Below are 136,685 nucleotides of genomic sequence, written 5' to 3'. Positions count from 1 at the left end.
CCACTCGGATGGGCTGGCTGCGCAGGATTGCTGGTAAAGCCATCAGCACATGAGGAAGGAAAGGGAAAGGTCTGCCCTCAGAGCTCTTCCTGCTTCTCCTGAGACAAGTAGTCTCCTCCTAGGGCTTCCCTGGAGCAACTGAGCTCTGTCTGCTGAGGACGCAGAGAACAGGGTCAGGCTCTGCTGTGTCCACTTTGTTCTGCCCTGGGACCAAACGACCCCCGACACTGCTCCTGCTGTACTCCCTCACCATGCGGGTCTATGTGGTGTCCAGTGCAATGCAGCCCTCCCAGAATTGCTGCAGGCGATTCCTTTCACTGGGAAAGCCTCCAGCTGGGCTGGCATTGCACCTTAGCAAACACTTGTGACAGATCTGAGACTGCAGAGGCCCCTTTTCTCAGGTCGTACTTTGCTTTCTGGTTTCCATCAGTCTGATGCTGGAAGGGTTGTCTTGGAAGGGTCACTGTCCCAATTTGCTCCTGCCCTGGGGCCCAGGGCTCCCTTCAGGTGGGTGCTGTGAGGTCACCCTGGGGGTTTGCTCCAGGTCCCCAGAGGGTTCCTGTTCACTGCAGACAACTGTTGGTACAGGCAGTGCTGCTGCTCCTCTTCTGTCAATGAAGGCATAAGCCGTAGGTGTCATTAGCCTTAAGCTGGTAGTTAGCTTTCACTCTCTGGGGGCTCTAAGGCCTGGGCATGTCAGAGCAGAGGGGCAGCGGGTGCCATCCTGCAGAGCCCTGCTGAGCCCTGCTCCTCGTGCAGCACTGCCAGGGAGGATTCGCCCCAGACGCCTGTGGACGGCAGATGCAGGCCACGGGGGACACCAGTGGCTGCGGTCCCTGTGCAGTGAGCGGCTGCTGGTTTGGCAGAGGGGCCATCTCGGTGCACAATAAAATCTTCTTACATGTCAGTCCAGAGGGGCAGAGCTCCCCGCTGACAACAGCTGCGCAGAGAGCTTGGCATGGATTTGCATAGATGAAATGATTTCTCCTGCCATTCATTCAGTCTTTCTGTCTGCCGGCTTCCCTGCTCCTCTGTGGAATCTGGGGTCCACACAGAGAGCATTCAGCTGGCTGCGAGCTCTTTGCTGCGCGTTGCTTTGCACAGATGTCCCCAAGCAATTCCATGAATTGTTGCTCTATAGTCACTAAGCTGTTTGGGAAAACATTTCAGATAACTGTCCTACGCATTGGAGTGACTGAATTAATGGCATTTGAATGGTCAAAAAGATAGTGTGAATTGGGAACAATGCTGTCCCTGTAACGGGCAGCAGGAGAATTCCAGCTGGTATTTTCATTGTTAATGAGCAAACCCAGGGCGCTGTGCAGCCTCACTACCTTGGAAGGGGCTGAAGAAATGCACAAACCAGCCGTCACTTCCCCTTCTGAACTTTTCAAATGCCAGGAAAGGAATGCTTTTCAAATTGTCTTTTAGAGCTCCACAAGTGACCACTATACCTCAGCTGTGAGAAGGGAAGGGGGAGGACTGTGGTCATGGCTGCCCAGGTGTGTGCTGCCTGAGCACCGTGCAGTGCGATGAGCCTTGGTGTACACTGAGTTCAGGAGTTCCTCTGCCCTTGGGTGCCAAGGCAGCACCTCTGACTGAGGATGCCTGTGAAGGTGGAAGCAAACTCTGTACCACTGTAACCATTTTCCCAGTCTCACATTTCTCCCTGCGTTTCCCTTACTGACTATTGCTGGAGTCAAGGTACGGGGGAGTGGGGAGACCAGGGCCGCTGGAGAAGGAGAAGAGGGAGAATGGCGTGTGCCGGCAGGGCTGTGTGGGGAGCTGAGACGCACCTTCACAACTGCTGTGGCAGAGCCTGTCTCCCCGCAGCCTGAGCAGCCACCTCAGAAATAGTGTGTTGACAACAATCATTGTTTTCAAATACACTGCACACTCCCAAACACCGTTTTCACTATGTGAGATGACCGTCAGTGATGACAAGTCAATGACAAGAGGTGTCCTTTGCAGCAGGAGGAGAGTGAACTCACCTGCAGCCAGCCAATGAATCCCGTACAGTGGCAGGCACTGCTCCGAGGAGGGTGCTTGGCAGTCAGGAGAGCTTTGTTGCATCTGGGCTTGGCAGAGCACAGCGATCCCAGCCATACATCATCGGGAAGAACGTGCGCTTGGGTAACACATTAGAATAATACATTATTAGAGCATTGTTGCTATGGTGATGTATTAGGGCAATATATCATTAGGTACCTTCCATTGATGATGTATTACTCCAAACATGGCTCCTGCCAGCACCAGCACAAGGGCCACAGGGGAAGTCTTGTGGTTTAGCAGAAACTCTACCCCTTCTCTATGGAAAAAAACCCAAGTGTAATTGCTTCATTAAGGGGCTACAGGGCAGGGGCTGGCCTGGGGCACCTCTTCCTCTTTCCCAAGGCCCATTATGGTGAGGCTTGCTCCATGCTGAGCCACTTGCTGTGTTGCCTGGGGACCTGCTACCTGCATTTTAGTGCATCCGGGCAAAAGTACCTTCCTGTGACTGCCAGGCAGAGGGACAAGATATGCCTGGGCCATAGCTGAGCTACAGGAGCTGAGGCATTACTGGGTGCCTCCCCTGGTGCAGCATGGAGTGCCTGCCAAGACCCTCCGGCGAGGAGGCTCGTCCGGGTGCTGTGCTCCCCATGGCCGTCACACTGTGCTCTCACAGAGGGACCAGATCTGCACAGGGCCGGAGCACACTCTGAAGAAGCTCATCCTTTCCTGGTCCCCAGGTGGCCAAAGACACCGGTGGCATGTGCTGGTGCCCAGGCCTGCGGTGGAGGAGACAGGTGAACCCAAAATGGAGCCCAGGGCATGGGTGACTGCTGCTGCTCGCCTTGCTGTGAGCTGCATTGCTTGCTGTCAGCTGGGCTCAGTTACCTTGGGACCACTCTTCCCATGCACACACCGCTGGGTGAACTGCACCGTGCTGGGCCAGGTCTCTCCCTGGGTACAGACACAGGCAGATGCTACCATTTGCTGGCCCAAGAGAAGAGGGACGTGAGCTGCAGTCAGCGTGCCATTTGCAGTCCTCCCCAGGCACAGGTTTGTCACCTGCTGGAGGAAGGAGCTGATGGCAAAGTTGTGAGGGCTGTGACACCGGCAGCAGCTGTCTGTTGCATGCAGCAACACGCACCACCGTGCCTAGCAAGCAGCACTTTACACTGATGAGTGCACGTCCCATTCAAAACGTGGAGCAGGGAAGAATTAACAAACTGCTCAGCACCAGAGGGTAGTGCAGGGAGGTCCCTGACAGAGCAGACTGAGCCTCATGAGTATTGACTCTCCTTCTCCCTCTGCTGCACGCCCAGGTCCCATGGGGCAGGCACCTCCTGGGGCTGTGGGGCAGCTGGTAGGTCAGCACTGGCACGCCACAGGTGACAAGGTATGGCTGGAGAGCTGCATGGGCACTTGTGGCCGTTCACAGCCTCCTCTAACACCAATAACCATCTTCCCCAGCTGCCGGGCAGCTTCCCCTCCCTGCCAGCTTGGAGTGAGGCTGTTTGGATGCTGCACTGAAGCTCTTCCCCTCAGCCTTGGGGCACCCTGCCCCCAGCCTGGCATGAACCCAAAAAGTTGAGCCCAGGAGAGGCTCCAGCCAGCTGGGTCCTCGGGCACCCCCGTGGTCTCTGCAGGGCTGCACTCTTCTCAGCTCAGCGGGCTAAATAAATTGCTTCGGCAACAAAAGCTCCAGAGAGCAGAGTGGGAAACCAGGTTGCTTTCACTGCAAAGTATGCAGTGTGCATCAGATGTAATTTGATTTTAATTAGTGGAGAAGAAAGTAGCAGAGTTAATAAAGTATGCACCACCTTTTGCAGGGATGTCAGTGCTGAATGCCTGAAAAATGCAACCAAATCAGAAAGAAAAGCATAAGGTGAGCAAAGGCTGACTGTGCCTGGGCAATGGCATTGTAAACAGAGTGCCAGGAGAGATTCCCTGGCCCCTGTGATGTCCCACAGTCAGACTCACTGCAAAGAAGCAGTTCATGAAGCGCATGGTGTGACTTTGTGTGGAGATCCCCAACTCTGCAGCCCCAGAGTGTTATCAGCTGCACCTAGGGACTTTTCAACCAGCTGCTGAGAAAGCACTGGCTCCCCTGCCCAGCTTTCATCTCGGACATGACTGTGCAACATGAAGGCTGCTGCTCAGGCTGTGCAGGTGCCCATTGCTTCCTTCCCGTCGTTTTCCCAGGCCTGGAGGGACCTCAGTGGCTGCCCCGCCCACACAGGGGACAGTAGCTCCTGGATCTCCCCCTCTCCAGCACTGCTTGGGGGGTGCAGGTTCACAAGCAACACTGGATGCAGCCGCTGATACATACAGGCTTGTGTTTGGGCAGCAGGTTTTCTGGGCTCCGTTCCCAGCAGTGTGGGCTAGTGGTTAGACCACTTAAGAGCCAGGCTGCCCCCACATCGCCCTGCAGATGCACACTTCCTTCCCTTGAAATCTCTGTGGGAGCAGAGTCTGCCCACTGAGGGCAGAGGGGGCAAGAATAAGAGGGGTTTTTGTGCAGACTTGAAGTATGATAAATAATATTCCCCTGGAACTGCCCTGCTGCTGCTGGTTCCTGTTCATAATGATGATGTGTGAGACACTTTAGGAGAGCAAGACTGTGTCTGCCCTTGATGCCAATGCTTTTAAGGGTTCAGCGCGCTGCCCTGCTCCCAGGCACCATCTGCAATGCTCTAAGCCAGGGCTGCTTTTAGCTTCTCAATCAATTGGATTCAATTAAGTGATAACGTGAGCCTGTGGGTAGAGAAGTGATTGCTTATCCCTTAATCAGCAAATTCTTCCCAGGTAGGGCAATGCGGTTTGCCACCCAGTGTCCATGTGGTTTTAGTGCACATCCTCCGGACTCAGCCCCCTGGAGCCCTGACCTCCAGCTGGTGCCTCCTGCCCTCGCTGCTGAGCTGGTGGTGGGAATGAGGGCCATCCTGCCGCCACGGGCTTGGCTGTCTTTGCCCACCAAGGACACTAGTGCTGGGCCCCGAGGCTGAGGGTCAACCCTTTGCCATTGGGGTTGCTGCCCCGCGCCCCAGGAGAGAGGACCAGCAGCCCAGAGCTGAGGCTGGGGATGCTCAGCACTGCCCGCATAGACAGGAGCAGCCACCTCGGGAAGCAGAGGTATATTTATTTAAAGCACTCTTTTTTGACTCAATGCCATGTTTCCACTGGCAGACGCTGCCAGCATTCACCCTGACACGTCTGGGAGCAAGTGTGTTAGAGAGGCTATGGGCATCTTGGTGAAGCGGAGCTGGCTCTGCCCCTCTCCCCGCTCCTGCTCCATGGCCATAGGGTGCACAGGGCACCTCGGCTATCTGAGGCCAGACCTGGCTGTAAGGGATTTCAGACATCAATAAACATCAGTGTCAAAAAGGACAGGAAAAGGTTATTTATCAGAAAAACAGGCCAAGAAGCAGGATTGCAGCAGGGGTGACATGTGCTCTGGCCACGCTTCCAGGGCCGCATCCTGTGACGGCTCAGAGGGGTCAGAGCCACCACGCCAGCACTGCTCGCATCCCCACACCAGCTGATAACCATGGCTTAGCCCTGCAGCCCCTGTGCTGTGCCTGGGGCCAGGCTGTTGCCACCAGCCATGACAGAAGCCCGATATTTCTCTTGCTTCCTCTGGTGTAATTAGGACTCTGTAGGAGTGACAGTCTCCTCGGAGCAAGTCAAGCTTGGAGGGGGCTGAGGTTTCAGAGCGAGCTCTGCCACCCCCCAGTGCTCTCCTGGCTGCTGGGCTCCCCAGGCTTGGGGGAGCTGTTGTTTCTGTGCAGGGACTGGAGGCTCTTCCCCTGGGCTGCCAGGGAGCTGTGGAAAACTGTGGGTGCATGCATGTGAGCATCCATGCGTGTAACATGGTGGAGATTTAAGAGACCAATGTTGGGTAAAACCAGAATAGGTTATTAATTTTCAAGATAACACCAACAAGAGGAGAACACTGAGTTGCTGTTGAATTGTTGATCCTTTTCTGGTGACTTTCTAGTGAAGATCCTCGTGTGCGACGTGGCCTCATGCTTCTCCTCTGCCAGGGACGTGCAGGCTGTGCCAGTGCTGTGCATGGGGCTGACTACGGCCCCGCTGACTGCAGCTGGGTTATGCCCCGCCGGCAGTGAGAAAGGACCCCTGGGAGGCCTGCTGCTGCAGACCTTGGCTCGGGAGCTGCCAGGGGATGGGCCCACGATGTCTGGTGGTACTCCTGGTGCTGGGGCTGTTCCTGCAGGAATGCCGTCGGCACATCCCTGGTATGGCTGGGAGGTTCTGCATCCTTCAAACCTGTCCCGACGCTGCAGTTCAAGGTACAGCCCCAGCGCTGTACCCTCCCTCCCTCCCATCACCTACCTCTGATTAGAGCCCTCAGAACAAACCTCCTAATGCCTTTCCCAAGCTCTCGCCCCCACACTTTTGCCATATAAATCACTATAATTAAAATGTTTGGAAAATGCTTTGGGAGCCCAGACAAGCATCCCCACATGCTACACGCCCAGCTCGGCAAGCCCGACTTCCTGCTGCACCCACCCCGCTGCCCCGGGCGCTGCATCCCTTCCCTCCCAACACACCCGGCAGGACAGGAGAGAGGACCGTTCCCAGGCTGTGCTTGCCCCGGGCTGCGGGCCTGCTTTCAGCTCGGCTCCCAGCTGAGGCTGTGCGTCGAGAGGAGCTCGAAAGAGGGGGCAGGACCCACTGCAGGCCCCGGGCGCCGCGAGCAAAGCCTGGACAAGGCGGCCGGCGAGGGGAGACAAGGGTGCTGGGGCTGCTGGGGAAATCACCGCTGTTCATGCCTCTCTAAGCTCAGAAAACCAGTGCTTTCCACTGGCTGCTGGCACCTGGGCGCTGAGGAACCCAGGGAGAAAGCCCCGTCGAGAGGGCATGGAGGGCACGGCACGCTCCACCCTGCACCGGCCCTTCTGCTAATTACAGGGGAATGAGCCCCAGCGGCCTGTCCACAGCTCCTTCCTCGCCGATGCGGCGGAGGTGAGCCCCAGCGGTGTGGGCACGGCTGGCGGGAGCCACCGAGTGCTGCAGCCCAGGCGGGGAGGGCAGGGCTGCTCCGGGGACTGGCAGGGCCTGCCAGGTCGGCCTGGACACCGTGGCATGGTCACAGCTTCCCCCCCGCTGCAGCACAGCTCTGCGGGGCAGGAGCAGGTCCTGTCCTGCCCTGAACTGAGGCATGAGGAGCCCAGGAGGCTTTGTCCCCATCTGTTTAACTCGGAGCAGAACAGTCCTTCAGGAGCTGGTGCGAGCAACTACCTGGGGGAGAAAAGCCATTTTTCAAGCCATGGGCAGCAACATCCATGAAACATTAATTTTTAACAGTGAGCCCCTGGAGTGAAGATCAAAGCAATTACGTGAGGAGGAAAAGGCAAAGGGAAAAAGCAGAGCGGCAGGCAAAGAGACGAGAGCTGCCTGGGTGGGAGCGGCGTGGGCATGCGGTGGCTCTCCCAGAGCCCCCAGAGCAGGGCTGAGCACAGACAGGCTCACGCGGTGCTCCGTGCAGAGCAGATCCTGGCAGGGGGTGAGCCTCTCAGGACACTGGTGTCCACACACAGGGAGGTGGTTTTCTGGGCTCAACTGAGTACAGTAATTGCACACGCATCAACATCCCTGTTGATAGAGGAAGCACTGGCCGGGGGCCAGCAGGAATCTGGGCTGGAGCTAGTCATCGGTGTCCAGCTGGGCCTGGCATTTGCCAGGGCAGTGGGGGGCATCTGCCAGCAGGAAGGTTCCCGACCCCAGGGCAGAGCATGGCATCCCGGGAGCCACTCACTCGCTGAGCCCATCGTCAGTAGACTGGGGCCTGGGCCACTGGCCATGCTGGGCTGCGGGGGGCTGTGAGCACAGCTGAGCAGTTAAAGTCTGTTCTCTCGCAATGTCCTTTTCATCTTGCCTTGTGGAACAGGAATAACTGCAGCTCCTGATCTCCCCTCCCTGGACCCGCCATCACTCAGCGGCCTGGTCCCTTCCTAGCCTTCCCCCAGAGACCCCCCCCCAGACCCCTTCTGACAGGCGTTCCCAGGCCCCTTGTCCCCGCTGCTGAGCCCCACAGTTCTCTGCCCGGATTCCTCCAGCGGGTCCCTGCCCGCTTGGCCTCCTCTCTCACGCTGTGCTCAGCTGGCATCAGCTGTGCCCCGTGCCAGGAATCTTTGAGTCACCCAGACTTCCCTGTTCTGTTCCCAAGAGCCCCACAGGTGCCAGCACTGCTGGCCCTGCCATGGCAGCCCAGGTGCCACCCCGCAGCGAGGGTACCTTCCCACCCAGCACTCCAGCCGCTACAGCTGGTGTCATGCTGGGTTCAGTTTTCCCTTGGGTTCAGCTCCAGAAATGGGAGCTGATCCCCTGCCAGTCCCTATACGCTGACTGGCAATGGCTGGCAGGTACGCTGCTGGCAGCACCTTCTAGGCTAGCAGACGCTGTCAGAGTGAGCCGGTCCCCTGCCTGCCCCAGCCCCTGCCCCCCCTGTGCCAGGATCACTGCTCATGGGCACTCCTGCACCCCCTTCACCTTGGCACTCCCCCTCAGCTTTCCCAGTCACCCAACAAGACCAAGACCCACACGCGAGGGTCTGCAAGCTGTCCTTGAACAGTAGGCATCAGGGGGTATTTCACAGGCTGCTGGAGCCCGCAACCCCATGAAGGTCTGTCTTTTGCTGCCACTTTCCCTTCCCCGGCAGGGAGGGTTCAGCAGCCCTGCTCTCCATGCAGGCAGAGCTCAGCCCTGCTCTCAGCGCCTGTTCAGCATGTATTTTTCACCTTTTAATGAAAGCAACTGAACTGTCTGAAGTTGCCTCTCAACTCTTCTCCGGGGCTTGGATTGCCAAGAAATGATTGACGCATTTAATAGAGGCAGTGGGTGCAGAGGAATTTGGCAGAAGCCCAGCCTCATGATACACAAAGGACACTGCCGTTCCTGCTCAGGTTTTCTGAGCTCCTGCTCTCTTGGAACAAGCTGTCCTGTGCAGGAGTATTTCACGCTCTCTGGATAGCTCTGTGAGCTCAGGAGCAGCACTGGGAACAGGGCACAGTCTAAGCTGTGGGGATGGTGGGGGATATCCATGCACGTGGAAACGTTTTGGGCAGGCAGGGGTTTGCAGGGGCCGCAGCGCAGAGCACTGAGAACAGGCTGGGGAAGCCAATCCTCCCCCAGTGCCTTTCTGGTTTTTTCACCCCTGCTTTGAGATGTGAGCAGTCTTGTACCCATACTGAGTGTGAATATGTATGGCGGATACTCGCATGTTTTTGCATATACATGCTCGTGTGTGAACCTGCATGTGAGAGGTTTTTTTCTTACATTTCCTGGAGAGAAACCCCCCTGCCATGCATAGACTAGTTTGAGAACAGCCCACACAGATTGCATTCGACATACACACCACTGCATGTGTGCTCCTAAGTTCACTTTGATGCACAGGTGTGTGCTCCTGTATACATGCAGGTATTCACCCTACACCACCAGGTCCCCGCAGACTGAGTGGCTGGCATGTGCTGTGTCACACTTGCATGCAATGCAAATGCCAGTCTGAGCTAACCCATTACTTAGCAGTAAATAATAGTCATTACACGACTGAGACAGCCTCCCCTTAGCAAAGGAACACTTTCTCAGCCAACTCCAAGGTTTAGGCCAGTACAGTCTGCAGGCTTTAGTTTCTCCAGTCTTCCTGGGAGGTATCAGAGAGTGACCCTTAGCTGTTCCTTGAGCTCAGGAGCAGAGTTAGGAACAAAGCCCCCTGTCAGTGCCTGACCACAGTATCTGACCTCAGCTTAGCTTTATCCCATTGAAAGGCACCATGAAGCCAAGCACTGATACTACTAATATCTCTCTACAGCAGAGGGAGCTCCCTTGGGTATTTTCAGAGGGGCACCCGCTTCAGATATCCCTAGAGAGTGACTACCAGGAGCAGACTAGATAATGGGTTTCTTATGCATGCAATGTGTACATTGCTCATCCCCTGGAGCTTCCCATCTCCTACAGATATGAAGGGCAATTTGTGCAGCTTACACAGGCTTATTAAAATATCATTGCAAAAGGGTGACATAAGTACCTGAACAGAAAAGATTTGTCACATTAACCAGAGACTTATAAGTCTTGTTTCCTTTTCCTCGTGTCTTCTTCCCATAGGAGTAGACCAGTCATTTATTACCATGTGTGGAAAGAAAGCCTTAGCTCTTCGGAGGATGTGCTGGTTTCTTGCAGGAGAGCGAAGCCGCTGTATCTGACTTGTGATCTGACGCAGGCAGGCTGGCGAAGTGAGCGTGCCTGATGCTCAGATGCCTGGCACATTCTTTCAAATAATGCCAAATGAGCAGCATTATCCTGAAAGCAGTGCAGCCTGAACCTTGTTTGTGTGGCCATGGCAAGTGTGGGCTGGAATACAGCTCGGGCTATTATCATGTAATGAACACAACAATTACTGTGTAAGGGGGGAGAAAGGGTTAGGGGCAGATAGAGTCTTAAGAATAAAGGCTTGTTTGGGAGAATTATTCACTGGGTCCCTGCTGTAGGTGGACGGCAGCAGATTAGAAGGAAACATTATCTCTCAGGGCAAGTTCAGAAGGACAAATGAAGGCAAACTGGCACGGGCTGAGAGTCTCAATACATTATTCTCTTTGCTCTACAAATCTGTGAGAACAAAGTGCCCAGTGTAAATGCTCACCAGGGCCTTTTTTTTCCCCTGTAGGACCACAAAAGTTCAGCATGAAATGAAGGGCCACGTGTTGGCTATTAGTCCACTACAAAGAGCATTTGAGTTTAGAATTTAGAGTCCCATAAAAACATTATTGTCTGCATCCTGGGACATTGGTTTGTTAGGGCAACACGGACTGAAAAAATGTGACCCTCTGCGCAGCTGTGTGCCTCACCACTCTTGGCATCGCGGGCCCACCTAAGGGGCTACCTCAGGCCAGCCCCCCCAGCCTGGCTTCAACCTGCAGACACCCCCTGCGCCCTCGCCACTCCTGCCCTCAGCACCAGTCCTGCACCTTCCTCGTCAGGCACACACCTCATGGCCTTCCTATGCTGGGCTCCTCTTCGCCGATGTGTCTCCATCACGGACTGCTCTAGCTCAGCTCCACGGAGAGCCCCCAGGGGCCATGCAGTCCCACTGGCACCGGCAGCCAAGCGGCTGGTGCTCTGCGCTGTGAGGAGCCGAAGGGACCAGAAGGACTCCAACCACCGGAGCAGCTTGCAGGAGAGACTGAGCTTGTCCTTCCTTGGACTCCTCCTGAAACAGGTCTGACACCTGCTTCTGGGAGAGATGCAGTGGGAAGGCTGGCCAGACTCAAAGTGGTCCCACTGGCCAGGGACCCCTGATCTTCCACCACCTTTGCAGTGTTAGAAGGGAGGTTTGCATTGCCCTCAGCAGGCATCTAATGCTTGCAGCTTGTACAGGCTTATAATCAAATCTCCTGCTTTGGGGGTGTGTCCTGTCATCTCCAAAGGTGAAGAAGGATTTTTGCCCCAATGAACAGTTGGCCTGATGTGTTTTGTTGGGGCAGGAGGGTGCACCTTACCCAGGGGCCTTTCACACTACGTGGAGCGAGGCACAGAACATTCACACGACGTGGAGTGAGGCACAGGACGTGTAGCCTCTGTCGACATTTCTGGCTATGCTCTGCTAACATACCTCTGTGGTTTATATGTTCACCAGGTTTGAGGCGAGGATGTTTATGTTCAAGTGAAAATGCCAAGGACTATAGAGGTTTTGCCTTCCTCTGCCCCAGAGGTCATGATTTTGCTCTCAGGAACATCCAGGTATCTTTTTCGTCAGCACTTCTCTGCCATCACCAAAGCCCTGGGCAGGAGTGAACCTCCTGCTTGAGGCTGCTGTGGCTCAGCCTTCCTCAGGACTGAAATGCCAAAACCCGGCTGGAGCTGCTGGACCCAGTTTTGGCTCTCTGAGTGAAATGCAGTGGATGGCAGCATGCAGGCGATCAGAACACAGGATCTGACAGTCCCTCCTGGACTTGCAGTCTGGAATCAACAAAATTATGGACAAACATTTGCAAGTACATCTATGACACTTCTGGGTTGTAAGCTGAATGCTGCCTTCCTGGTTTAGAACAATTTTGACAAAAAGCATCCATATGATTTTGAAACAGTTAAGCCCATGGCCAGGCTTTATAAGATGCTTGGCAATCTATGGGACAGTTTTTAGAAGCATTTTGTTTTGTATTTGGATTATCTTCCAACTAACAAGATGATCAGTTTTGGGCTTAGTCAGTACTGGGGGGCAGGTTTTAAGGACTTTCTCTTTTGCAGCAGGAGACGTGGGACTCAGCGGGGCCACTCCGGGTCTGCGGCTGCCCCAGGATGCTGCTGGATGGTGCCGTGAGCTGCAGGGAGGCAAGAGAGCACGGTTCAGAGCAATTCCCCCCCCCAGATCTGTTTCTCCTTCTAGCCTTCCAAGGCAGCCTGCATGCAGCAGCCACTGCTTCCTCCAACTGCACTATGAGAAGGAGCATGTGCTTTTAAAAGGCTGAAAAAAGGTGGAATATATTATCTGTTCACAAAGTCAGTGTAAATGTTAAAGAGCTTGTGAGGGGAAATGTCTCTGATGATGTCTTTTCAGGAGTGTGGGAGAAAAATCCATCCAAAGGCTCTATTGAGGGGTATGGCCAAAAGGCAAGCAATGCTTTGAACTTGTTCAAAGCCACAGGTCAGCAGTCTTTCTGGGACTGCAATGGGAAGCAGCTGCCCACCTCTCCTCCAAGTCGGCTAAAAGGTCACTTCAGCAAATCCACAATTTAAATAAAAGAAAGTGAATCCCAGAGAGAGACATTTGAAAATGAAAGGCATTGAATGTGAAGACAGATGCAGTACCTCTGGGTGGCAGAGGACCTGGAGAGCTCTGGCTTAGAAAGAGTGTCTGTGTGGTGCAGGGAGAGGACAGGTAGCCAGGGCGCTTCCAAGTGGTGCACCAGCGAACACCTGCCCTGCAGGGATGGAAAGGGAGCCTCCATCCCCCTGTCTGCAAGGCTTGGAGCAGCCAGGGCCCTCCTGCCCTGCCCCACCAGTGCACACGGGCTGGGGAACCTCGTGCCTGCTGTCATGGGCCGGTGTCACAGCAAGGCTGAAAGAGGCATCTCCGGAGAGGCTGAGAACTGGGAGAGAATCGGTTTGGGGGACTCATCTCCTGTTCTCCCGAGCTGTACCAGGGAAGAAGGACAGCAGATCATCAAAACACCAAGGAGACACTTTGATTGATAAAGGCAAGCAAAACAGTCCGTGGTGTTATGTAATGCAGCTCTGTTGAAACAGTGCAGGGAAGTTGCCTTGTGCCAATAAATCAGGCGGCGGCCACGGAGGAGCAGATGTGAATCACACCTTGCTTCATATGCCCTGCAGTGTTTTCACTTATTGTTCCAGTTTTAAAGATTAATGGCACTCAGAGATGAGTATTATCTACGCTTCCATTTCATACTCGTTATCAGAAGGGCTTTTTTCAGCATAATTAGCGTGGATCAAATTTTCCAAGTGGCTCTGAAGACTTGCTGCTGTACCTTGGCTGCCCAGGATGCCTGGGACATGCTGCCGCTGGGCACGCTGGATCCTGACTCCCCACAGCACCCTGACCCTGCGCTGACAGGAGAGCCAGGGCTGGGAGCACCCAACCAGGGTGCAGGGAAGCAGCCCCCAGCCCGTGGTGCTGCCTCACTTACTGCTCCAGCACACATATCCTCATCGAATGGGCAACAAGGCAGGTCAGGGTGGTTGATGGTGAGTAGTCCCCTCTACCCTGCCCAGCGAAGACAAGCAGCCTGTCTGCAGCCCCACAGCCCCTGGGAGCCCGCTGCTCCGCCTGCCCCAGCATGGGCTGGGCTCCAGCGGAAAAGCTGGCAACAACAGCCACAGCAGAGCTGTCTGGGCGCAGCTCCAGGCCCTGCACCAGGACATCCCTGCGGGTCCTGGGGAATAAGAGCTGGTGGTACATCTTGCCTTGGGTCTGAACAGGGTTTGTAGCCTTTAAATATAGAAAGAGAATGGTCACTGCTGCCTCTTCTGTCAAGCAGAGGTGCAGCTGCTGCAGCCCAAAACAAGGGTTTTCTGACCCAAGCTGCTAGGAACCCTCACACTCTGACACAGCACCCCTACAGAATACAAAGCTGCAAGGAGTTGACAGCCCCTCTGATTTAAAACAGGAGGACAAAAGGTTCTGGCTGCAGTGGGTGGACCAGGGCAGGTGCTGGTATTCACCCAGACTCTGGCTGCCCCAATCAGCCAAGGCAGCAGAAGCCTTAAAATTCCTGCCAGGGCTGCTGTGGTGCAGGCAGGCAGCTCCCTACTTCAGGCTGCTTTTTGTTATCTGGGTACTGGTGCCTAGGTGCTCCACAGAAGATTAGGGCCTAGAGTATTTGATGCCTGAAGGGGTAACGGAGGCAGGTTCCTTGTCCCATTAGCCTAGCCTGGCTGTGGGGCAGGAGGGTCAGGAGAAGGGGGAGTTGATGTGGGGAGGGCTGGAGGAGGCGGTGGCTGGGGAAGGGAAACCTACTGGCATCTTCCACCTGACTTATCTGGGGCTGCCAGTGCATGGTTAGGGTTGGTGCGCCCTGTGTGTGCTGTGTCTCACAGGTAGGTGTGTGAGGATGCAGGGGCGTGGGTTGGCAGGCACTGTGCCTGCCTGCACGTGGAGGTGTTGGTAGTGTATTGGGGGGATCAGTGGGGAGCGGCTGGGCTGTGGGGTGCTTGTGTGGGGCTGCCATTGGGCTGGAGAAGCCCAGGGAGCACAGTGCTGAGCTCCCTGTTACATACGATCAAGCCATGATTGTTTCTATCATGAAGATAAACTGGCCATTGTTGCCAAAAATAAATGTTAGTGTTCCAAATCCACACTTCAATAGCACCAGCTCATTAGAGATGCATATCATTTGGCTCCAGTCCCACACCTTCCAGCTCGTTATAAATATGCAGTTGCTGCTGGCTCTACCCCAATCATCTCTGCAATCAGAGCTTTTAATTAGGTTAATTAAATTGTATCAAACCTCGCAGGGACGCAGTTCACTGATGCTGATGAGGCAGCCAAAACAGACCTTAACTCTAGCTCTAATGAAGGCCCTGCTGCCTGCTGCAGCTAATGACAATGCATAATAAATTAGAGCTTCCCTAGAAAGGTGCATCAGGGCTTGTGCTTCAGTAAATGATGATCTATATGCACTAACTTACTATTTCAGTCTTCAGGTCTGCCAAGCCAGGGACATCCTGGGAATATGTTCTCACTAAATAATGGGCTCCTACCTGCTCAAAGCAATGCAGCTCACCTTGGTTCTCTCAAGGCACGAAAAGCTTTGGGTATATAACTGTAGAGATGGCAAAGCAAATATTTGTTGCTTTCACCTTGCACAGCACTTGATCTGATCTTATGCCTGGCTTCTCCAGAAGAGGCAGCAGCAGGTATTTATTGATTTGCAACCCTCTGTAATGGAATTTGGGCAGGAACATTCTGTTTGGAGGGAAATGGGGGGGCTGTGTCCAAGTGTGCAGCAGCGGGAATGGGGACAATACCCTCTGCCCAGGCTGTTCCTAGCTGTTAGCAGCCCCGGTGCTGCTCCCAGCCAGGTGGAGAAAGGTCTGGGTGGCCAAAGAGCCCATGGAAAATGGGGGTTTAGGGCAGCCGTGTTGAGCAGGAATAAGTCATTCCTGATTTACATCCTGCTCTTTCACCTCCCTGTTGTGAAGCTGCTCAGGCTTGAGCGGAGGAACTTCACCACCCTTTTCTCCTTGGTGCCCTCGGGCAAGTCACCTTAGCTGAACCTCGCTGTAAGGACAGCAGGGCCTTAGTGACAGTCAGAGCCAGGGCAGCCAGTCCTGCCAGCTGGAGACACCTGCGATCCCACACCCGGACCACCATCCTGCTTGTGACCCTGGGACAGCAGCATCCAGACAGCGAACGGGAGCTGGTGGGACTCCGGGCTGTCCAACTGCTGGGCTCATGGTGAGTGGACTCATAACACGCAATACAGCACCTACGGGCAGGGGTGGTGGGATAGGTGGGATCAAAGCCTCCCTGCTCAGCTCTGCTGAAAGAAGAAGGGCTCTGGGGTTTCTGAGTGTCCCTCCAGCTGCCACAGTGAGTAGCCGCTGGTGCAGACCCGGCAGTGGCTGCCCATGGGGGGCTATGAAGCTTCCCCTGGCGTGTTGGCTTCTGTTGCCGTGCCCCAGGGACAGGGCAAGAGATCCCTCTGTGCTGGTCTCCAGTCTGGTTCAGGCTCAGAAAATGGGGCCTACAGGAAACCACCCGTGAAGCCTAAGGGCTGGTGATGGTTCTCCTGCTGGTAGTATATTGTTGCAGTTGCCTGGAGATAATCCTGCAAGCATTTTAATGTAGCCTGCTATTAACTTTTATAAACAGTCATTATCAATTGAGTTCTTCAGCTTGAACAAGGAATTACATGAAATTAGTATACGGCACAATATTATTCTGAGTCACCTGAAACCTGAGCTGTGAATCTGTGGGGTATTTTGATATCTGTATCTTGCAAGCTGCAGGGAATCTCCTTGCTAGAGAACCTGTTGGTTCAGCCTTTGATACTATAATTACCAGCAGCAGAAAATAGCTGTGGGCTGTTTCTCTCTGTCCTTCCCCACGAGGGCCCAGCTAGAGGATGGCAGATCCCACCAGTATCTTCCTTCAAATCTTGCACTGCGGTCGAGTGGCTGGATGTTTTGTTCAGTTATAAGGTATTGACTCTTTCCCAGACCCTTGCAGAAACATTTCACTGCTTTAGGATGAGGAAACCAAGCTAGGGCCTTTGGGAGTCAAACCAAGAGCAAGGTCTGACAGATGAACTGAAGGGCAGGGTTTGGCCCTTTGAGATGTGCCCCGGAGGGAGCTGCTGGGTCTGGTGACTGACCCACAGGGACACCGCTCTGCACCAGAGCCATCTACTGCCGTACGGTGGCAACCATGTCCTATGACCCTGGACACAAACGATGTTCGTTCGTAAACACCTCTTAGAGTCTCTTCCAGAACCTCCTGGAAAACATGATTTCCAGCCCAAATTTGTTCCTGGATAGTGCATAGACAGATCTGTCTGTGCCAGCACTTTTCTCTGCCATGAGTATTTTCACGCTGTTTGATGTCTGTAAGCATTTTAAGGCAGTTGTACAGCCTTTATCTTGCCAGGCTGAAGGAGCCAAGACCTAGTCCTGTTTGTAAAACACTCTCAGTTCCCTTCTGCATCTTAGAGGCTCTTTCATCTGTCCCATCGTGAACTAATGTTGGTCTTGGTGACCTGCATATGGTGTTCCAGGTGAAGTCTCATGACAGTCCTATAAGATACTTCCAGTATTGCCTCCCTGATATATTGGCTTTTTTCCTCTGGCGGCCTGAAGTCGTTCTATGATTGCACCCACAAATTTTGCCCTTTTTTTAAATGTGTAATTAGCATTAACAAAGATTTGTGCAAGTGCACACAGATAGCTGCTATATGAATAAGCACACAACTTCCCTATGAAAGTTTAATTGTGAAGCTGAGGGGAGAGTTCAATGCTCTCCATAAAACCTTCCTTGTCCCTGTTTATTGCCTTATATCTTTAATCATTTTGGAGTGTGATGTTAGATGTGGGAAGCTGTTTTCTGATAGCTCCTGTCCAGTTTCTTTCGAGACATGAAATGGGACTGGGGATCTTCCTGAGAAATGGCCAAACAGAACCAAAACAGAATGGGCACCATTTTTGCTCCCCACACTTTCAAAAAGTGCACAAGCTTCTCTGCCAAGGAAAATCAAAACAGATTCTCCCTTCCAGCAGGCAGCCCATTTCCCATTCATCTGTGCTGTAGGGAGCCAGGTCTTGGCACCAGAAGACAGTGTTTAACCTATGATGGCATTTTCAGCATTAGCTGCCTGAATGTGTCTCTGGACAATGAGCCACAGAAATACTGTGAAATGCAATCACGGATGTTGGTCAGATAAAAGAACTTTGTTTGGTTTTGCTCTTTGAGATGGTGCAATTTTTTGCTGGTAGCTGTTGGGATCTCTGCAGGGCAGGAGGTGTGAGCCAGCCCTACCTGCTAAGGTGGAAGTTCAGCGATCAGCACCCACCAAATCCTTCAACGCTGCAGGCAGGAGCAGGTGAAACATGTTTGTGCACGAGAGCTGGCATCTCCTTTCAGTCTGTGGCCACAAGATGATAAACCACTCCACAGCTGACTGGATTTGTACCTAGGCTTTTGTGGTCGGGGTCCAGCAAGAAGTCTGCTTGATGTGACACCACGGATGTAACAGTGCTGTGGTTTCCCTTTGTTAAGACCTCCATGGCTTCCCAGGGAACAGCAACTTGGAAGAGGCACCGCTTTTGCTCCTCATGTCCTGCACAGTGAATGTGAAACTGTCTTGTCCTCGGTGGAAACTTGCAGCCCCTGCATGCCAGCAGGCAGGCGAGAACTGCCACAAGGAGAGCAAGCGGTGTGGCACTCGACCTAGGATTTCCCACGGTGAGAGCACCGACCGCTCGAAGCCTCACAGCTACCTACTGCATCCCATAGTGTCTTGCTCCTTCACTGAGCTGTTCTCGGTCAGGCTGTTCCTTTTCAGCTCCTGCCAGACAGCTGTTCCTTCGGGGTTCTCCAGTGGAATTGCTGGTTTTCTTCCCATCCCAACTCTCTGAACGCAGGCAGAGCTAATCAGGGATAAGGATCAAGTGTTTATCCATTTAAATCTCAGTCTAAAAGAGATTTCACTTCAAAGGCACCCAGCTAATGCGGTGGTGACTTGATGAGCGTTTGGAAAACAATTAAAAGGTCCCCAAAACCACGGGTGAACGCGAGAGTTCTCTCAAACTCCAGCTCGCCTTTCGTTCTCTTGCTTCGTGTACTTCTCTGGCCGGTGCCAGCTCCAGCTTTCCGAGCCAGGGAACGGCGCTTGTAAAGGCTTCGGGTTCTGGTCAGAACAACCACGGAAGACGCGAAGCCGCCTCTCCCGGGGCTGGCTCGGTGCCCCGCAGGCCGGAGGCGGCCGCACGGCAGCGACCGCGGGGCGACCGTCGCCCGCGGCAGCCCGGCCCCCCCACCCCACCCCCCGGCCTGGCCCCCCGGGCCCCCCCCCCGCCGGCCCCGCTCCCGCCGCGGGCCGCTGCTGCCCCCTGCCGGCCGGGCCCGGCCCCCGCAGCACCGCGGGTCCCGCCGCCGTCGCTTCTCGCCGTTTCTGTCGCCGCTTTCACGACAAAAGGCGTCCCGGACAGGCGGAGGCTCCGCGCTCCCCCACGCCGCGTGTTCCGTTTTCCCTCCCGGTCCCTGGTGCCGGAGGGCCGACAGCCCCCCCCCGGGGTGCCCCGGCTGTCCGGAGAGCGCAGTGCCCCCCCTCCGTCCTTCCCAGGAGAGAATTCACCCCGTGCCCGTTGCCACCTTGGGACACCGCAACGGCAGAAACGGCTCCTGAAGCCGTCTTTTTACGTGCATGCGAGCATGTAAAAAAAGTCGCGTTTCTTCTAAGAGAAGGGAGGAAAACTCCCAAAGTGGGAAGAGCCCGAGAAGAGCATCTTCTTTTTTCACCATCTTGCATGGGCATGTGCTCATATTGGCAGACACAGCACAAGTGAGAGAGATAAGAAAAGGAATGTTTACGCCCAGGCTCTCTTAACTTGCCCGAACTGCTCCAGGACACTCAAGGACGTGTCTTCATTGTTCTCGCTGAAAGCCCCTTCCAGCTACCAGCGTTGCAACAAGCGTAAACAGAGACAAACTTTTGTCCCACAGTTGGCTTCTGCGCTGTCTCTCCCTAGACACCAATTTCAGCATCGCCTCTGCTCAAACTTGGTAGGCAACACCGGAATTTCGGCGTGGCACGGGCACTGCCCCATCACACAGACGACGGAGTAAGCACAAACAGCTCCTCAGCTACGGAAATTATTCATAAAGGGTGAGTTTTTCTACCTTTCTATACAGTGGGAGAAACAACTCCCTGCTGCTAGCACCGTCCCAGAGTCGTCTGGCTAATATGGTGCCTGAATTCAGCAATGCGCCCTCAGCAAGGCTTCACCTCTTGCCTAAGGTGAAATACTGTGCGCAGCTGAAGCAGAATGGGAAAATCAAAGCGGGATTTAGGGGCCGTGGTGGGGAGTGATTAGAAAGATAGTAGTTCAATTTTAACCAGCTAGAAAAGACAGCTAGAGAAGCTGACCTGCCATCTCTTACGGTTTTGGACATGTCACGGTCACAACCATGAGCTGCACGTGACAAGCTCCACGCACCACGTGCTGCACAACCCACCTCCCAGCCCCTTCATTTTGACCTTGACTTTTCAAGGATTGTTTATGGTGTGCATTACTAGGACATTCAGGCACCTCTTGTGGCTTCCCGCTGTAAATACCAAGAGAACAAACTCTCTGATTTATTAATCAATTAATTAGATACAATATATTTATGGCTACTGCAGGCCCACAGTAATTTGTGGTAACAAAGTGCAAGGCTGCAGTGAAGAACAAATTGATGCGGTGCATCAGTCCTCCTTCATAAGGTGGATCCTCCTTCTTTCTATGCAGAGATGGTAACAAATATTCAATGGAATGGTTAACGTTTCCGCTGAAATTTGAATTTGTAGATAGCTGGACCATTTGCTGTCTCTTTCTTCACCTTTACTTTATGAGTTTTGTCCTGGAAAAAAGAACAAGAAAAAAATATTTGCTGGCATGTAAGAAGAAAACAACTCACCCTGATAGAACTAAGAAAGCCCCTGTCTGGGACTGACATGGCATCAGAGAAAAACAGTCACTTTCCACTGTTCAGGTGGGGATTATATTTGTCTGCTCTTTCTGCCTTTAGGTTGTCAGGCACAGCCTGCTTTGTTCACAAGCACCGGCGAACAGCGAGTCCCATGGTGACAAGGAATTCTTTGGTCACTGGGATTTTTAAGATCTTCTCATACCCTGCACAAACGGTGCCTTGCCTCTGCTACTCGGAAGCATTAATTCAGTACCTGAGAGGTGGCACCAGCATTTTAGAAAAGGCTCGTAAGCACCATTTCAAAGTCGAGTCTTTGTCCTTGCTGACATGGTAAGGGTTGGATCAGCAGATATTATTTACTAGCCATGGCACAACTGGAATGCTTCATCTCCTCGCTTCTTCCATACTAAAAGAGGATTACTTATTTTTAGGAGTTATCTGGAAGTGTCAGTATAAAATCAGAGTGAAGAAACACATACATACAAAACGAGACCTAATGACCTTAACAAAACAGATTCGGAGCCAGAACTAAACCCCTCACCAAAAGATCTTTACGTGTCTGGATCTTCTGTGTAACAACAAACATGGCCTTTTCTCTTTCAATGCGCTGCTTCAGGAGGTCATACTGATTCTTCCTTTGCTGGGCTAATTTCTGGAGGGGAAAAAAAAAGAGAAACATTTTTCAGACAGAGAGAGGAACAAGACACTGTGGTCTACAACCTATTCTGAGGCACTGGGACCTCACAAACAAGTTTTTAAATCAATCATATTAAAGAATGCTGCTCCAGTTCTGTGGCTAGATTCCAGAGAACTGTTTTAACACCTTGATCCTCACACTAGAGGTTTTCTGGTTAAGACTTAATTTTTTTGTGTTTGTTTTAATCTCCTAAACCCAAACATAAAACTGCAACCTCTCCTAATGTCGTTTAGATGCTGTGTCACCTTGCTCAGTAAGTGGCTGGAATTTCATTCGTCTAAATCCTCTGAATTTCAATGTTGACTGCAAGGTAACATTTATCCCCTAATGAAAACCCACTTTATCCAGATTGGGCGGGGGGGTAGAAAGACCAGAGCCCAGTTCCTGAAGTGCTTTGACATTGTACAAAGACTTCCCAAAATGCAACTTGTTTGGTCACGTTTACCTACTAAGAGCGGATGGCTTTCCCAACAGAAAAATGGTATTACTGCAGGTGTGATTTAAGTAATTAAATTAAGGAGAACAGATCCCAACACGCTTAAAATATGACTCAGACATTTAGAGGAGAAAATTTGTCAGTCTACAACTTGTCCAACTGCTTTACTGACAAGCCAAACTGAGAAACCTGGCAAGGAGAAAGGGACCACAGGGCATTTGTTATCTGACATCTGACATCTGACTCAGAAAACAACAGGTTACAAATTTACCAATCAGCAATTTTAGACAACTTTATTTTTACCTTACACAAACCAACTCAAGCTTATAGGACTGCCCAATAAGTCTAAAGTAATTAAGCTGTGTTTACAGTGTTAAAGTCAAGTGTAGCTACTTCTAGGACAGAAGTGCTGCGATACAAACCAGAATCAAAGTTGACTGTGTAAGGATCATGAAACACTTTGAATAGGAAAGCCAGGAAGTGAGACTATAGCTTAAATGTCCTTGAGACGAAAAGGGGGGACAAATCCTAAATCTCAAGGCACTTCAGGCTCAGAACCTAACAGAAAAATACCATGAGATAATGCAACAACAGATACATCTATGTTGGAATAAGCCTCTTCACATCCCTACTCCGGGGTGCAAGGGGTTTTGGGGAGGTGCAAGGGGAGACTTAACAGTGGATGCTGCAAAAATCACACTTAAAACTGCAGCAATCTGATGAACAAATAGTCCCATAGGTGTATGTTGTGTAACGGAGAAGAAATACATCAATTTTGCCAAGGAAACTGCCTAATCAGATCTATACCATTCCTTTCTGGCCCATACATCACAACTCTCGATTTACAATCCACAGCTGACTGGGATACGACTGAACAAGTTCTCCGTGTCGGTCCAGAAGATTCGGCTGAAGGCTCCAGGCGCTCGATGATTAACTGACATCCACTACAGCCTTGTGTCACCAGTAAAAATTCTAAGAACAACTTTGCTCTCCTCCACAACAGTCCAAGGAATCCCCTTTAATGCTTACTATATCAAAGATGTAAAATGTTAATAAAACTGTAACACAAAGAGTGGCAGTACCTTTAAGTGGGCAGGATCAGTAGCTCCTTTCACTGTCTCCTTCTGCAGCGTTGCAATGGTCGGTCGGTTGTACACTCTATTTACGAGCTCTGGAACAGTATCCAGATGAGTTGCGATATCAAACTCCTCAACTACAAATAAAAAGAAATTTAGGAATAAACTCACATGGACTGCTTGGTCTAACGCTCTGTAAACCTTCTAAACTAGCTTAAGTACAGTCAGTGATGGAAGTCTCAGCAACACAGCTCCTGCAGATCTGGGGTCTCATCTAAAGATTAGATCAAAAGATATTTCTAGAGCACCTGAACAATTATTCCTGAAAAAACCCTTTTTTTATGATAATGACATAAAGCAAGCACCATACTATTTTAAATAACCTACAATAAAACATCACAGAACAAGTCTTCTGATAAAACCTACTTAAATCTTACCTTCTTTTTTGGTATCAAAAAAGAACACGTGCTTGTTGGGATTCTTCCCCTCGGCATCCAGGAGATGGAGCTCCGACTTCAGCCGCTCGATTTTCTGCGGGAAAGAAAAGTTCATCTGTTCTGCCAAACACCCGTAACACGGTAAATAATGTCTCCCTGATGTAAATTCCTGTTTGTTTCTCAAGCATCTCAACTCTTCCTTCCTTTTCAGTCTTTGAAAATATACCCAGTCCATGTTTCTGTCATGTCTTCACAACCTTTTCGAGTAGAGGTTAACAGGAATTTCCAGCATTACCCAGCCAAATATGTACAAATCAATTTTCAAAACAGTAAGTTAACTGCATGGCAAAGTAGTAATGATTACCATGAAATTGCTACTAAAAGTATGAAGAAAAATTGAAAGCTGACACTTCATTTTTTTTATCTTCAGTGATGGTGTGTGGACCAACATCAGAGCAAAGAACATTCTCAGAAGTGGGTCGTATTCCTGTCGATTGCCTGCCTACCGTATTCAAACAACTCATGGCAGTAACAATAATCCTCAATTCTTTATAAATACGAGAAGCAAGAGTACGTGCTTAATGTCTGAAATTTACATAAGAAATTGCCATGTTTTATAACAATGCACAATATCGTTTTTATCATTCAGTGTACCTTTAGGTTCTATACACAGAGCTCCACTGACGTTTCCACCTATCATTTCCAGCATTACACAAACCACATTTCACTAAACATAAACACAACGGCCAACAACAACAAAAAAACACAATAAAAAGAACAATTCTGAGTAAACTGGAAAACACTAAAACAGTGAAGTATTACCTTGGCTTCTGCCACTCTTTTCATTTCCACGTATTTAATATCCTGCGTCCTCATCAATTTCACCTGTTCTGGGGTCACTTCATCCTTTGGCTGCTTTATTATATGAACTCCATCCTAAAACCAGGTGGAACATAGCGCTTACAGACAGATACCATTCCAGCTGTAGTGTACTACAGGTCCTAATAATCAAAGCAAAATAACCTTTTTGTCCTTTGCCCCTCACTTTCTTCAAAGCCTTCCACAGGCACCAAACCAAGTCTCCTAATTTATTTACTAATTCATAAATTAGAAACAAAGCAAGGCAGAAAAAAAATTACATCACTTAGAGCAACAGAGTGTAACCCTGCTTGAAGGCAATTTAGATTCTCACCTGGACCTCTGCACGTATCATTTTAAAGTAGAACTCATCAGGATTCTTGTCCAGAGCTTTCTTTTGAAGTGCTCTGAGGGCATTCTGTTTCTTGTGATAGTCACTAGAGGAAAAAAAAAACACAACAAATACAACAAACAAAACAAGCAGAAGTTGTTCAGCAGTTTCTCCATGATCACACTCCCCGATGAGATGCTGAGTCCTTCAAAGTGATGCTCAGACGTTTGAGACAGCAGTCAAGGCTGCACAGACAGAGCTGTGCACCAACAAACAACTTTAGCTGTACAGTTTATTCCTTGACAAAGCCGGAAATGAGCAGTGTCCAACAGCAAGTGTTAGAAGAGTAATGGAAACTCTTTCACCCATTCTGCAAAGCTCACTGAGCTGCTTAGAGCTCCTAGATCTTCTACAGAGTGATCAGATCTTGTTCCATCGAAGAGCAAAGTAACGCTTGTAAGTTTTGTATTAATGACAGTGATAACGACTTTGTGAGGCCTTCGCTCCCCACGTTCCCCTTCCCCCTGACGGAACCACAGGCATGTTTAACTGTCCGTGCACGTCCCGCTGGTCTGTAGGACAGCGCCTACTCGACGGGCTCAGGTACGCCAGCTCCGGGCGGGCAAGGCCGCAGGCTCGTCACGCCGCCTCTGCCACCCGGGACGCCGCGGCGCAGAGACCGCTCCGGCCGGCGGGTAACCCCTGAGCGCCGCCGGGGCCGCCTGCCCGCCCGCAGCCCGTCCGCAGCCAGCCCCGAGGCCGCCCGACTCACCGGGCGCGGAGCCTGTAGTCCTTCTTCTTCTCCAGCAGGCCCAGCTTCTTCCGGGCGGCGGGCTAGGAGGAAAGGCAGGAACGGCATGGGCGGCCGCCGCCACCGGCGACCCGCGGCGGGCCCGACGAGGCGGGCGGCGGCCCAGCCCGGCACACTGACCTGTGCCCGCTCGCGGTGCGGGCGCTGCCTCGACTTGGCGGCTTTCCTGAAGGCGGCCGACATGGCGGCGGGCGGTGGCCTCCCGCGCCTGACTCGGGCCTCGGGCCTGTCTCCCACCCCGCCGGGGTGCCCCTGCTCTGCTCTGCTCTGCCCCGCCCCGCGGTGCCGCGGCCCAGTCCCGGTCTTGTCCTGCCCCTGCCCGGCCCGGTCCCGCTCGGGGCCGCCGCCGCGCTGCGAAACGCCAGGCGCTGTGCAGGAGGCGGAAGGGGCGGAGCCTCGGCCTCAGGTCGCGGGCGAGGCTCGCCGGGCCGTGGCGCCGTCTCCATGGTGACGGCGGGGCCCGGTGCGCTCCTCCTGCCCGGCCGGGACCCCGCCACCGCCCGCGCCGCGGCGGTCCGAGCGTAGCCCCGTTAGGCCGCGGCAGCGCGGCGCGGGCGGGAGGCCGGACCGACCCGACCTCCCCCGGGGCGGGGGCGGCTCTGCCGGGGCGCAGGGACCTGCGACCCTTCTCGGCCGTGCCCCGAGGGCTGCCCACCGCTGTTCGGCGGCCGAGCCCGCTCGGGAGTCTCAGCCCTGTCCGCCGGGCCCCGGGCGGCTGGAGGACACGGGCCTGCTGCTGTGGGTGGCTTGAGTCCTCGGGAGCATCCCGCCGCCGCTGGGCACTCGGGGCTCTCGCTCGCCTGTGCGGGGCTGGTGCGCGCCCTCCTGGGGCCCGCAGGCCGGGCTCGGAACCGCAGCCGCGGCGGCCGGTACGGCCGAGCACCCCCGAGCTCCATGCGTGTTTCAGCCGCTGCGAGCCCACGGCTGCGCGGGGGAAGCAGCGCCGCGCTGGAGCCGGGGCTTCCAGGAGGGGGAGCCGCAGGGCAGGCGGCGGGGGGACCCGCGGGGCGGCATCGCGTCCGGCGCCGGGAGCCGGCACTGGCGTTCCCGCGGGGCGGAACAGCGGGTGCCCCCACGGCCCGTTCGGGGGCACAAGAGCCCGCAACCGGCCGGCTCTCCCGCCGCCGCCGCCCGCCCCGTCCTGCCTACGGCCCCGCGCCTGCCCGAGCTGAGCAGCGGGGAGGGGCGGCGGGCGGGCTTTGCGGAGCTGGGCTCTGGGACGGCCGCTCAGGAGCGAACGGCGAGGCGAAGGGTTTAGCGCGGGGCCGGCTGCCTCGGGAGGGGGGTCTCGGCGCGCACCGCTGCCCCCGGGGCACACGGACCCCCGGGCTGGCAGGAGCATCCCGCTCGCACCCACCGCCGGCGGCCTGACCCCCTCCTGGCCCCCGCAGAGAGTGCTTGTGTGGGGCGAGCGCCGGGCGGCCCAGCCCGCCGCCCCTCGGCCCGGCTCGGCCCGGCCCAGCCCACCGCCCCTCGGCCCCGCCCCGGGCCGGGCTCCGCGCCGCGCCGTGGACTGGGGAGCAGAGCCGCGCCGAGCCTGCCCATCGCCGGGGCGAGCAGCGAGCGGGGCGCGGCCCCGGGACGCCGGACCAGGTGGGTCGGGACAGGCCGGGCTGGTGGGGCGGCGGCGGCGGCGGGAGCCGGGGCGGGAGCGCGGGGGGCGGCGGGCGGCGGGGGCCGCCGCTGCCGCCCGCTTTGGCCCCGGGAAGGGAAGGGAAGGGAAAGGAAAGGGCCTCCGCGGCGGATGTCCCTGGCGCTCTCCGGGGACGGGGCATCCCCGCGGGACCCCAGCCGCGTTCGCTGTGTCTTGCCCGGGATGTGGCTCGCCCGGGGAGCTCCGCTGCGGTTTGTTCTGGGAAGCACAGCTCGCATCGTTTTCTAGAAGGGAACAAAAAAAGCCTTCGGCCGTGTCTCTTTCCCAGACTGTAAAGTTGCAGTGCTTAAGCTGTATTTTATTAAGAAAACTCTGAAACTTTACCCAGCCAATAGACTCGGAAGTAAACTTAAACCAAATGCTCAAACGTAGCACAAAGAAATGTTCAACACATCCCGAATGGTAGCTGTGTTTCCAGAGAATCCCAGGGGCAGGTGTGGGGAAAGACTAGTCAAAGCTTTGCCTTTTTTTTTTTTTTCTTCGTGTTAAACAAAGACTCAAAAGTCACAGTTTGAATGTTGCTATCAAAAACCATTTACCATCTTTTCAAAACGTTTTTTTACTGAATGCAGTTTTGTTTCCGATTGTTATGTTTTCTTACAGGTAATGTTTTCTGGTTTGGTTTCCAGTTTTGTCGGTATTTTGTACTTGTGGCTACTTCATCACTTTGACTTTTCCATGAGAATTCATGAAAATATTGGATATACTTTATAGTTAGCCTGGGTGAAGCACGGTAGTAGGAATTACTCTCCAGTGACTCAGAGCTCAAATGGATGACGTGTGATGGTGGTTACTTCCATCTACAGCGCAGGCTTTGGTATTGAGGTCTCTATCCTTAGATGTGAATTTAACACATTCACCATTTCGCAGTCTTGAAAATCATAAATAAATCTTTCCAAAGGGGAAAACCTGTTGAGGAGCACAGGGAAGTCCACTCGAGACCAGGCTGAAGCTCTGATGAAGGCAGTGTCAGTGGCCACCAGTCAACAGCTAGGGAAGGGTGCGGGGAGGTTTCTTTTACTTTTCTGACTCCTTGACCAAGCATTAGATATCTGTGGCTCTTCCAGCTGCTATGAATGTGTAATTGTCAAATAATCCTTTACTGTTCGTTTTGGAGAAGCGTTTTCTTGGATATTTCCTTAGGAGCCTCTCATATTCAAATATATGCCTTTGGCATGAGTAATATTTTTCTGGTGTTCACAGAGGTGTTGAAGGTGTCTCATTTCCCTAATTTGGAACACTGTTCCCTAATTTGCTCTGTCAAAATGTGGTTTAACTTCCTGATGGGCAGGCCATCAGCAGGACGGGGAAGTCTGACATTTCACCTGTCTTACTTTTGTGCCATTTTCTTTCCTTTTCCTAGAATGGAGACCATGAGGTTCTCTTGCTTCTCTTGCTTCTCTTGCTGGCTGCTTCCTTAGAGGCACAGAGTTGTGAGTGTTAGTTTAATTCTTACTAGCTAGGTCTGTATACTTTTAAGACTGGTGGCATAGCATAGGAGACAAAAATACAGGCAATATAGTTAGTTGTGGGCACTAATTATAGCAGATGCTCTACAGCAAAAAGTATGTTTTGGAATAAGAACTCCTTAAACCTGTACACAGGGAGTGGTGGGGACACACCAAAGGCAACATCGTGTTCAGAAATATCCAGAATTCCATAGCTGGAAGCCCTGTGAACAGTTCCATGGTCTCAGCTTTTGGAGCCCCACCATCTCTCCATATTGGATGTTTTTGAGGTGCCTCTTGGGGGGGAAAATCTGTGCATCTGCCCTGGCTGCAGAATAGCATCCGAAGAGCTGAGCGGTGGCTACTGTGCTGAAGGCCAAGCTGGTTCCTTGGTCTTTGGGGGGATGGTGGGTTGCTGCCGTTTGCTCTGCAGGATTTGCAGCCATCTGCAGCACGTCTGCTGTCAGCTCTGCTTCCTGTTTACACTGCAGTTCGGTTTAGAGCGGACTCTGAACCAGCCGTGCTGTCCGAGAACACAGCTGGCAGCTGGGTGGCTCCGAGATCCTGATGGCGAGGAAAGGCAGGAGTCTCTTTCCTGCCCCGTGTCATTGTGGCTGCCCTGATGATATGTGCTTTTTTTTTCTGTAGAGTACAAGCCTTGTGTGGCTATAGGCAGTGTTCACTGGTCTATAGATTTCTGAGGGCTATGAACTCAGTGGTATCTTTTTCAGTTTTGGACCTAGCAGCTTTAAGGCAGAGGTGAACCCTTAACTGATAGAGCCAAGAAAAACTTCTCTGTGGGCAGGCTACTGAAGTTCCCAGTGCACCAACTCTGGAAGCAGTTGGTTCTGTTCACAGCCAGGACTCGCTTGCTCTATGAGGTGAGATGCTTTCTGCAGTGTTCCTAATTGCAGCTGAGCTGATGCTGTTACATGGCCTGCTGTTTTTTGAAATGCCAGCAGGAAAATGTAATAAATTGATTACTCCTACTGCTCAAATAATTCCCACCCCCTCTCCCTGGAAAAAGACTTTTACAGTAATCACAGTGCTGATACACAAGATTTTCGTGATGACTCGCTGGGGTCCTCATTCATGTCTGTGGGATTTTCACTGTCCTTAGCTTGCATGAGGTCATGTTTGAAGACCCCTAATTGCAGCGGTAGCCTTGGGAGAGAGACAGGAGCATCAACTTTTTTGCCTCTGCCGCGCCTTTCATATGAGAAAGTTTCCATAGACAAAGAAAGTGTTTACAGAAAACTGACTGGCTGGCTGGTCTGAGTAAAAGCCAAACTTCTTAACTGGACAAACAGCTTCATAATTTCTTGTAATTGCTCACGTAAGGAAACCATTTCTGCTCTGGTGTTTGGTATTCAGTATCCATGGCTGACATCCGCAGTTCTTGGGTCGCCTGTGCCTATCGTGGAGCACCCAGCTTGGTCTGGCAAGAAGGTGGTGTGAATGACATTTGCAGTTTTGCTCAGCATTCAACTCCAGAGTGCAAGCTGCTACACCTCATTCCTTAGGGGACTTTGAGTATTTCTGCTGAAATACGTGCAATTTCGATGGCCAAACTGGAAAAATTTAGAGAGAACCTGACAATGTTTTGCCTGGTGATGTCATGAGAACAAATGTAAATGTGTATTTTTAAAAAAAAAAAAAAAAAAAAAAAAAAACCAGCTGTAAAAATAGACACCACCTGCATCTAGGAAAGGGAGAAGACCAGTTGTTAGTGGGCAGAGAAACTTTACCAGTATTATTTAATCTTCAAATTACTAGCAAGCGTTTAGGATCACTTTCAAAGGATACCATGTTCAAATATGAGGGCTGGGAGTTTGCAGGCAAAGGGGTTCAGCTGCACGCGCGTTGTTGGTTTCAATGGGACTTGGGTTCCACAGCCGGACTGGACAGCTCTGCCTTCTCGTTCTCTGTTCTGCAGTCATTCACAGAGAGGAGGTGGCGTTTCCCACAAAGGCTGATATGCAGTTGCTAGACTTTGTCCATCAAGAAGTGGTGGGTCTTTAGCTATACTTGGAAAGAGAAACACTCCATTCTGGAGAGATGTAGTTGCTAAGAAAAGTCCTTGGTCTTTGTTTCTTCACTTCCTTCCGTTTTGCACTGGTTTTGCCAGGTGTAAAATAGAATTGTCAGCAGTTTACAGGGAGGGGGAGTGTCAGTTTTCCTGTTGAAGAAAATATCAAGGGTCTGATTGTGAAAGGAAAGGGGAAATTGAAGAATGCCACATGGCTTCCACCTTCCTGTATTTCATCCTAGCAGGATTGCCTCTGCCGAGTGACTCACTTTGTGTCTGTTGGTATTTGCTAAATGCAGTACAGTTTTCACAAATGATTCTGCCCTTACTCAACAGGAGCCCACTGAGAGGGTAATGTAACTCTGGGAGGAACCAGAAAGACATGTCCATTAGAGCTAAGTTAATAGTTAATCAAGAGTTATTTAGAAATAGTGTTAACACAGAATCCAAATAGCAGTGGAATAAAATTCCTGAAATTTATGTTCTTGTTCTTAGTGCAGTCTCACTTTGGCTTTATTTGGCCTATGGTCATCTGACTGTTAAGATTAACTCATAGCTTTTTTTATTTGCCTCTGAATATATTACTGTAGATTGTCCTAGGCTTGCAAGCTGCCAAGTTCTTTTATGTAAAGTATTTTGAACTTCTCAAATACAAAAAAAAAAAAATTCTTAAACCAGCACCATGGATAAATACTAACTCTAGACCCTTCTGATTGGTGTCATCGCTGGATGGAAGTTTGTTGATGTTTATGCCCAACCTGCCCAGTGCCAGTTCTGTTCAGGAATATAAATTATCTTCCAGCACCAACCTGGTGGTTGATGCCAAGGACGTAATTTTAACTGCTTCCTAACTTAGGTCTGAACATCTGAGCTGTAAGCCAGAGGAATGTGCTGTATCTAACCTGGAGCTGTTAGCGGTCTCCAGTGTCATAAATCCAGAGAGTGGAGAAGCCAGTGCAGGTGACTGAACAGCTGGAGCTGTTTTCTGTGCACACAGCAGGGGAAGGGGACCTCTGAATAGCTCAAGGAAATGCTCAGTGTGGTTGGAACGGCCGTGGATCTGCTTCCCTAGTGCTTCCTCCAGCACATGTTACACTTGACCCTGCCAGTACTAAACGCCAATAGGAGTCAAGTCATTGTCCCCAGTGGCAGATTAAGCTGCTTGGCCATTGTTGAGAGTCCAAGATTTTCCTCTCTCACCGTGTTTAAATGACTGCTTGGATGTGCAGCCAAAGTAAACATAAGCTAATAAAAAATGTAGATATAACAGATACAGACTAGCTGTTGTGGACTAAGCAGGCATGCTCTAGCACAAAGATGTGTGAGTTTTGCTTGCATCTTTTTGCTTTAGTTTTGAAAGAGACGGTACAGATCAAGTATAACTTCCTTTCTGTTGCAACAGGGGAACTGTATTTATGTGTCTCCTTTGAATAAGAAAGGCTGCTGGGTATCTAGTGCCTATCTTCCAAGGTATGGTGTGCAAACCCCAGGCTAGCACTCCTCGCTTGAGAGCTGGAAGTGCTGTGGCAGTCCCTGCAGCTTCGGAATACTTTCCTGTATTTCCCCACAGTCCATTTCCTTGTTGGCAATAAATGCATTTTCAGTTGACTTTTTACTTTTTCATGTACTCAGTACATAGCCTGTGAAGGCCATTGCTGTAAGATAACATTGAGATCAGAAGTCAGCGGGGGGTTGTAAGGAGGTGAGCTATCTAGGTGGCTATGAAGAGTGCCTAAACTTACAGTAAAAGAAAGAATGAGATCTGGAGAGGATCTTTCTGTGTGTGGAGTGTTCGGGGTTGGATTGTCCCAGTGATGCAGTGCTGTGGAATACTGTGTTATGTTATAAAAGGTGCTGAAGTGAATAGCTGGAGAGGTGCTGCAGTTGTTTGGATGTACAGCTGTTTTAAGTGCTTGTACGTTGCTAGCATACGCAGTCACCGTGTGTCTGAAGGTGGCTGACCTGCTGAGGTCCTTTGGCAGTGGCTGTCTTTGTTTTCCTCTTCCTGAGGCCTGGGTTGGCATGCCTTTGGCTCTGGTGGGATAGTGCCGTCTTGCACTCTGTCCTTCAGCCTCTTCTGTTGTGGAATGGCAAGCGGTGATCAAAAGGTTATAGAGAAACTGAGGGCTGAGAGTGTGATACGACATTAAAGGATTAAAGGCTGCTGGGCAGTAATTATCATAAACGATGCAGACAAGTCCAGATCTAGGAACAGTTTTTCCTCTTTCATCCCATGCCAGTCATGGCTCATGCTGACAGCACACCTGGAAATGAGGTAACTGAATACTCTGCCCACATTGTTCAGATTTGACAGGGCTTGGGCACAGGCGTAGCATGTGTTTTCTCTGCTCCTGGGCAACCTTTGTTCTCTTGCAGCCAGGAAGTCTTACTGATGAAATGAGACAAGGCAGGGTGCTTCTCTTCGTTTCTCGGGAAAGATGCTTCTGAGCCACCTGTGGTATAACTTTCCTGAGAAAGACCCTTTCCAGATGCAGAGATCTTGCTGCTGTTGAAGTACGAGGCAGAAATACTTCCAGTGCTGCCTGAACATGTTATTTAGGTCAGTTGCAAGGAAGATGGCAACATGAATCAGAAGAGGAGTTGGAAGAGGAGGAAAGTCGTTAGACGGCACCTTGACATCCCCTGCCAATGCAGGGTTTTTCTCTGCCAGCACAGAAGCACAGTTAGAGATCACATTTGTTGTCTTCTGTGCTCTCTGTACGCTCCTGTAACTGTGAGTAGCTGGATTAGAAATGAAAGAGAAGGCTGCAAACAAAAGCCTTGCCTTTATCGCTCTGCATCAGTGGACCTATTTCCTGGTGTATTAACTAATCTCTCTGAAGCAGAGAGACAGAGCACGGTCTCCTCCTTATCCCTCTGGAAAACAAGATACATCGGAATAATTGCTCTAACTGCGTCCATTTTGGGTGAATGAGTCTCCACAAGATGCTTTTGTGGAGGCACAGTCATGATATTTTTGTGGCAACTGCTCACTGGTGGAGTGCTGGCCAAAGTGGCTTGGATTATTTCCCTCCAGGTAGTTGGCAGGCAGTGCCTGGTGCGGAGGGCTGCCGGGGGAGCAAAGCAAAGCAAAGCCAGCAGCCTGAGTGCACTGGGCTGGGCCTTGGGCTGAAGGGATGTCAGCGATGGTGGGAAACCTTCTGAAAATGTCCCGTTGGGCAGGGCTTTGCTGAGCACTCTGTTTCCCTTCCCAGAGGAAGAAGCCTGAATTTACCCATTGCTCTATAGAGACCTGTAGGGTAAAACAAATTATTCTTACGCAGTAGAAAACACTGGGACCAACCTTAACTGATGAAGCAATTTGCCAGCTTTTAGCCTTAAGGTCCCTAGTCCCTCAGGGCTTTCCAGCGTAATGACTTGGGTTGGTTTCCCAGAAAGATTCTCTTGGATATGTGCTGTTGGCAATACTTTGGCTCATTACTGGCCATTTTATTTTTCCAAGAGCCAGCTCTTGTTAGCTTCGTTCTCACAGTATTGTTTTCTTTCTTGAAGAAGCTTTTGCTGGCTCTCCTAAACTATCACATGGGAATTGCTTACTAGCTTAGATTTATTTTTTTTTGTTTTGACCCAAAGCTGTGCTTCGCTCCCCTCTGTAACACTGCCAACATAATTTCCAGTCTCTTTTAAGCATATGTTTTGCAATAATATCTAAACTCTTGGCTCCAAATAACTGCCTTACAGAGAGATTAGTATCTTTTAACGCAGGAATCGAGAAGCAAATAGTGAGAACAAAAACAGTATCTTGAGAGCCTGTAAGACTATCCTGACCTTTACCAAAGGCCTCAGCCTAACTTCAGCGTTCAGGTAGCAGATGGCAGAAATCAGGGTGGACTTTAGTTTGCATGTCACTCTGCCCAGTCACTGTGTTTGCTGGAAATGTGCTCTGCACGTTGTTGCCATCTGGGCTTGACTGTACTATTCTTATAATCTCCAGGGAGCCTTCTCCAGCAGAGCTCATCTCTGATGGAAGTCCTCTTTGGCTGACCTTGCACTGAGGCTAGCATTAGCAGCGTGGATTTTTGAGATTTGACAGCAGTGTTCTTCATAGGAAGAGGACTGGCTTGGTAAATGTTTTGTCCTGGCTGGGGAAGAAGGTATGCCACTTGCCGGGTGTGTTCTCTGGGTATCCAGCTGGGTACGTGGTATTAAACTAGAGAGTGAGGAGGTCAATATTAACATTTTCAAAACTTCAAAGAAGGTGCTACAAAGGAACGCAAAGCCTTTAGAAAGCCAACTGGAAAACTGCCTTTGCTTTAGATGGGAGAGCTAGACGTAGAGATGGGAGGGAAGTTGCACGAGGCTGTTCAGGAAATTAGCAGCAGTGGTGGGAACATACCCCCACTATCTTCTGATACTGAAAAGCTCCTCCTTGGTTTGCATCAGTGCTTGTCTGGGAGGCTGTGTCTGATCTGCAGAAATAACGATGGATGGTTAGAGAATTGGCATCTTTGGAAGTGAAATTTCTCTCCTAATTAGCACATTGCTCAATTTGGGTTGCAGGTGAGTTGAGTCCCAGTTGCTCTGTGCATTTTTGAGTTTGTTGCTTGCCAGTGCATATGACTATATATGAGTGCACAGATTTCAGCATCTCCCAAGACTAAGTAGCACCAGGGTTAAATGTATTTGCTTTTCTTGAGTCTTCAGCTACAAACTTTTTTGGCAGAATAGCAGAAGTGTGCAAAGCTAATACTCTGGTGAATGTTAAATGAGACTATCTACACTTAGGTTTCTATCCTCATTGATTCTTCCTTTGTACTGCGGTGGTATCATAGATCTGGAGGTGGCAAATTTCGGTTGAATTTGCACAAAATGGCTTTGGGGCAGTTTCTGTTTGGGAATCTTTGTTGTTGTCCTTGTAAACATAAAACCTGATGGACCAGACTAAAATAATGCAATCAGCATGGATTTTTCTCAAAATGTTTTTTGTTCCCTCTTATGGTTCTTAAAATTTATATTCAAATGTCTTCTGCCACACAGGCAGAGTGAGGGCTCCAAATGATATGAATAACTGCTCTTGGCAGCGCTATTTACCAAAGTAGTCGCTAAGCTGCATCCTGTCTGTTCTGACCTGCCTGAGTTGCAGGTTGTCCATTTGCACCAGCTGCTGTAGTGTCCTGGAGAATTTTCTGCATTGCTTTTTAAAGATTTGTGAGAACAAAAAACAGATCAGAAGACCCTCACACACCATGAAGATCCTTTCCTGATGTTACGTGCTGTGTAGCCACCTTTTCCTCCAAGCTCCTTCCAGCTGCACTCATCTCGCCATGCTGTTCCGAGGTCTTTATTTGCATGAGTGAGTCCGGGGTTGTGGTGTTCCCTTTTGCTCCTCCCCTGGTAGGGGAGGCAGTTGAGATGTGTTGAACTGGAGCTGAGAGCCTTAGAATCGCAAGGGAGCTGACTAGCAAGTGGCTGCTCACAGAGGGAGGCAAGAGTCGGGTGGGGGGTCCCCGATAGGAGGGAGAGTCTTTGTCTGGATCTCAATGAACAGTCTGCTTTTCAGAGGAACTGAGCTGACTTTGCCTGAAATCAAAAGAATGGGTAGGTGCTCAGCATCCCTGGAACTCAAGAGGCCAAGATACAGGCTGCCAAATACAAAACCGAGAAAAGAACAAAACCAAAACCGCTCCCAGCCTCTGTTCCGAGGCTGTAACTGCTCTGGCTCAGAGACGCAGCGTTTCAGGAGTGGAAGGTACATCCCAGCCTGAGTGGCCAGTCCCGTGAGCTGTGCCGTCCTCAGGGGAGCAGGGCGCCTGTGTTCCCGTTCGCACCGCGCATCTCCCAACGTGCGTGCACAGGCCTGTGTTCACTTCTCAGTCACGCTGCTCTGTACTCGTTTCGCTTTGCCATGGATTGCTGAACGCTCGACCTGTGGCACCCCTTTGTCTTCTGCTTCCTCCTGCCTGTCCCAGTCCGTCCTTCATGAGAAGTCTCACTTTCCTCGGCCTTTTGCGATTTCCAGCTGTGCACCGGCTGGCGCTCACTTGAGGCTGTTTTTGATACAAACCCCCAGGGGAATTTGGGGGGGGGGGGGGGGGGGGGTGTCCCAAAGAGGCTGGTCTCCATATCTGTCCTGTGGCAGCTCTGCCCCTTTGTTTCCCAGCAGAGGGGCTCCTGCCTTCCGCAGCCCCTCCGGCTCAGCTGGCCAGCCCTCTTTCAGCCATGCTCTTGAGAAATCTTGGTGGAGAGTTAGACCTGGCAGATGGAGGCTGTTACCTCATTCCACAAAAATGCTTTGTTATTGAGAAAATGGAAACTGTCTGAGGTTTGGGAGCTGAATAGAGTCATTGGTGTCTGTTTTAACCGCAGTTTAGTGGTGACTGCTGAAAGTTCCTCTCGCCAAGCATTCCCTTTTCCTACACCCATAATCTTCAAGTCATCGGAGAGCTGCAGTGATTTAACTCATTAGCTGAGCAAATGCTGAATGCTGCTGCATACTCTGCAGAAACTTTGCTAAAACCTCAGCATCTTCCAGCAAAAGAAAAATGGCTAGCCAATAAATAACCCTTTGCAAACTGTTGGCCAGAAAAGTGATCCCTATGTATACTAAGCCAAATTCAACTCTCTTTTTACAATCTCAGCTGTGCCTCTTGTTTATTTGATTTTTAAAAAGCTGTGTCAACATTATGCAGGAACTTCTTGGAGAGAAAAGGCATGTATGGAGGCTTATGTTTTGTAATCCTTTAACACAGGTATCTGAATCCCAGTTCTGAAGAGAAATTTCTTCTCATCAGTAACCTTTAAAAGTGTATTTCAGCACTGGGGATTTGGGAGCATAGGAGAAAATAAAAATAGGGATTGAGCTATTTGCAAGCTGGTTTTCATATTGCTGTGAATAATGACTTGAGTTAGTCAGCGCAGAACATTAAGCTAAATAAAAGACTTGTTGTAGTTAACGGATACTTGTATGCATTTGTGAAACTGTGGCATCTGGTACCTCCTGCTGAGAATGTTGCATAAGTGGTATCCACCAAGCACCCTAATAGAGCTGAAAGCAGCAGTGTTAGCTTTTTGGAAATAAAATGAGCACTGTATTTATGTATTTTTAAACTAATGAATCTTAGCGAGCCAAATGAATGTCTTCCAGCTGCTACAGATGTTTTGCATGAATAAATATTTTGGTGCATAGAAAACCCTAGAATACGGAAACCACAAGATATTAAATATTTAATTATTGCCCTAGAATGTAAATATGACTTTCAAATGTTCACTTAGAAATTAATCAATTTGTATGGTTCCCATCTTGTTATCTGGGAAGAGGAGTGACTAGTCAACATCTTCTCGAAATTTCTTTAAATATCAGAGTGGTTTCAGTAATAGGAATTGTTTAACTGGAGGAATAATTCTAGCTGTTTCAGTCAGAACCCAGGATGAGTATTTTAGCTGTAATGAACTGTTCCCATTCTAGATCCCTGCTTTCCGTGGGTTCACAGTGTAACCATAAAAATCCTTTCCAGGGTTAGCTCTGCCTCCTGAGGTCTTTGGGAGGTTTTTTAACATAAAATGTAAATTGCAAAAACAATTAGCAGTTGATTTTCAGGCTGTATGTTACCAGTTTAGAGCCCATTCTGGACATGTGTTGTTCCTGTAACTGTAAAGCAGCCTTATTTCTTGAATGATCCAAGCCCGCAGGATTTCCCTCATGTAAGTGTATCAGAGATTAGGTAACTTCTGTTGCGGTTCAGATCTGTGTGGCTACAGATGATGCCATTTTCCGCTAAAACAGCGTGTATACCAACTCAGTACTGCTGGTGAAAAATGTCTGGGTTTTAAGGCTCTTCTAATGAAACAAAAGAAATTGAATAATAATATAAAATGTCTATCTGAAAGGCCTGACTTCAGCATGGTTGAAGACCAAAATTCCTCTTTGAGGTCCACATCTAACAGCAGTATTGCTAGATATTGCTTATGATGTGAAGATGGTGAAGAAAGAACAGCAACAAAAAAAAGTGGATCCTGAACTGTCTCTGAGTGCAAGGACTGCTTTTGTCAGCATCATGATCCCGTGTACTAGCCTAAGCTGCTGACTTTTGCCAGGCTTTTGAGCTCACCTTGGAATTCCACTTCCGTCATTTAGGGAAAACCTGGCTTTTCCTGTTCTGAAGAGGTAACACAGTTTGAACTGGTGTGTAACTCCTGGTGCTGTGCTACTCCAGTGCCTTCTTCCAGCACAGCGTGCTCACTTTTAAAGCCCAAAGTTTAAGCAGGGGGAGCGACTAGCAAAGGCATGAAGTTACTTGGTCGAAAGATCTGAAGTCTGTATTAACTGTACTTTGTAACTACACAGCACTGCATCCGTCTGTCATGGAATGGTTTGGGTTGGAAGGGACCTTAACGGTCATGTCCTTCCCTTCCTTCCTTTTTCCCTGCTTCTCACTGAGAGCTTGGTTTGTGGAATCTGTTTGGATGTAGGTATGTAACATGCATTAGTGGGTGTCACAGTTTCCAGGCTGACAGGGATATGTGCTGCATCTCAGAAGGAGAAGAAAGATGGACAGGGACTTGGATTTTGGTTCCATTTTTAGTTGTACCAGGCTTGCCTCATGCCAAAACCCTCCGAGGTGCAAATCCCAGGAGGGAGATAAAATAACTCCCTGCCTTGCAGGTATTATAAGGGTAAATAATATTTTTGCTGGTGACAGCTGTTAGGGAATTGAGGAAGCAACAATCCTGTGAGAGGTACGGGATGTCAGATCTGTGGAAACTGAGCACTCTTGCATTTGTGGTCTTGCACAGGATCATCATATGTATTTGTGTTATTTGCAGGAGAGAGTCAGGGAGCTAAAATCCCTTCCAAGTAAAGAAACTAATCTTTAGTTTATGTCCTTAAATGTGGATTAGTTATTCTCATCTGCCTTTTCTCAGCACGTGGAAATTTTCAAATAGAAAAGTCAGTGTTTAAATTTTAAGGCATTTCAGTGGCTACCTTTAACTCAGTGAACACTTCAATATCAAGTAAATTTCTGCAATGCCTAGCTTGGAGGGTCCTGGAATATGTAGAGTAATAGTGGTACTTACTAAAGAGTCATTAATAGCAAAAAGTACACAGTGTGTTGCATGTAACTCTGCCAAGAGAAGTTTTATTTCTAGTATTTCTTAAGCCTATGCAAACATCATATAACTCACAGGAAGATTAAGTCTGGCCCATTGCGCTTGTATAGAAGCCTTGGATGTGTTGCTTTTGGAGAGCCTGAAGAAAATCACAAATGCACTTCAGGTTGGTGAAGGTGTTAGACCATACGCACAGACGATATCATGCTTCACGCTCTGTGAAACAATGAGTCAACGGCAGAATGGTGAAATAAGTGCTTTCAGATCCTTCATAGCTTTGAGTTTTAATTTTATAAGAAGACGCCGAGCAGAACTTTGAATGCGAGTGGAAGAGGACAATCTGGAGGTTTTGAGTAACTGGGCCCCAATAGATTGTGCCGTTTCAATAACACTGACCCTTTCCAGTGGAAATCAATGTGTTCTGCTGCTCACCCCATTAGCACCTGACTTGGTCAGTCAGGCTAATGATGTTGTTCATTGGCTTTTCACTTTCTGTTAGGAGTCTTGCTTGTTCTGTTTTTTTTTTCCTGTCATGACATTGAGAAATAGACAGGGTTTGGAAGTGAAATATAGCTACGCAAAACTGGAGTTGGAATTCTAATGTCGCTTACAAAAATTTAGAGTAACTTGAATTGTAAGTGTCCAATTTCCAGTCACAAGTAATGACATTTAAACCTCAGTAGGAAATGCAATCCCTGTGCTGATGTCACCCTCTGGTTTATGATGTGACTGCTTTTGTTTCTGGGCAAGCACTCGAGTGTTTTGCTAGCGAAGCGATGATTTACTGGTGAGAGTCTCTTGCTGGTCGCACCTGCCTCTGCCGTCTGCGAGAGCCCCTTGCGCTGCCGCTCGCAGTGCTGCTGCCATCGAGACCGTTGGGTTCCCGCTGGTCCTTCCCTTTCGGCAATGCAAGGTAACACAGAACTGATCAGAGTTTTTGTTTCCAGGGGTTTGCCAATTTGGGACAAATAGCTTGTAAATAGAGCATTTTTGTTCTGGTCGTTTAGGAGACCAGAGGGAGGGTTATTAAGGCGGTGGTGGTGTCTTGTTGCAGTGAAGCCCGCAGTCCTCAAACTGCCTGAGCACACAAACGGCTTTGGGAAATCTCTCGATCTTGTCAAAGAGCAGGTGCTCTTGCTTCCTTCAGTAAATGAGTGCGAAGCATCTTCTCTGCAGCAAAGAAATGGGGCATTGCTTCATATCTGCTGCTTCAGCGGCTGAGACATCAACTCTTCTTGCCTTTACTGAAAGGCATCAGGAGAGGAGCCTCTGTTAGTTAAAATTCTGACCTTTCGGTTCCTTTTTTGATCTGTGGCAAATCAGTTTCATGTAGGTTTCCTTGTAGATCTCAGATTTGAATGAGAGAATGAGATTCTGTAAATGAGCCACAGACCAGAATTGGGGGCTGTCTAATATTGTTACTTTTCTGTTCATGTGGGTTTTTTTTCTGTAAAGGAGCAATTTTCCTCTCTTGGTGAGTTTCTAGGCACAGTCAGTACATGTGCTTTACCGTGCTGCCTGCCAGCTGCAGTGCTCCATGCTGCCCAGGCTGAAGTGCTGCCAGCGCGGTGAGCAGCAGCACTAGTTCAGAGACAGACACATCCAGCGGGCAGGGGCATAGGTGTTGGAACCTCAGTGTACAGCGGTGTGATATAAAGGCATTCATAAATTTTGTGAGCTTTTGTGCCCCTTAAAATAGCCATTCCCACTTAGTCCTTTGGATGTGGCACCAGTTTTCCCTTTCATGGGTACCACCAAAGACTCTTCACAAAGTCTGGCAGCGCAGCACGCGGAAGTTGGAAGGCGTGTTGCACCTTGCAAATTTCTTTTTTTGTGTTTGCAAGGAGTTATTTCTTAGAGATTTTATGTAAAATATGTGACAGTTGCAACTGGTGGCTTCTATTATTTAAAATGTGCGGTACTTAATTTCTCACTGGTATCTTTAAAAATTACTCTTTTTAATGAGGAGACTGATTTGAAGATAACCAGCTCCGTATAGTGAAAGTAAATGGCACCTGATGACCAGGTTGCCTAGCAGAGAAATCTTCAGCCACAGAAGAAAGAAACTTGTTTCACTTGCACAGTGGTAAGGCAGTGGCTAAAAGAAGAGATTATCTTCCTCTCCCAATGGTCCCGTCTGTCCCCGTTCTGTACTTTCTGGGGGCTCAGCTATGCTGTCCTTGCAGAGCGCTACCTTTTTCAGGAGGGTTGCAGCTGGCACATACAGCATCTCCCAGGCAACAAATGATCTTAGTTTTGTTTCGGACCACAGGCAAGCAGTGCTCGGGACGGAAACCTGAGACAATTTGTCTTTGCCAGGATTCAGTCCTTCCCCAGATTTAGAAGCTGCTCACATGCTGCAGCTACAGAGCTGTAATTGCCTTCGCTTGCAAGGGACACCAGCAGCTATAAAAGGTACTTTGGAGGGAGATGGTCCCCGCTGCTGGTGCGGATCACCAGTGCCGGTGGAGAGGCCCACGATTAGTGATCAGGATGGCGGGAGAGGCTGCTGGGCACACCAGTGCCGTTGCAGTGTCACCTTCCTGCCTTTCCCTTCACTCTGCTGATTTTGCATGGCCCAGAGAGCCCCCAAAGGCACGAACTGCCAGGGTCACAGTGCAGGTTACCTTCCTCAGTCAGTGTATCTGCTTATATGCAAGAAACAGCTACAAATGCTTGTGTTTGGGAGACAAAGAATCAAATTGGAAAAGGGACTATTTTGACCAAATTTGGTAAAAAAAATTTACTTTGCCCTTTAAGTAATAGGCAGGCATTAAATAAAACATGTCTGGTTTATATGTCTTTTTCTGCTACTGTAGGTCAAAGTTGCTTCATTTATTACAAAAATCTGAAGTTGAGCAGAGCCTTAATCAGCAAAAGAGCTGCCAGGCTTTTTGGAGAAGGCAGTTAATAAGGGATTGGGCTCAGACCACACGGGTTTGCTTTTCAGCATGTGAGCATGCAACATGCAGACGGTGGCTGCATCCGTCCCCTGCAGCCTGTCCACAGGCTCACATGCACGTTCGTTCAGAAGCAAGCTTGAAGCAGCCCCTTGATTGCCTTTATGTGCAAAACAGAGGCATAATCTCATAAGTACCTTTTATTCAGGGACTACAAAAAGCTTTGTAAATTATATATCACCTCAGAAATAAGAGTGGCTTCATCTTCAATTTAAAAAACAGCTGCCTCTAAGGGAAAGGAAAATGAAAACGACAGCATAAGGCTAGAATTGTAAGAGAAATTTAGGGAAATAGAGCGGAATTCCATTATTTTGCAGCAATATCTGCACTGAGATGTACAGACCCCAAGAACTAGCAACTAGAGCAATCAGATCATCTTTTCTGTATATAGGCTGTGATGTCTGTTTGAATTGCAAGATTCTTGTGTGCTGAGCAGATCTAAGATGAAGGTAAATTGGCCTCAGTGTGCAGTTAGTCATTTCCTGTCAGGCTTTCATGTTTGAATTCTCCTGTACTGGATATGACCTTTATTTCATGGGGCAAAGAGATTTTGAAACACTATTGCCGGAGTCCTGGGTTTGTGCAGTTGGATAAACAGTCAGGCATTTATATGGCTATGGGCCAACTTTTCCGGGTTACATGGGCATAAATCAATTCAGTCCAAAATTAAACTTTCATTGCTAGATTATAATCCTCACAATATACTTATTCTATGGGACTCCCCTTTTCTTTCTGTAATAGTCAGGGCATTTTAAAGATCTCACTGAGTTTCTGCATTTGGAAGGTTTAGGACATACTAGGTTCTGTGCAACAGAGTTCTGTCTTTTGAGTTTGGGGCATGGATGTGTTTTCCCATTTGATTTTTGTGGTCATATGTTTGTTTCTGGAGAATACTGACTTCGTGCAGGGGCCCTGTACCTCGTGCAATGTTGTGATTGCAATGATGCGTGGTGTTACAAGGCTGTAGCACACAGCAAGAAGACGTGTGCTACAACAGGTGGGTAACATGAAGCACCTTATCTACTGATTTGTAGTTTCATGTACATCTGTATATACTCTCTTCATGACTTTCTTGACAAAACCTCATCCAGTTATGATCCCTTCCCACCGCCTTTTCTTGTCCATCACTTCATAATGACATGGGCAAAGTAGGTTCACAGATAAATTATACCACTTGTAAGCAACAGGCATTTCACTGTCCAGATTAGCTTCTGCCTAGACCCAGTGTGAAACCTGGGGCCTGGAGGCCAGCCACTGCCCATTAATTTGCTTTATATGGTTGATGACTATCTTTAGGGTTTGTTTTGTGTTCTTGCATTACTGCTTGTTGCCAGTAGGATGATGGTTAGTGTACGGTCTGCTCAGTATGTCTGAAAGACCTGTTCAGCCCTGCACATGCAACATGTCCCTAGTTGAAAGAGGAAAACTAAGTGAATTTGTGGATTTGACATTGACAGGGTCTCATGACGTGATTTGTCAAGCATCCACAAGCTGATGGCATTTTTGCCAGGGCTGTTGAGGCTGAGACCTCACAAGCAGATAGGAATTGTATATGTTCCCATGTTGGGGATGTAGTGTGAGCTGATGGTGCGGTCCAACACTGGCAGCCCCTTTGCAATGGCCCAGGAAGCCCTGCTGCTGGGCTGGTGTTATGCCCACAGGCTGTCATGAATGAGAAAAGCCTGAAGATTGTGTGCACTCACTTACTCACTTTCAGAACACACTCCAATGTTTTGGTATCACTGTTACCATAGTTGAATGGGTGCGTATCCTTCTCTCTTCAATGGGATGACTAGTGTGCTTGAGAGGAGAAGCGAGCAGGAGTTCAGGAAGCAATTGCACGCCTGTTCCTTGCTCCTTTTTAAGAATTGATACGAGCAGCCATTTCCCAGGACTGTGACTCCCGCTCCTCTATCACAGCGAAGCTCCTGTGACCAGTCACGCTCCCTGAAACTTGGCTCCAGCGTCTTTCTTCCTATTATGGTCACCGTGGCCATGTCTGCAGCTGCTGCCCTACAGCCAGTTAGGAGCTTCAGTAGCAAGCTTGCTTGGTACCGATGATTGCTGCCAGCAGGCTCCTGCTTGGTCGGTGTTGTACATGGCAGGGGAAGGTACCTGCGATGTGGACCTTCGGACAGGCTCTCTCTTCTCTCAGGCCTCTTCAGAGACTGGCCAGAATCTCTTCTGGCATATTTTAAGCTACAGGTTTCTTTACCATCTGGCAAATGGGACTTAACTTGGCAGGGGTGAACTTTATGGTGTGTTCATGTCTTACTCCTCTGCTTTTGAGCTTCCTCCTTCAGTTAAATGGTCTGTTTGAACCATGGCAGGTCCAAACTGCCCAAATGGTTTCAATTCCTGACTTCCTGTTGAGTGCACAGAATGTGCTTTCTTTGTATACGTTTTGAATAAGGTTAACAGCTGATCTCTTGAGCAAACATTTGGTTTTAATGTCAGCGGAATGACACAGGCTGCTTGTTCTGAATGTGTCCCAACACTCTGCTGCTGCTAGCTGCGCCCGTGGTGCAAGCTGCCCTGTGAAGAGGGAGGATGTTGTTCAGAACCTGAAATAGTTAATTAACCTTACAGGTAGTAATAAATTTTTAACTCTGAAATCATTCCCTCTTTTCTTCCTAGGCAGGTTTTAATTTCATAGTTGCATAGTAGGGACTCTTAAGCTTCTTTCTCTGACCCTAGTAGAAGTAATTCCCTAAAGAAAACAGCCTAGAGCAAGGGCTGAATTGTCTGTTGTTGCCTTTCTCCTTGTCAGCCTGCACTCTGCTGTCCCTCTGTTGGGATTTTGGAAATGGGTGGACACACTGAAGGCAGGCACCCATGGGAAGCCTAGCATTTCTCACTGATGTTGTTTGACTAGATCTTCTGTTTCTCTTCCTCCAAACCATCTATCTTCATGCTCACTGCATGGATGCTTCAGCTCACAGATGGATTCAGGGGACCAGCTCGGATAGGAAGGGTGTGAGGACAAAAGGGACAGAAGTAGCTGAAAACCGAATGCAAAGCAAGGTCTTGGCCACAAGAAATTACGATTTGAATCTCAGATGGGCAAACTCGCCTGGTTTTCCACTATGGCATGGAAAATTGGATTTCTCTGCAAATGTGGCCTCATTAAAAAGAGATTTTTTTTCTTTAAAGGGTAGAAAAGGGACAAAAGTCCCAGTGTGCACAATTACTGGCTTAGAGCTTTGTCCCATTACCTTGTATGGGGATGCTGCCTTGTGAGAGCCTGACTTATTAGCAGCAGGTTTTCCTTTCGCATAGGAAAAGTTTTGTTTCCTTATCTGAGCAGAAAGAATGAAGAATTTAGTACTAGGGGAAAAAGGTCTATGAACTCATTGGTGTTTTGAAACCAGAGCAGAGTTTTGGAGTTCCTTAGGACCCTGACCTTCCCAACAGCCCCATGCCCCCACTCCACAGCCACAACAGCTCATGGCCTGGGGGTGTCAAGATTTCTCGCAGACCCAGCCACGTCTACTGGACAGTCTGTAAGCACATCAAGGCCAAGACTAGATAGCTGACTCTGGGTATGGTCTCTCTAAGGTTTGTTGGCCTTCCTGGGAGACCTGGCCAATCATTTATGGTAATTCAAAAATTTAATTTAAGCTTTAAAAATCATTGCTTCTTTCCAGATCTTCTGAGTATATCTGGTCTGGCAGAATTCAGAAGGTGCTTAGACCAGGCATCAGTGGTCATTTTCCTCCCAGAATCAGAGTTTTGGTGTTACAAGAAAGCGTGGAAGTGTGCCTGGCCTCCTGGAGATGCATGCTGTCACCTCCTCCTCTGTGAATAATGCCGAGATAGAAAATAAATATTTGCGTACATATTGTGCCATGTCACTGATATATAAAGTGGTAAAGATGCTTCCTGTCTCTCGTCCTGTGTGTCAGCCTGTTGGTTGAGGCAGAGGGCACCTCTTAGTGCACTTACCAGAGTCGGGCTCTGTCTCTGTTAGGTCTTCCAGTGCTCTCGTTGCGCTTGTAACCTCACTCTTCAGCAATCCTCTCTGCAGGAAGCTGCTGTTGGGTAGGGCTGGGCTCTCTGTACCCGCCCTTAGCAGCACCCTCCTGCAACCCTCTTGCTGCATGCGAAGGCGCCACTCAGCTTTGATGTGCCCGTGCCTCTGCCTGCACTGTTGGGACCTTGTGCCAGTCCGGCACAGCAGCAGTGGCCGTGCCTGCACCGCGGCCGTTTGCCACTGCTCAGCTTGGCCCGGGTGTGATGTCTTGGTGATGGCTGTGCCACCGTGCAGTGCTTCCCGCAGGGCGCCTCTGAGCAGGCTGTGGGCTGATGCCAGGTGAGATTTGCTCGGTTTAAGGATAAGGTCAGACATTCGTGGGACAGTTGTGCTTTTAGCACTTATCTTGATCTATATGCAGAGCTGTCAGGAGGAGTCCATGTGATGTGCTTTTGCTGTTTGAATGGAGAGCACCTTGGGGATCTCTTCAGAACAATAGGAAACCCTCGATTTGCCATTCTAAGACCACATTAAAATCATGCAACAATCTAGGTCTAGCTTGTGACTTATCAGATGCTTTAACAGTTTCTGCTACTTCTTCCTGTCAAGTTGTGGGCATTTTGAGGAAGCTGCCTACCTTGCTGACCTAGGGTGGTTGTGACAGCACTTATTTCATTGGAAATGCAGGGTGTTTCCTTACAACTGTGCCAGCCATTTTGCTCAATCTGTTGCGGAGCCCAGAGCAGCCCATGACTGCTCTGGGCAGGAGGTTGGTCTGCCCGTGCTTGGGGAAACGACTGCGGTGCAGCTTGCTCAGCAGAGCTCTATATATGCACATGCCTAAGTGCAGCATCCCAGTGGTGCAAGTGGGGGCTTAGACCCAGATGATTCATTAGTCTCCTGCCTCCTCCTCCAAGGCTGACTGTAGGAACCAAATTTTCTCTACCTGTTGGAGAAATGACCTGCAGCATCCTCCTATTGTGCTGGTGATGGGGGAGCTGCCAGGTGAGGTCTGTGGCTGTGCAGATGGTCCCTGTGAGGACTTTGCTGCTCAGCAGAGCACCCCGGAGCAGCCCTTTGTTCTTGAGATTTCGGAGCTGTTGGTGGGCGGCTCAGGCTGGAAAGCAGCTTGGAGGCGAGATCTGAGCGAGGGAGGAAGTGACTCAGTGGTGCTACGAGCAGGCGGGTGAAGGCTTGATGCAACACTGCTCCCGAGGGTGCTCTGTGCAGGCTGGGTCCGGCTGGGTTACCCTGATGAAACACTCGGCACCTTTCTGGCAAGCTGCCTCCAGCCTCTCGCCCGAAAGCAGGATCTGCTGTAACAGCAGATGGGGGATGTTGTTCCCACTGTGCCAGGTCTGCAGGCACGCTCGTGAGTTTGGGAGCAGGGCAAGAGGGTACAAACAGAGGCAGCAGGGTGAGGAGGAACCGTAGAGCTGGCCCCCGCCGCCCCCGGAGAGCCTGGGCTGGCTGCGCTGGCCCCTGGCTGGGGTGCGCAGTGACCCCGAGCAGATCTGCAGAAGCAGTGTCAGGAAACGTGGACTGAAAACGTTCCCAGCCTAACAGAGGGGCTGGAGCTGCTCCTCAGAGCAAGCAGCTGGTTTCCCTTTTAGGGTCGGCAGCAGGCAGAAACAATTTCATACAGATTCCAGGACCCATAATGGTTCTGGAAAACCAACAGGAACAAAAAGCGTTCTTCTCCTCTTCTGACCTTGGAGCGCACTGAGGACCGTCTTCCAAAGCCTTGTCCCTGGACGGTTTCATCCTTACATGGGGAACGCTTGCCTGTCCCAGCGAGGTTGCGCTTTCTCTTCTGCATGTTTGTTTAGGTGTGAACTGCAACTGCACGAGCCATGCTCAGAGCAGCCCAGGGAAATGAGAATAGGCAGGAACCTGACAGACACTCAAAGGCAGGTCTATTCCTGTGTCCTGGAAAGATTGTTTCCCTAGGAATAGCCTTATGGGTTGCTCTGGGATCACTTTGTGGAGCAGCTGGTTGTGACCTGACAACAAACAACAAACTGGTGTGAAGTTACACTGGGTTATAGGTTCACGGTATACATGAGACCTGTTGCTGAAGGAGTTCCTCGTAGCTGCAATTGTCTCAAAAGGCTGGTTAAACTCTTAAGGGATTGCATGCAGCAGAAAGCCTGGCCCTGGACAGTCTGTACTGCCTCCTTTGCATAATAGGTCCCCAGTTTATCGACACTAAAATTAATGTAATAACCCCCTGGGGCTGTCGCTAAGCCATCTGCTGCATTGCTGCGGACAATGACACCAGGGTGGTGTTAGGTGCATGTTACTCTCTAATTAGAAAGTGGGCTCTGCTGTGCGTCCTTGACAAATTGCTGACCTTTCTCATACGTGAAACTATTCTGAGCTCTGTTCCAGACTGATCAGATTTGCATCCTGGAGCACTTTAAATGTTGTTTGTGAGAGGAGCTCTTGTTCCCAAAGCTGTTCGTTCATGGGCACAGGAGAGGAACTGAACTTCCTTTCCTCCATGAGCACAGCTATATCTGTCAAAGGGAAAGGGTAGGCAGCTGGCAGGCATATATCTGTTGTTTATTTTTGCCCTCAGACAGCCAGCGAGACAGCTGAGAGAATACCCCACATCCAGCTCCACCATCCCCACGTACGAGGGACCTGCTTCAGTAGACCTTGTCCCACAGGGACCGCAGCCATCTGGTAATGGGCAAGCAAACACTCCCTTTGCAGCTGGAATCCCATCATTTTAGGGCAACACCTTGGTTAGTATTTGAAGGTGTTACTTACATCAGCCTAGCACACAGCTGATGTTTACAGGGTGGTGCAGACTGCAAAGTATGAGTACATGCTAATTAGCACGCATAGTGACTGCCTATATTGTGCCTTCTAAATCTGAGCCTCTATTAAAGGCTATTTTTTAATGCATTTTAAAACTCCACCTCTTTTCTTCGTGAATGGAGACAATTTCCAGGTTCGTCATTACAATCACGGTGAGAACTGTGGACTTTTGTACTATTTCTTTTACTCTGATTCTTTTGTCCCACCTTCCTCTTCTCCATGAACTTGGTCTCCAGCAGTGCCATGTCCTCAGGGGCGAAGATGCAGAGTTTGCTTTAGTGTTGCATAGGGCTTTGACACCCCTGCCCAGCACTGCATGTGAGACCAGAACGAAGAGAGCAAACAGCTTATCTAATACAAATAACCCTGAGCAAACTTCCTGGGCCTGTTCTTTTTTTTCTGTGGAAAAGGCAGCGTGGAGTCTGATCCCGTCGGCTCTCATAGCTGTCTGGGCCGTGTGACACTCCTGGGACTTGCTCTGCGGGCAGCCCATGCATCTGCCAGCCCGCTCGGGCTCCCCAGCCTGGAGAGCAGGAGCTTGGCTCACACAGTGTGCGACAGACATAGGTGGACTTTGGGGATAAGCTACTCAAAGTGGAGACAAGTGTGGCGCACTGCTTTAGGGTCTTCCTCGGTGTATCATTTTCAGAGGGTTTATATGGTTTTCGCTCCCTTTCCTCCAGTCACTCTGTGTTGCGCACACCGCAGTGGAAGCAGTGCTGCCTGCGGTATTGCCAGTGAGTGCTGGCCACGGGCTTTGGCCAGCACAAGACTAGTTGGGGGTCCTGGTGGGCTCAGGAGTGCTGGGAAGTGCTGTCCCTTGTTTTGAGCTTGGGGACCCAGGGTTCACGGAGGGATGGTGTCAGGGTCAGGCACAGCAGTGCTCGGGAGGCTGAGCTGGTGCCGCCAATAAAACCCAAGGCTTCTCCATTTAAGTTGTTTTTCCTTCCTTGCATTTTCTGATGTCCTCTGACCCTGCGTTACAGGACCACAGAGATGAAGCGCAGCTCATTGAGGAAACATGGCAGCTCCGTGCTCCAGCGGCGGCACCACTGCGGCTCCCAGGGTGGGAGTGCTCATTAGAGGCCCTTTTATTACAGACACACCTTGGAAAGTTCCCTTCAACAGGGCTGGGAGGAGGAGGGTTATTAATTTGATTTTCATTCCATGCCAGAGAGAAAGGTCCCGAATGGCTTCAGGGAGTGAAGGCAAGTGGGGCAACAGAGGAGGAGGTGGGGGGTGAGAAGCGGACAGGAGCTGTGCAGGGGGCGCTGGAGCTGCTGCCTAGCAGAGTGAGTACCTCATGGGGTGCCCCAGAAGGAGCGGGCACTGGGGGCCCAGCCCAGCCTGGGGGCAGAGCTGGGGCAGTGGGTCCAGTTCGGCACCCTGGCACCCATCCGGCTTCCCTGTGCAAACTGCCCCAAGCACGTGCCCTGTCTCCAGTAACAGACTGGAAATTGCCCAGCCCGGCCCAGGCCGCCTGGTTCCACGGGCAGCGAGTCCGGGGCTGCTGGTTGGGGCTCTGGAGCACGGGCTCGGCGCAGCTGTGGCCCAAGCCTGCACCACTCGCCGGGGCACGCCGTGGAGGTGCTCCCGCAGCCACGGGCACCAGCCTGCCGCGCCGGAGGGCACCGAGCGGTCAGCAGAGCAGGCAGCGGCTGGGGCAGCAGCTGGGTAACGAGAGTGTCTGAAAAGGGACTTTGTTCCCCCTCTGTTGGTCACGTAGCCATGTGGGAACACTAGATTTATTCACCGGCAGTCCTATCGGCACATACCAGGCTTGACAACAGCTGTGTGGCTTGACCAAGAATAGCCCTGGGGAGCTCGCTGCCCTGAGTCAGAGCTGTCTGGATCAGCTCCTGCCCCGGAGCTGCCTCCCTGCGCAAGGGAGATGGCCACTGCGGCTGGGGAGTCCGGGAGGAGGGAAGCGTGGGGGTTGGCGGTGAGCTCCTTGCCCCATTAAATACTAAACTGTAGACCGAGCCGTAATAGCTCTTTTTGAAGTGGGTGGGTTCATGAAGAAATCTGCAGCATGCGGCGCTCTGCAGCTGACTGCTGAGGTGTAATTCCATGGGCTTGTCTACACTTGATAGCAACCTGTATTAAAGAAGGGTGTGATTCTGCAAGTGGAGAGCTCCATATTTAGGAATAATGAGGTTAAACCAAACGGAAGGAAGATACTCTTGTTCTGGAGTTAGTGCTCCAAAGAAAGAGAAATAGTTCCACAAACCTCTTGTCTGAGAGGGAGACAAGGAGCAATAAGGGGTGTCTGATCTCCTGCATGCAAAACCCCAGCACCTCTGTTGCTTGTGAAACACCCACCCTCCCCAACACTTTATCCCTGAAGAGTGTTTGTAGTTGGAGCAACATGTGCAAAACGCATTTCTGGGATGCGGCTTTGTAGCTGGGCACAGCATGGGGTGCCTGATTTCTGCTTCCCTGCGGAGCAGCTGCTTTAAAGTTCTGGAGAAGTTCCAGAATTTGAAGCGCTGACAGCCCCATCAGGCAGAGCAGCAGCTTGCAGGCCGTCAGGAGGATTCTTGCTGTTGGTCCAGGGCCATGCTGGTGGCTGAGCGTGGGTCTCTGAAGGGCTGCTAGGTAGACAGATGTCTCTTGAGGTGGCTGGCTGTGATGTGACCGTGGATGTGCACCCACACAGCTTGTGCATGGTCCTGGTTTTGGTGCCAAATCAAAACTTTTCATGCAAAAAAAAAAAATATCTCTTTTGGTTATCATTTACACTTTGCTTCCCGGCAAGGAGGCAGACAGAAGCTCAACCGCATGCTTACGTGTCTAGGTTTCTCTGAGTGGTGCCTACATTCTCCAACTGTTGAACTTGAGTATAAACCTGAACCAAGATTCATCCCAGGTCCTGAATGCGTGCAGGCTTTTTGGGAAGTGTGCACAGCCGCAGGGCAGGTGCAGCAGCTCAGGTCTGTGTCCTGTCCTGACAGCGGCTGTTTGTTGGCTCAGCACAGGGGTTCGTGGTCCTTGCTCTCTGGAGATGGCAGGGCTGTGCAGGGACATCTCAGGCTGTGTAAGCTGATACTGACCCAGCATCTCCGCTGATCTCCCAGCAGGTGAAGGAGGCCCTCAGACTGGCACCATGACAGAGTGCTTTGACTGCGACAACTGCAAGGAGTCCTTGTATGGGCGCAAGTACATCCAGATGGACAACGGCCCGTACTGCATCCCCTGCTACGACGCCCACTTTGCCAACACCTGTGATGAGTGCAAGGAGCTAATCGGCCACGACTGCAGAGTGAGTATGGGACCCTGCGGCCAGGCAGGGCGTTCTCCGGGGCGATCAGTCCCCCCCTCATCTTGGCTATCCTCCCCAGGAGCTGTACTACGAGGACCGCCATTACCACGAGCACTGCTTTCGTTGCTTCCGCTGTGACCGTTCTCTGGCCGACGAGCCGTTCACCTGCCAAGGCGAGGAGCTGCTGTGCAATGACTGCTACTGCAGCGAGTTCTCCTCCAAATGCATTGCCTGCGAGAAGACAGTCATGCCAGGTGGGAGCGGGCACCCTCGAGCACTGCGGCTTGTCCCTGGTCCCAGCAGTGTCAGCCAGGGCTGCAGGGTCCAGCACTAGGGCAGCAAGGAAGAGAGCTGAATTTCTGCTCTCCTGCCCCACTGTGACTGCATAGAGTGGGCTGGGCGCTTTGCTTGTCTGGCAAGACAGTGGGATCCTGAGCTGTGATCACCACAGCAGCCCTGTCTGTCTGTTCCCCTTTTTCATGGGCAGGTGAGCTGGGGAGGAGATTAACAAAGGGTTTCCTGGGCGTTTTCTGGTGTGTGCTGACAAGAAGGGAAGGAATGACTGAAGACGTGTGAGCGTCTCTGGAGACGGCCTGAGGGAAAGGAGTGTCTTTACTTGGCCATTCTGGCACCCTCTTCAGATGTAGGTTACAACAGGCACCTCTGCCGTGGCCTGTGTGCTGGTGCTGGCTGCGTGTTCCTGCAGCCCTCCTGATGTGGCTCTGGGCTGGGCCTGGGGCCTTCCCTCTCCTGCAATGCTGTGCTGCCATAGGGAGGGCAGGCACGGAGCCGGGTGTGCAGGACCCCAGCGTATCCTGCGCAGCCTCCCCCGTCCCCTGTGTGTGCATGTGCTGCTCCCTCCTGTCGCTGTGAACGGCTCTCTCTTGCAGGATCCCGTAAGCTGGAGTACAACGGACAAACCTGGCACGAGCATTGCTTCATATGCAGCAGCTGCCAGCAGCCCATCGGGTCACGATCCTTCATCCCAGACAATAAGGATTATTACTGTGTCCCCTGTTATGAGAGCAAGTTCGCTCCTCGCTGCACTCGTTGCAAAAAGGTATGTCTGGCCTGAGAGCCCAAAGCCCCCGAGTTCTCTGATCCAGGGACATGTTCCCCAGTGCTGTCTGAGCCCCACCAGAGAAGATTCAGGCGCCAGCACCCCGGCTAGGTGCTCCTCATGCACTGCAGCCCATTCACCCATGCCTGTGTGTCACCAGTGTGCGCTCTCTTCCTGCAGACCCTGACCAAGGGAGGAGTGACTTACCGGGATGAGCCATGGCACAAGGAGTGTTTCGTCTGCACAGGCTGCAAGACCCCCCTCGCTGGCCAGCAGTTCACCTCCCAGGATGACAACCCGTACTGCATCAAGTGCTTTGGGAACCTCTATGCCAAGAAGTGCAGCGCCTGCACAAAGCCCATCACAGGTGAGCAGAATGGCCCTGGTTACGAGGTGCTTCTGCAGAGCAGGGCATGACCTACCTGCCTAGTTTCTAGACGCACAGTGACTTCTCTGGGTGAAGCTGCCCTCTCAAGTGTATGTGTGACCCAGGCCCACATATGATGCTCAGACACATCTCCACCATGCAGGCTTGCTCAGGTGTCTCCAGGCACTTCAGGCCTCCCAGGGACAAATGCTGGGGTGTGCAAGCTGCCCTCAGGCACCTCCCCCCACAGAAACAACTGCAGCTGCTTTCCGAGGAACCCCATGAGAGAGGATCTCTTTGGTGCAGTGATCCTAGGGCCACTTGTGTCCCTTCATCTGCATCTTTCAAAGCAGTGAAGTGTGCCCCTTGGGAGGAATTCCCTCTGCCCAGGGGTAAAGGCTCCCAAAATGACCCCTCACAGTGTGATCTCATGTCTCTAGCTTGCCTTGTTTGAGGCTGGTTGCCACGTCCTGTGGAAAGATTGCTCACAGACAGGGAAAGCTATAGCTAGAGCAGCAACTGCTGCAGGGGAGTCTGGACCTGTCGTACCTGCCTAACACAAGGGAAGCAGCAGGTCCTCTTCTGCAGGAATCCCTGAGAGGATCTGACCTCCTTCCTGTCCTCCCCCACTTGACCTTTCCCTTTGCAACTCGTGTCTCTTGCTGCTGGGAAGGCAAAGCCATGAATCAGCTGATGACTCAGAGGATGACTCTGGCTGAGGACAGGGCAGCTCCTGGGCACCCTGCTTCCGTCTGGTGTCTGGTCCTTATCAGTTTGTTGCAGTCCGGGGGAGAAGGGGGTCACAGGCCGCAAGTCCAACCACTGCCAGCAGAGGAAGGAAGCTGGCCATGGAGCCTCTGCAGGAGCCCAGGCCTGGGCTGGTGGCAGGAGGGCTCTTCCCAGGGTTTCACTAGCACTGTCCTGGGAAGGAGCTGCTCCAGGCAGTGCTGCCAGGAGCTCCCAACAGCCCCCTCGTTTGCTCTGATGGTGCAGCTCCGCTCCCTGCTCCTCTCTGGTGAGAAAAAGGTGATTCTGATACAAGGATCTCAACCATGTAAAATCTGGTGTGAAATCATTTTGGTTCTCTTTCTCGCCCCAGGAGTGGAGGTTCGTATTTTGGGTGTATTCGATACTGGGGGGTGTTTGGGTGCCGCGGTGCAGCACTGCATGTGAAGACCTGACTCGGAGATGAGCAGGCCGAGACTCGGTCTGTGTGGGAAGCTCGTCCCAGTTTTCCCAGGGGTTCTAACTCTGCCCTCTCTTCCTCCCGTAGGCTTTGGCGGTGGTAAATATGTCTCCTTTGAGGACCGTCACTGGCACCACAATTGCTTTAACTGCGCCCGCTGCAACACCTCGCTGGTCGGGAAAGGCTTCATCCCTGACAACGACGAGATCCTGTGCCGCGACTGCAGCAGCGACCTATGAGCCTCAGAGGATGCCATGGGGCAGGGGCTTTCTCTATTCTTCAGGGTCTTTGTGCCAGATACCCCAACAACATTTCAGGGGCAGGGCACAAGGCACAGGAGATGGGGGCTGACCCTGAACTGCAGTGTGTTCAGGGAGCTCCTGTGCCCCTCCCTGAAGGCTAGAGTGCGCTATGCTATGGCTCTGTGCAGAGTCAAAGCTAAATAAAGTTGAAAAAGGAGCTTCAAGACCCCCCAGTATTTACTCTTTCCTTTTGCTTCCTGTCTGACCAGGCACGAGCTGAGCCCAGGGCCCCAGCTGAGCAAAGGGCAGCAGCAGCAGCTTCAGCATTGAGCGGCTGGATCTGCACGCTGGCGGCATGTGTTTGCTCCCCCTGGCACAGCGCTGACTTCTCTCTTTTCCCCATGTGCTTCCCTTGCTCTGTGTGATAGAAGGCAGCAGCTCCTGGTCCACACGGCTTGGCCGTGCTGGCCTGTGTAGTGGATGGCTTTACAGCACAGCCTTCCTGTATGTGCGGCTGGCCTGTGGTGACCCGGGCATGAAGGATGTGCTCTGCCCCGTTTGGGGACACCAGGCTGGAGTGTGGCCAGGAGAAGAGCATGTGTGCTGCCAGGTGGGATCCACCTCCGTATTTCTGTAGCCACCTCACTGTTTGCGGGCCAGACCTTTGCCTTGCACATCTCCCTGGAGGTACTCTCACGCAGCACTCAGACGTGGATGAGGAGCTCAAATTGCTCGCGGGTGTGGGGCGTTCTGCCCCGTTCCGATCCATCGGTGCCGTGATCTCCCACGGCTGCCTCTGTGGGTCTGAGCTGGAGCTGGGGGGTACTGCCCCGCTGGTGGTCCCCCCCTGAGATGCATCTGGCTGAGCCCCGGAGAAGGGCATGCTGAAGGCTGAGAGCACCAAGGTCTTTATTCCTGCTCCATCCCTCCCATAGGGAGCCATAGGATGGGGAGTGCCCCACTGAGCCCAGCCGCCAGCAGCGCAGGTAACACCAAAGACCTTCCATTAATTCAGGGAGGGGAGCATTGCCCACAGGCTGTGGCTGTGCTTGGTGCTGCTGGCAGCGCTGCAGGGGAGGGTCTGCAGGAGCGCAGGGCTCCAGCACAGTCAGCTGAGGGGGCAGTCAGGCTGTCCACAACCTGCTCCTGCCAGGGCTGAGTGTCCCCACCCCACCCCACTGGGCAGGCGGCGGTGGCTCCTCCAGCCTCACTCCTCCCTCGCTGTGTCCCAAATGAGAGGCAAAGCAAAGGTGGCACCGGGGCTGCCCTGAGGAGGAGCTTTGCATCTCTCAAGTCCCTGCATTGGCCCTAGCTGTGCAAAACAGGACATCTTGAGCCACCCCAGACTCACACGAGGGCTTGAGCTGTCCTTGCCCGGTGGCTGAGCTGGCTCTGGGACCTCAAAGGCCCCTCTGCAGTGAGATGCTCATGCCTGCTTTGTCTCTACATCCCTTTTGCTTCTATCTTGCTGGGGCACTTATGCTGACCCTGCTTTCCTGCTTAGACACCCACGTGCCTTTCTGAAAGCATCTTGTTTTGTTTTTTTTCCTTTTGTACTCTTTTGTCATGAATATCTGTCATTTTGTAACCAACTGCAGGATCAAGGGGCTAGCCCCCCCCTCCTCCCCCCAGCTTCACTTAGGAACAGAAAACGTTAAGCATGTTGAAGTGTGATTAACTCTGTATGCAGATCCTTGTTGAACCCTTGTTTGAAAGCTTTGATGCAGGCAAATCAGAGTTTGTGTGTTTGCTATTCTGAGAAGCTTGGAGCGGTCTCTAGAAGGAAGTGTCCTAAACCTCATCCTCCTGTGTATTTCCTATGGCTTTATACAATAAACCGTTTTAGTGGCACTTGCTCTCATGTGTTTCTCAAACAGCAGGCACGGGACAGAGTGCTGTCTGAATCAGTGCTGCAGCTCTGCACTCAGCCTTGTCCTCGCCCCTAACCCCGTACTGGGGACACTGGTCCCCACAGTGCTCATGCCTCCCCAAACCACACGCTCAGCATCAGTTGTACCAGTCCTGTGGGTTATAGCAGAGGGACCGCAGCCCCCTTTTCCTGCTGTGGGGCTGCAGTGGGTTCCTGGTGCCAGGGCTGCCTGTCTGTCCAGGCCTGCTGTTCTGCAGGACAGGTCTGAGCGGGACTCGGCCGGTGCTGCATGGGTGCGATGCCTCCGAGCTGGCTGTTGGGTCAGGCTCAGCAGCAGCCAGGATGCTGCACTGCCGCAGGCGCTAGTCTGGATCGCTGCGATACCGAATCATATCCCGCTGGGCAGAGAAGCTTCCTTCCCCTGGCAATAGGTACTGCCCATTCCACAGGCACAGGCTCTCGGGACGAGGTTTGGTGGGCAAGCTGCTGCAGTCTCCAGTGGGGGTAGCAGTGGTCTCCTCCTGGCAGCCTTCCCCAGAGCGTTGCATGCTCATTACTCACTTTTATCAGCCAGGGAGCTATTTATTCCCCTAACATCTGAAACTATTTTCCACGGATTCCTTTACATTTACTAACAGCTGCCACGACTTCCTCTGGGCTCGCCTGCCCTGGCCCCCAGCACCCCGCTCTGTTCCCCCGGCACGGTGCCTCGGCTCCTGTGGGTGCTGCTCTGGCGGCACGACAGGCACAGCCCACAGGGCCGTGGGGCACCAGGGCACTGGCTCTGTGCATGCACATCCCTGGCTCCTTTGAAGGCCCCTGCTCTGGCGGCTAACGGGGTTTTTCGAGTAAGATTTTCGTTGCTGTTGCTGCCCTGTGACCCGTGCCGGGCTCTGGTTTTGCTGCTGCTCGGCCTCAAAGGGTGAGCGAGCAGCTCCAGCCCGGGAGGTTTCCAGCTGAGCCCGTCCTCCCGCAGAAGCACCACAAACCCTTGTTTCTGCAGCACTGTTTCCAGGGATTAACCACAAAAGGTTTCTGTACAAAGGGCCCCCGGGCTCCTCTTTCAGTCAGCCTCAAGAGCCTCACGTTTTTAGCCAAAAAAGGAAATGACCCAGCTGCACGTAGCACTGGAACATCTGGATTTTATCCCTGTCATGAATGGGTCATGGCTATGCACGGCCCAGTGCCTGATTTACGGGAGGGGGAGGGTGATGTCATGCACAAACATCCCCCGAGACTCCCGGAGTGCGGGTCTGAAACAGTCATGAAAATATTATTAAGCACAGGCGAATGGGGGGGGGAGGCAGGGCCGGGGCTGCTGCACCGGGTGAAGTGGGAGCAGGGAAACTTGCTGGGAGTACAGGGCAGCACTGGGCGGGTAGAAAGAGGCCCTGGTATTAACCAAATGTGCCCGACCTGCGCTCGCCTGCACCACCAGCACGGGATCAGGGACTGCGTTTGCAGCTCCGAGGGCAAGAGTCTTGTCCAAGCCACTGCCTGCACCGGCCCCAGTGAGGTGTCCCAAAGAGGGCTGCTTCCTCTGGGCCAGGGAAAGTGCCGGGGCAAGAGCGGGGCCCTGCCATCGGCTGGCTGGTGCAGCCACAGGGCAGGGATGGGGATGCGGGCAGGGATGGGGAGGCAGGCAGGGACGTGATGCTCCCCGGTGCCTGGAAGCAGCCTTGTGTCATGGCCCAGGGCACCAGAAGCAGCTTAGCTCAGCGGTGATGATGGCTGCTCGCTGCTGGCTGTGCAGCGATGCCCGTGCTGGGCACGTGCCGGCCGTATGCCTCCTCCCCTGGAGACGGGCACGGCTGCTCCTGGCTCGGGCTCGCCGCAGGCAGCGGTTTCACTTCCCAGGGGTTTGTTCTCTTTCCAGCTAGAGCTTCCCCCGGAGGAGTCGCTGGCGTGTTAGGGACAGTCCGCGTGGCAGCGATGTGTGCCAGTGTCCTAGAGCCGACGGGAGCTGCACGGCTGGGGAGCAAGCGTTGCCTGCTCCTGCCTGCGGCTGGACAGGAGGGAAGGGTGAATTTCAGCTCCCAGCTGCCTGCTGGCTTTTGCCCCTTCTCCAGCTGTAGCTGCACACAGGTTCAGACAGCGCATCCGATCACGGTGCCGGGAATGCCGTGCCTGAGCTCCCCAAACCGAGCACAGACCGGCCTTGCCTGCTCCTACGTCCCTCTGGGTCAGGAGGCTGCACGGTGCCGGGTGAAGCTGGAGGCTCAGGCTTGGCCCTGCAATGGTCTCCAGGGCAATCGCTGCAGGTCTCGGGGCTGGTGGGAGAGCCCTCGTTGAAGGGTGAATAGCTCTCCTTTGTCTCTAGTGCTAGAGGTAGGGATGTGGTTTAGCCAGGCTGAACCCTGCAGGCATCCTGTGAATACTCCCCCAGGCCTTTTCTGTTGTCCCTTTGTCCCCACTGCCAGGGCAGCACCTAGCGAAGGTCCCCGGGGGATCGAGTGGTAGCTCAGCACAAGCAGGTTTGCTCCCATCGTCCCACCTTTCCTTCCAGAAAAACTGCGCAGTGTCCCTCCCTGCTCTGTCCTGCAGCCCCGGGAACAAGGGCTGCTGCTGCGGCGCATGGCACCGAGGGGCTGCAGGGGCTGTCTCCGCACCTCCCGGAGCAACTTCTCCCACAGCCTTCTCCCACCAGAGCAAACCTTCTCCCAGGTGCATTGCCATTCGTAGGGTGAGGCAGAGGGAGGCCACGCAGGGGCTCTCGTCTCGTCCCACCTCGACCGTCCTAATGCCAGCAGCCCAAAATAAAGAGGCCATGTGGCTGAGTGGGACATTGCTAGATTTCAACTCCTTCCCTTTCCAGGGATGAAGTTTCATGCAACGGGAAATGGAAGAACACTAAGTTCAGAAACTTATCTCTGTTTTTATTTTTAGACAGGCATTCATGAGGAAGAAATGACGTACTTTGGGGCAGCCTGTAGTGCAAGAGAGTAATTAAAAGACAATATTCTTACCTTCAGTATCATTCTCTCCTCAGTGAATCGGCTGTTCCCAGGGCAGGATCATGTTTGTCTGCCATAATTAAGCCCATTTTTTTTGTTGTTGCTTTTGGCTTAAAGCAATTTATCATGCATGGTAGAAAAATATGAATAATTTATTTGTGAGTTAAAATTTAATTATAGCTTTGCATCGGGCAAAGTGGGGGCAAAGCACTGGCATGATCTCTCCTTGGCATTTAGGGCAGATCTCAAGAAGGCAATTAAAATCCAAATGAAAGTGGAAGGTTGCAGCCTCGGTTTCTGTGGGAGGACTTCCACCAGGATCGTGTCATTCAAGTGCAGTCACTTTGTTGAAAGCCTGTCAGGCCACAAGAGTCTGCACTTCCCAGGTACCGAGAGCAACAGCTCTGACCCATGAGAGACAGTCGGGGCTGCATACCAGATCCCACGTGCTTATTTCTTTCAGGCACGTTCCTGTTCGGACTCTGATTCATGACACTGTAATGCTGCTGGAGCCTGTCAATGCTGCCAGCCACTGGCATCCCACCCGCGTGGGGCGGGGAGGGTTTTCTGCCTTGGCTTCAGGGGCGCGGGGGCCCGTACCCGGGTGGGCACAGGGTGCCGGCCGTGGGGCCAGCTCTGCCTGGGCGGCTGCGATGAGCACAGGTGACAGGGACACCCGGCGGTGCCAAGCCCGAGCATTCCCTCCCTGCCCAGCATTCAGCCCTGACCTCAAGCCCAGCTGCAGGAGGTGATTTGACAAGCCACGTGCTATGGATAACAACTGCACCTGGGCTAAGCGACCATCTCTGCGAGACCCGGCCTGTCCTGCTTCCTGGGGCTCAAGCCTTTTCTCAGGACGACAAGGTGGAGGCAGGCTTGCAGGTAGCTCAGTTGTTGCACGCCTCTGCCTTGGCTCTCAGCACCCAGGGCTGCCTGCCTGTGCTGCCCGCCCCATCCCAGGGCAAGCCCTGAGAAGCAGCGCTCCCCAAAAGGCAGGTCTGCTGGGGCCTTGACGCTGCATGAAGGCTGCCTTCTGCTTCCAGACGGTCCTCGAACGTGCAGGGTGAATGTTTACTTAAGCAAGCTCACAATAATTTTGTAAGGGCAATTAAAGCCATGACATTTTCTAAGCACTTCTTCCTGTTTTCTCTGTCCCTGTAGAGTGTGTTCTGCAGCAACGCCGCGGCGGGGAGGAGGATTGGGCGTATGCAGAGGGCAGCGTGTGGGCACACGGCTGCGGGACGCTGCACGGCATGGAGTCGCTGTGTGGCTGCGGGAGGGGGTGTTGTGTGCTCGCACGGGGGGTACCAGCAAGTTTTGGAGTGGTTGTCCATGGTTGGGAGGACTTCAGGCACGTGCGCTACCAGGCTGAACACTGTGCGGCGTTTCCAGGAGGTGCCAAGGCTGCATTTGTGCACTCATAATACTAGGGAAAGCAGCCGTGCTAGCAGTGGTTGGAACATGACTTTTGGGTATCTGTTCAGCTTTCCCCTCCATTCTCCTCTCTCCCACCTTCTGACACCAGCCCAGCCCCTGCCCACTCCTCAAGACTGCCCCGAGGCTGCTGCCGGCTGAGATGGGAATGGTTTCACAAGCGTCTCCTGCTTTTAACTTTGCCTTCTGCACTTTGCTGTTGTGCCTCCAAGGCTGGGGTCTGTCCTGATCCCAAATCCAATGCCAGCACGTCGGGGCACTCTGTGCCACCAAATATGGTCAGTGCTGGTGAGAGCCAGGGGCAGGCTTGGAGGGGCTTGGAAGGCAGCCACCAGGAGGGCTCCTGCCCGCAGAACCCCCAGCGGGGCTGGGATAGGCTGCTGCGGTGCCAGGGCCCAGCCGCTGCCACGGTGGGTTGGGCAAGATCCTGGCAGGCAGGCAGGGCTGTGCCGCACCGCAGCTCTCCTGGGCACGACGCTTCCCCTCCTCTCCCGGCAGTGACTGCAGCACACCCACCCCGGCTCTCTGTGCAGCCTGGACAGCACAGAGCCCAGCTGCTCCACCGAAACCAGCTTTTTCTCAGTGACTGCTAACTGCCTGAGTATAATTTAAGCTAATGGCCTCATACAACACGACGCTCTTCACTAGACGAGGAAGTGTAAGCAGTCGCCACGGTGGCAACCCTTTCCTCTGCCGAAAGCCATTTGCAGAGGGCCTTGGGCATGCAGCCAAGCCCCTGCGCCGGGACCCAGCCCCCCTCCTGGCCACAGGGGTCTGCCTGCCCCTTGCTGGCGTTCCCTCTCCAGCCCCTTTCTCTCTCGACGTCAGACTCACACCCCCTCCTGCAGAGAGGGCAGCTCCAGGGCCTGGCCCTGGGCTGGAGTGCAGGGGGCACCCAGGAGGCAAGAGGGGCCCTGAGCACTGCTGCCACATCTGCCACCCATCCCAGGCTGACACATGCAGGCTCTCGGCGAGACAAGACACCCTCTGCCCCAGCCACCGTCCCGGGGAGCTGTACTCTGCAGCAGAGGCGGCTGGTGGTGCAGCGGAGGCACGGCCCACACGCACACACTCACCTGCATGGGGCTCCGGGGCCCTGGCCAGCGTGTCCCCATGGCCTCAGCAGCAAGGGGCACACGGTGTGCCCCTAGGCCTGTGCCAGAGCAGGACGTCAAGCCTGTTAATAACAGCACTGGTGGAAATGGTGGAAAAACGGGTGCTGGGGAGCTTTGCAAGAACCTCTGTGGGCTTCAGTGCCCAGATTCTGTCCAGGTCATGCTGTCGGCACCTCTGGTTTTGTTGTTGCTTTTCTGGCACTTGCCCGATGATCCGTCTCTCCCTGGCAACAGAACGACTAAATAGCTGCTCGCAGCTGAGGCACTGGGGAGCTGAGACCACAGAAATGCCAGGGACCTGCTCCAAGGGGACTCCAGCTCCTCAGGCCTCTTCCGATGTGGGCCTCAGCCCGAGCCCTGCCTCCGCCTTGCCTCTGACCCCGCTGCGGCGGCTGCGGTGTGCCGGGTGGACACCACCGCCCATCTCAGGCCTGTGATTTCCTCCAGCAGCTGCCCTTGGCACTGAAGCACCTCTCCCACTGGGCTCAGACCCTGCTGCTGTTCCCACCCTTGAGCGGGCAGACAGGACAGAAAACAGCAAGCTGTTCCTCTGGGTGTGGGTCAGGTCAGCAGCCCTCCTGGGCCGTGCCACCTCCTCGACAACTGCAGCGCAGGTCACTGCGTAAAGGAGGAAAGGCGATGGCAGAAACCCCTTCCCTCCGGCTCCCCCCTGCAGAGGAAGCGCCGGGGCCGCTATCAGATCTCCGCGGGCTTCTCTGCAGCCCGGCGGCATCCGCGCAGAGGTGGCACATGCCACCACCGTGGCCGGGTGATGGCATGGCCGTGCCAGGGCCACCAGCGCCCGCCCGTCACCCCGCGCCGTGGCTCTGCCCGGGCAGCTCCCGCTGGCACCAGGCCGGTTTTCCACACGCAGGCGGACACCCCCGACGCCTCCTGCTCCGCAGGGTTTTGCCCAGCAGCCGCCGCGCCCGCAGGGAACCCGTGCCGGGCCTGCAGCGCCGGGGCCGCGGGCCGAGCCGGCAGCAGAGCCCCGCCGCGGCGGCGAGCCAGGCCTGGGCCGTGCAGTGACGCCCGGGGCTCGTCGTGAGGGTGCCCGGAGGAGCCGAGAGGCACCAGCCCGGTCCCGCGGAACGGGGACCCGTCGGCCTGAGGTGGCTCCGGGCTGAAGGTGCACGGCCGGGCCGGAGCCGCCTTCTGCCGGCGACCGCGGCCTTGCCGCTGCGGCCCAAGCCTGGCACCGGGCCCGGGCCCTCTTCCCCAGCATCGGGGCTGCCCCCCGCCCCACCCCGCGGCCGAGCGCCGCCGCCGGGCCGGAACTTCCGCGCCGGGCCGGAACCTCGGCGCCGGGCGCGGGCGGGGCCGGAGCCTTCCCGCGGGACACAGGCCGGGCCGGACCCTTCCGGTGGAGCGCGGGCGGGACCGGAAGGGGAGAGCGGCGGCTTCCGGGCGGGCGCGGGAAGATGGAGACTATCCTGGAGCAGCAGCGGCGGTACCATGAGGAGCGGGAGCGGCTTATGGACGTGATGGTGAAGGAGATGCTCACCAAGAAGTCCACGGTGCGCCCGGGGCCGCGGGGAGGGGGGGCGGCCGCGGCTCGGGCCCGCGCTAACCCCGCGCTAACCCCGCGCTAACCCCGCGCTAACCCCGCGCTAACCCCGCGCTAACCCCGCGCTAACCCCGCGCCTCTCCCCGCAGCTCCGCGACCAGATCAACTCGGACCACCGGACGCGGGCCATGCAGGACGTGAGTGCGCCGGGACTGGGGCGGGCGGCGGCCCTGGCGGGCCTGGGGTGGGCTCCGTCGGCGGCCCCGGGGCGGGGCGGGGCAGGGCAGGCCTCTGCCCGGTGCCGCCAGAACGGCCGCGGGGAGCGGGCCTTGTCCCTGGTAACGTCCTCTGGCGTTTGGGGCCTCCTCTTGTTTTTTCAGAGGTACATGGAAGTGAGCGGCAACCTGAGAGACTTGTATGACGACAAGGACGGGTAAGTGCTTGTACATACCCCTCGTCCGGTGCGTGTCCACCTGGGCCTCTGCCGAAGGCGTTTTGCAGGTGAAGAGCTTGGGGGCTCTTACGTCAGTTGTAAATATGTGAGAAGTGACGCTGGTACATGAGACCAGGAATGGAGTTTTGGGGATTAAACCTGCTAGAGCAGGACCCAGGTTGCATGTTGGACGTGTACATGCTGGATATGGGCATTTTGTTATTTTCTTGGTTTGAGTCACGGGGGGGAGGCCCTGAGTTGCCTTGAGGGTTTGTAGGTGGACACTACTGCATGTTCAGTGGGAGACGTGACCCGGAGCCTCAAGCCGTAAGCCTGACGGATGGTGAGGTCTGATGTGACTCTGAGGGTTTGCAGTCAGTCTTGCATTTTGGTCACACAAAGCTCCTGCAACATGAGACCTGGAAAAGGGTTGTAGCAGCGTCAATGTGTTTTCCATTCCACTTGTCATCTGTCCTTTTTCATGAACTCATAGCTTACGGAAAGAAGAGCTCAGTGCCATTTCAGGGCCAAACGAATTTGCAGAATTCTACAACAGACTGAAACAAATTAAGGAATTTCACCGGAAGCACCCCAACGAGGTAGGTAGTTATCCGCTTTGTTAGAGTGACTGATTTGTGATCTGTTGGACCTCGTCTCTACAATAAGCAGACTTTAATTGCCATAATGGCCAAGTATTAAGTACTCTAAAAGGTCACTTGAGAACAGAAGACGCTCAAAGTTGGGTAGTGCTTCCGAGGCAGCATGCAGGCTCCTGTGAGAGCAGTGAGAGGGGGAGAGGATGCGAACCGCGATCCACTTGCTGTGCGTGAGGAATGTTCTGCTGCTGAGCTGGCGTTTGGTTTTGCCTTTCTTGTGCTGGCTAAAGTCACACTTTTATTCTTTGTGCAAAAAGAATGGTGAAGAAATGCTGTGGATACTTTTTCCGTTACCAGTTTCGTTGTTTGCAACCTATTGTGATTTTGTATTAATGGTTCTGGGACGTTAGCTGAAGCAATCCTTTCTTCTGTAACTTCTGTCTGTTCTTGAAGATCTGTGTTCCGATGTCAGTGGAGTTTGAGGAACTGTTGAAGGCCAGAGACAACCCGAGTGAAGAAGCTCAAAGTAAGTTTGTAGTTTTTCTCTGAGGCCAGTTTAAGTGAAAATCTGGTGCTTGCTTGAGAGGTGTTTCTTAATGAGTTGTTTGATCTGTTTTGCATGTTTCAGAGTTCCACCTCCCTTTTACTAAATGACTTCTGAAAATTACTCTGTTGTCATTTAAATTCTCCGACTGCAGCCCCCTGGCACATTCCAGTGTGGTGATGCTTCTGTTGAGGAATGTGCCAGTGTGCTGCACAGAGCAGCAGTCAGGTGTCTGATCAGCGAGTACCCCACTCGCATTGTAAACATCTTCCTTAAGCTTAAATTAGTCCACAGTGAATCCTTTTTGCGTTCTAAAGCATGTGTATGGTAAGTAGGGAAGATTAAGCTCATAATAGAGCTCTTTGACATCTTTCCTGCAGATCTGGTGGAGTTCACAGATGAGGAAGGGTATGGCCGGTACTTAGATCTGCACGATTGTTACCTCAAGTACATTAATCTAAAATCGTCAGAGGTAAGTGGCTGCTCGTGTCTGCGCAACTTCAGAGCTTGAGGCTGAAGGGTTTTTCTTTCGTTGGTTCATGGCTATTTGTTTTGGCTTTTTTACATAAATAAGGTTATTTCCGAATAGCTGTTTCAGAGTCACATTGGACATAAGCTTGACAGCACCTGAATTCCAGATGCTCCTTCGTGGCTCTCCTCTTCCGTTCTCTTCAGTTGCCACCTCTCTATCGTTTGTGTAACGATGGCCTTGTAAAAAGCCTCCGTGTTCTGCTGCCAAGTGCTGAGAGGTGTCTGAGGCAGCGTGTTACCGCACAGAGAACCCCGGGCCTCTGCAGCCCAGAATGATGGCATGAGGCAGTGCTTTTCTTTGGTCTGGTAACTGGAAACTGGATGTTGGTTTGGCTGCATGTGTATCAAGTCTAACTCAAAACTTTTTCATTCTTAGAAACTGGACTATATCACTTATTTATCCACATTTGACCAACTCTTCGATATTCCCAAGGAGAGAAAAAATGCTGAGTATAAGAGGTGAGCCTTTGCGCCTACCTGCTGCTTTTGTGATGGCCGATGAGAAGGAATTTGCTTCTTTGCTTCCTAAAGATATAGTTAATAGTCAGACTTAAGTAAATTGGGTCACTGAGCTGTAGTAACTCAGTCATATGTCTGAGTCCTGAGAAAACTCACAGCAAAAATGTGGAAAGCCACGTTCTACTCTGCAGAGGGACCTTGCTTTGTGCTTGTAACCTCTGCATCTAGAAAGTGTGTGTTGAAAACTGTCATCGTCTTGATGACCTCCCTTTGGAGTGCTAGAGGGTAATCACTCTCCAGAGATGTGTTAGAGAAATGTTAGAGATGATACTGAATTACCTGTCCTTGTGATTGCTCTGCCAGGTACCTTGAAATGCTTCTTGAGTACCTGCAGGATTACACAGATCGAGTGAAACCGCTACTGGACCAGAATGAACTTTTTGGGAAAATTCAGACCGAGTTTGAGAAGAAGTGGGAAAACGGGACGTTCCCTGGCTGGCCGGTGAGCAGTCGTTAGCCCATGTGAATGCTTTTGTACTTGGGAAGGTTTTCTGTGAATCCTTTGTGTAAAGGTGTCACTGAGGTTGCGTCTGATAGCAAGGTGTGCGGCTGTGTATCACAAAGATGGAAGTCAGTATTAACTGGAATTCAAAAAGCTGCGTAACTGGCTTGAAACCAGCCTTTTTTATGGTTTGCTTGTTTTGTATCTTTTCCATTGTTCCATGGCTCACTTTCATAGAGAAATCTCTCACTAGATGAGTGGCTTTTCTTGACATTAGGGTATTACATTGCATGAAGTGTTGTAGGATGTCACAAAGACCTTGCATGTGTTTTTTCTTCGCAGAAAGAGACCAGCAGTGCCCTCACCCATGCTGGAGCCCATCTAGACCTCTCAGCATTTTCATCTTGGGAGGTACGTTTTCAGCGCTCTGCACCTAGTGCTGAATTTTAGCAGGTGGAAGCTTAGTCATTTTGTTTCTTTTCATGATTTTAATTGCTGTGCTTTTGCCTCTGGCTCTGTGCTCTCTGAATAAGACTGATTATGCTGATGACTTAATTTCTCCTATTAGGGGAATGTAACTTGAAAAATCTGTTTGGATTTGTCACATTCCTCATTTTTCAGTGAGGAGTGGTGCACCCTTGACAGTCTTTTCTTGAATGCTCTTTGTTGTTTGTGTTTATTTTTTTTTTTTAATTTTTAATGAGTTAAAATGGACATACATCCATATCGTATTTGTTTAATAGCTCCTCTCTTGCTGTGGTTTACTTTAATTGAACAGGAATTGGCCTCCCTGGGACTGGACAGGTTAAAATCAGCTTTACTGGCCCTGGGACTAAAATGTGGCGGGTAAGGTGCAGCCTTTTTAGGGTTCCTTTTCAGTTTTTGAGGTCTTCCTGTCTTGCGTTCCTTTATGGGATACTTGTTTTATCATCTCTAGTGTACAAGAATTACCTTAATGACATTTGAAAGACAAAACCTTGAGAAGCAATTGGGGGATACCGCGATCTAATGTTTTGAAAAGCGTCCTGGACTTAAGTCTCTGGTATAAAAGAATTTGGCTTAAGGAATGAAGACAAAGATAATGGGAAATCTCATGGTGTCGTAAAAGCTAAATTTAGAGTTTTGTTGCATGAATTCGGGTAGTTCTTGGGAAATGTGAAAGTGTGGTTTGGACTCACCTCCTCCCTATTCCTCCGTAGGACTCTGGAAGAGCGTGCTCAGAGACTTTTTAGCACTAAAGGCAAATCCCTAGAAGCACTTGATCCTTCCTTGTTTGCTAAGAATCCAAAGACAAAAGGCAGCAAAAGGTGAGTTCCTGAAGGTCATTCCGAGGTTGGTGGTGTTCTTTTCACTTGGATGAAATGTGTCCTACAGACATCACTCTTGTGTAGTTGTAGCGGAGGGATTCTTGGAGTATTAGAAGCTTTTCCTGTTGGACCAAATAGTCCTGAACCAAATGGAAAATACCAGAGCTGATTTTGTGCATTTGTGTGCAGTTGAGTTGACACGAGCTGCTTGATATCTGTTTCTGTTTTCTTGCTCTATACAAGTCGAGAGTGTCTTCGGGAGTTCGGTGTACAGGTGATGGTTGCAGTTCTGCAGTGCACTTCATAAAGCTTCTGTATCTATTTCCAGAGACACCGAAAGAAATAAAGATCTTGCATTCCTGGAAGCTCAGATTTATGAGTATGTAGAAGTTCTTGGGGTAAGGATTTTATTTGGACTTTGAACTTTTTATTTCATAGCTGTCAGATAGTGACCGGAAGGTCGTCCACCTCTTTACCCACTGCTTTCATAGACAGCATGCCCTGAAGGGTTACTTTCATGTCCAGAGGTGTGATGTTTTAAAGCGCATGTCAGCAGATAGCTTTTTCTGTCAGTAAGTAGAATATGGTGGGTTACGTTTATATTTCCATTTATATTATTAATTAGCTAACAGCTAATTACTTGGCTGGCTCTTGTGGACAGGCCTATCTTGTGTGTATCCCAGACCCACACACAGGGACTGCGTGTTGGGGAAGCCTGAGCCTGTCTTCTGTTTTTTTCTTCTCTTCTTCTAGGCACCACGCCAGGGTAGATAATTTCTGTTTCATGCTTAAGTCACAGGGTATTGCAAACCTTTGCTCATTCTGCCTTGAGTCCTTGCTTCAGTTGGGGGCGATCACTTTTAGCAGGGAGGCTGTTGCTGTCGGCTTTTCACTGTGGAAATGCTAATGGTAGTACGAGTTCTTCCTTCTTTGCAAGTCAGAGATGTACTAAAAGCTGAAGTTGTTGGGCTAAGTAAAATGAGGGTTCTCAGTTTTGTACTCGTCTTCCATTCCTCTCCCTTTGTACGTTGAGGAAGTGTTTCACACTGCAAGAGTTTGCCCTGATTTTGTTGCTGTCATGTTGTGTGAACAATTCCTTCTCTCTCCTCACACTCTAGGAACAGAGACACCTCACTCATGAGAACGTGCAGCGTAAGCAAGCACGGACAGGGGAAGAGAGGGAAGAAGAGGAGGAAGAGCAGATCAGCGAAAGCGAGAGTGAAGATGAAGAAAATGAAATCATTTATAATCCTAAAAATCTGCCCCTGGGTTGGGACGGCAAGGTAACTGAGACTCTCAGGTCTGGAGAAGTGGAAGGTGTTGCTGATCACACTACTCTTCTGTTTGAACCTGCCTTGCCATTTGGCCTAATCTTTGTTCCTCTTCACTTGCCAGCCGATCCCGTACTGGCTGTACAAATTACATGGTTTAAACATCAACTACAACTGTGAGATTTGTGGTAACTACACCTACCGAGGGCCCAAAGCTTTTCAGCGTCACTTTGCAGTAAGTAACGTTTTGCTACAAAACATCAGTACTATGTTCAGATAAATCACTGGAGCGCCTGAGTGGCGCTTCTTCTGCTTCTGAAATGTGGATCTGGGCTGATGCCGCAGGGTCTTGTGATAGGAACTGTAAGTTATGTGGGGAGTTGTCAGATCTGCCAATTTCTGTACGGTCCCTTCCAGTTTGAACGCTGATTCCAGCATCCAGGTCTGGTTGGTGCAGCGTGCCTGTTGACTGCTGGTGTATTGTTATTGTATAAAATACAGAAAAAAAATACTTTAATAGAAGTTTTTAGGCCTGGTAGATTTGTATTTCGATGGCATTTGTTTCACCCTGTCCAGATTTTAATAAGTCTTTTTAGTCTTCAGCATGGCGGGTGAAGTGGCAGTCCCTCTCACACACTGACCTCTTGCCTCTTCTCCCCAGGAGTGGCGACATGCTCATGGAATGAGATGCCTGGGCATCCCCAACACTGCCCATTTTGCCAATGTCACACAGATCGAGGACGCAGTCTCGTGTAAGTAGCAATAGCAGAACAGGGAACGTGAGTCACAAGAACGCTCGTATTAGCTCTCGCTAAAAGTTTGTCTTACCGTGTGACCAGAGACTAGTTTTGGGAAGGAGGGTAAGAAACGTGGTGCGTGTGGAATGATCCTTCCTTGGACCAGCCCTCCCACCTCCTAAAAGTGTTTCTTTGTTGGATACCTGCCGGAGTAGATGCTTGCTGGGATTGCCAGCGAAGTGTTTGTTTGTTGCCGGCTGTTCTGACACTGATGCTTCGCATACGAAATCTCAGCCAAGTGCAGGGGGCCACCGTTTCTCTAGGCAGAGTGTGGCTGCCCCATCCCATGTCACTCTTACTTAACTGATGTTCGTCAACAGCTTTGTGGGGAAGCCAGAAAAACCTTCAGAAATGGTAGAGCCTACAGGCAGATTTTTTGAAAGTCTGCAGTACGTGGGACTTAGAGTGATGATGATTTAATGTGGCTAATTGTGCTGATGTTTTGAGGGGGCTACCTCAGGCAGAGGTGGTTTCTTAAGTCTGCCCCACTTAGGTTAATAGGTACAGGTTATGGCTCATGGAGGTAAATCAATTCTTGCCTAGAGGAAACCAAACAGATAAAACCTTGATTTCCCAAACAAGTTATTGCTACCTTTGGAGCTGTACCTCTGAGGTAGTGTTTTTGGACCTTCATCTCTTGTGTCCCAGCCTGAGCGGTCACTTTAAAACCTGGTTTGCTTTAGTGCTGTGCCTTTTGGTAAACCGTGCAGGGGAGTGTTAGGTCAGTGATGGCTATTAAATGCATTCCTGGACTGCTGAAGTGACAATGTTTTAAAATAGACAAAAAACCCCTCGTGTGTATATTTTGCTAGATTAAAAACTAGTGTCTCAAGGGAAATGGCATCAGATCCTGTGTGACTTTGTATTTACAGTGTGGGCAAAGCTGAAACAACAGAAGGCTTCAGAGAGGTGGCAGCCCGATACAGAGGTGAGCTGTTACAGGGGTGTTTGGATGTCTCTAATCCTGTGTGCGTGGGAACCCCCCATTTACCTTGCGTGAGCTGTCTGGCTCAGCTGTCAGAAGAATTTGTGAGAGCCCCCCCGTGTGCTGGAGAGAGAAGCAGGAGCCCGCGCTGCTGTTGCACAGCTCCTGTTCGTGGTGATGTGCGGGAGGCGCTTCCCGTGCACTGTCGGAAGGTGGTTCTGGTAGGACAGACTCAGCCCTTTGTGTGAGAATCTTCTAAGGCGCTGCTGTGCCTTACCGCTGTCGTCCTCCTGTTGTGAGAGGAGGAGGAGCTGTGGAGCAGTGTGTTCGCTTTACACTAGCGCCTCTTCTTAAACTGCTGTCCCAAACCATTTGTCAGCAGTCCGCAGGGCAGCTGTGCAGACTGTATTTCGCCTGTAGCACAGCTGTAGTGGTGCTGACTCTGAACAAGCTCTTGTCACGGAGCCCGCTGGTGGATCCACGGCGTACCTTCATGTGGAGGCTCTTGGCAGGATGGTTGTGTGGAGCTGAAATTCAAATGCTGTAGTACAACCTGAGTCAGGTTGTTTCCAGGAGTCTCTAAACTGTTTGTTCCATTCTAGGAGGAATACGAGGATTCCAGTGGGAACGTGGTGAATAAAAAGACCTATGAAGACTTGAAACGTCAAGGGCTGCTGTAGCTTTTCCCGAGTGAAGGATTTCACATCTGAAAAGCAAGCGGAGAAGTGTCAGCAGCTCTGACTCTTCTTCAGTTTCTGGTTTTTCTATGTGCATGAATAATTTCAAGGATACTTTATAGAATCGCTTTCTAGTAAGCCCCTTGTGAAAAGCAGACCTGTGATGTTATTTTATATTAAAAAAACCCCTTGGAAAATAAAACCGATTTTAATTTAGGAAGTGCTGAGAAACTTGTCTCCTGTTGTCTGCTGGAAGGAGTGGATTTGATTACTGTATTTTTAAAATGCTTTTTGCGCAGTTTGAGTTGTCAGAAATAATTGCTGCTCTCTCATTCCCTTTCCGATGGAAATGGCTATGACAGGGACTGACTTTGTGTAAAGCGCACATGAACGTTGCGTGCCGACAACGAGTAATGGTCCTACTCTGTGTCTTGCTGTAAGCGGATCGTTTCCTTTGGGCTCCTTTGCCAAACAAGTTAGTAATTGAGCTTGATGGAGGTTGGGCTGTGTGGGCAGTTTCTGGTCATTTCTCCAGCACGGTTGTTGACTTGAAAGACACGGTGGATTCTAGCGCAGATCCTTTCTTTGGAGACTCTTGAGCTGTGGCGCAGGAGGATCGTGACAGGGACACACCATGCATTTGGATGTGACTGGTGTGGCTGCAGGAGCATTCTTGGTGCTGCTCGGAGCCATGCTCAGAGATGTTTGTACGTACCCCACGATACTCACACTGCCACGTCGATTGCAAGTCCAATGAGGAGAAAAGAGGCGTGTGGGGGCCGCGTACATCGTGGCAGTCCTTTGTGCCCCCTCCGGAGGGGTTTCCTTTTGGCAGGGAGTTGTGTGACATCTCTAGCCTCAAAACAGCCCTTTCTCCGTTTGTTGCTGCGCAGGGCCCTTTGAATCTCCAGATGCCGCGGAGCAGCAGGTAACAAACACTTCCCCCGGGTGATGGTGTGCGCAGCAGTGGTTGGCAGGGCTGGGGCTGGTTGCTGGGCACGAGCCGGTGGAGCCGGACCGCAGCTGCTGTGGGTGCTCTGCACCGGCACTCGCTCCGCACCGGCTACAGGCTCTCGCTGGTGCGTGGGGGCTTCGGGGAGCAGACGGACAGGGTGAGTCAATGCTGTGGGCTCTTTCCTTCCCCTGCTCTGGGGGAAAGTAGTTCTTGGGATGAGGCTCTGTCTGGTGGGTGTTCGTTCACAGCCTGCCCTGGAGCTGGGTTGGGCTATGCCGGAGTGGCACCCTGCTCAGCAAGGTTGTCCAAACCTGGTGACTGCCCTGGTTTGGGAGGTGAGAGGTGCCAGCCTGCATCGTCTTCTCTGTCGCTCTGAATAGCCTCGGTGGTCGCTACATAAGCTTCAGCCACTCCAGGTCCGTGGGGGATGCTGACTGGGCCTAGATCATAAGATGGGAGGACAGTGTTGTAGTTCTCCTTGGAGCCTGTTTGGAGTCCTGTCTCCACTGTTTGCCTTGTTAAGCAGGTAAAGCTTTTGAATGGAAAGCAGAGATATTCCTACCCCAGAGAGCTGGTGTCGTGGGAAGCGCCAAAGCAGGTAGAACCTCCCAAACCACAAGGGTGAGCGGCAGGGCAAGAGACTGGGCAGTGAGCTGTGCGGACACCTCTGTAGTCAGGACATGACAGCAGTGTGGAGCCACGTGCAAGGTTGTAAGCAGGAGCTTCACAGCAGAAAAACCCTGTCCAGTGAACCTGCTCCACCACGAAGCCTAGCCACTGTTGGCAGGAGCCTGTTCTCCCCGCCGTGAGGCAGTGGTGGCCTCTGTGCCCACCCTCGGGAGCAAGTGGCTGCAGCAGCTTTGCCAGGCAGCTCTCGTGTCATGGCAGACCTGCCTCCGGCCTCGTCTGGCCGTCCTGTGTTGCTTTCCCAGAGGTGCTGCCTGGTTTCCTCATTCAGTCCAGGCAGCGAGCTGCTCGCAGCCCGAGGGATGCGGTGCCCAGGCCAGGCAGATGGGGAAACCCTGCAGGAAAAGGATGTGTGTGCCACTGTCCTGGGCTGGAGGGCTGCAGTGTGGGCTGGCAGGGAGAGGAAGACACAGAGATGGATGGAGGGGAAGGATGTGACTATTCTTTGCAAGTTAACCAGAAATACTTGAGTATTGGCAGTGCAGCGGCTCTTTATGATCCAGAGCATTTCCACCTCTCGCTAGGGAAAGCTATTTTAGCTGTAAATGTTCCTGTTTATGTTCCACATGAGTTGTGTGCCAGAGCTAATAGTGTTTTGCTCTTTGCCAGGTCCTGAGGGCCTGTTGCACAGGCATATCTGGAAACAGGCATTTTTCACACCAAACTTTCTTTGTCCATCCACAGCAAAAACTGCTACAGAGGGTCCTTCTTGCTGCCCTGAGCTCTGAGGCTGGTGGGCTTGAGTCCTTCCGTGACGGGTGCTGCTGCCAGTGGGTCACATCTTCATTTGCAGCAGTATCAGCTGCCTGGTGCCCAGTGTCATCTGCGACTACCCTGCCTTGGTGCTCCTGGCAGCTGCCTGCAGCTCTGCCTATTGCCAAGCACTGGTGCAGGGTTACCACACCAACGGCAGCACGTGGCTCCCCGGGAGGCTCCTGCTCCCCATCTCCTCGCCGTGCCCCTGGGCCCTGCCAGCAGCAGGCACCTGCAGCAGCCTCGGTGGTTTTGGAGATCCTCTTGGGAGGGAGCGACAGGGCATCCTGGGGCTAAGCATCCCTCCAGCGAGCACCCGGCTGCATGCAGCACCGTGCTGCGGCCCCAGCAGGTGCCTTCCCCCGCCGAAGGCTCTTGCAGCCGGTGCCTCAGGGGTGCTCTGTGCCCCCTGTGCAGACCAGGCACAAACACCCCAGGGAGAGCGTCTGCACGGCTCTGCAGGGCGGCTGTGCCCGGCGCTGGGCACGCTGCTGCTGGCGCAAGAGCTGCAGCCGGAGACTGTGCTGGGCTGAGCTGCAGGGGAGAGGCAACCGCCCCTCAGGAGGGGGCACCAGTGCCGCTGGGGTGTGTGGCTATGCTGGCTGGCACTGCGCTGGTAGCTCGGTGGGGGTTTGGTCTGGGGTAGGCAGCTCCCAGGCCCTTCTGCACTTGCTCAACCACCTCTTGTTGCAGCTGTGGCTGAAAGGGCCTGACTTGCTCCCTAATGTCCAGGCAAGCACAGTAACGAGGGTGCTGAATTATCTGGTTGTTTATATGTGAGATGGTTTCTGGGTTGAGAGCCTGTTGAGATGACCTGGACTGCAGTTTTCAGAGATGCTGTTGGTGGGTGTTGTTGATGCCAGGCTCTTACTCCTGCCTGAAAATCATGTCCTGCCACTGCAGGGACCAAAAACAGAGTGCTGAACAACCTGGATTTCTCTAGTGTCCTGTGGTGTCCAGAATAAAGGCTGTAGAATTTCCTAGAAGAAACATTTCTTAAAAAAACCCAAAAAACCAGAAAACAAACAAACAAAAAAAAAAACCCAGACAAAACAAAAACCCTCATCAGGAAAAGTCTCTTTTATGTAACTTGTCCTGATGCTGTTTCTGCCACCCCATCCTGCACTGTGCACTGGGCAGATGCAGGGAGCACGTGCTGCAGTGACCGCAGCAGCAGCTGCTGGCCTGTCCCCTCCTGCTGCCCAGCCCTGACCTGCCTCTTCCTGCCAGGTCCCGGGTGAAGTTGCTGGTGGATGAAGATGCCAGGTTGCCGATGGCTCGTCCCCCCTGTTCAAGGTAACGGGGGCTCTGCTGCAGCAGGGAGAGCAGTGTCTGCCCCAGCGTGCCCAGGACGTCCATCCCTGCCCCGGCTGTCAGAGGGGCGAGCTGGGGCAAGGGATGGCCGCTGGTCACCCGGGGCTCTGGGCAGTTGTGTGGGGGTCTTTCTGCAGCAGGGCTGGACCCCTGTGGCCAGCATGGGTCCCTGACCTCAAGTTTGTCTGTGGGGCTCCCCACGACCTCCCCGAGGGGAACCGGCCACCACCCTGCTCTAAGGAGGCTGGTGAGAGCTGAATTTGGTGTTTTGAGGGTGAGCTGCCCGTGCTGCTGGGGAGGCTGTTCAGGCTGTGGGTGAAGCAGGTGGCTGATGTGCTGGTCTCAGTTGTCCCCGCTCCATTCCAGGCCTGCTGCTCTGCATCTTGGCTCTGCACCTCTGCGTCCAGGACCCTCTTGCCACAGCAGGTGAGCTCTGCACCCCAAGGGAAACCTGGGGGTCTGGAGTGGAGTAGTACAACAGGGACTTTGTCCTTGTCCCCTCCAGGCTGTATTCTGCAGGGTGGAGCTACGCTGAGGAACCTTTTTTTTCAAGGTTTTGACCCTAGAAAAGCCTGTTTTTCACATGCAGTGTGGCTGGAAGGGGAAGGGAGAAGCTGTTGTAACATCTGTCCATAGTGCTGCTGCAGTGGTCTGTTGTTTCTGACCTGCTTGTTGGGCTGCCCAGTCCCTGGCTGCAAACAGACCTTGTTGGGGACGTGCTGTCACTGTCTGCCATCCACATCCCAACCCCAATGTGACTGATGCTTCCCGCAGACCCCTTTGGACCATGCAGAGGCTCAGGAAGGGATGCAGGGCTTTGCGAGCGAGAGGTTGGTGTTTCCCTCATCAAGGGAGAACTTTGTGTCTTCCAGAGCACGGCGCGGCCGCCAACGCCTCGGTGGCCGCCAACGCCTCGGTGGCCGCCAACGCCTCGGTGGCCGCCAACGCCTCGGTGGCCGCCAACGCCTCGGTGGCCGCCAACGCCTCGGTGGCCGCCAACGCCTCTGTGAACACTACAGAAGAAACACCGGTAAGGAAAGCAATGGACAGAGGGCCGCTGGCCAGGCTTACAGGCCATGGACAGGGTCTCTAGCCCGGCTGGTCTCTCGTGAGAGCCAGGCAGCCCCTCCAGATGGCGAGGATGTGGTTGGGGACGGCACCGTGGTGCCGTGTGAGGCTTTGCTGCATGGTGACACCCTGATGCGTTCTCCCTCCAGCTCACTTGCCAGAGCTTTTGGTGCTCTGGGGAGCGGTGTTACCAGGATGAAGCCCACGCCAATGAAACGGTGACCTGCCATAACGAGACCTACTGTGAGGTGCGGAGCTCACTGAGATAGAGGCGCAGGGGGGCCATGACAGGGAAAGTCTGTTTTCCCTTTCTTTGTATTGGGACTCCATAGTGCTCTATTAAGTCTGTGTCAATCTCCTGTTTCCCTTCTCTCTCTCTTTGTTCAAGTCTGTCAGTTATTTTTGCTCCTTCGTAATGGCATCTCTTCATACTCTAGCATTTTTTCCTTTGGCTCTGCTATTGCAGCTTTATCGTTTCTCCAGCACGAACTACTCAGCCAGGTGCAGCAGTGTGTGCAGCACGGAGATGTGCAGGACCAACAGCAGTGTGAGTACGCAGCAGTGTGCCCTGGACTGCTGCGACTCCCCCCTCTGCCTGCAGCTCAACGCCAGCTCCTACGGTAACTGCCCACAGGGTCCAAGGTTAATCCTGCTGCACAGGAGGGAGATGGGTAGGCAAAACCCATTGCAGAGGGCTGGCTGTGGCTGCGGCCGCATCACTGCATCTCCTCTGCCCTGGGGCTCTTTCTCTTCTTCAGAGCTGGGCAAGGGGACAGGGTGGCTCAGCAGTTCTGGCCACAGCAAGAGCCACGCTGGTGGATCTGCCCTGCCTGTGGCTGTGGAGGGCTCCGCGTGGGCTGTGTGCTGGGCACAGCCTCACGGGGCTCCTCATGTGTCTGCAGGTGACCTGCCACCCGCCACTGCGCCGCCTACGACCACCACCACCACCTCCCGAGCTCCCCCCCGAAACGTAGGTATTGACTGGGCAGATACTGCTGTGGCCATGTGCTCTCCTGGGAGCTGCAGCCGCTGGGATGGTTGAGCTCCCATGTGAGCGGGGGAGAGGGAAAGGTCCCTCCTGCGCCTGCTCTACAGGGTCAAAAGCTGCCTCTGGAAGGGGAACAAATCCTTAACGAGCTTCGAAAGGCAGGAGTCCATAACGAGCCCTGTCAAACAGGCTTGTTCCCAAGCCCAGCACTTAGATCAGTTCGAGCAGTTTGAACCGACTGTGTGGTGAGTCTTCCTCACAGCTGCAGGGATGGCGCGGGGACTGATGGGGCACTGCAGCCTTTCTCCTGAGCCCACGTGGAGGGGAAGGTGCTTATCTTTGCAGAGCCCTGTTAAGAGGAAGGAAAAGGAGGCTTGAAACTTGTTTGCTACGCTGGTGCTTCAGTTTCCTACAGTTTCAGACAGGGTGCTGTGTTAGACTTTTATCTCTGTATCTAAGATGCCCGAGATAGCACTGGCCAAATACCGCAGAACAGAGGGGGGTTGGAAAGGAGCCCTCAGGAAAGACGTTCAGTTCTTGTTCTGGGAGTCCTGCTGTCTGGACTGACTAATATACAGTGTCTTGTCTGGCCCATTCTTGTAGGGGAAAGTGTGTGCAGCGTTCTCCTGTCATGGGGATGGATGTTTCAAAGGCAAGAAGACTGTTGCTAGATGCATTGTCGGGCATGACTTCTGCGAGGTATGGCCTTGGGGCTAAAGGGCAGGACAGCCCAGGAGCTGGGATGTCCCCAGGAGCCTGCAACGTTCCTGTAATGTGACTACTAAAGGCTTGGCAGGACCCCCAGGCTAACGTCTCTCTCTTCCTTCTAGATGAAGAAGACAGGCTTGAATTACGCGGCGGGATGTAGCAAAGCCTGCAAGGTTGCCAAGCCTGTCTGTGCTGGCGGGATGAAGGCTGCCTGTTACCAGGAGTGCTGCCCAGCCACCCTGAAAGCTAGCTGTCTGAAACTGGATGGCAAAGTTCACGTCAATAGCGCTGGGCAGATGACTCTGGCCCCACTCTTGAAGCTCGTGGCATGTGGGGTGGTCCTTCTCCTGAACCACAGGGTCTCCGCTTCCCCCTGGGGGTAAGCAGCAGTCCTGCTGCTCCGCAGCCTGCCCTCTTTCAGCAGAGCTCCGCAGTGCTCATTAGGATCCCCGACTCTCATCTCGTTAGGCTCTCTGACTTCAGCCAAGGCTGCTAGAAAAACGCCCTCCGTTACATCCCCTCTCCCAGGAACAAGGTGGCCCAGTTGCTTCTTGCCCTGTGCAGGTGCCTCCCACAGGGTGACCCCAGGCCTCCAAAGAAAACACGGTGGCAGTGGCTGCAGGTTCCTGACTGGCTCCTGTCTCTGTGTTGTCCTGCAGCAAAATGCTCCTGTGCCCTCTGCTCCGAGGAGAAGTGGGCCTCTGCTCGGGTGTTCTGCCCGGGGACTACTCCTCCTATTTTTGAGCTGCTCAGTGAAGGGCAGGTCCTGACCACAGGTGGATGTGGGGCTCCCTTTCGGTGAGCCAGCGCTCTGCTTGGTGCCTCTGGCCGGTCACAGCGGTGATGCTGGTTCCCCACATAAGCTCCTGCAGAGCAGGGGGCATCTGAGCAGCTGCCCTGTAGGATGCCCTCCTGTGTGGGATGCTCTCCCCTTTCCACCAGTCCAGCACCCTTTCTACCTGCTTCCAGTTCAAGTCTCTTCTGGGTTACAACTGGAAAGGATGAATTTGGGGTTCCAGGGGCCCTTGTTACTGCCTCGCTCGTGCGTGCTGAGCAGCCTTTCATACCTAAGCCACGATCGTGTGCAAGGGACACTACAGCATGGGCCGAAAGCCAGCTCTCCCCTTGTGCCCCTTTCCTGGGTGGCTGTTTAGGCAGGAAAGCCCTTTCATTAGCATGCTAAAGCAGCAGTAGTTTTTACCCTTGTCTTTCCAACAGCAGCTCCTGCAGCTGCGTTATAGGCTGGGACTCTCCTGGTGCTTGAAGCTGTTCCTGAAGCCCACTCAAGGAAAATTTCTTTCCCCTGGGGCTGCTCATGCCGCCGCTAGCAGAGGGCCACCACCACTGCTCATCGGGCTGGCCCTCAGTGTCTGCTCCTGGGCAGCTACACTTGCTTTGAGTTTGCTACGCTTGGCTCAGTAGCTGCCCTGCACAGGACCCTGCTGCTGATCCCTGGTCCCACCTCCCATCCCTAAGCTCTACTCTAAACCTTGCAGTTTCCTGGGATGGGCGAGTCCTGGCTCCTGTTTGGTATCTTACCTTTCAGTGAATTTTAAATATTTGTAATTGAGACTCCCCCAGCGTATCTGTAGGAAAAGAACTTAATCTTGGCACTAAGGAGGCTTCAAAGAGGTATTCTTCCCCACCCTGCCAAAAACCTGGAGGCCTGTGAGACCTGCAAGCTAATTGCTGTTTCTGAGAGCTGCTGCAGTGTGTGCCTCTGTGCTGCTGGGACTGCAGATGCTGGAATGAGCAACCTCGGGAGTAGAAACAAGAGGCTGTTAAGCCTACTTAAAAACCAGAAAATTCTGCCTTGACTGAAGGCACAGGGTCTGCCCTAGTTAAAAATCTGCTTGCAGCGCCGCCTTTCTGGGCACCCTCTGACTTGTTAGTTTAAAACTGCTCTCGTATTGAAATATCTCTTGTCTGGGTAGGTAAGATTAGTAACTCTGTTTCATCTGAAATTCTTAGGCAGGAAAATGGGATTAATCTAAAAGTGTTTAATGATTTAGATGTCCTGTGTCACATCTGTGATTCTCTACCGCTAAAGGTAGAGCAGAGATGTGAGCCTGTAACGTGAACCACCCTCGGTGCTCGCCCCAGCCTGTTATTGCGTCACATGGAGCTCGTGTGGCACTTGTCGGGCAGAATCCACCGGTGTCGATGTGCTGCCAATCCTGCGAACACACGCTCTGCTGTCCTCCGCTGCTGCCATCTCTTTAAAGAAAAGATTGTGAAAATATGAAAATCTGTGTGCTGGTCCCTGGTTGGTGATGGGGTGTTCTGAGCGTGGCTGAACGCGACGGTGGGAAGGGGAGGGAGCGCTCGGCTGTGCTGGCTTGAGGCGCTGCCTTGGCCCTGGGCACCCTCGTGCTGCCGCCCGCATGAAGGCTGTGCTCCGCCGGCCCGTACGGTGCCACAGGCCGGGAGGTGTCGAGCAGCAGGTGTGGGGCCAGGTGAGACAAGCCTTGCTGGGACGGCAGCCGGCCCCTTCCACGTTGCAGAGCAGCCTCAGCCAGCCTGCTTGTGCTCTGCATGGAAGCCACAGCACAGGGCTTGGGGCGTGTTTTTAATTTGTTTCTGGCCATAATGTCAGCATATCCATAGCAAGTGAAAACAGGATGAAAACCAGGGGTTTTCTGTCTTGAAAATACCATCCAGCACCACGCTTCTTGTAAGAACGGAGATTTCGTGTTCTCAGCAGACATGCCAGACCGTTCTTTCGTTTCCTCTTTGCAGTCTCTCGCTGCCAGAGCACCGAGGGAGCGCAGAGGCAGGAGGCAGACTGGTGCTTTAACGGAGACTGCTCCGTTTTTTCCTGATCTCTAGACCTCGGCGCTCACACCTCCATCTGCGGCAGGAGCTGACCGAGGCCAGACCCTCCTCTCTCTACTACGCACTCTGCAGTAATTAATTCGCATAACAAACCGGCAGCTCAAAAGCTGGCCGCGTCTTCTTGAAATTCAGCACAAAACCAACTCGAGGTGCTACTCAAACGAGAGCGTCTCCTGCTTTCACCGGGAAGTTACCCGTCCCACCTTTCTGCTGACCCCAGGGCTCCCTCCTCCTCTCGGGAGAGCCCTGCTGGAGCTGCCACCCCCCCGGTTCCTACCCTCCCCGGCCGCCCGCACCCGCCCGGTTGTGGACCCGCGGCCCGGCCCCCCCGCACAGCGCGGCGGCGGCTCCCCCGGCCCGGCCCCGCCGCGTCAGCCTGCGTCCGGCGCGGGCCCGGCGAGCGGCAGGGCGGGGCGCCGCCCGCGGCCGGCCCCGGAGCGACGGGCTGGCGGAGCGCCCGGTGAAGCGGCCGAACGGGGCCGGGCCGGGCCGGGGGGCGCTGCGGGCGGCGCGGAACGGTAGCGGAGGGGGGGGGCGGCGCAGGCCGGGCACGACGCGTCGCGACAGCCGCGCCGAGCGGCCGGGCCGGGGGAGCCGCCGCCGCGCTGCCGGTGCGGAGGATGGACCAGTCGGTCGCCATCCAGGAGAGCCTGGCCGGGGAGGCGACGTGCCGGATCGTATCCTTTGCTGCGGGCGGATGTGCGCTCCGTGCCGGCGTGGCCGGACCGCCGCTGCCGCTGCCCCTCCCGCCCGGTCCCGCGGCCCCGTCTCTGCCCGCTCTTCCTTGACCCCCCGGTGCAGGCGGTGCAGGGCGTCCTGGCTGCTGGAGAGGGCGTGGAGAGCCGGCTGCTGGGCCTGGTGGAGAGCCGCGGGGAGCACGCGTGGGTGCTGGCGGCCGTGGCAGCGCGGGGAACCGGGGGCGAGCGGGCGGGGTGCCCCGGCGGGAAGAACGCCCGCAGGGAAGCCAGGAGCTCCGCGGGTCTGTCACGGAAAACTCCGTCCTGCCCCGAGGACAGGCGGGGTCTGGACGGGCGGAGGTTCGGGTTGCTGGGCCTCGGCGTTCCCCGCCTGTAGGCGGTGGGTGGTGGGGGAGAAAAGCCCAGGCCCTGGAGGCTTTGGGCTGGTGGGTTTTGCCAGCGACACAAACGCGTTCAGGTGGGTGGGTGGGCAGGTGGTCGGTGGGGTTTGCATGTGGCTGCACTAGTAGGTGCCGCTGGATGGGATGGGGTCTGTGGGTACCTGCAGCCATGCCAGGGTTGAGGAGGCTTTGCCTCCACGTCTGCTCCCTGCTTGCAGGATCTATGTGTACACCCACCGGCGGATGGCCATCACTGCTGAGGATGTCTCGCTGGAGAAGGTCATCCCCATAACAGAGGGGTTTGCAGTGGAAGAAGGTACTAACACGTGTTGGTGGCTTCACGGCTGCCTCCAAAGAAGGGGGTGAAGGAGTTTGGAGTCTGTATTTTATTGTTCTGTTTGCTGAAATTTGGGGATCTGTTCAGCCTGCACGTTTTTTCTTCAATTTGTGATCCCTGGTGATGCCTGTGTGTCACATTGCGTAGCTGGAAGGGCCCTGCTAGGTTAATGGCTCTGCAGTCCTGAGTGCCCCGTGCACTGCCAAGCACCGGCCATGGCCTCGTGCCCAGCGGGTTCGTTCTGCTGGTCCTTGTGTGTGCAGGAGTGTTCGGGGTTTGAGGAGCTGACCAAGCTCTAACCTCGAAGTACCAGCACAGTCTGCAAACCTGTCGCTCCACTTTGTAACTGAACTTTGTTTTGCTTTTACAGTTGTGCTTGATGGTGACCTCCATGTTGTCGGTGAGTTCTGTTCCTGCCTGCATTGCAGGCGCCCTGGGCCTGGTGCTGGCTGCGCTCAGGGGCCAGGGTGGGGGCTCTCGTCATCTGCACTGTTCACCTGGGGGTCTCGTGCTGTTTGCCATGGTTCAGTTCACGCTAACGAGCGTTGTCACCCCAGTTCAACCAAAGGAACGATTTTTCCAAAGGCTTTTAAACTGCTCCTGGAAGATTAATCGTTGTCACTGAATAAGCAGATTAAAAATTACTATAAATGCTGATTTTGGTAATCATGTAATGTAGTATGTCGAAAAGGACCATGATAAGAAGGCTTGGGGAGACTCGTTGCTAAAGCCTGCGTGCATGCGAGCACCAGCTGCTGTGGAGCAGAGGAAATGCACCCTGCCCGCTGCCCCCCAGTTCCCCCGCCCGGTTTCTGAAGGCTTGTCAGCGCTACCCACAAGAGGCCTTTTTCTCCCAATGTCTCTAGGCTCCGATGTGACTATCCAGATATGCTCAGCAGACGATCGACTCACGGTGCGGTTGCCTTTTGGTTCCCACACACGCACGTTCCTTCAGGAGGTCACCCGGCACAGCTCAGGTATGAGCTCTGGCGTGTGCTGGACGTGGCCCATGGGTTTGCCGGTGGAGGTGTCGGCGTTCTCACCTGGTGTGTTGCATCCGCGCGTGTCTTCTCCGTGTGGCAGAGCGGCGCCAGCCTCTGCTGCTGTAACCTGCGCAGAGCTGCGATGGTTCGTGGGTGGGATGGCTCTCCATCGCCGGGAAGCTCAGCAGAGCTCTCAGCGTCTCGGCTGGGCAGATGCGAGTGCGGCGAGAAGCGGCTTGCGCGGTGTAAAGGCCGCATTGAAGATCGTTTCGAGCCAGTGCCGCGAAAGTCGAGGCCGTTCCGATGGCAGCACCTCGTTCGTGCCCACTCGCCCGATCCTCCAGTCCTAAGAGGAGGGCACAGGCTGGCACCATTTTTGGGGCTCCCTGCCTGGGTTCCCGCTCCCGTCCGAGCCCGCGGTCGCGGCCCTCCCGGCCCTGGCCTCGCTCCGGTCGGGAGGGCCTCGCCGCTGCTCCCGCACGGGATCGACCCCCGCGGGGGCCGCGCTCGGAGCTGCCGCGGCTGCCAGGGCCAGGCCGGGGGCGCCCGTGCGCCGCTGGCTGCGGCTGCCGGGGGCGGGCCGGGCGCTGGGGCCGGGCCGGGCGGGGCGGGGCGGCGGTGCCGAGCTGCGGCGATGTCCGCGGCCGGGCGGCCGCGCCGAGGTGAGCGCGGGGATCTGCCGGCTCCCGCCGCGGGCCGGGCCGGGGAGCGGAGCGGGGCGGGCCGGGGCCGCCGCGGGCGGGGGAGCCGCGCTGCCCGGCTCGCCGCGGGCCGCAGCCCGGTGTCTGGCCCGGGGGCCGCCCGGCGCTGGCCCCGGGCGCTCGGGCGAGGCCCGGCCGCCCTGCACGACACCGGGGGCTGCGGGGGGGCGGGCGGGGCAGGGGGCTGAGCGGCCGCCCGGGGCTTTGGGGAGCACCGCAAAACTGCGCAGGTTCCGCGGGGCTCTGCCCGCATCGGGTCGGCGGCCTGGCTGGTGGGTCCGCTCCCCCGTGCGCGCTCCCGCCGGCTCCCAGCGCGCTCCCGCGGTGCCGGCCTCCCCCCCAGCGGCGGGCTCTCGCTCCCGCGCCGGACCCCCGCGGGTCCCGGGGCTGCTGCCTGTGCCCCCTCCGCCAAGAGCAGGCGTGAGAAGATTCAGGGCGCTAAAGCGGTTCCTGGAAGTCGGTGCGGGATTCGGCACCTGAGTTACGGCATTTCTCGGTTGCCCACCTTCGTTTAGGCGGGGCTCCTCTTAATTCGTGGAGGCGCAGTTCGGTATCGCTGCCGTCCTTTCTTTTTATTTCTGTATTTATCGGTAGCCTGTGAAAGCAAAAAGCGAAGGGATGAACTTTGTAACGCGGGGAGCGGCGCAGCGCGGGTCGATCGGGGCACATCCCCTCGGACGTGGTGGTTTAACTTGCGGCTCAGAGCTGACTGGGAGAGACGTGGGCGTGACTGGTGCTCAGGAGGGAAAACACGCTGCAGGAAACACAACCCTGCTCCTTTGTGGTGTGTTTTTGTTGTAGCTGGAGCACAGTAGCGCTCTTCGGAGGGTCAGCGTGCCTTTGAGCTTTGACCAAGTTGCCTTTTCAAGGCTTTGTTGTGTTTTTCTTGAGTCGGAGGAGCCTAGGGATATCTCCCCCCCCCCCCCCCCCCCCGCCTTAGGAGGAGAAAATGCTCTCTGACATCACTTGGGGTCTTTTGGAACATAAATTGATGTAGGTTGAAGTTTTGTCTGCTGTTTTCCAGGATTAGCTATAGCTTACTCTGTCCTTAAACGAACACGCATACTGAGTTTGCAGCTTCCATAGGCAAGTCAAAGCACGTTTAAATACTGTGTAAATGCCACCATTTGCTAGTATTGGTTCATTATATCTTCTGTGAATTAAGGCTGGCTAATGAGTGACAGCGTCTGTAAAGGGATTTAAATGTGCTTTACCTTGTATGGTTTATATTCACAATTTCGGTTAAAACCCCCACCTAAAATCCGATCTGTGCGCCTGCGTGTGCAGTCACAGTCACAACTGCAGCGTTGCTGCCTTTGGAACCCTGAGAAGAACAAACTTAACTTCCCTCCAGCCCGGAGCAGCGCAGTCCCGCTGGACTGTGGTTTACACAGTTGTTGAGGGAAGAGCAGACTGGCTGGGACTCGTATAACAAATGGCAAGGCTAATTTAGTTCTCCTGTTGAACGCTAAGCGTGGACCTACTTTATCCAGAAGATGTAATACACGGCACATGTTTAACAAGAACGTCTTTATTGCTGCTTAAACCTCTTTTAACTGCAAATCCTGTCTGATTCAGGCCATGCACATTCTGCTGTTCTACAACCTCTGCACATAGCTCTTTCTTTCTGTGCCCAGTTCAGTTATTGAACAAGGTCGTTATCTTGCTAAAATATTCAAATTGGTAATGTATAGATCCCCCTGGCTAGAGCAATCTGGAGCTAGATTTAAATTTATCTAAAGGAAACAGCCCTTTTCCAGGGCTAATCTCCTTCTTGGGAGAACCCTACCTAAAACTGATTTCCGCTAATGAGGTTAGAATGCGAAACTGTGATATACGACTGTGATCTTTGGATCTCATAGCAGCCGTGTTGGCAGCACTGGGCAGGCACACAGCTCCCGCCATTCTGGCACTAACGCCTTCTGCGTGCTGGCAAGTGGCATCGTCCTGTGTGGTGGTAAAGGATAAAGCCTGAGCTTCTGCTCCCTTCCTGTTACAAGTTGTCCGTTAAAACCAAAGTCCAAATTGGCTCTTGTCGTTGTCAAGATAGATTGCATGGTCTTTATCGGGAGAACTTGCAGAGGCTCCGGCAGCGCTGGTTAGGTACTTCGTGCCTATGGAGAAAATGTACAGCTCTGTCCCTGCTCGCCAAGGCCATGCATCACAGCGCATCTCTGAGCTGCCGTTCGCTTCTGCGTGACTTTGGCTGTGTGATCTGTAATGAGGTTTGAGTCATGTGCTCCTCTGCAACCCAGGCTCTGATAAATCCTCTTACAGTCTTATTCTCAGAGGGCTCTTGGGCAGAAGAGGTTTTCCAAGATGAGAATATGGCCACTTCTCATCAGCTTGTTTATATTCTGAGTGCTTAGGTAAAGTACTTCTAGTGCTCTTTCTGGTTTACGCTCTCGTCCTGGAGAATGTACTGTGACAGCAGTAGCAGTTTAATTTTTCTGGATTGTGCTCTCTGAAGGAGAAGCTCAGCTGAATGACTCGAACCTTATAATCTTAGGAAGGATTTCTGTATCATAGAATCACAGAACGTATTGGGTTGGGAGGGACCTCTAAAGGTCGTCTAGTCCAAGCCCCCTACAATAAGCAGGGACATCTCTAACTAGGTCAGGTTGCTCAGAGCCCCATCAAGCCTGACCTTCAACTGGATCATCGCTGGATTTGTGTGCAAAGTAGCAGAATTTTGAGATTGCTGTTTGTGCGTCTTCATGAAACAGGGAGGCTCCCAGGCAGAATCTTCTTTTTAAACTGTCAGTTTGCTACTTGTAGGAGCAGAATGTTGTTACTGAAACAAAATGATGAAAGACTGGTCAAATTTTGCTAATGTAGTCTGATGTGTTTAGTGTCACTCCTGTGTTTACTTCTATTTGCATGGTAGCAGCCCTGTTATTTTTTTAGGAACGTGCAGTTTGCATTGAAGCAGTTGTTTCTGCTGAGGTACAGTGGGTACATACATTGACTCTGTACTGCACTGCCTTGAGGAGGGTGACGCTTGTGCTTTGCTCTGTATCTGCGGATAGGTAGAAAGCCTTTAAATGTACTGTGGTTTTGGCTTGTTTTTTTCACCTTTTTCTTCCTTTCTTTGTACTTCCTGTCTTGCTTCAGAGAGGAAAAACCTGTTATTAACATACATTTTTTGGATTCCAAGGATAAAGCCCTGGATTTTGTGCTGCTAAGTCCTGGTTTAGCTTAGCTGTAAGGGAGAGCCAAGAGCAACCTGCTCCCGCAGAGGGCATGCAGCAGTTCTGCTGCTAACTGTAGCTGCACAGCATGCTAGTGTCAGTTGTTCCTGTGGAGGGGAAGCTGCACAACAGTTCTGTCAAAATAAGCTAAATTGATCAGATAACTGAAAAAGAAACGGCAGGGCACTTTGTTTCTCCACACAGATCTAAATTATATTCTGCTCATAGATTTTTGCCAGTGTTTGCGTGTGTTGATAAATTAAAAAACATTTTGTGTTTATTGTGAAACTTTTTTTTTTTTCCCCCCAGAAGTGGTTGGCTCTGAAGGCGTCAAACAGAATGGGAAAAAACTTGCAGTTAGTCAGAACTGGAGCCACGACAGCACCGATAAAACTGCTCCCAGGTATGGTATCTCTCTCTCTTCTTGTGTAGGTTTGGCGAAGTGGTTGAGAGTTGTGCACGTCAGCTCGTTGTGGAAGGTCTAGTGAGAGTAAAAGCGGTGCCAACTTTTCTTTGCTGGTTTAGTTATGTCTCCCCTCCACAGAGGATCTCTGTATGGTCACAGTAAATATATAGAGCACCAAAGTTCTGGGGTAGTTCTGGGTGATTGTGTATGGATGGAATTAACTGCGGTGGGCAAACTGTTGATGCTTTGATGTCTAGAGGAAGAAAAAGAAAGTGTAGAGAGCTTTCTGTCTGGGCTTCCTGGTTTTCAGCTGCAAACAGAGTGGGGAAGTTGGTCTTTTTGGTGCCAGCGTATGAGGTCTGTGCACACACCAGTGCTCGAGAACTCTTGTGGCTGCATTATCTAGTTCCATCTGCCGGCGACTGTGTCGGCTGCAGCCCCCAGAGGTGGTGGGATCTCGAGCAGAAATTGGCAACTTTTGAGATTCTAGTTAGGAAAGAAAAAAGTTCAGCGTAAGCCTGCTGTCAAAACTTCAGTGGGAATTTCAGCACAGTCTCTCAGAGGCAGTCCTGCCAGTCCCCTATTTGGGCATATTTTTGCTGTTTGATGGGACAGGACCCGCTAGCATTGTTTATTTTGAATTCAGAGAGCTTTGGCTTAGGGCCACCGTGTCTCATAGATACACTCTTAAAATGTTAGAGTTTAATTTTGCAGTTCCCAGGACTTTGTGGACCCTGCTGCGTATCCTTCAAAGTCTGTCTGTGCCCTGTCCTTGGCACTGGTGTGCAGGTTGTTGACCTTAAATTTGTACCATCCACTTGCTGGTGGGAACTCCCAAGCTGTGGAATTACTACTGTTGCAAAAGGAGTTTGCAGAGCCATGAGATACTAAATAAAACCGCCTCTACCTCCACCCTCCCTGCTGCCTTCTCTCCAGGCAGAGCTGGGAGTTTTCCACCAGAAGGCTTTTTGAACAAACAGTTTTTCATTCTTCTGCTGAGATCAGAAGGGCTGAGCAGAGGCAGGGGGAAATGAGATTTGCATCTCCTTGCTCCAGTAAGCAGGAAAGATGTACAGGGTTTATGTCAACATCCAGGTGTGAGTGAGGCCTGCTCTGAATCAACAGGCTGCACCAGGTTCGTGAAGCCGTTTGTTATCTCAGTTAAACTGGTTTTATCTAGAGAGCTGAACCGTTCTAAGAAATGCTTATTTTGGTCTTGTTTGCTTATCCCAAACGTTGGTTATCTGTCTGTAGTGGAACAGCTAAGTGCGAATCAAATCCTCAGCGGCAGAAATAAGCTGTTCAGGGTGTGCGTATATCCTGGGTCTCATGGTGCAGTTTTACTTTCGTTTGCAGGCAAAACAAACTCAAACCTGAAGTGACAACTGAAATGGTACAGTCCTCCAGCGTAATGGTTTCAAACAAGGCTTCAATCTTATCAGAACCAAAGTTTGGACTAAGAGATACTATTGTTAAATCTCAGCTTGTACAAATGGAAGATTCCTACACACACATCCAGAGCTTCAGGTAATAATCATTCCTGAGAAGAACTTATTTTTGTGGGGAGTAAGTTAGTTAGCATAAGCTGTCAAACTAACTCATGTTCGTTATTTCATCTAGCATCCCTGCAAACGGGAGATTTTGTGGGAAAGTATGATCCGTACTTCCCAGAACAACTTGCTTTCCTCATTTAGGCATTAGCGGAGCAGAATTTCATTCATGTCTCTGTCAAGGCTTGCCTCATGGTTCTTCTTGAGAAAATGGCCTTTTTGAAATGACTTTTTCCTGTCAGACTGTGTCTGGAAATGCATCAGTTCAGTGCATCTCTGGCTGTCACTGCTTCTGTTCATTACTTACCCATGTAGTTGTTCCAATAAGCTCATAAGAACTTAGGTGAAATATATAATTAGGACCAAAACTTAACTGTGGTTGAAAATGTTTTATGCAAGTCTTTCTGTGAATTTGTCACTTCAAACTGCTACTGCACAACTCTAGTAATTTTTTTTTTTTTTTAAATACTATATGTAAAAATGTGTATCCATCTGTAAAACATGTCTGTAAAGATGCTACTTTAATAATTTTAACTTTGTCACAGTTTCTTAATTCCCCCCTGGAAACATAATTCTACAAATAACTATTTGGGAGTAGTAAGTGCATGGGTTAATACTAGTGGTATTTCCATCAGCCCTACAATTTGCAGCTGTGGGATTTAGTTAATTTCTTTGCAGATTTTTTGTTGGGACATACAATGTGAACGGTCAGTCACCCAGAGAAAGCCTCCAGCCCTGGCTGAGATGTGATGCTGAGCCTCCAGACATTTACTGCGTGGGGTGAGTGTCTCCTTCTGGCCTGTCCCTCCAAACCTTGGCGGTGCGTTGCTTGCTGGTGAATCTGCAGCGTGGAGGTGTTCTGCCGAGACACCGCAGCTGAGGAATGTTTGCATCGCTGTACTCCATTGCACAGCTTTAGAGTGTGTGTTTGCGTAGCCTGGAAGGGCTGGTATCCTGGTAGAGTTTGGACTGTCTAGCACTGCAGTGTTACAAAGTCTTTAATGCCATTTAATTTAATACTAATAGTAATTTAGCTTCATGTTTAACATACCTCTAAAATCAGCATAACTGAATTTGAGTTTTCAGTTACAAATTTAGTGAGTATAAATTGATTTAGTTCTTTCCCAGAGGAAAGGGCTGGAGAGTTATAAACGAGTGCATGCATCCATGGGTTCCTTCCTCTAACGCAGTTTCCAGGAGCTTGATCTGACTAAAGAAGCCTTCTTTTTCAATGACACACCGAAAGAAGAAGAATGGTTTAAAGCTGTAACTGATAGTCTTCACCCAGATGCCAAATATGCAAAGGTAAATGTGGCTTTTGGGGAGGTTTGAGTGTGGAATCATTTTCCACTTGGGTCTCTCTTCCCTTTGCTTTTTCTTGTTCTCACTTGCTGTGTCTTCCAGAGGCTCGTTGTCTGCAGGCTTTTGCTCAGTCAGAAGCGCTCTGAAGGGGAAGCAGGTAGTGCTGCTGTGCAAGGTGCCGAGGCAGGGGGCAGAACAAGAGACCAGAGCTAGGCATCCATGTGTGAAGGAAGCTCCTGCTGTCTTGGGGGAGAAGAATAGGAAGTATCTTAGCTTCTTCCATGTCTGTTTCCACAATGCATGGTGGAGTGAGTTGTGAAGGTTTCTTGGTAGGAATACTGCTTATATTTTGGCTCCTGCTCCTTAGGTCTGCTTTGGCTCTTGTCACTGTTGTTGAAGGGAAGCTCCTTCCATGGTCTGTGCCTGTGCTGTAGGCTTTGCTTTGGGCCTCAGCTTCTTTTACCAGGCTGTTGGTCCCTGGCTTCTTCCTGTGCTTTGCTGCTGGAGTGCCTGTGTATTTGGAGCCCAGCTAGTCTGTTGGATGAGCCTGGAACTCTCTTTGTCTTCATCTGTGTTTTGGTGACCCCGTGCTCTGGACCGGGGGGCGATGTGCCTTCTCTCATCACACCTCTCCCTTTCCAGTATTTAATGGGACAGGATCTGTTTTTCAGGTGAAACTTGTGCGGCTCGTGGGAATCATGCTTCTGTTGTATGTGAAAGCAGACCTTGCTTTGAACATCTCCGAGGTGGAAATTGAGACTGTGGGAACTGGAATCATGGGGAGGATGGTAAGAACGGCAACTGTGCATGAGAAGGGGTGAGGTTTAGAAGAGCCCTGGAGAGCCCCTCTCCTTAGATGTAGTGGTTATTCCTCCAGCTAAGGGATGCAGCTGCCTTTAGACGCAAATAGTCCTCTCCCTGTGCCAGCTCAGGGCATTGGTGGAGGGAATTGCCATGTGCTCTCACAGGCTCAAAGACCTTGGAGGAGAATCTTCTCCAAAGGCTTTTTTTTTTTTTTTTCTAATTGCATGTGTTGGGCTGTGTGGGGCCTTGCTCTCATGTGATTTTGATGCTGGCTGTGATTTTGCCCAAAGCAAATGACACAAGGAAACATGAGCAGAAGAAACATGTCTACCCAGATTAGTTTTCCTGAGGAGGACTTCCTTGCCTCTTGCCATTCTGCACCACTGGAATGTAGTTTCTGTGAACATTGCAGCTGTAACTTGTCAGAGGTGGTTTTGACCAGCTAAGCCATGTGCTTCCTCCTCCATTTAAAATTTTTTTATGGTTTGTGTTGAAAAACCAATTTGTAGCTAAATAGGTTTCGGGACTTGCTGAAGTAACTGACCAGCTCTCTTACTGCTTTGAATTTCCTTTTGTGTTACCTAATGCCTGAATTGCAAACTGAGCTCCATGTGCTTGCTTGCTGTGTTCTGTTGCTGTGTGCAACCCTCACATGAGTTACTGACTTGAATTCGTGAAGCAGTTACCACTAATTGGCGTTTTCAGCCTTGTCCTTCCTCTGGAATTAAATGGTCTGCCCCAATGTCTTATGGCTTGTCCATTGCTAGTGACTCATTTGTGGATTCATCTGTTGTGTAGAAGCTTCTGACCAGCGTCTTTGTGTTTATCTTTCAGGGTAACAAAGGTGGTGTTGCCATAAGGTTTAAATTCCATAACACTAGCGTGTGCATTGTGAATTCTCACCTTGCAGCTCACACGGAAGAATATGAGCGGAGGAACCAGGACTTCAAAGACATTTGCTCTCGGATGCAGTTCTGCCAATCGGATCCAAATTTGCCCCCTCTCACTATTGGCAAACACGAGTATGCTTCTCATCTCACTCTGTGAATCGCTGCACGTGGCAAGGAGGAACCTTATGAACGTACTGGGGTGTGAGGTTCTCTTGGCAGGGACGTGAGGAGGGGTGCCCAGTGAGCTAATTGTCAGGCTGGAAGGGCCAGAAATGCTTTACTGTAACCTGTTTTTGAGAGTGGTCACCTATACAGTTCTGACAAGTCATTGCCTTCTTATGTTCTTCTACGCCTTATTTTCAAGTGTGAAGTGGGAATGGGGCAATAATATGCATCGATCTCCCCAGTGGGTTGTGGGGTCGTGTCAGTGTGGAATATAAAAAGCACCAACTGCTGCACCAGCTCGTGCACAGGTCACCAACTGCTATGAAGAGGTTGGTGCGCACAGCGCCCACCTGATCACGTTGAGATGAGAAGAGCTCATGCTCGCATTAGAGGGTTTAAGGCACCACGGCAAAGCTCTGCTTCCACGGATGGCCAGCTTGTGTTTTGGGCATCTTTGGGCCTCTGTGCGGACTTCTGGTGTGTGTTCTCTTTCAGTGTGATCTTATGGTTGGGTGACCTCAACTATCGGCTGGAGGAACTGGATGTGGCAAAAGTGAAGCAGCTTGTCGATGAGAAAGCGTTTCTAGAGCTTTGCCAATATGACCAGGTACTGATGTCTCGCCTACCTGCAGGTGGTGCTGAGGCTGCTAGTTAGAAACTGCGCACGTGCTCCTTGGCCTTCTTAGCGCTGAACGTCTCCCTTTTAGCTCATATGGTAATTGTGCTTGAGTTGATTTGAAATTCAATTTTTCATCTTTCTTTTTTATTTTCTTTTGTAGCTAAAGAGGCAAATGAATGCAAATGCAGTCTTTGAAGGCTTTACAGAGGGAGAGATTTCTTTCCAGCCAACATACAAATATGATGCTGGCTGTGACGACTGGGACACAAGGTAGGACGATTGCCTCATGTCTGATGCTACCAATGGCTAATGTTATCGTGGAAGGAAGTAAAAACAAAGCTAAAAAGAATTGCAGATCGAATAGCTATAAATGGGAAGACTTCTGAGATTATTGTTGTTCCTCTCCCTTGGCTCCAAAATCCATCTCCAGTTTACATCTTTATGTTGCTTTTCTTCCACTGCTATTTGCCAGATATGCCCCTTTTTCCTGGAAATAATCCGTTGGGTTTCCTGTTAGAGGTGTACAAAATTAAGGAATCATTTTAGTTAGTTTCGTTCTTTTGGTTTGGTTTGTTTGTTGTTGGTGGGGTTTTTTTCCCCAAGCAAAATTTTTACTATCTTTCATTTCCTGGTATCTGCTCAGGTCAGACCAGCTAGGGTTTGAAATGGTGCATTTGTGCTGTCTGAGTGCATTCTCCAAAAGATTGTCGGCACCATCGTTCCTGTAATGTGCTGCACAGAGTGGCTGACCTGATCTTAGCAAACTGGTAACATTGGCTTAAAGTGCAGGAATGAAATCTGTGCAGCACTCGGTGAAAAAAATGAAATAAAATATGAACTTTAAATGTAGAGCCTGAGTTACTATTTTTTGTGGTTCTTGTGGTCAAAAGTATCTCTGAGTATTGCTTTGTATGTTAGTTGTGTCAAAAGAACAAAACAAGTAATTGCATCTTTGAAGAAGTAGAAAGTAAAGCATGATACAGAGGTACCTAATAAGTGGACAATCAGACTTTTTATAACTATTCAAAGAAATGGTGGCAAATACAGCTTTGACAGAGAACTAGCTCCAGGCCGTGTCAGGAAAAGAGAGTCTCTGGGGGAGCAGTATTCTGCCTTGCATTGTTACTCCACCTGAACTGTGCCTGGAAACTAATTTTTCCATCTGTTTTAGTGAGAAATGTCGTGTTCCAGCATGGTGTGATCGGATACTCTGGAAGGGGCAGAACATCGTGCAGCTGAGCTATCGCAGCCATATGGCTTTGAAGATCAGTGATCATAAGCCAGTTAGCTCTGTGTTTGATATTGGAGTAAGTACGTCAGTGCTGGAGGAGATAACTGCTGACCTTGTCCTCTGTGTGGGGAGAGGGGGAAGGAGGAGGGAGGCTCTCCTGCTGATTTCTCTCTCCTCCTACTTTTATGGCATCCACAGAGAACAAGGGCATAAAAGGTGGGGTCGATAAGGTACCGAGATAGGATTGTTGTTCGTGGTAAGCTAAGGTTGTGTTAAGGGATACATCAGTTAAGCAGAGTAATGCATTAATATCTGTAGGTGTTTTTTCAGAACTGTTCTTTTCCCTTTTTTCTTCTTTTCCTAATGATTTTCACAGAAACGTGCAGTGCAGGAATGCTACATCGTTGACAACACAGTAGTGTGTTGTCAAACTTTTTTTTTTTTGCTGGTCTGGTGCTGACTGGGTGACTCTCTTGGTAGTTGTGGCAAGGTCCTTTATGGTTGGATCCTGAGGAGATCTTGGAGCATTAATGCTCCAAGTGGCTCTGTTCATTACACCTGTTGTATACACTAGTGTGCTGCTGAAATCAACCCATGTCGTGTGTTTCCAGCTGTTACAGCTCTCCTGCAGAGGCACAGTAAATGCCAGTTGGTGCTGTGTGTATCCTTTTCAGGTGAAGGTGGTGAATGAGGAGCTCTATCGAAAAGCCTTTGAGGAAATAGTCCGCTCCTTGGATAAGCTGGAGAATGCCAACATTCCCTCGGTGACCCTCTCGCAGAGAGAGGTAGGGTATGTTCATGTGCTCTGACTTACTGGAAAAACTGAGCAACCCTAAACCCTGGAAGTGTATTGCAGCAGTAGAAGCACATCAGATGGCTTCTAGACCCTGGGGTCTGGTTCCAAAGAAGTGGAATATTTTGACTTCCAGCTATTCTCTGTTTACAAGCCCTAGAAATACTTGTTTCTGTTTAGGTGCAGGTAAATTCCATTCACAGTACCAGGCCGAAACGTAGGGCGTGTTACTCCCTGAGGCGGGGAGAGAGAGTAAAAGGGTAGTTTGTGGTCCTTGCTTAGAGTTGTTTGAAACATAAAATGTAAAATCTGAAGGATTTGGTGAAGGTCACAAAACCGGCATTTGCTTTGTGTGTTGGGGTCTGAAAAAGATAAGCTAATGAGACATTTGAGGCTACAGCTATCTTGTTCTCAAGTTTCATTGAGGTTCCTTGAGGGGAATATTTGTTTTCAGGGGCCCACTGATGTGAACAACTTTAGCATACAGAGTAAGCAAATGTAATCCTGTGCAATCCTGGAAGAGATGGGATGTGGGAGCAAGAGGGTTAATCTGGGTATCTTGCTGCTTAATGATTAAACCACAGGGCGGGAATTGCTGCTGGTGCTTGGCAAGGCAGAATTGGCTGATGATGTTGACTGACATTTGTTCCTAGTTCCATTTTGAGGATGTTAAATACATGCAGCTGCAGGTAGAGAAGTTTACAATTCGCAACGGGCAAGTGCCTTGCCAGTTTGAATTTATCAGCAAACCAGATGAGGAAACCTACTGCAAGGAGTGGCTGATTGCTAATCCCAGTAAGGGCTTTCTGCTATCAGGTGAGCTCCTCGTTGTTCATCTCATGTTAATGAGCTAATATTGTCTGGCTTAGTTCTCTCTGCTATTTTGAGAATGCTACACCTATTTGCAGGTTTACTGGTTTAATAACTTTTTTAACTGAGTACGGGTTTTTTTATCATCTTCTGGCAGATGCTGAGATCACAATTGAGTTGGAGGTGTTTGTTAATAAATCAACAGCTACGCACTTAAACTCTGGAGAAGAAAAACTTGAAGATATCTTGGTCTTGCATCTTAACAGGGGGAAGGATTATTTTCTGTCCGTAACAGGCAACTACTTGCCAAGTTGCTTTGGGTCTCCCATTCATACACTGTGTTACATGAGGGAACCAATCCAGGACATGTCATCAGAATCCATTCGGAAACTTGTGAGTTAAAGGCAAGATTCCTTTCCAAACCCACAAGAACTATTAAAACTAGATGTTGAGCCCTGTTTATTGCTAAAGAGCCATCTTCCGCTTCCCTGGGCCATAGTCTGAGAATGCTGATACAGCTTGTGCTCTCCAGTGCACCATCTTCACACCTTGCATTAGTTCTTCACGTGGATGAACCAACCCATTTCATATAGAGAGCACTGAAAGTAAGATCCCGTTTGCTCTGCCTGCACATTTGAAAAAGGTGTGCAACTTCTGAATGTAGACCTTTTCCCTGGAGCCTTTGGCTTTCTCTGCATTGAGTGGAGACGTGTGTGTTTACGTGAGGCGTGATGTAACGAGAGCTGAGCGTACGTGAAGCGTGTTTATGAGGGCAGCTTGTTTCTTCTGTCTGGACTGTTGATATAAATGTGCCTGTGGTACTAGTCTCGTATGGAGACTGGTGAGCGAAGCCTCACAGTTTCTTAACAAGTCCTAATTCTCAGGTATAAGCTTTGTGAAGCATTTTTGTGGAGCTGAGTAAGAACTTAGCTACCTACTTTTTTCCCCTCTCTCAGACCCTGATGCCACTAGAAATGAGTGACGATGCTGTTCAAGCTGAAAAGCCTATGGACATTCCAAAAGAGCTGTGGATGATGGTGGATCACTTGTACCGCAATGCTTCCCAGCAGGTTGGCAGTGTTTGTACTGGAAACACAAAACAATTTGTGTTAGGTTTAGTTCTGAAGAAGATACTGGCAATAGCAATCATTGCTGATGTGGATGTTTGGCCAATGGTAAAGAGAGATAAAGGACATCTGTGGTGAGTGATCCTGGTGCCCCAGGCTGCACTGTTTGGGATGGTGACCTTGTCTGCCTGTGACTTGCATCAGCAGCTGTCCTGTTGCATTGCTCTCTGCTGCAGTGCTGCAGCCTTACTGGAGCTGCTTGTGGTGAGATTTGTGCTGGTAACTACCAATCTGGAGGGGTTTTTCCAGCCAGGTTATGATGACATTGCTCTATTTACACAAGTAACTTTTTTTTCTCCTTGACACTGACTAACGGTCCTCTTTGCAGGAGGACCTGTTTCAGCAACCAGGCCTCAGGTCTGAATTTGAGCAAATCCGAGATTGTTTGGACAAAGGAATGCATGATACCCTACGTATCCTTTTAGACTGGTGTCTGCTAAGGCTCACTATGCCTTAGTGATCAAAGCTGAAAGAGATTTTATTGGTCTTCTGTGCTCCACCATGGTTTTTAAATTGCTGTCTCTCATCTTGGGGTAACAGAGATCTGCAGTCACTCACTACCCCTTGTAATCGGTACGAATGCCTCTGCTGAGTCCTTGTTGATGAATCGTTGTCGATGAATTACCTGTGTCTGACTGTCAGTGGAAACAGCTTGCTATGTGGAGTCAAGTGATTCCACTCAAAGCTGTGGGCAATAGAGTAGTTCTTGGAGACCTAAGAAAGGTTAATGTTTCAGCAGAAATACAACCAAAACAGATCATGCTGTGCTTGTCTCTTCCTTAACCTCTCTGGATCAGTTGGCAGCAACCACTCGGTCGCAGAAGCCCTGCTGCTCTTCCTGGAAAGCCTGCCGGAGCCTGTCATCTGCTACAGGTTCTACAGCAGCTGTTTGGAGAGTGCAAGCAACTACCAGCTGAGCAGCCAGGTACTGCCGCTTCGCTGTGAGACTTTCTGTAGTTCCGGATGGAGGGGAGGCAAACTGTTTTATGCCAGACCAGGAACAGGTTTTTGCCCTCAGAAGCTTAAGCATCTGATAATAGAAAGGATCCAGAACTGGTGCTTCTTGGCAATTAAGATCTGTTAGTATGTGCAGTCAGGGGGATGTTGGTAGTAGCTAAGGCTGCTAAGCCATTGCCATGTCTTCAATATAAATGTCGCTGCTTTTTTTTTCACCTCCTCAGATTCTCTCTAACCTGCCAGGGTGCCATAAAAATGTATTTGAATATCTAATGGCATTTCTACGAGAACTACTGAAAAATTCAGGGAAAAACCATTTGGATGTGAATATTCTTGGTAAGACAAGCAAAATAACCATTCTGTTTGGAGGGGCTTTGCAGTTTGTATGACAAAACGCGTTTCTCCCAAGTAAGGCAGTCATGGCCTCTACGGATTTGAAGCATTTAATTGATCAGTGCATAGAAAAACAGTCCTTGCAGGAGCCTGAGGAAAGTTGCAAAGCGCCTCGGAGACGCATGGGTCATCAGCTTATCTTGCCCCATCCTGAAGCCCGGCCCTTGCACTTAGGCTGATTGGGGTTGGTGGAATTACCCTTGATATCTGGATGCTGACGAGCTCTTACTGTGTGTCTGTGCTCTTTTCTTTAATGCAGCTAGTATATTTGGTGGCTTGTTACTTCGACCTCCTCCCAGACATCCTACGCCTGACATAACTGAAAAGAGGAAAGCTCAGCAATTTATCCATCAGTTCCTCTTGAGAGAAGACACTTTACCATGAATTTTAGATGCAGCTAATGTGATTTTTAGACATCAGATTACTGTAATTTTTTTTTTTTTTTGTACAGTATACTGGCTTTTTTTTACTATCACAGTATTTTATAGAATCTATTGCTTTTGAAGGCACAGATCAGGCAGTTTGAATCAGGTGTCACTGTTTAAGCTGTAAAGTATATCAGATTCCTAAATAAGCTATATGTAGACAAGCACAAATATAAAAGCAGTTATTTACATTGTATTTTATTTAACTTGTATTAAAACTCAGAATTTTTAAGTCCTTGTTATTTAAATAAAAAGATCCTGGTCATTTTTCCAGCCTATCTGATATCGGCCGGTTTAGCCTCTGGGTTTGCTGACAGGGGTTGAAGTCACGTTGTAAAACCTCGGCTGGCGGGGGGGGTGCCCGGCTCGGGGGGCGCAGGGCCGTAGCCGCTGCCCGGCTCGAACCGTCGCGCCAGGCCGCCGCCGAGTGCGCATGCGCGGCCTCGCGCCCGCCTCACCGCCCCTTACCGTGAGGCCCCGCGGTGGGCGCGGCGCTCCCGTCGGGCCGTGCGCGGCCGGAAGCGGAAGTGAGTGTGCTGGTAATCATGGTGCCGCTGGGGCGGGGAAGGAGGTGCCGCCGTTGCCGGGAGCTCGGTGAGCGCGGCGGGGCTGGCTGGAGGGCTAAGGGGCCGCATCTCGGTGCCTGGGCTGGGGGGCGGGGCGGTCCCCGCGCAGGCCCCGGCAGCGGCTCTCCGCAGGGCCCGCCCCGGTGGGGGGAGCGCCGCGCTCGGGGAGGGGACGCCTTCCCTGGCCCGCGGGGCGGGGACCGCGACGCAGGGCCCGGCGCCTCCGCCACCGCCCGTCCCGGGGCTGGGTGAGCGGCCAGGGCCCCTGGCCAGCTGCCCGGCCCCGGCCGCGGCCCCTGCCCGGCCGAGCGGCGCTGTGCCTGCGAGTGGAGCGGGGCCCGGCCCGGCCCGGTAGGGGCAGAGCCGCCTGACACCCCCCCCCCCCCCCCCCCCCCCCCCCCGCCCGCCCGTCCTTGTGTTACAGATGAGTCGTTATGGTCTAACTTCACAATATCGCACTGAGAAGCGGTGAGCCATGGGGGAGAACAGCCCTGAAGGCAACGTTATCTACTATGAAGTAGAAGACGACGATTTAACCCAAGATGACAATATGATGAGGTTTACTGATAAAAACGGGCTGGTTTCTTCATCATCTGGGACGGTCTATGACAGGACAACTGTTCTAATAGAACAGGACCACAGCGTATTGGAAGATGATGAGGATGAAGGACAGTGTGGTGATCACTTGCCTTTTTTACCAGAGGGTCATGAAGAAGGATTTCATTTAATAGCAGATCATGAAGGAATGTCCCAGGGTTATGTGCAACACATTATTTCTCCAGATCAAATTCATCTAACAATAAATCCTGGTTCAACTCCTATGCCAAGAAATATCGAAGGAGCAACACTTACTTTGCAGTCCGAATGCCCAGAAACCAAGCTCAAAGAAGTAAGTGGCTAGATGTGGTTCTAAATTTTGTGTTTATTGTGAGTGCATTTCACCTGGTGACCTTAAATGCTTTGAAAATGTGTTTTTCTAAAGCTGTTTGCCAGGAGGCAGACAGACATTTCCCCAGTTCTTAAAGGTCATTGTATAGTGAATTACACTCATTAAATCCGCTGTTCTTTTAGTGATAGCGATGCTTTGTGCTGGTAGGCACAACTGTATCCCACAGTCACTTAGTGGGTCAGCAGCAAAGCTGCCAGTGTCATCAATTTTCGCTCTAATATCCTGCTGCTTGCTTGTGGAGTAGCCAGGAAGTGCTTTTTGACGTGCGGTAACACAACAGACAGCAGGAGAATGCAGTACTGAGAATGTGTTTGTATGTGATCTTAGCGGTCTTTTATTTTTCTGTTGGTTGGGCAATTATTTCCCGTGTTCAGAGATAACTAAAAAGAAGATGAACTCTGTTATTCTGTGGTTAATGACATTCTTGAGAAAAGCACATCCAAGTTCCACGTTAAATTCCCCACTGTTGGCAGTAGGTAAAGCGTGAAACTGAAGGTGACAAACTTAAAATTACTTGGAGTTTTGTCGTGTCACTCACAGGGAAACTGTGAGAAGAAAATAAGGGAAGCTTTAGACTACCATCTGCTGTATTTTGAAAGCTTAAGTCAGCTTACATATTTAAAATGGCAATGACTTTTAATTCTGTTTTCCTAATGAATCCTATCTGCATACTAAGTGGTGAGGGCTTGTACAGACCGACGTGGGATTCTTGCTTTTTAGGCTCAAAAGCTGTGTGTAGTTGACTGAAATACCGACAGGGTGACAACTTTGTGCTCCTTTTTTGGCCCTCCTGCGTTACATAAGGGAGCGTCTGTGCTAGTATTGGTGATAGTAGCACCAACTACTTCTGTAACTGATACTCAGTGTAAGAGAGAATTGCAGAAATGAGCCCTTGCTGAGAAAGGAAGCTGGGTTTGCACGCTCTGAATAATTTAGATCAGCAGGGAATGCTCGCTCACAGTGAGGAAATGGGGCTGTAGGAGGTCAGCTCTGTGACTATGAAATTTCTGGATTGAGGTTTGTTCAATAAGCCCCTTTAAGTCTAAGGAACTCCTTTTGCTCAGTTATTTGTATTAGCAGCTGCTGTATCCTACCTCTTAGCTGCTAAAATATTTAACTTTTGTATGTCAGTCATATCAGTACTTTCTTTTCTTTGTGTAGGATGACAGGCGTACAGCCTGCAGTGTCAGAGAGCGGTGTGTACTAGCTGAACAGATGTTGGTGTCTGCACATGCAATTAACTGATTTTATTTCTTCACCCCTCCTTTTTAAAAAAGGCCTCTTAAAAAGACCTGGAATTTCCTAATGAAACCCTTTATCTGAGTTTACTTTCCATCTCTTGAGTTAAATTTTTTTGGGGGGGGGAGTTCAACTATAATTTGAGTGTGGTGGAAATAAGCCCTAAGCGTCCGTGACACGCTTCCATCTTGTCAAAGCTCTAACCCCCCTGAATGTTTGACTAGTCTGGAAAAGTCAGCAGTCCAGTTCTTTGGTACTTCCAGTACATCTGTAGCACTTCTAACACTTGAGATACCTGAAAATTTAAGACTTCAAACCAGTTTGGTCTTAGGTATTTATGAAGCAAAAGGGGGGGGTTACACTTCATTGATTACTTGAACTTCCTTTTGTTATTATTTGTCTCCCACTGTAATTCTTTTTGTAAGAATAAATGTGATTTAGTCTTGTATTTTGAATTAAATAATTTTTTTTGTTCAATGATGGCATAAAAAAAAAATCATCAATTTAAGGGGAATCTCATAAACTCAAGATGAGATTAAGGCAAACTGAGCATTTTAAGTAGACTTTGGCACAGTGTCAGGTGCCGCTTTTGCCAGTCTTGTTGGTTATTGGCCAGTTAGTTCCTACCTCTAAGGTAAATGCTTAATTAAGACTCCTCTGGCTTCCCTCTGGTGCATCTCCCTGGGAGGGAGCACACTGTCCTCTGCAGAAAGCATGTGTGATGCAGCCACAGCCTTTGTCTTCAAAGCAACTTGTTTCTGTACGTGCTGTATCCTGGCCATCTGTGGGTTTTCCTGTTGCTGCCATGTTTCTTTGTTGTTATTGGTTGCTTCTGGCAATAGTCTTGAGTACCTGCTGCTGTAACTGCGAGCCTTTCATGGTCAATACCCACGTAATTTTGTGTGTGTAATCAGTGCTTATTTGATGTGCTAATGTTCCTAATGTGAAAGGAGAATTAAATGCTTTGCTGCTTTGCAGGAAGTTTTATTTTGCTTAGAACATGATGGTAGTGTTACTTCTGTCTGCAGTGTCCTCAGAATAATTCGTGAATTAAAGATTCAGGCTTTGAGAAAAGGGGGAGCCCTGCAAGGCCTTTGTCATAGTTGAGGCTGTTAAACTGAAAGTGTTACTGCCTCCTTCCTTTAAATATGTGCGTTGGCAGCGAGGAACCAAATCCTTAATCTATAATTAATATTCTGCTTTCTTTCACTTTCTAGACCTAAATGTAAACATCTAGAAAGCTTAACAGGCTTGTCCCTCGATTTTTAGGTAGTTCATGCCTGTGTCAAATTGCTTGTGCGTAATGGGAGATTCTGTGGGGAATGTCCTGTAATGCAGTATGTAAAATGTGCATTTCCAGCTGCCTTAAAACTCTGACAGGGAATGTTTACTTCAGTACGGATACGTGAATTATGCTGAATCTGATGATCCCTCGTGAAGATCGTGTACCCCTTCTAGTCTAATAAAATGTGCTTTATGTCACACAGGTCTGTGTGATACCGGTCTATGCTCTTGTGTTTGGGCTGACTCAACACAACCAAACTTCTTAATTGCCTTGTAATTGTGTTGTAATGCTTGGATATTTATTGATAACTTTTACTGGATTTGAACTATAAATTAAGGGCAAGTTGCTTTACAGTGAAATTACTGTTTCCTTCTCTGTACGGTGCTTCTAATAATGCAAAGTGACTAGATAAAAATGTGAAGAACCTCTAAAATCTCTTCCTCTTAAGTTACTGCCAGTCATATCATCAAGATAGCATGTTTAAATTGAACAAATTTTAATGATGTCTTTCATCTTTCCTCTTTTTACTGTCTTGTTCAAAATCAAGGGAGAATCAGATGCAGACATTAGCGGCTGGTTTTGGTGTAGTGTACCGCTTCCACTGCTTGGCACACCAAGAACAATGTGGTTTTGGTTTTACCCCTTCTTAACACACCTACCTAAATTCCCGTTATTCTGAGAGGAGCATGACTTCAAATAAAGTGATTTTTATACTTGCCTGACAATAGGTTGAGGCATCCCATGCTTCTCTGTTCTCAGCTTCCAAGCCATGGCAGTAAAGAACTGTGACTATCAAATGCTCTTTTCTGATGGGTGTGTATAAAGGAAAAAAGAACGGTTGTTGAGTCATGAGATGGTACAAACCCGTAGGCGTTACACACCGGTGATGTACAGGCTCATTTGGCTCTCCTGGGGCCAACCCCAGTTCAGTATCTGGTTTTTTGAAGGCGGACTGCAGCCTTTTCTAAGCAATAATACCAGGTGCTGTGGGATGGGTGCTTTGTGCCTTGGGAAGGAGGAAAGCTGCTGGCTTATGTCCTGCTATGTCATCTTCCTGACTAGCTGTTGGAATAGTAAATCTGCAAGTTCCTGCTCCTCTGTTGTGAGTTTGCGTTGCCTTTCGAAATGCTTCCAAATCAACATCTTTTGGAATGCTCTTCTGCCTCTTGCCTGTCAACAATCAACTCTTCTCTTGGGCTCTGTAGTTGCTTTTAGATGTTGAGGTTTCTTAATTGCATTAGTCAAATGAAAGCTGTTTGTCTGATAACTAATGCTGAAGATAAATTTATTTGAGCATATCAGATGGCTTATTCCTTCTACTTCACAAGAGAGAATGAGATTTAATTAAGCGTTAGGACTTGCGTGCTGGAAGCTTCTACACGGTCTCTTTCTGCCTGGTGCAGAAGCTGGGAAGGCTACCAAATCTAGATCAACGTGCAATTGTTTCCTGGTGATCTAGATAGCTGGCTGAGAAACCTGTGACGCTTGCCTTTTGGTGTAAAGCACCTTGTTTGGTTCATCACATTGTGTTTGATTTGCGCATTGACTGGGTCGGTAAGCACGGAGGAGAACAAAGCACAGTGAAGGCTGCTTCTGAGGTAAAATGAAGTAACAAATGGACTGTTGGTTAGACCATAGGACACGGGGAAAATGGTAGCTGTCATCTAAGCAGTTAGTGGGAATTTGGCCCACAGGGCAGTGCTTTTGAGGGTCAGGTTGTGAAAGTACATTTTCCCTTGTCCGTGTATCAGTAGCTCTGCTAGAGGCACCTGAGTGAAATGCAGGTGCTGCATATAGGAATAGCGGTAGGTTTGATAGCCTCAGCATCCTTTCCAACTTTTTAATCAGATTTTTTAGCTGGAATTTGAATTGAATTATGTTTTTCCTTTTTCCCCCTCTTCTGTTAGATTGCTGTTCTTTTATAAGGTCAGCCTGTGCTGGCCTTCCAATGTGTGCCACTCCTTCCTCACATTAGTGCAGCAGAAATATTAAGTAATCTGATAATTAAATGGCAATAATTTTTCTTTTTTTTTTTTTTTCTGCCTTTGGGGTCAAAATCTATTCTGTTGTCTTTGTTGTTTAACTGCAGTTTTACCCTATCTGGATTCCAGAAATGCTTAAAAATTATTAAGTATGCAGCATTTTGTCTCTTAGGTTAAGAGATACCAGTGCACCTTTGAGGGCTGTCCACGCACCTATAGCACTGCCGGAAACCTGCGCACTCACCAAAAGACCCATCGTGGGGAATACACTTTTGTCTGCAATCAAGAAGGCTGCGGCAAGGCCTTTCTTACCTCCTACAGCCTCAAAATCCACGTTCGAGTGCACACTAAGGAAAAGCCGTTTGAATGCGATGTGCAGGGCTGTGAAAAGGCATTCAATACACTGTACAGGTAGGAAGGCTCTGCCTGTTTCTCTTGTAGATGTGGCTGTGGCTGTTTTGCAGGCTGCATCTACTTTTTGTTTGTGTCTGAATACAATTGTTACGCTTCTTCCAGGTACAGATATGACTATAACCCCCCCAAATGTGGAAATGCTATACCAAGAGTAGGATGACAGAACCTATGATGACATACTTAGCTTGTTTATGTTACAGTAGTATTGAAGACGGTGCACAAACACAAGGAATTTTCTGATTTGCTTGAGGACTTCAGAAGTGATATCAGTTACTTTCATAAGCTAGTTACCCAATTCAGAATATGTTAAGCCTTTGATCCTGCCCTGCACATTTGAATGAATGGCTTGCTTGCCTCAGGTAGGGGCTGTCTCATTCTACAAGCCATAAGAGGGGTTTTTTGGCATGCTTCTTAGGTTGAAAGCACATCAGAGGCTTCACACAGGGAAAACATTTAACTGTGAATCAGAAGGCTGCAGTAAATACTTCACAACGCACAGTGACCTGAGGAAGCACATTCGGACACACACAGGAGAAAAGCCATTTCGGTAAGTTGCTGGATGGTAGCTCTTGCTTCTGTGGGACTGAGGTAATGGGCCGCCTGTGCCAAAAGGTGGCTGTTCCTGTCCTGAAGGAAAAGCTGTTCTCATGAGGAAAAAGCAAAGGCAGCCAGCAGTCGAGCATGTTTGTTGCAGAGCTCCCTCAGTTGCCTGTGGAAGTGGGTGAAATGACTGTCTTCAAGGATGAGACTAGTTGAGCTATTTTTTTAAACATAAATGTATGCCACGATGAGCATGTTTTTAAAACATGTTGCTGCTTTTCTGCTGTGATGCAATGTTTATTCCATGAAGGAGTACCCCTCCCCACTGCTGGCTTCATGCTTGGATTTTAAAGCCCTGTTCAGAGCCCTGCTACTGTCTGTGTAGCTGCGTGGCAGCTGTTGGGAGATACCTGATTACTAACACAGACTAGCGTTAGGCCTCCTTTTCGGTGTCCTGGGACTATTGCAAAGCATGATCTAAGGTAGCTAATGCATCAAGGAAGCCTGATGGTAACTCTTCTGTGATGCCTCATTCAGGTGTGAGCATGACGGCTGTGGAAAGGCTTTTGCTGCAAGCCACCACCTTAAAACACATGTTAGGACTCATACTGGTAAGTCCCAAGGGTTTGTTTTTTCTTTAATTGAGCTTGTTCAGATTATACTAACTCTCAGAATGCTAATATGTATTTATACTTGCATATAATCTGTGGGTGACACCAAGCTGAGTGGAGCAGTTGATACGCTTGAGGGAAGGGATGCCATCCGGGGGGACCTGGACAGGCTGGAGGAGTGCACCCATGTGAACCTCATGAAGTTTAACAGGGCCAAACACAAACTCCTGCACCTGGGTTGGGGCAATCCCCAATATTCCATTTATGCACTTCTGTTTGTGCTTGACAGGTCTTGGTTTTCATGAACACATGCCACAAATGTATCAGTACTGATCCATAAAAAGTAAATGTTTGGTTCTTGTGTCAGTTCACGTGGTAAAATGGGAGCTTTTATCTGCAGGACTACAAAGAATGCTGAGTGTGTCAAGTGGCTTTAAACAATCTTGTTTACATAAAATATTACTACCTCCTAGGGGCTTTAAAAGTATATGTCTTATCTAATGTTTGTAAGTTTATGTGTGTTTTGTGCTGCCTGTAGGGGAGAAACCCTTCTTCTGTCCCAGTAATGGCTGTGAAAAGACTTTTAGTACACAGTATAGTCTCAAGAGTCACATGAAAGGTCATGAGAAAGGACATTCCTATAATGCACTTCCCAACAACAATATGTCTGAGGTTAGTAGCACTTCTTCCTAATAATGCTCCTATGTTAGGTGGAGATAAAACCATACTTTGGGGAATAAATTACTTGGTCTGTGGCTTGTTCTAAAAGGGTAACATTTAAGGCTGGGGTTTTCAAAGGGAATCATAACTACTTGGTGCCCAGTCTACCGTGAGGAAACCCATGGTGCCTCTTTTGAACCAAGAATTCAAGTTCTGGCATTCAAGCTGACAGTGTAGGGTTTATTCTCATAGGCTGTGTTTACAGTGTGCTGATGATAAACAGCAGGGTCAGTACTGCTGAGGCTTCTAGTGTGGCATTTAATTGCCCAGTTCTGTTTAGAAAAGCTCATCTAAATTTGTCTATTAATTTTAATCACATTAAAAGCAACACTTGGGCTACGGCTGCTTTGACGAGTGTGCCTCGTACTGATGCAAGTTCATAGGCAATTATATATATTATCGTGCTTTCCTTGTAGATTCTTAGGTTTTAATCAATGCTCTGTAATAAGTGTGTGAAGTAAAATAAATACTAAATGCTAAGGTTGAATTATTTACTGTAGGCTGATTTGTGGCTGGCTAATTTAAAATTCTAGGTTATTTAATTTTTTTTGAAGTAATGTGGAAGGTGTTAAGGATCCTTGATAGCTACTAACTATCCTTCATTTAGTAATATTGCCTCTTTGATTTTTAGAATGAGACTTGGATCGCATATAGGTTAAAAAAATTTTATGCATAGGCTGAATTGTATGGACTCTAAAAAAGTAACTTAAAACATTTCTGACACTATTTTTTTTTAATATATAACCCCATTTCTTTTTTATTCTTTACAGGATACAAGCCACTCACTTTGTTTGAGTGACTTAAGCCTCATATCAACAGATTCAGATTTGCGGGAGAACTCTAATCCAGTGAGTTACTGTCCTGGAATTGCCGCACCTGTAATTTGAGTTTTGCTTTTTTTTCTGGCAATGTGCTTGTCCTGTGCACCAGAGCACAGCAGACCAGATATGTATGGCTTCTGTTTCACTTGTTGAGGCCTCCAGCATGCTCTACTTTAGGCTTTCATTTTGCTAGTGGAGGATACGTACTCTTTCACAGAATAAGTGACGTTGGATAGAATTGGTTTAGATGTACCGCATGCTGCTTTTTTTGTGTGTCTCATGGCGGTTTGCAGCGGGCACTCTCCTGACAAAACTGTGTGTTTCTTACTCTATTGAGCTTGTAAATACAACATGCTATTGCTGTCCTTTTTGAAATGTTGGAACGAAAAAGAAGTATTTCTGTCTAAAAGCAGAATAACTGAGTGAAAGAGAGGTATTTTCCTCCAAAACACGCAGTGCTTAATTCAACCTGTTTTTAAAGGCTCTGCATCTGATTTTACTGTAATAATGTTCTTGCTTATTGGTAACTGTTGACTGAGCTTAAATTTTACATAGAGGAAAATTATATACTGATGAGACCATGTCATTCTTTTGTGTTTCGATGTGGAAGCAGTATACAGATTTTTAATATATTCTGTTCCTAGAGTAGTGTGGGTGACAGTAGTGCATAGTCCAGGGTATGATCTAAGCGGAGCTGTTTTGTTTCTGCTCCAGAAAAGGTTTCACAAGTGGCCAAGAACAAATAGTGTCTGTTTCTGTTTCTAACAGAGTATTACAAGAAAAAAGGGTTAAACAAAGTGTGGATGCAGAAGAATATATTTTGCTTTTGAAGGACTTATTTATTTTTTGTAAGGATGTTCTCATTATGTTGGTAAATTTTATTGTGGGTAATAAAAACTAAGTGTCATTTTACACTAGGTGAGTGAAATATGTTGCCTTCCCTGAAGGTGGCTGGTTAATTGGAGAGGTATTTCTGACATCCATACACTGTTTGACTGGTATTTGTGCAAAGTTTGCGGAGACCTGAGATATAACCTGGACTGATGTCTTTCTCTTTGTTTTCTGTTTGCCAGACCCATGGACAAGACCTTAGCACAATCTCACCAGCAAGCATCTTTGAGTCGATGTTTCAGAGCCCAGATCACACTGCAAATCAGGACGACTCTCAGCAGACAGGTACAAATTGTATCTGCACTGTTTTAAGAGAGAGCTTTGTGGCAGTTTTCCCCCTCTATGTGCACGTGCTTAATTCAGCATCTCAGCCTGAAGCTTACTGCCCCACATAACTCTTAAGTAGGAAACAACTTTAACTTCAGGGTTGAAATTCTTTTGTGTTGAAATGCATTGTGTTCACAGAGAGCGACGGGGAGCTGACCGAGTATTTACAGCGTGTTGTTGTACAGTGCTGATGTTGATGCTTTTGGACTTTGCACATAAGCGTTGTTTTCAAGTTTCCTCTCTTGATGTAGCTGCACAAACTGGCTGATAAAAAGGCTTCTCAGAGAGAGCTAATGAGGCTGATTAGTTTGTATGTAGTCTTTGGTGTTACCAGCTTTCTGAATTTGGACCTACTTTTGGATTTCACTGTCTCGTGTCATTTGTTCTTGAGCGCTAGTCTGAAGATGTGAAAGTGATAATGCTTTACATGGCAACAATCCATCAGCTAGCTGATAAGTTCATTGAAAAAGTACTTTATTCAGATCTTAGGAAAACGGATGTATTTATATTTTTCCTTCGTTTCTTTTGACAGCTGCCTTGATTGAAGGGTTTAATGGCGATGCAGACTCGGTCACTGCTGTTCCGCCTTCTGCAGGAGACTCGGCATCGTTGTCTCTTCCACTTGTACTGCAGCTTGGCATCTCTGAGCCTTCGCATTCAGCACTACAAGCCTCAGCAGCACCTGCTGCTCCCTCCTCCATAGGAACCAGCTCACAGCAAGCTGCATTTGGAAATCCTGCAACTGTTTTACAATCCCCAGAAGTGCCTGTTCCTCACAGCACACAGTTTGCAGCCAGTCACCCCGACTTCCTGCAGCATACTCAGACACCACCACAGCCCATTGTGCAAGGACTTTCAGTGGTTGCTGGGGCATCTGCTCCAACAGCATCAAGTGCCACTGAGCCTCTGCCAGCTGTAGTTCAGACTGTGCCTGTCGGTGCGAACTCTGTTCTGACCAGTAATCCAACTATAACAATTACTCCTTCTCAGAGCACTGCTATTCTGCAGTCCAGCATTGTCATGGGAGAGCAGAACTTACAATGGATCTTAAATGGTGCCACTGGTTCTCCACAAAGCCAAGAACAAATGGTTAGTATGTCCAGCATGGCTTTGAAAGAGCTTGAACCATCTCTCTTCCTCCTGGAGTCCTTGCTTTTGAAAAGGAAGGGGCTCGAACCCGTAACTGTAAGATACAAACCAGGGTGCGGTATGGCATAATGCTTATCATGTTGAGTTGTATAAACATCTCACTAATGCAGACCCTAAAATAGACAGAGAAATAAATAGAAAATAGGTAGAGAAATCCAGGGTGCAGAAAAATCTTGCTTTCTTCTTTTGCCCAGTGATGAACTTCTCACAGCACGTATTGGCTTGCTTTATCCAGGACAGTACACCACGTGGGTTTTAATCTATTACTTTTGACAAGTAGAAGCACAAAAGACTAAACACTAAAGTTTGTGTTTAGGCATTTTGTGATCTCCATCTTTTCCTAATTTAGCCTGATAAAGATAATGAAAAGTTTTCTGGGAAAATGGGATGTTTCTGGTTCTCCAGTAAATCTGGATAGCTGAGACTTCAAGTGTTTTAGCTTTAAGAATACTGTTGCCACCTTTTAGGCTTTCTCAGTTGCAAATGGTCAGGAGTGAATGGCTGCAGGTACAAGCAGTATGAGCAAGCGTAGCAGTTTTTAAGAATTCATTCATTGCGTGGTCAAAAACCACAAGCGGCGTTAACAAGCATGTAGTGCAGAGGGTGATTACTCCCACCTTTAGGACTATTGAATAATACTCTGAGTTTTGGGATAGCCAGAACACTGCCCAGAATGAAGCTAAACAGTATAATCCTTCATTAGTTCTCCTGTGAGTTCTCTTTGGAATATGTGTATAGCTGTTTCTTTTGATTGCAGCTGTCTAGAGTTTGATCTGATTGGAATCAACTCACACTTTTTTCCTTTTCTTTTTTTTTTTTTCTTTTTTTTTTTCTTTTTTTTTTCTTTAAAGCCACAAGTTCCGAAAGTAGTAGAGAAGGTTTTTTTTACCACTGCGTTACCAGTAGCTGGCAACACAGGTAAGCTTGACACTGAACTTGTTTTTCTCTTTCTCTGTTTGTTTGTAGTACTGTTACCTTGACCAGCACTTGTGGTGATTTTATTGCTTGTAGAAATATTGAAGAAAATCCTTTCATTTTTTTGCCTTCCTGAGGTTAAGTGCAGTCTGCTGTAGACTCCTAGGTTTGTGCTGACATCTGTCTTGTAATAGTTCCTCCAACAACTTGTGAAATAACCAGGTTCACAAATCAGATCCAGGATTCGTAATGGTATATTAATGGAACTTAAATATAAGAATAAAGACAGAAACGCAAGGCGGTAACTTGGGTTTTGTTCTTCTAAATGAAGACATGAAGTAAGTAAACTTAAGCAGTTCTCCAGCAATTGTTTTTGGTAAGCACTATCTGCAAGCTTCATCAAAATGATACACAACTGTAGAAGTTCTGCTTCCTACACGGTGGTGTTACATTGCAAAGATGAACCAGAGTCAAGAGAGATCAGGTAAGTTTAAAACTTAAATTTTAAAAAAGAAGGGAAGCTAGGCAAGTAGAGCAGCATAGGAAGAGTGAGGAGGAAGCACGAGAAGCCAGATGGGAGAGGAAATCAGTCTAGAGAAAATGAACAGGAAAATACCTGTGTTGGTGTCAAGGAGTAGAGTTACTGGTGTAATGTTGTATCATCATCTTCACAGGTTGGTGCATGGGGACTGGGGCATTTCAATGCCACCCTTTATTGGATTTTGTGCTGTAAAAGTTACCGTAGTTGTCAGAGAAGAGACATACTGTGCTGTGTAAAAAGAAAAAAAAAAAAATTAGATCAGAATTCTGGTGCCTGGGTTCAACCTGAACAGGTTGCTCATCAACAGAGAGTACTGCCACTTTTTTCTTATTGATCATCTGCTAGAGGTATTCATTGTGCTTGAAAGTCACACGTAATCCCTGCTGCAAGGTGCATACAATCTAATTTAACAAAGATGATTTGTCTCTCCCTGCTGTGAAATCATGTAGTTCTGTTGTGTTTTGTCTTTGTTTCACCTTCAGGAAACCCTGTTCAGCAGATTGGTCTCAGTGTTCCTGTCATTATTATAAAGCAGGAGGAGGCCTGCCAGTGTCAGTGTGCCTGCCGAGACTCTGCCAAGGACAAAGCCACCGTTAAGAAGGAATGTTCCTCACCTGATTCAAAAGCTTTGGAGCAGCCAGCTCCCCAGCTGCAGCCTCAGACCTTTCCTTCCTCTTCCCCTTCTCCTTCATGTGGGCAGAGCAGTCAGATAGTTAACCCTTCAGACTCACAGACTGAAACGTTAAGTGCCATGGATGTATCGGACTTCCTGTCCCTCCAAAGCCCTGAAACCCCATCTAATATAATTCCAATCGAAGCACTACTGCAGGGTGAGGAAGAAATTGGTTTGAATAGCAGCTTCTCTAAGTGAAGATGTTCCAGATTTCCTTTGCACCTGGAGGGTAAAACCCTTCTCCTTAGAAGCAGAAACTGAAGGATCGATGCTTTTTCCTTCCTCTTTGGAAGTTTTGTGGCTTATTTCTGCTTCACAGATGTCATCTTAGTCACGTCCCAGGTACATCCATCTTTGAGAGTCTATCTAAAAAAAGAAAAGGTAAAAAAAAAAAAAAAAAAAGAAGCTAAGTTATATATGAACTGTTTTGGCTGCACTGTCTGTCACTTTTGCTTGTCATATGTGAACACAGAAGTTAAGGTTACTCGTGTGCAAAAAGATTTTAAAAAGGGGGGTTAGTTTGTCTCCAGTTGCACATCACTTATGTGTGGGATTAAGGTACTGGCAGCAAGTGGGTCAATGTTACAGCTCCTTGGGTCTATAATTTTCTTCTGTCTCCTATGTCTGATACTAACCGTGCACTATAAGGGGAGCCCAGGAAAGGAATTTGCTGTAGTAGAAAATGGCATTATTGTAGACGATGGTTTATCTGCAGTTTTACTGGAATGCGATTGTCACATCACTGAGTTGGGAGCTGATGCCTGGGTTTGCTTTTTCCTAACGCTGTTACTAAAGCCTACAGAAACTTTTGGGGAATTTATTTCAGTAGAGCACAAGTACCGTGTGCTCCTGATAGATCTGTTCATTTGATTTCATTAGGACTTAAAAGTGTGGTGGCAGACACTGTTTCACAGCATGGAAACACAATCCGAGCCCCTGCTAACTCAGGCTCGAGTCTGTTTTCTTTGCCTCTCTTTGAAGGATGCGGTGAGTCCCATGTGTAGTCAGATTGGTGCCTGCTGCTCTTTTGATTTATTTGGCTCTGTTCAGAAACGTCATCCTCTTAAACCCCTGCGACTGTTTAATCAGGAGCATGGTGCCTTTGCTGGTTACTCTTGTCTTTTGTCAAGACTTTGTCAAGTGGTTACTCCAGGAAAATTTTCAGAATGATTCAACATAAATTCAGTTTGAATTCAGTGAGTCTATCCTTCAGCTGTCCATAAATGCTTCCGTTTTCTCTGTTAAGTGATATAATTTCTGCCTGAATCTGCCTCCAACCTACTGCAATGCCAGCTTTTTGTGCACGGGGCTATTTCTTGACTAAAAGATGTTACACAGCATAGTAGTTTTTCATATCAAACTGAAAGTCTATATTCTAACCTACTCAGGGTAAATAAAACACAAACCCCCCTTCCACCAAAAAGCCTGTAATGTTGCAATAAATGCAGTCTCATTCTAAATGGTTTATTTATGCTGCATTATTTTAGAAGATGTAATTTTATAGTGTTTTATCCATCTTTCTGGCTTTGGCTGTCAGTCTTTTTGTGTTAAAGGAAAGAATATTAAATAGTCTTTATTCAGTTTACAGTGTTGTCATTAGTGAGATACAAAGATAATGACTGTAAACCAATTAATGTGGAGTGTCTCTGCACACTAAATTTAGGAATGCCACCTCCTAGTGGATAGAGGTCTTTCACTCTTTGTTTGTATTTGATCAAAGCTGCTCTCTGTACCTGCTGGGGGGAGAATCGTGTGAGGGCAGCCAGGCCTCCCGGGATGCAGGGTGATGGGCAGGTTTAACCCTCTTGTGACACGCTCTGCGTAGCCTTACCCACACCGCTGTCACGGTCTTGGCTGAGACCGTGGCTGAAGCGATCTCCCGCGCTGTTCCCGTGCGAACGCGCTGCCAGGGCACAGATGGCAACGGGCCGAAGGGAAGAACTGGCTTTTCACCTCTCTGACAACTTCCTTCCAGTGGTTAAACGCAGGAGGGTAAAACTGTCCTGTTAGAGCGGACGTGAGGGAGGAGAGGCTGTGCAAAGAACGCGCTTTGTGCCTGGGAAGCGTCGTGTCACCCTGCTAGTGCAGAGCGCTCCGTTTTGGTGTTGGATTGCAGTGACGAGCTTGGGGGCACCAGCTGAACTGGAAACAGGCTGACTGCGTTTCCTCTCGGTGTGTGTTGGCGCGTGTTGCAGTGCTGTCGCAGCGGGGACGTGGGTCCTGCAGCAATAAGGTTTGCATCCACGAAACGCGGCTTAACAAAGTGTTTTATGTTTTCTTCTTGCAGTGGTGATCCCTAGAGGGCAGCGAGATGGTGGCCCCCTTTGTTTTTCTCCTACAGCTTGATTTTGTGATGCAGTTCGGTTGCAGGGCAGCAAGGACTGCTTTGAACACAAAAGAAGTGGTCTCGAGCCTGCGTGGCTGGGACTGTCCTCGCGGGGACGAGCCTCCTGCCAGCTCTCTTGCGCAGAGTTCCGCTTCAGAGGAGTGCGAGGGGTGCCTGGAGCTGCGGGGGGCTCTCCTGGGGTACGGGGCCTCATGCCTTCCCTGCGGTGTGATGCGACGGTGGTGTTTGAGGGTGAGTGGATGTGTGCGTGTGCGAGACTCTGCCAATGCAGGAGTGTGTAGATTCCCCTGGAGTTGTGGGGTTTTCTCTGATGGGGACGAGGGTACCCGATGTGGCCTGAAATGTGACAGCTGGGGGATTTAGCAACCTCTTCTGAGCCTTTCTGTCCTTCAGGGAGGCGTTTTTCTGTGCTACTTTTGTTACTCCTGACTTAGTCCACCTAAAACATGCTTCTGGTTGGACCAGACAGCATTTTCAGAAACTCCTTTGTGACAGAAATGAGTAGGAGAATCTACCAAAGGCTTTGAAATCGGAAGCTAATGTGGAAGCGTGGTGATTGGCAGCAGTGAGGTGCTGCACGCATCCTTTCTGAGTGGGTGTCGGAGGTTCTCTTCTCTGCCGTTTCCTCTTCACAGCTCCTGTTTTCTATTGGTGTGTTCTAGGAAAAGCAACGTGTTCCGAGTTTATGCTTTTAGGTGCATTGGGTTTGCTGTTACCCTCTTGTGTGCGCATCAGGCAGGCTGCAATTTAAGTGAAACTAATTAGAGCTTGTAATGAAGCAAGAGCAGTGTGATTCTGTGAGCGCACAGGCCGCTGCACCACGGACTGTGCATCCCACCCAATTGTGTTGTACAGGCGTGTGCTTTTGTTGTTCAATTGGTCTGCTTTCCAGTGTTCCTTGCTGCATGTTTCCGATATGTTTCACAGTGGACATCTGCATCACCCCCAGTGCTGTGTGATCAGACGTGGTGCCAGGGCGGTCGTTAACACGCTTGGACGGGAGGAGATCTGTGAGCAGCTGGCAAGAGAGGGCAGTCTGAGATTCCTCGATGCTAGAGAGTTTTCTGTCCTTCTCCCCTCGTTCACCTGGCATTTAGTATATTCACAAGAACATTTGTAATAAAGGGGAGAGTTTCCACTGTTGCAGATCTGGGAAGACGTGGGATTCCCAGGAAGGGGCGTGTTCTGTCGACAGGCTGGAGCCTCTGAGAACAGTACGCCCTCCCTCTGCAAAATCTGCATTTCATGAACCCCTTTAATTATCAGTCAGGGAGCAAAACTGCACTGTTCTGGGTTGTTCTGTGCTAAAGGTTTTGCTGTTTTGTGGCTTGTGGGGATTTACATACGGTTTCTAGACGGGTGCAGAAGCTTAAACATGTAGAGCGGGTCGAATTGGTAGTGCCATTGGTAGCTCTAGTTGCCAAGCAGTGACCCAAGCAAGCAGACTTGGTGTGCAGTTGAAGGCTGTAGAAGTTGCTTTTCATGCTTGTAGGTGGTGGAGGGATGGAAAATCAGCACTGTTGAAATGCTGGTATTGAATTACGTAGAACAAAGTACGAATTGGGCACTTCTGTAATGCTGACTGTGTCCAGAAAGACTAGTTCGCAGAACCTCATACTGGTATCTAAAATGCACTTTAGGTTATTTTATCTTTAACCCAATTGCTGCAATTTCTTTTGTATATACTTTCACAAAGTTTATTTTTGCTCTGAGTAAAAGTTAACAGGGGTGTGCAAAGATGAGCACTTAACTTGGTGCAATACTTGTAGCTAAAGATCATTGTCCCATGTGGTCGGTCTGTCTGTGTCTGTCTAACTGATATGTGTAGTAATAGCTCAGTGACATACTGCCCTTCCCTGTCTGTACCCAAGAGAAATTATGCATCATTAGCAAACGTCCAATCTATGCAAATACTCCACTGAGAGCACTGTGCTCTAGCAGGCCTTTTCTCTCACGCTTTCTGGTGGGCTGCTTGTCACTTCCGTGGGGCACGGCTGGTCCCTCGGCGTGTCCCCTTTCTCCCGTGTCCTCCGCTCTGTTCCGCCACGCGCCTATGAACAGAAGTGACAAGCTGTTCCGAAACAGGCATGTTGCACCTTTAAAATTTGTCTTTGCGAGATCGTTTGTGATGTCATGTTATCTGCCTTACTTCGTGGAGGATGGCCCCTCTGCAGCCATCCCAGATACCGTTTGTGCAACCGCAGCAACGTTGTGGAACTGTTTACAGTACTCTTCCTGCACCCATCGTAAATAAGGCTCGGAGAAGGAGACTGGCCTGTTGCTCATGGAACTGCTGGGGGAGGTTAGTTAAATGTAACCGACCTTGGAGTTGAGTGGAGATGAAAAGCTGTTCCTGGTTTGGGGGGATCACAGCTGGCAGCTCAGACGAGAGGCAGCCAGGTCCCTGATGTGGGGCAGATGGGGTCTTGGTGTCACGTTCTTTGCTCTGCCACCAGCTGGCTGTGAGACCTTGGGCAAGTCACTTAGCCTCTCCGTGCCTCGGTTTCCTCCCTGTGAAATGAGGACAATGAAATGAGTCTTTGTAAAATGCTTTGAGATCTGTGGGTGAAAAGTCCTTGGCATTAGTGGTCTGAGCTAGCTGGGCAGAACTGTTAGAGTCAATTTGGACTGTAAGGCAAAAAAAAAAAAAAAAAGCATGTCTTTAATAAACCCTACAAATTTCTGATCACATAGTTTTTAATTGTACACTATTTTTTCCGTAACACATTTTGGAAACAACGTCAAGTTTTTATAAATGTTACCTGTAGTTGATACTCACGGACAGGGCTGAACTTTTAACTTTTTTGCGTCTTGTCTTGATATATATCATATGTTCTAGAAGTTGGATTCTGTGTCTGCACTGAGAAATGCAAATTGAACTGGATATTTATGTAGTAGTGTACGTAGTCTGAGTGTGTGTGTTCTTGGAACTAGTTTAAAAATCCCACACCATGCTTTTGGTGGTGTGCAAGCTGGCCAAAATTTGGTTCATTATGCAGTGTACAATTTCTCAAATAAATGCAGTTTCTACTTTTTCTTAAAAGAAATTTTTTTCATATGATCTTTTTCAGCAAAATCAAGGGTATGTTTTTGCAGTACCGTAGTTACAGTAGCTGGTATTTCTCGCTGTGTAGCTTTGTGTCCTTCACTCGCTTGCCGAACCGGAGCTATCTGCCTGACCCTTGTTTTGGAGAGTTGTAGTCGCAGTGCTGTCTCGCGCCGATCGGCATCGGCGCGGCGGGCAGGGATGTGCGAGCCTCGAGCCTGGTCAGTTACCGATGTCGTCTTCAGCACCAGCAGCCACAGGGCTGTCAGAGCGGGAGGGCCGGAGAGCCGCAGGCTGCCCACCTGCCGCGTTGTGGTGGTCGACGTGGGGGGGAGCCGGGCAGCGGTCTTGGAGATGACAAAACAAAAGAACCCCAGTTTTTCAAGAATGTGTGTATGGTATTAAAGGAATTTATTTGACTATGAAACACGGGAACAAATGTGCTTACATTGAGCAATGTGAAGATGTTAGTTACAGGTACAGTACTTCCAAAGGAAGAGCATCTCCAAAACCCCAAAAAGAGTAAATATGAATTTGTATTTTTTGAAGAATGTAAAATGTGAAATAATGGTGTTTGCTTAATTGCTCATTTTGTATGAAGTTAATATTGTACTTTGAAATACCTGCAAAGAAGTGGAAATTAACTTTTTTGGAATTGAAAGCAATATTAATACTAATGGAATCCTAATTAAATGCTTATTTAAACATTGTGTTATAACAGTCTTTAAATATTTGGGAGATGAGAGTGAGCATCCTTCCCCCGCCCCACCAGGACAGGAAGGCATTTCCAAATCCCGACAGAGGACAGCCGTTGCCTTAGCAGACTCCTCCCTCCCCCACCAGTGCTGACCTTCATAGACTTCATCTCCTCCAGTTCACTGGGTATGGGTAGGGGTTGGAGCTGATGTTGTGAATCTACAACTTCTTCCTCGTTTGTGAAAATGGGAAAGGCTGCTCACTCCGTTTCATGTGAGCGCCAGCTGTGTCTGTGCAGGGTCATGTCTGAGGGGCAGGGAGAAAGGCAAAATGTCCTGGGGTAGAGATGGAAGTTTCGGCAGCCCTGCTTTGGAAGTTTTAGGTACCAAGTACTTTCCCATAGAGAATGGGAGCTTTGGGGAAGGCTAGTGGCAGTAAGGAAAACAGACTGAATCGCCACTCTGAATAAATCAAGTTTTCAGTGTGGCAAAACAACCCACCCCAACGGCCGAAGGGCATCTCCCACTCCCCGACCTTTGGCCTGTGCCAGCTGTAGCTCGTGCGAGCGCCTATGCCTGCAGACCTGCTGCACAGCTCTCAGCGGCTCCAGCCCCTCTACCTCGGGTCGGTCATTAACTAGCCCGGGTCCCGCTCTCAGCCAGGGGAAAAGCCCTTGAGGCAAGCAGGGGCACTCTGCTCGAAGGCTGTACCGCTGGCAGTAAGAAGCAGGCGGGACGAGATACAACCTAAGCTCGTTTTGCTTTATTTTTAAAGTGCAAATTCAGTCAGATAAGGCATCGGTGCAAGAAGAGAGCGCCAAGCCCAAGGCCGCAGCCCTGGCACCGGCTGCGCTCGCCGGCTTACCGGCCTTGGGCACCGGCTGGCAGGACGCGGTTGGAGCCTGCAGCTGAGCCCAAGTCTTCGGTCCCCTCCGGCGCTGCCGGCCCGGGCCGCGGCCCTGCGGAGGCGAACTCCCGCAGGTCCCCAGGGCTACTCAGGGCTCCGCGTCCCCCTCGCCGCCGGGCACGGAGCTGCTCCCGGCCGGGCGGGGCCGCCCGGGCCGCGGGGCCGAGCCCGCCTCCCCAGCGCCCAGGGTGGCCCGGAGGGCGGCCATCTCCGCCGTCAGCTCCTCGCAGGCGGCGATGCGGGCCTGCAGGTGCCGCTGCCGGGCCTCCAGCAGCGCCCGCAGCCTCCGCAGGTCGACCTGCACCTGCGGCGGAGAGAGCGGTCACGGGCGGCGCCGTGGGCCGCGCCCCCCCCCGCCCCGGCACCCACCGTGGGCCGCCCGCCGGGCGCCCCCGCCGCCTCCATCCGCGCCTGCGCAGCGACCGCCCGCGTCGCCGTGGGAACGGCGCGGCCGCCACGCCCACGGATGTGCGTCACCGCGCCGCGGGCCGGAAGCGGCTCTTGCATGCGGAGCGCGCGGCGGGCGGCGCTGGCTCGGCTCGGGGACGGGACGCCGGGCCCGGGGCTGGGCCTGGGCCCGGGCCGCGCCTGCAGCGCCCGCCTGCTGCTGCCGTCCGGCGGCGCCGCCCAGCCGGACCCGCAAGGTGCGGGCGGGGCACCGGGCCCGGGGGAGGCGCGGGCGGCGGCGGCGTGGAAGGAGGCTGAGCTGGGCTGGGCTGGGCCGGGCCGGGCCGGGCCGGGTCGGGTCGGGGGAGGCGCGGCGGGAGGCCCGGGCTGGGCTGGGCTGGGCTGGGCCGGGCCGGGCCGGGCCGGGCCGCGGGGCGGAGGCCGCGGGGCGGTGGCGGGGATGCGGGGCCGCCCCGCTGACCCGCCGGTGTCGGCCAGGCTGGAGGGCGACGGTGGCGGCCGCCGTGGGCGCGCTGCAGGCAGGTGGGCTGGTGGCGGTGCCGACGGACACGGTGTACGGCGTGGCGTGCCTGGCCCAGGACTCCGGCGCCGTGCGGAGCATCTACAGCCTGAAGGGGCGGCCCGGGGGGAAGCCGCTGGCCATCTGCCTCGGGGACGTGGACCGCCTCTACAGGTGGGCGCGGCATGAGGAGCCCCCGGGGCCCGCCGCGGCCGGCCGGGCCGGGCCGAACCGTGCTGCCGGCCCGCGGGTCTGCTCGGCCCCGTAGCCTGTGTGCCGTACGGACGGCCGTGTGCGGGCCGGGCCGCCGGGGCCCCCCAGCGGGGCCGGGGGCTGCCGGTGCCGCGTGTGGCGGGGAGCGGCTGCCATGGGCTCGCCGTGGAGAAGGGCCGCGGCGCTGGAGCCGCCTCTGACGCGCTTCCTCTCGCCGTGCAGGTACTGCCAGGTGAACGTGCCGGACGAGCTGTTGCGGGACCTGCTGCCAGGCCCTGTGACCCTGGTCTTAAAGCGCTCAGAGGAGCTAAATAAAGACTTGAATCCTTTCACATCGGTAGGTCTTTGCCACAGGATGCACCGCTGCATTTTTGAGGGAGAGTACGCTACTTTTGTTGTTCTGCTGCCGTGGCTTTTATTTGTAGGTGTGTGTTAGTGTGCTTAGCAGTGATCGGCGCTTTCCCAAAGCTGGTCCCTGTGCTGTGTGCTCCCTGCGACCTCTTTGAACACGGCATGACCCTGCACTGGGGCTAACCTGCGAAGGCATGTCTCGTCCTGCTGGTTCAGCAGATGTTGGTGTATTGATTCTCTGTGGGATCAGCTTCAGTCACAAGGGCTTTAGGTAATGCAGGATTGTAAACAGTTACTGCGCATAACACCGTGCTCTCTTCTTCCTTGTAGCTGGTTGGTGTTCGAGTTCCAAACCACCCTTTTGTTAGGGAGGTGGCACGAGCTTGCTCTGGACCACTGGCTTTAACAAGCGCTAACATCAGCTGTCAGGCCAGCACGCTGACTGTTTCGGTAAGGCTGGTTTTGCCACTAAGTGACATTGTTGTGGTAGTCTGCCAGGGCCCCAGGCTCTCACAACTGGAAGCCAGCTTTAGTGATAAAACAAGGGCTTCTCTTTTGCTAACAACTTTTTTTTTAAATGATAATCGCTAGTTAAAACAGCCTGTGGATACATGATGTGGGGCAGTTGTCTTGCTGTGATCCTTACCTTAAAAAGCGGGAAGGGGGGAGGGGGAGGGGCGCAGAGCTGAAAAGTAGTATTTAAAGACTTACATGCGGCTTTTGGAGTGGGTGCCTAATCTGAAAGATGGAAATTGCTGTAGGAGGGGTGGTTGTGGAACGAGGCTGCTGCGGTCTGCACGGCTCCTCGCAGCCTGGCAGCAAACAGGAACTTGAGGAGACGTTGTTTTGCAAAGCTTGTGGCCCTGGTGATGGTGTAGTTGGGCGTAGTACAGAGAGATCCCCTGTCTTTGCCTCGAATGTCTTGGTAGACTCTTGGCTTTTTTTGTGCCCTCCTCAATAAACAGTGGTGCAGCCAAGGAGTCTTCAGCTGGAGAATCCTTATGGCTTTCCTGTGTGTCCGAGGTAAACGTTCTCAGAAGTCAAACTGGGATGTGCCGATGACGGAAACAGAGGAAGGGGAGAGACCACCTCCCTTGGCACCAGAGCGTCCGGTGGTGTCTGTCAAAGCGCGATCGTGAACCAGCTTCAGGACTGTTGGCTACAGCTCTCTCTTTCAGGAATTCCAGGACCTGTGGCCTCAGTTGTCCTTAATCATCGATGGAGGCCCGATAGGGGACATCCAGAGCCCTGAGTGTCGTTTGGGGTCCACCGTGGTTGACCTGTCTGTGTCGGGGAAGTTCACCATCATCCGTCCTGGCTGGTGAGCGTGCTTTGAACAGACCCGTAGCTTTTTCTTTACTTTAAATGGAATGAAGCTTTCAGGTTGGGGGGGGTCGTGCTTTGCTGCTTTTCCCACAGCAGTTGAACCTTCCCATTAACGTCCTTTAGCTTAATTACCAGCACGCTCAGAAATCCTGGAAGCGTGCTGCCAAGCCCGGGAGACTCCTTTCTAGAAGCCTCTATGTAAAACGCTCTCATTTCTGGCATTGGTGTTCTCCTTGATTCAAAATGCAGAGCTGCGTCCAGCCGATGGCTCTTTCCCAGAAAAGGCAGTTTAATCTTTAAAAACCTTTTTCCTGACGTTCTGTTTCACCCCACAGTGCCCTGACGTCTACGGTGGAAATCCTGAGGCAGAAGTACGGCTTGGTACCGGGATCATCTTGAGACTTCGGACTCCGAGGAGGCTCTTCAGAGCTGATGAAGCTGGGCACCGTGTGCCTGTGTGTTCAGGGAATGGGCGTTCGTGGCCTTGTTTAATAAGGTCAGTGGGTTATGTTAAGGTTAATAAACAAAAGATAAAATAAAAAGATAAAAGAATGGAGCAACAGTTGATGGGTATCTGTTAATTAGTACCACATCTGCTATAGTCTGAGAAACCAACCCAAATACGTATGCTGACCTCTGTGCTGCTGAACCATTCCCGCGTGCCTCTCCGTTTTACCAACACGATTAGGCCTTTGAAATACAGTAATTTGAACGTTGGACTGTTCTGAGGACGGGATGACAAAGACAGTGTCTGATCCGCTCTCCCCTTCACGCTACTTCCACGTCTGCCTCTATTGTGTCTCACTGGAAGACAAGCAAAGATGGAAAAGAGGTTTTTCGAGCTTTCTCGCTGTTATGGCTGTGGCGGTCTCTGGCTGTTTCTCTCTGTTCTATGTGTAATCAAAGCCTACTACCGAGATGAAACTGTAAGTGCTTTTGGGAAGTAACAGCGTTCAGGTGGTCCCTAGACAAGAGCTGCTCAGAAGGACCTGGCTTCCTCGTGGGGCAGAGAATGAAAACACGCTTGGGGTGGTGGCTGCGGGGGAAGCCAGCTGAGACCTGGGAGTCCTGGCCCTGGCAGCGTGGGCTGCTGTACCAGGCATAGCAGCAGGCGTGCGGGTCGCGGGGGCGTCCCCCACCGTCATGGGGGGCGGCGGCAGGTCTCTCCGTGCGGGTGGTGCTGGGGGCTGATCGCCCGTGGGACCGACAATGCTCCTCGCAGGACTGGCCCATAGCTCGGACTGGCGGCGGCGGGGAGAGGGCAGAGGCACCCGGTGATGGGGGAGGGCAGGGGCTGCCGTCCAGCCTCGCTCGCAGCCCTTGGAGCGAGCGGTTGATGAAGGACTGAAGTTATTTGAGGAAGGGAAAACATGCTCCAGCGAACACTGAAATGTGACTATCCAAGCTGTTAAAGGAAATAACATTTTAATTGGGTGAATCTGTTACGCACACATGTTACAGGCAATAAAGCTCCTGCTAAATGGGAGCCCGGTAATGAGGTGGACCTGTCGAGGGAACAAATTGTCTGCAAATCAGAAACAGGCTTCCGAGGTGCCCCAGCAGCTTTGGGCTGCCATTATTTCGCTTGGCTGAAGCTCATGCCGCCCCAGAGTGCTGGAGACTTCTGGCAGCATTTCCTCACAACAGCCACCCGTGCAGAGCCGTGGTCTGCGGGGGGAGTGTGGGTAAGTGTCAGCGAGCTGTAGAGACAGCGAGGAGTTTGCCTTTCAGAGCTTTAGGTGGTTTTGGGCTGGGTTGGATGTGTGCAGGAACTAGCTGTGGGCTGGGTTGGCAGTAGTGATTCTGGCAGGACACCAGTGGAAAGGGGTGTTGGGACAGCGTCCCAGTTCTGGCTGTTGTGCCGGGACTTGAGCGAGGAAAGTGCCTGGCCAGCCCTGGTGTGATCCTGTGTGCTGCTATACTGCCTTGTATCTGTCTGGTTTGGCCTCTCAGATCCCTGTAACTAGTGCCACTGGAGTTTGCCGAAAGAGATTTGGCAAACTTCTCCCTGTTCCTTGTGTACCAGCCCTGCCCTGGTGGTGACACCTGCTCATCTCTTCTGGGGACACCAATGTTTCATACTTCACCATACGTGGCTGCTACAGGCAGCACAGAGCCAGCATTGGAAGAGCAGCAAGGAACATCCCCCTGCTCAGCTGAGCAGTTTTTGGTAAAACAAGGAACCTCATCTTTGTCCTCTGTCTCATCTGGGCGTAGGGCACCGGTAGTGCTGGGCCTGAACTCTGCACACGTGGGACTTGCTCTAGGAATACTTCATCTCTGTGTGTAAATACTGTACAAATGCTGTACCCAAAGGAGCGGAGAGAAGTATCCAACTCTTCCTTCCCCTGTTTCTGGATTGGTCAGAACACAAAGGCAGCCTTGCCTTCCTAAGGAAGCAGCTGGACCTCCCAAATGCAGGCAGGGATCAGAAACTGTGGAGCAAATGTACTTCAGCGGCTTGGAGAGTATAGGTCAAGGAAAAGCCTCTCCTGCTTCCCTTATTTATTTTTTACATCTCTTTAAGACCGGTGTGATAATTTTGGAGGCCTGATTCATGCTTAGGGCTGATGTTCCTGTGCGTTTATTCGTCAGCTCACATCTGCTTGTACCTCTTCGGGGACTCGGTGAGCTTCGTTCCCCCCTTTGCCTCCCACTCGCTGGTGATGAGGACACTTTTTAATCTGATTCCGCAGCTGCTGGTTGTGGGTGCAGTGAGTGTCGTGCTGAGCCAGCTCAGGAAGCGAGCGGTGCTGTGTTCATAGTCTTTTTCAGAGTAATTTATTTCATTTGCTTATGCCGAGGACGCTGCTGTTTGTGACCTCCTGGCTGGCAGACCTTGTGCCTGAGCACACTAGAGCCACCAAGAACCAGCTGCAGGGAAGGAGGCAGTGGGGCCACATACCGCTGCTTTTTGATGGACAGTTTTAAATTGCTCTATTCAGCCCATCATCCCACCAGTAGCTGCTGTCATTTTCTTTCAAATAGCTGTCTTCAGGCTACTCAGAGAGGTCAGGCTGTGGAGGGTGGATGCTCCAGGGAGGTGGGAAGAGCTTTCTCTTTCTGTGTCTGGTGCCAAGGACACTGGACAGAAATCTGCAGACCGGTGAATTTGCTGTCGCTGTTCTCCCTCTGTGAGTTCGATGCCTCTAGAAACTGGCTGTGACATTTTTTAATTTATGAGCTGGCAGGTGAAGGAGCTGAAGGCAGGGCAGAACCATCTAAATGAAAACTATCTGGAAGCAACGAGCAGGGCGTGCGTAGTGTACGAGTCGAGATCTTCAGGTCCAACAGCTGCGTCTAACCGGGTAACACGGTGGTGTGGCTCAGCCTGGGCCTCCACACCACCTGTGCGATGCGTGTGTTCCAGCCGCACCGCAAGGGCCGGTTTTCGGTGGAGTCCCACCCCTGAGCCCACCCGACTCAACTGCCCTCTGGTGCAGAAGGCCCAGAAACACGAGCTCCCAAACATTACTGCACCAGGACACTTCTCACTGCTGGAGATGATGCTTCTGAACGACTCTACGGGTTGTTCCATGGGCAGCCCTGGGAGCTGAGCTGGACCTCCAGCCTGCTGCTTCCAGGGTGGCCGAGCTGCTGGAGCCGTGTCTCCCACCACTAGATAGTGCTAGGCCACCGCAGGGACCACAGACCTGTGCATGCAGTTGCTTTTAGCATTAATAAGCGAGTGCTGCACCGGGGCCGTGCGACATGGGCTCGGTGTGGTGCAGATGGCGGCTTGGTGTCGAGCTGCCCGCTGTAGGCGAGTGGCTGTTGGGGCGAGCAGGACGTGGAGCTGTTCTCCTGCTTGTGCCTGGTCATCGCAAAGCCCATGCTGGGATGGTTTTCCCCAGTGTCTGAGTGCCATGGAGTGGTTATGTATCTTTATGGCTCATGAGCAGCTGTCTCAGTTGCTGCTAATGGACTGTAATATGCACAGTGCTGACCCCAAAGTGGTGTCTTCACAGAAATTGCCAGTCCGTGGAGCTGCTGCTGTAAAGCCCAGAGCATGAGGGGTCTCTGGGTGCTTCCCCTTCTCTGAGCCTTTGTTCTTACCTCATCTTTCCAAGTCAGGTATCCTGCAGGATAGAGAGGCCAAGGGAAACGAGAGGGGTCGCTTTCCTCTTGTCTACTTGTGCAGGACCCTCTCCCCTCCGCGCCCGTCCCTGCAGTGCTGACAGGCACTGCTCTGAGCGGAGGGTGTCACTTGGAGGGGACAGAGCAGAGCACGAGGGGGTCCCTCCTTGGGCCCTGGCAGGCTGTGGTGCGGGCCATCCGCTCTCCACAGCCCTCTGTTCACACCGATGCCGAGCAGAGCCAGGACCAGCTGACCCGGTGCCTGGCTTCCCCTCACTGTGGTGTGGGTGTAAGGGCTGTTTGGGGCTCACTGCCACCTCTCACCACAGTGAGCAATGTCCCCACGGATTCTGCTCCCTCTGTATTTGCACAGTGAACTTCCCCTGGCTCGTTCCTCAGCTCATCAGCTATTCATTGATCTTTGCTGGCTCCTCCAGCTCCCATTCATCACTCTCACGCCCGTCATTCACTTCCCAAATGTTTCCTATTTTTCCGGTGATGTATTTCCCTGTTCAGACAAGCTAATCTTGTGCCATCCATCACCGGGGTGCAGCTGTGCTCCTGACCTCTGCGCTGGCACTGGCACTGCACTGACATGTGGCTCTGCCCTCCGTGGAAGGAGCCAAACGAGCCTCGGGGACACCGGGTGAGTGGTGCTGCTGCGGGGGGCCTCCTGGGAACCGCTTCCCCGGCTGCTGGGTCTCTGCTGCAGCAGGTCGTCCCTCCCCTTGGGGACTCTGAAGCACGCAGGTGGAGGTGATGCCCTCACGGCCAGAAGGGCTGTTTTCCTATAGCTGGGTGGGGGGTGATGGTCTTCCAGAAGGTGAGGCAAAGCCTGGAGGCAGAGCAGCCGTGCTCAAAACAGGCTGGTTTGTGGTCTGCTCTGGGGTGCCTGAAGCCTTGTCTCTCTGCCACAGCCTGGCGTGGCCTTTGTGAGCAGCCTTGGTGGGCAGAAAACTGGTGAAATATGTTGGCAGCTCAGCTGGTGCCTCTGCTTCTGGCTTATTCCACGCTGCTGGCATGCAGTGTTTCTGCAAGTGACAGCTTTATTTGTGCCACCAGCATCAAGAGGATGAGCCACGCGTCAGGCATGGGTGAAACGGCTGGTGCCCTTGCTCCCTTGCAGGGAATGCAGGCACTAGACATTACTTCTTTCCTCTGGCTTCTGGGTGTCTGCAGGCCACTGTAGCTCTCAGGGTGATGTACTCAGCCCTGGCTAAAGTGACGAGCCTTTGTCAGCATTTGGGCACTGTCAGCACCTCTGGAATGCACCAGCACGGAGCGAACCCAGGCTTTGTCGCTTATTCAGGTGTTCTTGGTGCTTTCCAAAACGGGGACACTGCTGCTATGCTGAGTGACTTTGTGCAAAGACTCAGTGCCAGGAGCTGTGCGTGCAGCGGGCAGGGGGAGATGGCATCAGGACCGACAGCAGTGGTGAGCGTCTGGGACGCTGCAGGCTGTCTGCTGAGACGCATTGTGAAAATAGGCTCGTCACCAGGCAGGAGATGCTGATCAGACAAATAGCTTCTGCTGGAGTGGAGAGAGGCACCTTTTTGGATCTCGTGGGTGGAACTGTAGGCACTTTCACAGGCCAATTCACAGGAGCAGTACAGATCAGGGTGACTCTTGTGTTTGCAACCCTTGTTGAAATCACATTGACATGAACAGTCGGAGCAGGAAATACATGGTTTGCATTTTAATTAGCGCTTGCCCTCCAAATAAAAATGCATCTTTAGGACCTCATTAGCAGAGCCAGTTTGAACTCATATAGCGGTGATTCAAATGGGCAATAACAGACCGGGCAGGGTCAGTCTGTGCTGATACCAGAGGTGAAGCTGGTGAGTGTCTGACCCTTTCCACTCCTGTTGAAGCCATTGGGGAAGAAGCTGTCAGGGGCTTGTGTTTGGAAGCCTTGGCCAAGTAATCGTGTCTGTCTGATGTCGGGCAGTTGCTGGGTAACACTTGCTTCTTGCTGTGATCTTATCTACTGATGTTTATTGAGTGCTTCCCCGTGTCCACAATGTCATTGCTGCTGCAGTCGGTGGCTAAAAGCCTGTGGCTTTCCATACCCTTTTTCATCTTGTGCAGCTGTTACATGGCAGTGGTGGTTGTGCTGAGAACTCTTCACAGCTGGTATAGGTGGAGCACCCTTTATTGTGGACTTTTATTTATCATTTGGAGTGCTGTAGAAAGCAGGACATAAATTAGAGCAGCTCAGGAATAAATCTTGTTACAGGAAGGTGCCTCAGAGGATGTATTTAATTGCTTTAATATTTTTTTACACATTTTTGGCCATCTCAGACTATGATCGACACTAGATTTATTCCTTGTCCTTCCTCGAGCTCTGCAGGTCTGAGTGAACATGCGTGGCTTCACAGTGCCGCAGCACAGGCGTGGTCTGCCAGTGCAGATATGCCTCAAGCCATGTCTTTAATAGGGAAGCCTGTGCCAAAACTGGCCCGTGCCTGTATGGAGGTGAGGTGCCATCCCTGGGAGACTCTCACGATTACCACCTCTGCGTCATGAGGGCTCTTTGCCTCTTACACCACTGATGTTGAAGGCAAAGCAGCTAAGTCCTGCTTTGGTGGGTGCAGCAGCAAAGTCCCTGCGAGGCCGGAGCATCGTCCTTGCCACAGAGTGGCTCAGAAAGACACCGGAGCAGGATTCTTGCTGCAAAAAGCAGCCTCCCCCAGAGACCCTGCTATCGAGGCATCTGCTAGCCCCAGCCCGGGAGAAGTTTTCCCCCATCGCCGCAAACGGAGATCTGCAATGCTGCTTCTAAATGCCCTCGCTCTACTTCACAATACAGAGCAAAGAAAACCAGGCTTGGGCTAATTAAGCTGGAAACATAACATTGCAATTTGTAGCTGATTAAATCTTTCAAACAATATTTATGTTAATCTCCTTCTGATTTATTTTCTTATAATGCCTTGACTAGGAGGTAGTCCAGTGCATGGGGAAATGCTTCCAGATGGAGCACAGTCCGCCTTGCCAGATGCCTGAAGCGTTGAGTGGGGGTTTTCAGTCACTGTGGTTACAGCCAGGAGGGATGATTTTGTCCATCTAGGCCATTTTTGCACGTAGAGGGGGATGCTGAGATGCAGTTCTTGGTTTTGCTGCAGGAATGAGTGTGCCTGTAACAGGAGAGGGCTGTGACACAGCGCGTGGGAATCCGTGAGGCAGCCACTTCTCGGCTGAGGCCGTTCTGCCTCTCTTGCGCACACCTTGCATCTCTGAGCCAGGGCTTTGCTGTCTCAAGAGGAGGCTGCTGTAAAATGCTCCTTGGAGTTTATCTCAGGAGATTATCAGGGCCTATTGCAAAAACCCAGTTTCCTTTTACACGCTCTGCATGCACATCCACTTATACTGTCCTCCAGCCCTTCTTCCAGCTCCAGAGTTGGCAGGATGCCTGGCAGATTTCCACAGGATGCTGATTTAAGGAATTAGTCTGTAGAAACATAGACAACAGAGACAGAAGGGACCTTGAGGCCATCTGGAGAGTCCGCTTCCCCAGACAGCATCTCCTCTCCCAAGTCATGCCAGACACATTTGTCAGATTTGCTCTCAGCTCCCTTTTCTGGAGAAAATTTCACCTGGCTGCTGCTCATCTTCTTCCTATTTTCCAGTTCCTTAAAAAAAAAAAATTGAGACTGGAATTTTTCAGGGGCTTAAAGGTAACGTGGTCTATTGTCACGGGTTGAGGCTGGGCCGCCACAAATGAATGACAGACACTCTCTATTAACCGCTCTCCCCTCCCAAAAGGGAAAAGGAGAGAGAACAAGGGAGAGAGACTTTACGGTTTGGAAAAGAAAACTAAAACAGCTTTAATGGAACAATAACAAGAAAAGAAAAGATAATAATAAGAATAAGGAAATAATGAAATATATACAGTATGTACAAATATATACAAAACCAATACCGAACCCAACTCCCCCCACCCTGATGACAATACATCACCACCACGCTGCAGGGCTGGCACTGGGGCAGTCCCAGGCTGGACTCTGCAGCAGTCAGGGACGGGATGCAGGAGCTGGACTCAGGCACTGGATTCAGGGATGCACGGGTCAGGATCAATGACAGAAGAACAGACAGAGTCCTCCTCAGATGTCGGCCATCGAAGAAGAGAGAGACCCTCGTGATCTCTCAGCTTTATACTGAATATGACGTGTATGGGATGGAACACTCTCTTGGTCAGGTTTGGGTCACCTGTCTGGTTCGCTCCTCCCTGCAGGGGCGACCTTTTTTGTGCTTGCGACCCTTTTCACTCCCGGCACCCCAACATGGAGTACGAGATTTAGCAGTGACCTTGGTCGCTGTAAAAACAAGTATAAGCAAGGGCCTCTCTGCATCCCATTCCTTGGTACGAACTATAGACATCAGGCCTTATCACTGCTAGAAGCAGTCACTGTCTGGAAAAACATGCTGCTGTTTCAGAAAGTGCCGTTAGTTAGAGGGGACTTAACTGAAAAGTTAAAGCACGAAAACAGAATTAGTTCTGGTTTAGCCCAAACCAGGACATCTATGTATGCCCATCTCTTCTCTTTTTTTCTCCCTTTTTTGAACAGGCTGTAATTTACCCTTTCTGGTCTTGGAGCCTTGGAGATGGCTGCAGGGTGAGTCCCCGGGCAGATGGCTCTGGGCAGCGCGGGTTGAGGTGGGGATGTGCTGGGGGATGGGGATGCCATGGGGTGCCACCCCTGCCAGAGCCCAAGTGCTGGAGTGATGAACAGCCCATGCCTGCAGGGAGGATAGCTCCTGAGGTCAAGGGGTTTTCACTGCGGAATTGTTAAATTAACTATTCATTTAATTATATTTCGATTAAATTAGATCCTCTTTTTTTTTTTTTTTTTTTAATTTCACCAGCAAATGATTCTCTGCATAATTAATGCTGGCTGATTCTGCTAATTCACTTACTGATGCTGAGGGGACAGAGGTTTCGGCTGCAGTCTGAGCCGCGTGCTGATTTCCAGGAGCCGGTGCTGCCTGTGCCGTGCCAGGAGCTGCCCTGCAGGGAAGCCACGCTGCAGCCTGGGGCTGCATGAGGAGCACCCTTGTCCCCGGGGGTCTGCGGGACAGGAAAGCACTGGACCAGACCCCTCCTTGCAATGAAGCTATTAGTTTTTATTCGTGAGCCCTCTCTCCCCTGGGTCCGCAGTGATGCTCTCCATTAACTCTGCCCACAAGCAGTGGGAAGTGGGCTGGCTGCAGCTCCGTCAAGTGCAATTACCTCATTACTCTGTGACGCAAACTGTCATTAGCCACAGCTTGTTTTGACGAGATTTCTGGGGAAGTGGGAACTCCCAAGCCTACAGGAGCTGGCTGCCTGGCGTGGGCCATCGCCAGGCGACATGGGCCATCCGCGTGTCGTGCGCCACGAGGTCTCGTGGCCCGTGTGCCCCAGCCCCGCGGTGGCCTCAGGGCTGGCCCTGCTGCGTGCTGCTCCTTCACGGAGGAGCTGCCGGGCTGCGTGGCCGTCACAGCAGCGGGATGGGATGGCCAAGCACTGGCAGCTGGCGTGGTGAGGCCGCGGTTTCTGGAGATGGGACAGAAAATCAAAAGGAGCAGTGTTCCCTGGCACAGGGCGCTGGCCCACAGCGAGGGACCAGGATCAAGGGAGCCCACTGCCCGCAAGGGACCAGCTTCTCCCCACCTTGCCTGGGACCGAAGCAGCTCTTGGAGCCCTTCAAGGGAGGCAAACTATGTTTGGGGTGATGCGGTGGCCAGCAGCCATGTGGGGCGATGGGACAGCACAGGAGTGGCGGTGCCAGGGCTGCCAGCTGCAGCCCCAGGTGCTGGAGCCATCGTGGGGGGCTCTGCAAGAGAAGCAGGACTATGGCACATGTTGACACTGCCTCTCTTTGGGGACAAACCCCAAAGCATCTCCTGCTTCTCGGGGACGGGTGGGAGCTTGCGGAGCTGTCATTGCTGCAGGCTGAGCTGATGAGTTCTCTTCTGGTGAGAAACAAATTTGGTTAACCTCAAATTAGTCAGGAGGATGGGACACTTCTTTGAAACGATGTCATTCAAACCATTGCACCTGAAATTATCCCCACTAGAAATGCAGCTGGAGACAGTAATTAATTCACTGTGCTCCCATATTAATTCTGCAGCCGCTCTGCTCCAGCATGATCTTGACAAGCCATGTCCAGCAGCAGTTCTGGGCAGGGAGCCCTGGGACGGGCAGCCTGGTCCCGCTTGGTTTCTGTGTAGCTGACCATCAAAAGATAATTTTCAAATTTTTCTCTTTGGTGTATAGTCGTATCCTTTAAATACCCTTCAGACTCTGACGAGCTTCCTGAGGCATGGAGAGAGCACTTCCCTGCCTCCAGGTGTCTGAAGGCAAAAGAAGTGGTGAGTCTACAGGGATTTGGGGCTTTAATCATGGAAGATCATCTTTTAAAACTGCAGTGTGAGCAGGACCATTGGTTTAATTATTCTGAGCATGTTTGGCCGAAATCGTGTGCCTGTTACGAGACATCCCTTCCCCTCTCTGCTGGTGTGGGGGGCAGGGGTGTGGAGGGCACAGTGTGTTGCCGCAGCTGCTGGAGGCATGTCGTGGCGAGGGGATGGCTGGTGGAGCAGAGACCACCAGCATCTGGCTGGCCCCAGGAGCCTGAGTGGCTGGTGGGGGTCTGCAGTGCCTGGCCAAGGAAGGCTGGTTTTGGTGGGAAGGCTGCGATCATCAGTAAAACTAAGTTCAGCACCCAGCATGCTCCTGAGAGGTGACGCCGCCAGCGCGGTGCTGCTGTGTTGGGAGCAGTCTGGTCCTGCAGCTGGCCGGGCGGTGCTGGGCGACTTGGCCGAGATGAGCATTCGGTGCAGAGACCACGTGTGGCTCCACGTGTGCCTTCCGTGGTTAATGCTTCTGCGAATAACCTCTTGGAAATGATTCCAATTAGGCTAGCACATCTCTTTGTAATCTGGATCCCTGTTGTGCTGTCAGACTCAATTCAAATTTAATTTGCAGAAGGTGTATATCGGGCAGCTTTTTTACTTAGCACAAAACTGAAAGGAAGATTACATTGATGGAAAGAATAATACAAGTTCATATTCTTCTTACCTTAAGGAAGGAAAAGAGATGCCAGAAAACTTAGCCAAATTTACATTTTAATGGGAAATGTTATGACTGCCTGCTCTGGGAGACACAAATTGTTTTCCGGATGGGACCCTGACTTTGTATCAAAGTGCAGGGAATTAAATCTAGCAGCCTCTGATGAGGTGAAAGGGATATCCAGAGACGCAGCCGCTGGCCCCAGCCAGACGCGAGGACGGGGCCAGGCGCTGGCAGGCCGTCCGTCCCCAGCGCCTGTGGGTGCATGCAGGAGAGCCTGAATGGAGGGAGGGAGGCGGCTGGGACCAACGAGGCAGCTCCTGGCTCCAGGGGCTGGAGGTGTTCTGCAGGGGTATGGAGGGCTGTTCTCAGGGAAAACCTGCGCGTTTCAGACCCCAGGGTAACCCTGCCCTGCTGATGTCCCCTGCCTGTTAGGTGGGTGCCGGCGGAGGAAGGGCTGGCTAAGAGCGGGCTGTCCCCGCTCCCTTTGCAGCGAGGTGAAGTCTCCAGCAGCATTAACTGCACTCGCACAAGTGCCACTTCAGCCCTTCCCGCTGGCAGCTGCAGCAGGAGCCCTGCCGAAGCCCGTGTCAGAGGCAGCCGCTCTCTTCGGGGTTTCTCTGCCGTCTCGTCTAATTGTTCCTCATCAGAGCAGCTCAAGCCTGCAGACGGGCTCCGGCAGCGCATCTCCGCGATGCCAGTCTGGTGTCACAGACCTTCACGCAGGGACAAAAGCTGTGCCCAGGAGAAACTGCAGTTAATATCTTAGCGTCTTAAAGCTCTTTGAAGAAGAAAACACGGTGCAGTGCTGTGTAGTCTTATCTCTCTGGCAGTGCCTGTCACCTGCAGCCGTTTCTGGCACGTTCACGACCATGGCAAAGGCTCGTCCCTGCTGGGACTGAGTCTGGGGAGCTGCAGGGCTGAAACTAGGAATGTGTCTTGTGTTTCCTGCAGCTCTGCTGGGCTTGGGCACAGAGCAGCCTCTGGCTGGGGCAGATAGCTGATGTGCTCTTGTCTAGCCCTTGCTCTTGCCACAAAAGAATGAGAGAGCTTTCCTGAATACCTCTGGGTCCTCTGAGTCTCCCACTGCTGCTGGGATGTCCTAGCTGTCCCTCAGCCTGATCCCGGCTCCTCTCTTTGTGTGCATAGTTGCCCTGTCCCAGTGATAATGACCCAGCCTGCACCAGGGGTGTATATCGGGATGCACCAGTCTCTGAGCTTGTTTTTCAGCTAGTTTCTCTGCACTTGAGGGTAGCTGGTTTCAGATACACACTGGATTATTTTTATATTGACAGCATGATAGGCAAAGAGTCTTTTTGGCATCAGATACTCTTGTTAGTCTCAACCAAGGTGTCTGAACAGTTGAACTGACCATTAATAATTCAAGTGTCTCAGCTCACCAGCTATTTATTTACTTTCAAAAGTTGCTGGGAACTGTTTTTCCTGCCTCTAAAGTGAGAGGTTGCAACTGCCAATGTGGACTGGCAGGGTCTTCCTGCAAGTAGTGCTTGTCTGTGCCCTGGACTCCTTCTTGGCTGCTCTGGGCTTTCGCAGCCCCAGGAGAGGCAGAGTCGGGGCCCAGAGCAGAGACGACAGCCCCAGGGCAAAGGGACGCAGGCACAGGAGTAGAGTGCAGGCTGAGGTCTCGCAGCCACTGCAGCTGCCTGAGCAGTAGGAGCATCGGCTGGTCGGTTGTGTGGGGTCGCAGCCATCAGAGAGGCTGTGACCTTGGCTGCCTCTCCAGTGGTGCTGCACTCTGCCAGTGCTCACTGCGGGCAGGGCTCATCTTGGGGTGCCTGTGGGCTGCCTCCCTCTGGGCAGGCAAACAGCCAGCAAGAAGGAGGCTCTGCTGGCCAGGGTCTTGGAGCCCCTAAAGTGTTGCCAAAATCTCATGGCACCCAGCCTTGGAGCTGGGATGGGGATGCTCCAGTAGGAAGCAAAGCCCCGGGGAGGGCACAGAGAGGCACAGGAGGAAGGGTCTGTGTCCATACCCCTCACCAGGCCAGCTCTGCAAGTCCCTGTGCCACTGGGATCGCACTGAAAGGTGCTGCTCTCCTTCAGGGTGAAGCTCACTGTGGCCACGTCCTTCCCTTGCCCCACCAGCTGGGTGGTGGATGCGCAGTGGGGCTGGCAGAGCAGAGCTTGCCCGGCGTGGGAGCCGCCTGCGGTGCCTGGGGTTTGTCCTCTCCCCAGACGGGTCTTTTCCAGTTGTCAGAGCAGCTGTGCACAGAGGATGGGATGTAAATTCACAGCGTTGTAAGGCAAAGGCATCACTCAAACAAGCAGACAGCGTGCTTATTGGGGATACTTCCAACCTAATAAAATAAGCAAAAACATCGCTGTTAGAGGCTCAACTAGAGCAGATGCTTTGGCACCCATGAGGCTGCTTCCCTGGGTGAAGCAGTGTCACTGTCTGGAATCCAAAGCAGTGATAAATCATAGGTGACCTTCAGTAATTTATTACTGCCTTGTGCAAAACACTGCTGTTTCTCTGGGCCAGTTCTTGGGCATCTGCCTGGGATCACAGTAATTCCAATCTTTAGCATCATAATGGGTTTGTCACGGGCTAGATAATGATAAAATGCTGGGGATGTAGAGGAACAGCAGACACTAAGCTGCTGGAAGCAGAGCAGCATGTGCACCAGTGGCAGCTACCGCTAGCATTTGCTGGTATGGGAAGTGCTGTCCCAGGCTGATGGGTCTGCAGAGCCAGGCAGGATCGCTCACAGGCACCAGCGGCTCTTCTGCACTGGGATGGAGAGAGGTTGTCTCTAACGTTTT

General features: G+C 51.0%; 7 protein-coding genes across 10 annotated transcripts; 6 read left to right on the top strand and 1 right to left on the bottom strand.

Annotated features, from left to right (window-relative positions):
• Positions 1-20,285: 20,285 nt before the first annotated feature.
• Positions 20,286-25,476, bottom strand: UTP11 (UTP11 small subunit processome component). Its single transcript, XM_086479585.1, has 8 exons — positions 25,414-25,476; positions 25,255-25,316; positions 24,486-24,588; positions 24,116-24,229; positions 23,294-23,387; positions 22,863-22,993; positions 21,189-21,299; positions 20,286-20,578 (listed from the first exon to the last, which is right to left on the bottom strand). Exons 1-8 carry the CDS (start codon positions 25,474-25,476, stop codon positions 20,495-20,497), a joined length of 762 nt encoding a protein of 253 aa, XP_086335711.1. The 3' UTR covers positions 20,286-20,494.
• Positions 25,477-26,852: 1,376 nt separating this feature from the next.
• Positions 26,853-57,193, top strand: FHL3 (four and a half LIM domains 3). 2 transcript variants are annotated; one of them, XM_086479240.1, is made up of 6 exons: positions 26,853-26,886; positions 52,330-52,514; positions 52,594-52,768; positions 53,405-53,574; positions 53,755-53,941; positions 55,215-57,193. In XM_086479240.1, exons 2-6 carry the CDS (start codon positions 52,359-52,361, stop codon positions 55,364-55,366), a joined length of 840 nt encoding a protein of 279 aa, XP_086335366.1. In that variant the 5' UTR covers positions 26,853-26,886; positions 52,330-52,358; the 3' UTR covers positions 55,367-57,193. The 2 variants fall into 2 exon arrangements, with proteins under 2 accessions (XP_086335366.1, XP_086335367.1); XM_086479241.1 differs by having other exon boundaries at positions 26,864-26,886; positions 52,333-52,514.
• Positions 57,194-64,143: 6,950 nt separating this feature from the next.
• On the top strand, positions 64,144-72,511 carry SF3A3 (splicing factor 3a subunit 3). 2 transcript variants are annotated; one of them, XM_086479521.1, is made up of 17 exons: positions 64,144-64,259; positions 64,399-64,446; positions 64,630-64,682; positions 65,176-65,281; positions 65,732-65,804; positions 66,203-66,294; positions 66,730-66,812; positions 67,176-67,314; positions 67,657-67,725; positions 68,093-68,160; positions 68,514-68,621; positions 68,950-69,019; positions 69,740-69,904; positions 70,017-70,127; positions 70,554-70,644; positions 71,562-71,617; positions 72,217-72,511. In XM_086479521.1, the coding sequence occupies exons 1-17, from the start codon at positions 64,164-64,166 to the stop codon at positions 72,292-72,294; spliced, it is 1,506 nt and encodes a 501-aa protein (XP_086335647.1). In that variant the 5' UTR covers positions 64,144-64,163; the 3' UTR covers positions 72,295-72,511. The 2 variants fall into 2 exon arrangements, with proteins under 2 accessions (XP_086335647.1, XP_086335648.1); XM_086479522.1 differs by lacking the exons at positions 64,630-64,682; positions 65,176-65,281.
• Positions 72,512-75,945: 3,434 nt separating this feature from the next.
• On the top strand, positions 75,946-79,147 carry LOC147413215 (uncharacterized). Its single transcript, XM_086480026.1, has 8 exons — positions 75,946-75,982; positions 76,367-76,426; positions 76,873-77,030; positions 77,218-77,316; positions 77,535-77,688; positions 77,971-78,038; positions 78,660-78,755; positions 78,887-79,147. The coding sequence occupies exons 1-8, from the start codon at positions 75,946-75,948 to the stop codon at positions 79,145-79,147; spliced, it is 933 nt and encodes a 310-aa protein (XP_086336152.1).
• Positions 79,148-82,219: 3,072 nt separating this feature from the next.
• On the top strand, positions 82,220-99,626 carry INPP5B (inositol polyphosphate-5-phosphatase B). 2 transcript variants are annotated; one of them, XM_086479003.1, is made up of 22 exons: positions 82,220-82,276; positions 82,401-82,480; positions 82,896-82,993; positions 83,385-83,414; positions 83,881-83,991; positions 88,199-88,292; positions 89,652-89,822; positions 90,524-90,625; positions 91,036-91,150; positions 91,819-91,935; positions 92,786-92,973; positions 93,502-93,613; positions 93,786-93,895; positions 94,797-94,932; positions 95,531-95,641; positions 96,303-96,465; positions 96,617-96,852; positions 97,416-97,529; positions 97,915-97,999; positions 98,384-98,511; positions 98,768-98,879; positions 99,196-99,626. In XM_086479003.1, the coding sequence occupies exons 1-22, from the start codon at positions 82,220-82,222 to the stop codon at positions 99,318-99,320; spliced, it is 2,595 nt and encodes an 864-aa protein (XP_086335129.1). In that variant the 3' UTR covers positions 99,321-99,626. The 2 variants fall into 2 exon arrangements, with proteins under 2 accessions (XP_086335129.1, XP_086335128.1); XM_086479002.1 differs by having other exon boundaries at positions 82,220-82,341; positions 82,379-82,480.
• Positions 99,627-100,373: 747 nt separating this feature from the next.
• On the top strand, positions 100,374-113,340 carry MTF1 (metal regulatory transcription factor 1). The gene is made up of 10 exons (XM_009955055.2): positions 100,374-100,816; positions 105,555-105,793; positions 106,212-106,343; positions 106,874-106,947; positions 107,486-107,619; positions 108,438-108,515; positions 109,562-109,664; positions 110,239-110,795; positions 111,707-111,773; positions 112,794-113,340. Exons 1-10 carry the CDS (start codon positions 100,403-100,405, stop codon positions 113,180-113,182), a joined length of 2,187 nt encoding a protein of 728 aa, XP_009953357.1. The 5' UTR covers positions 100,374-100,402; the 3' UTR covers positions 113,183-113,340.
• A 7,144-nt stretch (positions 113,341-120,484) lies between these two features.
• On the top strand, positions 120,485-123,332 carry YRDC (yrdC N6-threonylcarbamoyltransferase domain containing). The gene is made up of 6 exons (XM_086479739.1): positions 120,485-120,623; positions 120,865-121,060; positions 121,322-121,436; positions 121,781-121,900; positions 122,629-122,771; positions 123,112-123,332. The coding sequence occupies exons 1-6, from the start codon at positions 120,485-120,487 to the stop codon at positions 123,173-123,175; spliced, it is 777 nt and encodes a 258-aa protein (XP_086335865.1). The 3' UTR covers positions 123,176-123,332.
• The last annotated feature ends 13,353 nt before the right edge of the window (positions 123,333-136,685 follow it).

Source organism: Leptosomus discolor, chromosome Z (genome assembly GCF_034619465.1).
Source record: "Leptosomus discolor isolate bLepDis1 chromosome Z, bLepDis1.hap2, whole genome shotgun sequence".
In the NCBI taxonomy this organism is placed as follows: domain Eukaryota; kingdom Metazoa; phylum Chordata; class Aves; order Leptosomiformes; family Leptosomidae; genus Leptosomus; species Leptosomus discolor.
Note: the sequence above shows the minus strand (reverse complement) of the source record. Positions and strands in the feature narration are given on the sequence as shown.

What these genes read in the sequence shown, in the direction of transcription:
- UTP11 (XM_086479585.1), bottom strand. Translation starts at nt 25,476, where the DNA reads ATGTCGGCCGCCTTCAGGAAAGCCGCCAAGTCGAGGCAGCGCCCGCAC. An exon ending in TGATACGTGCAGAGGTCCAG is followed by an intron (nt 24,230 to 24,485) that starts GTGAGAATCTAA and finishes ACCTGGTTTTAG; the next exon opens with GATGGAGTTCATATAATAAA. An exon ending in CTGATCCTGCCCACTTAAAG is followed by an intron (nt 21,300 to 22,862) that starts GTACTGCCACTC and finishes TTTCCCCTCCAG; the next exon opens with AAATTAGCCCAGCAAAGGAA.
- FHL3 (XM_086479240.1), top strand. Translation starts at nt 52,359, where the DNA reads ATGACAGAGTGCTTTGACTGCGACAACTGCAAGGAGTCCTTGTATGGG. An exon ending in CGAGAAGACAGTCATGCCAG is followed by an intron (nt 52,769 to 53,404) that starts GTGGGAGCGGGC and finishes TCTCTCTTGCAG; the next exon opens with GATCCCGTAAGCTGGAGTAC. An exon ending in CTGCACAAAGCCCATCACAG is followed by an intron (nt 53,942 to 55,214) that starts GTGAGCAGAATG and finishes TTCCTCCCGTAG; the next exon opens with GCTTTGGCGGTGGTAAATAT.
- SF3A3 (XM_086479521.1), top strand. Translation starts at nt 64,164, where the DNA reads ATGGAGACTATCCTGGAGCAGCAGCGGCGGTACCATGAGGAGCGGGAG. An exon ending in AAGACAAAAGGCAGCAAAAG is followed by an intron (nt 68,622 to 68,949) that starts GTGAGTTCCTGA and finishes ATCTATTTCCAG; the next exon opens with AGACACCGAAAGAAATAAAG. An exon ending in AGTATGTAGAAGTTCTTGGG is followed by an intron (nt 69,020 to 69,739) that starts GTAAGGATTTTA and finishes CTCACACTCTAG; the next exon opens with GAACAGAGACACCTCACTCA.
- LOC147413215 (XM_086480026.1), top strand. Translation starts at nt 75,946, where the DNA reads ATGCCAGGTTGCCGATGGCTCGTCCCCCCTGTTCAAG. An exon ending in GGACCCTCTTGCCACAGCAG is followed by an intron (nt 76,427 to 76,872) that starts GTGAGCTCTGCA and finishes TGTGTCTTCCAG; the next exon opens with AGCACGGCGCGGCCGCCAAC. An exon ending in ATAACGAGACCTACTGTGAG is followed by an intron (nt 77,317 to 77,534) that starts GTGCGGAGCTCA and finishes CTGCTATTGCAG; the next exon opens with CTTTATCGTTTCTCCAGCAC.
- INPP5B (XM_086479002.1), top strand. Translation starts at nt 82,220, where the DNA reads ATGGACCAGTCGGTCGCCATCCAGGAGAGCCTGGCCGGGGAGGCGACG. An exon ending in AGCTTTGCCAATATGACCAG is followed by an intron (nt 93,614 to 93,785) that starts GTACTGATGTCT and finishes TTTCTTTTGTAG; the next exon opens with CTAAAGAGGCAAATGAATGC. An exon ending in ACTACCAGCTGAGCAGCCAG is followed by an intron (nt 98,512 to 98,767) that starts GTACTGCCGCTT and finishes TCACCTCCTCAG; the next exon opens with ATTCTCTCTAACCTGCCAGG.
- MTF1 (XM_009955055.2), top strand. Translation starts at nt 100,403, where the DNA reads ATGGGGGAGAACAGCCCTGAAGGCAACGTTATCTACTATGAAGTAGAA. An exon ending in CAGAAACCAAGCTCAAAGAA is followed by an intron (nt 100,817 to 105,554) that starts GTAAGTGGCTAG and finishes TTTGTCTCTTAG; the next exon opens with GTTAAGAGATACCAGTGCAC. An exon ending in TGCGGGAGAACTCTAATCCA is followed by an intron (nt 108,516 to 109,561) that starts GTGAGTTACTGT and finishes TCTGTTTGCCAG; the next exon opens with ACCCATGGACAAGACCTTAG.
- YRDC (XM_086479739.1), top strand. Translation starts at nt 120,485, where the DNA reads ATGCGGAGCGCGCGGCGGGCGGCGCTGGCTCGGCTCGGGGACGGGACG. An exon ending in CGCCCAGCCGGACCCGCAAG is followed by an intron (nt 120,624 to 120,864) that starts GTGCGGGCGGGG and finishes GGTGTCGGCCAG; the next exon opens with GCTGGAGGGCGACGGTGGCG. An exon ending in CCAGCACGCTGACTGTTTCG is followed by an intron (nt 121,901 to 122,628) that starts GTAAGGCTGGTT and finishes TCTCTCTTTCAG; the next exon opens with GAATTCCAGGACCTGTGGCC.